General features: G+C 36.7%; 2 protein-coding genes across 2 annotated transcripts; one reads left to right on the top strand and one right to left on the bottom strand.

Annotated features, from left to right (window-relative positions):
- The first annotated feature begins 38,410 nt into the window (after positions 1-38,410).
- On the top strand, positions 38,411-42,444 carry LOC125230409. The gene is made up of 2 exons (XM_048135547.1): positions 38,411-39,923; positions 41,969-42,444. Exons 1-2 carry the CDS (start codon positions 38,411-38,413, stop codon positions 42,010-42,012), a joined length of 1,557 nt encoding a protein of 518 aa, XP_047991504.1. The 3' UTR covers positions 42,013-42,444.
- Positions 42,445-44,055: 1,611 nt separating this feature from the next.
- On the bottom strand, positions 44,056-103,469 carry LOC125230408. Its single transcript, XM_048135546.1, has 24 exons — positions 103,298-103,469; positions 65,198-65,328; positions 63,444-63,623; positions 61,905-62,043; positions 61,156-61,382; positions 60,666-60,815; positions 60,245-60,377; positions 60,005-60,129; positions 59,522-59,641; positions 57,739-57,874; positions 57,168-57,237; positions 53,986-54,163; positions 52,951-53,157; positions 52,788-52,878; positions 49,511-49,641; positions 49,161-49,340; positions 48,686-48,824; positions 48,124-48,350; positions 46,946-47,095; positions 46,696-46,828; positions 46,443-46,567; positions 45,975-46,094; positions 45,363-45,498; positions 44,056-44,956 (listed from the first exon to the last, which is right to left on the bottom strand). Exons 1-24 carry the CDS (start codon positions 103,335-103,337, stop codon positions 44,880-44,882), a joined length of 3,345 nt encoding a protein of 1,114 aa, XP_047991503.1. The 5' UTR covers positions 103,338-103,469; the 3' UTR covers positions 44,056-44,879.
- Positions 103,470-119,423: the final 15,954 nt, after the last annotated feature.

Genomic DNA, 119,423 nt, shown 5'->3' with positions numbered 1-119,423 from the left:
TGAGCTCGCCCAGAAGATGCCTGTTCACTCTTGATTTGAAGGTTGCCGGTTAAATCGATTGTGAAATTGTATTAACGTGACTTTCTGAACATTTGTTCAAGTTTTTGGGCAGAGGGGTAAGTAACTGAAAGGCTACTCCAGTTATATTTCCTCCGAGATCGCTCCACTCCGAGCGTCCACTCAGGGTCACTTATACTGATTCAATATTTTGTCGCTATGTGTGCTAATTTTTCCACGCCTTCACTCAATTCTTAAACGCCTTACGGCCCAGCCACGACATTTTTATTATTTTTTATTATGGACTGATCGGCGACTGACCCTAGTCACACCTGATGGGAAGTGAAGACAGAGTCTAAGATGGAGCTCACCGATTCAGTAATAGCATATTCACTCTTAGTTTAAAGAGACCGAGGTCGTATTGGTCTAAGCGCGACAGCGGTGAGCGGCAGCCATACGTGCGAATGAAAAGTCCCATCGCTGTGTCTCGCTCTAATGTATGGCCGCCGCTCACCGCTGTCGCGCTTAGACCAATGTCGTGGCTGAGCCGTTAGGGTAGCGTATAGCAAAGCAAAGCCTGTAAGAGCTTATGCTAACATGCACTGAAGTCTCAATTAATAGTAGTAGTATTTTGACGTTCATATGCGCATTTTGACGTTCATATGCGCATTGTAATATGCCTCCTTGAAAAATAAATATTTCATTTTAATTTTAATTTCATAGCATACAGATTTCTGCATGATGAAAATAAATTTTATATTTTTAACAGAAACAGTGCAGGAGAAGTGTCGTATCTCCAACTGTGTGTTATCACTTCTTTAGAAGAATGCCATTTTATCGTCCACGGGACTTTGCGTTCTCCTGGTTCTTATTGTTAGTGTTCGTAATCGGATCAAATTCCGCTCAATAATGACTTTGAGAAATAATGTCTTGGGCAATTAGTGGCCACGATGTATGGATTTTCGGAAAAACGATCATGTCTTTATGCTCTTGAATCGTTGATAAAACAAGATAACTGAAATATTACCTAAATTAAATCTTCCTAATATAATTGAGACAAGATAATTGAAATATTACCTAAATTAAAATTACAATTTACCTAAATTAAAAGTTAACTTCCAGATTATGTTTAAAAGCAAGGCACATATTTTTGATAAGATCCTACGATTCCTACGTCAAAACGACTAATGTACAACGGAGCAGTTTCGAATGGGGGGGGGGGGGCAATTGAAATGAAATGAAATGAAAATTATTTATTTGAAACAACAGCATACTTTGTACAATTATTGCAGTTATGACAATTAATAAATTGTTCCAAAAAGGATTCCACTCAGCATGTGTCGAAGCACTTGGTGCCACGACGCTGATTTTCAGTGGACCCTTAAACTTAAATACTAAGAAATTCCTACAACAATATAGGTCTTAAATTATAAGTATTACTAAATACAGTGTTAGTTAAAATAAACATCATAATACTTAAAGTAATGACCGGCGTAACACAGAATTACAATTATTAATCAATAGGTATAATGGGCACATGGGCAGTGGGGAGTTAGGGACGCAAGTAAGACTTTAAATCATGAGTGACACAGACGACTAGGAGTTGGAAATTTGAAGAGTGAGCAGATGAAGTTTCAACTTGTTTTTAAATGAAATAAGTGATTGAGCGTTTCTTATTGGCGGAGGAATATTATTCCAGCATTTTGTGGCAGCATATCGAAAGCTGCCACGAAAGCTGGCCGACCTGTGTCGCGGGTATATAAGGCGGGAGGCATGCCTTTCGTGCATTTGCGAAAAAGTAAGTTTGTCTAGTAGATATGAGGGTTTGTTGCTTCTTATTATTCCAAATAACAAGGATGCGAGGTGTAGCGTTCTGCGTGCCTCCATTTTAAGCAGTTTGCTATTATTTAAGAATGGTGTAACATGGGCGCGCTTTGGTATGGTAACCTGATTCATTTTTTTTCATGTATTACACTGTTACAATAGTTGAGTCACAGTATAATAAAGAGTACTATCGTACAGTATGGCCACTCCTGCTCCCCGCTGAAAGTGCCGCCCACCCCCTCTCAGTTACCTGACAGTTACCGCCTGTCAAAAACGCGAACAGTCGACCTGTCATATCTCACTCATACAAGCATGGTGCGCGTTCACCTACACGAGCTTAGAATGTGTGATAGGAACGCGCCTCTTTCATATATTTGATCGCCAGTGTCCGAGATGTGGTTGAGTTCCACATGTATCCACTGAAACATGCATGCCGTAAATAACCAGTAGACACTCTTACTTAATAATGCAAACAAAGAAAATGGATCAGTTGCATTTGACACCCCCCCCCCTTCCCACCGCCTAATGAAACTGCCCTGCACTTAAATAAATGAAAAAAAAAGATGATCTTGATCTCGGACTGGTTGCTAAGGACTTAGAAATAATTTTTATAGTTTGTAAGTATTTGTTGTTGTAAGGATACGATAAATAAACAACAAGAGGGTTACATTCTGGTGGCCTATAAACTATAGTCATATTTTCACTTGTCAGAGCACTAATTACATAACACTGTATGTCATAAAACTTGGAAGTCAGAATAATTTTTTAACATAGCTGTTTTACGTCATAGCTGTGTTATGTCATATTTTTTATTGCAATATTTTTTATGTTTATTAAATTTTAAGTCATAAGTTTGCTGAGCATAATTGTCTTTATTTCGACGTATTACTATGCATAGTATTAATATTGTATACAAAAAAGAAGTCATATATTTAAAAATCATAATACGTTCCATTTATAACTCTGATTAGGCTCGAATTTAATGTACTAATAAGTAACACAAATCTCATATGACATAGCCCAGTTAGGTGCGACGACGACAATTTCATCGACAAACAAACAGTTTACAGAGTAGGTTTAGGTTAGGTTAGACCTGTGATTTACACAGAAGCAAACGTATTACAGGGTAGGTTTAGGTTAGGTTAGAACTGTGACCACACAGAAACAAACGTCTTACAGAGTAGGTTTGGGTTAGGTTAGAACTGTGACCACACACAAAAACGACCAGCTTACATAGTAGGTTTAGGTTAGGTTAGAACTGTCACACAGAAATAAACGGCTTACTGAGTAGATTTAGATTAGGTTAGAACTGCGACCTACACAACAACGAATGGATTTTATATTAGGTTTAGGTTATGTTAGAACTGTGACCACACACAAAACCAAACAGATTACAGAGTAGGTTTAGGTTAGGTTAGACCTTTGATTTACACATAAGCAAACGTATTACAGGGTAGGTTTAGGTTAGGTTAGAACTGTGACCACACAGAAACAAACGGCTTACAGAGTAGGTTTGGGTTAGGTTAAAACTGTGATCACACAGAAACAAACGGCATACAGAGTAGGTTTAGGTTAGGTTAGAACTGCGACCCTACACAACAACGAACCGCTTTTAAATTAGGTTTAGATTACGTTAGAACTGTGACCAAACAAACAATTTACAAATTGTAAAATTTTAGAAAAATTCATAATTGAAGTAATATTATGCGTAATAAATTGTACTTAATTAAAACAAAAAAATTAAAATGTTTCAAGGGGAAATTATAGTGAACTATTATGGCTGATAATAAATATGCTAAAAATCGTTATGTATAAAACAAATTATCAAACCTGATAAGTGTGCTGATAGTTAGTATGACATTTGATTATTATAATCTAAGTTTGTATGAATAAGGAGTATATGACATCTATTAAGTATGACACTAATTATTAGAGCAAAAGAAGTATGACAAAAAATAATATGATTTCCTATATGTATGCACATTGATGATGATGCCGTAAGTTGTTATGCGCATAGAAGATATTACAAAAAAATATATGCGACCCGATATGGACCCACAACAAGATACTTGTTCGCAAGCAAAGTAAAATATAAACACATAAACGATAAACAAAGGGTTAATACATAATTAATCACTGAGTGAAGCCCGATCTATCATGATCTAGGTGTGATATACAATCATCATTAACCCATCAATCTGTTTGGCCAAGGAATCATCCATCATGATGGCTTCCGAAAAACAAGTCTGGTGCTGAAATTCCTATATTATCTAGGGCATTAGGGCAATAGGGCATTTAAATACGTTATTTTTTTTATTTTTTTACTAGCTTCTCCCGCGTACTAAAAGTACATACAAACATACATACAATCACGCCTGTAAGTATCCCATGAAGGGGTAGGCAGAGCACATGAAACTACTGAAGTTTCAGTACCACTCTTGGCAAATAAGGGGTTGAAATAAAACGAAACTAAAAGTAATATTACTAAAACGTTGACTTTTGACCCCCACTTCACCCCCTTAGGATGTGAATTTAAAAAAAATTGAGTCTCTAGGACCAGCGGCTGTGCGTTGATATGCCAGTCAGTCAGTTTCTTCTTTTATATATTTAGATTTTATTTGAGAAAAGTAAACTTTCGTGAGACATATTGAAATATGTAATCAACGGTGGGTCATGAACATGTTGCTTTTATCGCAAAAGTCGCTATATAATAATGCGAGTACAATTGTACCTAAATAAATCTGGATCCCGATGTTAAATAAATAAATAAATATAAATATTAAATAATTTGTATGTCTTTCCCATCACGGAACAATGGTATTCCGGACCTTTGGGAGGCGTGCGCGGGGCCGAAGCCAACGCGTAGAGGCCCTTTCGACACTTTAATGAAATGTAAGGGGTACACCGAGCGGATGTTGCCCTTGCCCGTATCATGGGACACATGCAGAGGCAACACCCGCCAAAGTAAAGACTATTTGAGAGTTAATGGAATCTAAAATGAACTGGTCTATTTTGATGAAAGTGATGGACTAAATACTGGGCTATGGATAAAAAACCGGACGCCTGCCTAATAAAACGGTATCCAATTTTATTTCCGGCAGACGGTGACTCATCCCCACAAGATGGGCCCCCACAAAAAGCGACATTATAAGACATTCTTACACAAATTGACTGGGGCCCACGGTAAGCTCAAGAAGGCTTGTATTGTGGGTACTCAGACTTCGATATAATTATATAATATATAAATACTTACATATATACATAGAAAACATCCATGACTCAGGAAGAAATATCTGTGTGCATCACACAAATAAATGCCCTTACCGGGTTTCGAACCCGGGACTGCGGCGCAGCAGGCAGGCAGCACAAATGTTTGTACCTGAGTCATGGATGTTTTCTATGTATATATGTAACTATGTATTTATCTATATAAGTAAGTATGTCGTCGCCTAACACCCATAGTACAAGCTTTGCTTAGTTTGGGGTTAGGTTAATCTGTGTAAGGTGTCCCCCAATATTTATTTATTTTAGTTATTTATAAAATAAACATTAAACCTCTATATATGGAAAATTCATAAAATAACAGAATAATATTGACTATCAAAATATTCACGAATTTATGCACAGAAAACAACCAGAGAATAGCCTAGTTTCCTACTAGTCAAATCAGCCTCTTTTTATCAACTATCAAAACGATTTTCTAATATGGAATTACTATGAAATACTGAGGAGTGTCGTCACGGTCAATTCATTTACTTTATATCTTTCTCTGTGACTTATTAAATAGAAATTATGTTTAAAAATAAGTACTGTACATATTGTTCTTCTAATTATGTGGTGCATTATTTCGCGTACTGCATAAAATATTTTACCCTATTGCGATAAAATGGTTTTAATGAAATCTTACATTAGCCCGAATAAAGTGAAGACTCAGCTTTTGGCAATGGGAGCAAAAACTAGGGATAGAACCAGCTTAGTCTAATCTTGAATCTCAGGCGACGTGACTTTTATGTTAAATGACCCACTTACATTTTTACTATCTTAATACCTAGGTAATAATGCGGACTATAATATTTTATAATAATAATGAGTAAGAAGTACCTAAGAATTTTTAACGCTAATGTCGCGGGTTCAACCATCGGATCGTAACAGCCAGTCGGGTTTCAGTGATGGAAAACGGAAAACATGGTGAACCCGAAACGATTTCAACAGCCGCGTTTATTCCCTGGGTTTCACTCTAAAAAATTTTTGGTTGCTCCTATCAATATTTTGATAGTCGTAGTCAAGCATCTTGATTCCATACGAGCCTGATAAGATCTTAGACACATCAAATAAGGTAATTTTGATTGCTCTTACTTTTGCAACGTAACTGAATCGATTAAGATCTTGTTCAATAATTCCATGAAAAATAATTATGTTAACTAAATTACCTTAGTAAGTTCAACTAAGGATTGAATCAACCTATGTTACATAGTTATGCCTAACAAGTTCATAATTGATTCAAGGTGTACAATGGTTAGGAATAACAAAACACCTAAGTTATTACTTCAATCATACATTCCCTTGTTGTTTTTAGTAATCAGCTTTATTTGAATTATATAAGATCGTAATTGTAGTGATCAACTTAACGTCAACTAAGAGAAAACTGCTCTTAGTTGGTCTTCATTTTTTAGAGTGTTGAAATAAATAAATAAATATTGGGGATTCCTTACAGAGATCAACTTAGATCCAAACTAAGCAAAGCTTGTACTATGGGACTATGGGTACTAGGCAACGATATAATACTTAAAAAGATAAATACATACTTATATACATATAAAACATCCATGACTCAGGAACAAATATCTGTGCTCATCACACAAACAAATGCCCTTACCGGGATTCGAACCATGAACCGGGAGTCGTCTGGCAGTCTTGGAAGTCTGATGGCAGTCGCTTACGTAAAATGTAGTGCCAACGCTCCCATGAGCTGTGGCAATGATATACCGGCATAACGAAAATGCAGAAGATAATATATTACTCGTTGTAGAAAGTTTACCTTACTACTTATATATGTATTTCGGATATTTTTGATAGAATACGCTTTATAATTTTCAACATTGAAACTCCGCCCGAAAAAATCTACATAATCCAACATTGCAACCAGGGACCGGCCCGCTATCCCTTATACGGGGTTTTGTATGGGTATTTCGTTAGGCTTAACTTACCCTACCCTTTTGACGCGATACCCTTTCATTTTGCTTTTAAAGCCCTAACGAAAGCGCTTACCTAAAATAGCCCAATACCCTTTCAAAACCCTTATCATCGGCTCAGCCTAACGCCATAAGGGTAAGCCTTATACTGGGTTTTATTTGCTTTCCCTTATAGCATATCGTGCGAGTTTAAATCCTGTACCTCGCTCATAAAGCACACATTACTCCGAACGAAATAACATACGATCGTTACCTACGGTGGCACTGTGTGTGATATTTGCGCGTTTCTGTTTGATGGAAACGGCTGTAGATAAAATAAGGTTCAATTTTCAATACCAAATACTTATAGTTATGATAGGCTCCTTCTTTGCTCAGGTGTAACACAGGCAAACGCTGCTTTTTAGGGTTCCGTAGTCAACTAGGAACCCTTATAGTTTCGCCATGTCTGTCTGTCCGTCCGTCCGTCCGTCCGCGGATAATCTCAGTAACCGTTAGAACTAGAAAGCTGAAATTTGGTCCCAATATGTATATCAATCACGCCAACAGAGTGCAAAAATAAAAAATGGAAAAAAAAAATTTGGGTACCCCCCCCTACATGTAAAGTGGGGGCTGATAATATTTTTCATTCCAACCCCAACGTGTGATATATTGTTGGATAGGTATTTAAGAATGAATAAAGGGTTTACTAAGATTGCTTTTTGATAATATTAATATTTTCGGAAATAATCGCTCCTAAAGGAAAAAAAGTGCGTCCCCCCCCCCCCCCCTCTAACTTTTGAACCACAAGTTTAAAAAATATGAAAAAATCACAAAAGTAGAACTTTGTAAAGACTTTCTAGGAAAATTGTTTTGAACTTGATAGGTTCAGTAGTTTTTGAGAAACATATGGAAAACTTCGGAACCCTACACTGAGCGTGGCCCGACACGCTCTTGGCCGGTTTTTTTTATCGGACTTGTCTTGATGAGTACCCGATGTCTAGCTGATGCGGAACCCTGGCTGCACCTAGGGGAACTCGGGTTTAGTGTAATACAGGCAAACGCTGATTTCGTCATCGGACTTGTCTTGATGAGTACTCGAGTGAGCAGTACCCGAAGTCCAGCTGATGCTGAACCCTGGCTGTACCTAGGGGAACTCGGGTTTAGTGTAACACAGGCAAACGCTGGTTTCGACATCGGACTTGTCTTGATGAGTACTCGAGTGAGCAGTACCCGAAGTCCAGCTGATGCTGAACCCTGGCTGCACCTAGGGGAACTCGGGTTTAGTGTAACACAGGCAAACGCTGTTTTCGTCATCGGACTTGTCTTGATGAGTACTCGAGTGAGCAGTACCCGAAGTCCAGCTGATGCTGAACCTTGGCTGCACCTAGGGGAACTCGGGTTTAGTGAAACACAGGCAAACGCTGTTTTCGTCATCGGACTTGTCTTGATGAGTACTCGAGTGAGCAGTACCCGAAGTCCAGCTGATGCTGAACCCTGGCTGCATCTAGGGGAACTCGGGTTTAGTGTAACACAGGCAAACGCTGTTTTCGTCATCGGACTTGTCTTGATGAGTACTCGAGTGAGCAGTACCCGAAGTCCAGCTGATGCTGAACCCTGGCTGCATCTAGGGGAACTCGGGTTTAGTGTAACACAGGCAAACGCTGTTTTCGTCATCGGACTTGTCTTGATGAGTACTCGAGTGAGCAGTACCCGAAGTCCAGCTGATGCTGAACCTTGGCTGCACCTAGGGGAACTCGGGTTTAGTGAAACACAGGCAAACGCTGTTTTCGTCATCGGACTTGTCTTGATGAGTACTCGAGTGAGCAGTACCCGAAGTCCAGCTGATGCTGAACCCTGGCTGCATCTAGGGGAACTCGGGTTTAGTGTAACACAGGCAAACGCTGTTTTCGTCATCGGACTTGTCTTGATGAGTACTCGAGTGAGCAGTACCCGAAGTCCAGCTGATGCTGAACCCTGGCTGCATCTAGGGGAACTCGGGTTTAGTGTAACACAGGCAAACGCTGTTTTCGTTATCGGACTTGTCTTGATGAGTACTCGAGTGAGCAGTACCCAAAGTCCAGCTGATGCTGAACCCTGGCTGCACCTATGGGAACTCGGGTTTAGTGTAACACAGGCAAACGCTGTTTTCGTCATCGGACTTGTCTTGATGAGTACTCGAGTGAGCAGTACCCGAAGTCCAGCTGATGCTGAACCTTGGCTGCACCTAGGGGAACTCGGGTTTAGTGAAACACAGGCAAACGCTGTTTTCGTCATCGGACTTGTCTTGATGAGTACTCGAGTGAGCAGTACCCGAAGTCCAGCTGATGCTGAACCCTGGCTGCATCTAGGGGAACTCGGGTTTAGTGTAACACAGGCAAACGCTGTTTTCGTCATCGGACTTGTCTTGATGAGTACTCGAGTGAGCAGTACCCGAAGTCCAGCTGATGCTGAACCCTGGCTGCATCTAGGGGAACTCGGGTTTAGTGTAACACAGGCAAACGCTGTTTTCGTCATCGGACTTGTCTTGATGAGTACTCGAGTGAGCAGTACCCAAAGTCCAGCTGATGCTGAACCCTGGCTGCACCTATGGGAACTCGGGTTTAGTGTAACGCAGGCAAACGCTGTTTTCGTCATCGGACTTGTCTTGATGAGTACTCGAGTGAGCAGTACCCGAAGTCCAGTTGATGCTGAACCCTGGCTGCACCTAGGGGAAATCAGGTTTAGTGTAACACAGGCAAACGCTGTTTTCGTCATCGGACTTGTCTTGATCAGTACTCGAGTGAGCAATACCCAAAGTCCAGCTGATGCAGAACCCTGGCTGCACCTAGGGGAACTCGGGTTTAGTGTAACACAGGCAAACGCTGTTTTCGTCATCGGACTTGTCTTGATGACTACTCAAGTGAGCAATACCCAAAGTCCAGCTGATGCTGAACCCTGGCTGCACCTAGGGGAACTCGGGTTTAGTGTAACACAGGCAAACGCTGTTTTCGTCATCGGACTTGTCTTGATGAGTACTTGAGTGAGCAGTACCCGAAGTGTAGCTGATGCTGAACTCTGTTTGCACCTAGGGGAACTCGGGTTTAGTGTAACACAGGCAAACGCTGTTTTCGTTATTGGACTTGTCTTAATGAGTATTTGGGTGAGCTGTACCCGAGATAGAGCTGATGCTGAAACCTGGCTGTACCTAGGGGAACTCGGGTTTGGTGTAACATAGGCAAACTCTGTTTGCGTCATCGGACTTGTCTTGACGAGGACTTGGGTGCGCAATAGCCAAGACAGCGTTGTAGCTGAGCCCTGGCGGTATCTAGGGCAACTCTGGTTTCGGTGCATTATAATATAGAAATATTTCATGCAATGTCAAGTTAGGCATAAAACATAATATTAACTGAACAAAAATCCTACCAGAAGTGAATATTAACATCAAGTAGTTAGAACAAATTTATTAATTTGCCATACATAAAACACTTTATTTATGTCTAAAAAAATACGTATGTATATCCATTTGAATATCAAAATTAAGTACAATCGATTTCACTAATAGTAACACAGGGAATAAAGAGAATACTGGAGTTCCAAGCGTCCATAGACTGCGGTAACTATTTACTATCAGACGGGCTGTATGCTTGATTGCCACCAGAAAAGTATTTCTGTTTCAAACGATCTTCATAGAATTCACAACAATCAACAGAAATAGTTTGACAGATTCTATGGTACTACTCAACTGAACCAAGTACCAGTCATAAAGACGAGTCTAAGATATTTCACACGAAACATACTATGAACAGAAAACAGCGTTTATTTATATTGCACTGGTACCACCAGGTGTCAGCTACAGCACTGGCTTGGGTACTGCGCACCCAAGTCCTCATAAAGGCAGGGCCTATAACGGAAACCGGGTTTGTCTATGTTGCACCAAACCTAAGTTCCCCTAGGTACAGCCAGAGTTCAATATCAGCTTTACCAGTACTCATCAAGACAAGTCCGCTGACAAAAACAGCGTTTACCTATGTTGCACGAAACCCGAGTTCCCCTAGGAATAGCCAGGGTTCAGCATTAGCTCTACCTTGGTTACTGCTGACTCAAGTACTCATCAAGACAAATCCGATGACGAAAACAGCGTTTGCCTATGTTGCACGAAACCCGAGTTCCCCTAGGAATAGCCAGGGTTCAGCATCAGCTCTACCCTGGTTACTGCTCACTCAAGTACTCATCAAAACAAGTCCGATGACGAAAACAGCGCTTGCCTATGTTGCACCAAACCCGCGTTCCCCTGGGAAAAGCCAGGGTTCAGCATCAGCTCTACCTTGGTTACTGCTCACTCAAGTACTCATCAAGACCAGTCCGATGACGAAAACAGCGTTTGCCTATGTTGCACGAAACCCGAGTTCCCTTAGGAATAGCCAGAGTTCAGCATCAGCTCTACCTTGGTTACTGCTCACTCAAGTACTCATCAAGACAAGTTCGATGACGAAAACAGCGCTTGCCTATGTTACTCCAAACCCGCGTTCCCCTAGGAATAGCCAGGGTTCAGCATCAGCTCTACCTTGGTTACTGCTCACTCAAGTACTCATCAAAACAAGTCCGATGACGAAAACAGCGCTTGCCTATGTTAAACCAAACCCGCGTTCCCCTGGGAAAAGCCAGGGTTCAGCATCAGCTCTATCTTAGGAACTGCTCACCCAATTAACTCATTAAGGCGAGTTGGATGACGAAAACGGCTTGTTTTTATGTTGGCAATTAACGTTTTCAATGTGTAATATTAATGGTTAATTGTATTGATTTTCGCCCAACACTGTATATTTACATGCATACTCGCATATTTACATAATTATATTCATACATACATACCTACATACATTCATGCATACCTACATACATACCTACATACATTCATACGTACGAACGTACATACTGATCTATGGGCGACGATGATCATTTACCATCAGGCGATCCATCACTTCCTTGTCTCCCAGTTCATTAAAAATAATTTCTAGCCGTGTTCTACTTTTATCCAACGAAAACATGTTTCGTTGCAAAATTAAAAATGGGGCGCATAGTGCGGAGTGGCAACAGCGCATTTTCCTTCCTGTTCTTACAATAGCTTAGATTCATAATCCTGTCTCTTTTACGCAAGGCTCGACTACGCTTTAACAAAAGGGAAAGCCTTATAAATAGCGCTTAAAATAAGGGTAACCCTTATTAAAGGCTTGCAAGCCGTATCGGATAGCGCTAAGCCAATGCACAGGGCTAGCTTTATTGTTTTGCTTAGTTTTTTGTAAGGGCTAGTCAAATGAATGGGCTTGCAGTTCGAAAGGGAGAGTCTCTCGATTGGGTCGTCCTTACGTTAGGGATTCCCAATGAAAGGCTTGTAGCGCGGAAGGGGTTGTCCGGTCCCTGATTGCAACCCGCATCTTTCACCAGACTCGCCAAATGGAAGTGGGTTTTTTTCTTAAAAATTATTTATCTTGTGATTAGGTAGGTAACTTAAATCTTTTTAAAAAACGATATTTTAGAACGTCAGTTATTTTAAACATAAAATTACTTACAATTTAGCCTAAGTTCGTGTGTCCTCTCAGCTTCCAAATAAAAAAGATACAAGCACGAAGCCAAGTCAATAAAATAGATGAAATGCTCACCCCAAACAACTCAATCCGACACTTGGCTACACTTTTATAAGGTCTACGTTTATTCGGTCTACCCTGAGTATAAAATTAGGGTTTTATTTGTTGGTTTTAGGAAGGATCAAAGGTTTTCCTGGACAGATAATTAATTAGATTATATCTGATGTGTTCATTTATATGTCAGATCGATTAGGGAATAATTAAGTAAAAAATTATATTTAATGATCTTAAAAGTAACCTACATAATTATAAAACCTGACCAGGAATATATGACGACGCGCCATGTGGCGGTATTTCATTAGCACTATTTTCTTCATACTATACTGACCTGTCACCGCATACATCAGAATCAGCGCCCTTCTGACAATCCATACCAATATTATAAATGAGAAAGTGTGTGTGTCTATTTGTTTGTCTTTCACGGCAAGATGGAGCGACGAATTGACGATATTTATTAAGTGGAGATAGTTGAAGGGATGGAGAGTGACATAGGCTACTTTTTGTCTCTTTCTAACGCGACCGAAACCGCGGGCAAAAGATAATCAAACATTCCTGGTCAGGCCTTAACAGCCGTCCATTTTCGACGCGCAAACTCGCGAATGCGATTTTAGCATTGCGAACTTTTGTGGTTGACATACCATTCAGAACACCAATTCTATTTACCGCAATGTAAAAAGTCGCATGCGAAAATACGAGTCCTTATGACAAAATATCACCACGGAATAATTCCACTTTCATAATAAGACAATCTCAGTACAATATTCTTTCCATCTATCTCCAGACTGACAGCACTGACATAAGACCTAGACGGGCCGTCAATTAGTTTCTAAGAGACACATTTAGGCATTCGGCGTTCCATTATTTGACAAATTGACTTGACCTTAGTACTTGACAAACGATCAATGACAGGCGAAAGAAAAATCATTAGATTAGATTATTGAGACATTATGAAGAAAATCACAGAATTAAATAATAGTATAAAAATGACACTTCATACAAAATCGAAGATTGACAGCGGTTTCGGGTAGAATCGTGTTATGCATGCATGGTACTATCCCTCTCGACTATTAGTGTTGGGTTGTTGCTAGGCACAGTGACGGTAGGTGGACGGAATGGTGGCCGCTTATAGATGTAGGAAGCGCTTGACATCCGTTAGCTCGTTGGGTGGACGACATACGCAAAATTGCGGGTCACAACTGAATGAGACTAGCTCAACACCGGGATACATGGCGTACTAGAAGAGAGGCCTATGCTCAGCAGTGGGCGATAAGAGTTGACATGATGGTGCTAATGATGATGATGAGGGTTGTATAAAATCACCTAATTATCTAATCTGTGGTAGCCTGGTAGCGCAAAGATACGTCTATTTCTATCAATCCTAATATTTTTGCTATGTAGCAATTATTGCGAGACGAACTTTGCAGAATCGCCCGATCCGGTCCGACTGCGAAGATGATTTCGTTTTGAATTATGTGTAAATAAAATAATTATTCTCTGCATCATTAGTGCGTTTTCACATTATCCGATCCGATATCGGATGTCGGAAGGATTTCAAAGGCAAAAGTCAAAGAAGGCGGGTTAAATGTATGGAATGTCGATCCTACATCCGATATCGGGTCGGATAATGTAAAACACACTTACACTTTTCAATTCTGAGTTCATTAATCAATATTTATAAAATGACAAATCTATTTATTACAGCTGCACCAAAGATTGTTGACTAATTGTTAAGAAAATGAAAAGGCTTATATACTAATATTTCGTTTGTACTGTACCTATAGCTATACCTCAAGCTATTATTAATTAAAAATCCGTGAGATACAGAGCTTTAATTTGGGAAAATTTTCCATATAACCGGCGCTACGGTGATTAAACTCAAACATGTGATTTATTATGTGCCAACTTTAACAATGATGTTCGTTCTTGTTTTAAGGTCTTGAAATCCATTGTTTCCCAATAATGAAATGAAATTGCGGTTTTATTCATCACGGGTAAATATTTATGTTTATACGAATTGGTCTGATACGTGTGAAAAGTTTACGTGGCAGCGCTCGTACTATTGTATTTAGGTTTTTCAGATTAATCGATGGATTAATGGATGGATGTAAAAAATACGCAAGTAATTATAACAGGTTAGCACTGATTGACTTGCACGTTATCTATTCGCGGATTAGCAAAGGAAAGTTCTAGTTTACGGTTTTTCAGATTGTTTTTTTTTTTAAATACTTTTAAGCTGTTACCGTTACTAGAAAAAAAACCGGCCAAGTGAGAGGCTGAATCGTCCACCAAGGGTTCCGTTTCAATACAAACTTTCAATAGTTAAAATAATCATCTTTCTCATGTAACTTTAAAGACTTGACTAGAAGTATAGATATAGCACCATCTCTCGGTGAATTCGCTAACTAATTTGCGCGACCTAATGTTGGTTTTTCAGGGATTTCTTTATGATGTTAACCGATTTCGACAGTTTTTACTTCACTTGAAAGATATTTTTTTACGTAAACTCTTGTATTAATGTGAAGTACGATATAAATCCGCAAGAGTGATTAAATTTAAAGTTGAATCCTGAAAGTTTTTTTTTAAGTTTCGAAATCCTACAATTTTAGTTTTCCTGTAATATTTTGCATAAAACCCATGTTTCGTAAAATTTTCATAATGTTTTGATCGTAAACTTCGGAGCTAAGGGGGATGGGGGGAGGGGGGGTTACATTTTTCTTCCTAATTCTTTTTTTTTCCACTACAAAAAAAATATAAAAAATATTTTTGATATGTACACTTTGAGCCCTTTCTAACGATATCCCATTTGACCTACTAACTTGACATTTACAGTTTGCCCCCTTTCATTTTGGCCATTTTCTATAATTTATATTAATTAATAAAAAAAATACCTTCAATTTGTAGAGGTTGTAACAATGTTCATAACTATTCCAAATTTCATACCGATAGCACAAGTAGTTCTCGAGATATTTAGTAATGTGACACACGGACAGACCGACATACCGACAGAACGGCGCCATAAGGGTTCCTTTTGTACCTTTTTGGTACGGAACCCTAAACAGGGGCAATGTAAAAATAATGGGCAATAATGTTTATCTTCCTATAGATAATTTGAATTTAGCGCCTTTTTCTAGTGTCTTCCCCAACCGCCTCACAGAAGACCACAGCCAAATAGCACTAGACCCTACTTATAGTGTTGTGTTCCTGCCGGTGAGTAAGGCTGCCAGAGCTCAACGAGGGTGTGGTGTGCTGGTGACCTACGGAACTAATTTGTTCCGTCTATTTTTCTTTGAGTCGTCGGCAACCCAAACCCTCCTTAGAGCTGCTTTGCTGAACATAGCAAAAAGGAGTGTACAAGTTTCTAATGGGTTGGCATTGCGCACTTGACACTCCTTGAGTTGCAGGGCAACTATTAGGGTGATGGTGACCGCTTTCCATCAGGCGGACCGTATGTTTGTTTGCCACCGACGTAGTATGAAAAAAGTGTCAAACTTTTTTGACCGCCTATCAAATTCGCTATCAAACATATCCTTCAGTCGACTTCTATACGACACCCACGAGAGAGAGAAAGGGGTCGCCGATAAATGTGGCACAATAGGGATGTTGACTACATAAAAAAATGGCATTCTGTTTAGTCCGTCAGTTAGATCGTCCAAAAATACTGAACACATATTTTTCGATTTTTCTAATTAATGAAAAAATACAAAGTTAAAGAGCATCAAACTTTCGGAATGGGGGCTTGTGACGTCACTTTTAAGTAAAAATTGTACCTAGGCGTTACGTCACGCAAAACTTCAACGCACTGTACCATCGTCATTTTATGTTTACGAGAAAAAAGAAAAAATACGTGTCTAAAATTCTTTTATAATCGAACTGACGGACTAATTTGTTTTTTTTTAGCCGTCTCGCCTGTTATGGTATGAAAGTAGTACGGAACACCTAATCAATTTTTTATCACTTTTTGAAGCATCCTTTTTTTAATGGTATTTTAGTAATAGGAACTAAACCATTCCTTACTAAAATAAAGAGCTTCAAGGTAACATTTACAATAGGCTGTTTTTACACCTACCTGAAATAAGATATTTCATGCAGTGCTCGAAATAAAACACCACCTAATTAGAAGAAATATATAGATAGCAGTTATGTTTAAACATACATTTATACTTATAAAGTCAAAAAGAAAGATTTAAAGTAAATGAATTGACCGTGACGTCACTTCTCAGTATTTCATAGTAATTCCATAATAGCAAATCGTATTGACAGTTCATAAAAAGAAGCTGATTTGACTACTAGGAAACTAGCCTATTAAACGATGTGGCTTGGTCGTTACTTAGAAAACATACAACTGAGAGCCAACAGATCCTATAAAGGTTTTAGAAAGTTCCAGACTACTTCAAATGCTTTGACGGCACATGCATATACGGAGCTTGGAAAATTATTCTGAAATCAAAGAAGAGATGAAACTGAGTCCGCAATAATTGAGGTAACATAGGTATGGTGGTGAAGAATAAATTCGACATTAGAGACCCTGTCAAAATATCAGTGTGCGTAGCCGGGTGCACAAACGCTCACGAAACGCTCACGATAATATCTTTTTCATCACACCCGCACTTTAAATGTGCTCTTACACGCAGGCGGAGCGTGAGTTATAGAAAAATCGTACTCCCAAGGGAATAATGAAATTTTTTGTACCGTACTTAACTTTTTTACATCATTTACACATTTTTATATTGCGAGTGTGATGAAAAACATTGTGTGTAACTCGGGGAGTATGAATATTACAAACTCGAGTCTTTAAATCGCTCCGGCAAGCCGTCGCGATTTAACTTACTCTCGTTAGTAATATTCAACTTCCTCCCCTTGTTGCACAATGTACTATTTCATCACACCCGCACTTTAAATGTGCTATTGCACGCAGGCGGAGCGGGGGTTATAGAAAAATCGTTCTCCCAAGGGAATAATGAAATTTCTTGTACCGTACTTAACTTTTTTATATCTATTTACATATTTTTTACATTGCGAGTGTGATGAAAAACATTGTGTGTAACTCGGGGAGTAATAATAGTAATATTCTTCTTCCTCCCCTTGTTGCACAATGTACTATTTCGTAGCTAATCTATCTCTATCGATATCGCTCTTGTGTATTAGCGCGACAAAGCCAGACTACATTTCTGTGGCGTTTCATGTGGCAAAAATGCACTTCGGCTACGGGGCTAGCTCTCACTTTGCAGTCTTGCAACAGTTGCACCAGTATCGATCCTCAACCCCGTAGTTAGAGCGGATACATGCATAGCACGAGATTTTTTTTTAATTATACAGGGTGGCTCATTCATATCGGTCAGTATGGTAAAGTCTAAAACTATAAAACATACGAAGATCTGTTCTTAGGAACCATGTCATCGATTTTAATAAAAAGAAAATCTGCACTCATATATTTGAAAAAAAAAACTGTACCCAGCTGGGGAATCGAACCCGGTTGTTTTGAAAAAATAAAAAAAATAAAATGTTAAAATTAAAATAATGCATTTTATTCATTTTAGACATCATGTTTCATAGAGACATTTACTGCTTAAGGTAGGTCTTAACAATCGATATTTGAATAGAATTTTTTTTTTTTTCAAACAACTAACTAGGTTCAACTCCCCAGCTGGGTACTACAGTTTTTTTTTTCAAATGTATTAATGCAGTTTTTATTTTTATTAAAATCGATGACATGATTCCCAAGAACAGATCTTCGTATGTCTTATAGTTTCAGTCTTTCCCATACTGACCGATTTGAATGAGCCACCCTGTATATGGGGTTAATCTTGGCCACAGACTAGCCAAAGACAAAGACGTGGCCTATGATGGAGTGAGCTCGCCCAGAAGATGCCAGTTCACCCTAGATTATCTTGCCGCAAGATAGACTGCTCGTGCTCGTCCTTATGTAGGTACTTACACTAACTCGTCCTGTGGGCTACCATGAAGGCAATTCAGTTTTTGTTGAGAGAAAGGGACAGAAGCATATAACTGGTATATCTCTTTCCTTTTCACTCAACCTAAACTGAATTGCTTTAGTACGTCATGGTAGCCCTGGACGTCCTTATACAGTCATAATTTTATAAAAACGTGTGATTTATGTCCTGGTGAGATACTGTCTCGTCAATAATGTGCTAACCCTGCCGGCATGGGGACAGGCGATAAAAATACGACTCTGTCATGGTCGCAAGTAAACACATTCGTTCAGCTAACGAATACATGCCAACCCATCTCATTTAGGTGTCGTAAAGGCGACTAAAGGAAAACTGATGGTGTCAGATAAGCATTTTCGCGGTGTCCTTGCTTAAGAGACCTGTGCTTGTTGCCACAATAAAATAAAAAAAGTGCGTGGAGTCCCTCCGCGCGGAAGAAGTGAAACTTCCTGACATAACCTCAAAAACATTTTGTCAAGTGATCTACACGTTTTGCGTTTAGTTGCGTCCATCTTTTAACTGCTTTAAAGATTTTACATTGATATTTGATTAAATTATTGAAAAAAAAAACATAAATTCATATTGCACTCGATCTGAAATATAAAACACTCACATTCCAACCAACCATTCCATCATTCAAAACCATTCTGGGAATTCTGTTCTGTCACTGACTGAGTGAATAAGTGAATGAATGGAATGAGTGAGTTGCGTTGAGACAGAATGTTACGCACTGAGTGAGCGGCATTTCACGCAAAGTAACAATGACTGAGTGTTACGCGCTGTCAGTTGGAAGTTGCATTAGAAGTTTCACTTCAAAAATGGAGGTAGGTAACAATTAAATACTTAAATTATACCTACTTATGTCTTTGTTTTCAGCCCAGTGATTTTACGGGTAGTGGCAACGTTATTTGAAACTTTGATTATTCTGTTGGTTGTTAAGGATTACAAACAAATAACAAATTATGTACTTTCCTGAATCAGTCAAACAAAAGGGGTAAGACGATTGTGAATTATAAACAAACTTATTAACTTGAGCTTTGAATCAATAACTTTTTAACAAAAAATAAAACCGCCTTCAAAAAAAAAGCGTGTTACAAACCACGGAGAAACTAAAAAGCCAAAAATAATAAACCTTCGAATTCAGATTTCTTAACGGATTGCAATAATCTAAACATCCAAATTATAAACAAATCAATTATTTTTGTAGTCGGTACCAGACCTGTTCGTCGCCTTGCTATTTCCTGTTTGCCCTACCCAACCATACGCAGGCAGTTCAGTCGAATTGAGAACCTGCTCCTTTTTTGAAGTCGGTTAAAAAATCATAACATTTTTCATTATAAAGCATGGCGTTTCAATTTGAGATATTTATATTTTACTAGCTTCTTTCCGCGGCTTCGCTTGCGTTGGATTCGAAAATTGCAGAATTCTCCATACAAACTTACTCCCCCCATTTTAGGGAAGTGGGGAGTTAAAAAGAGACAAAAAGTAGCCTATGTCACTTTCTATCCCTTCAACTATCTCCACTTAAAAATTACTTCAATTCGTCGCTCCATTTTGCCGCGAAAGACGTACAAACAAACCGACACACACACTTTCCCATTTATAGTATTATAGGTACCTATGGATATAAAAAGGAAAGGAATAAAAAAGGAAAGAGATAACTTTGCCTTTGTGCTAGTGATAAGCTCTTTTTCTTGTGTGTTGTATTATTTTCTGGTACAATAAAGTGTTTTACTACTAACTACTATATTATTTAACTAGCTTTTGCCTGCGGCTTCACTCGCGTTAGAAAGAGACAAAAAGCAGCCTAATAATGTCACTCTCCATCCCTTCAAATATCTCCACTTAAAAAATCACAATCCGTCGCTACGTTTTGCCGTGAAAGACGGACAAACAAACAGACACACACACTTTCCCATTTATAATATTAGTATGGATTCTACGAGAGCAGAATGAAGACCGTTTCTTAAAAATACATGTAATTACTAGGGAACACCATCTCTCTCGCTATATCGTAATCCTGCAAAGGATTCATATAGGAGGTGCAAGCACTAAATTGTTCGCCCTTATGGCCCAGCCACGACATTGGTCTAAACGCGGCAGCGGTGAGCGGCAGCCATACGTGCGACTGAAAAGTCGCATCGCTTTGTCTCGCTCCAATGTATGGCCGCCGCTCACCGCTGTCGCGCTTAGACCAATGTCGTGGCTGAGCCGTTAGAGTTGGTCAAAAGGCGCCTAGCCTTATCAAAGATAACATACACTAGAGAAATTTCGTCGGGTACCACGGCGGGCGTGTGGTCTAGTGGTAAAGACGTTAGCCGCGTAAGCAGAAGACCCGGGTTCGATTCCCGGCTCGGCCACCAGTGGGCCTTGTCGTTTTTTCTTTCGTGTATGATATCTATTTCAATTTTAATATATGTAATTGTATGAGTTTCACCAACATTAATGCTAGCGGTGGGTGTTGGTATAAATAGGCTAGTTTCTAACTAGTCAAATCAGCTTCTTTTTAAGAACTGTCAAAACGATTTGCTAGTATGGAATTACTACGAAATACTGAGGAGTGACGTCACGGTCAATTCATTTACTTTATATCTTTCTGTTTAAGTTATTAAATAGAAATTATGTTTAAACATAACTACTGTCCATACTTTTCTTCTAATTATGTGGTGCTTTATTTCGTGCATAAAATATTTTATTTTAAGTATAGGAAACTAGCCTATTTGTCTCTTTAAGGTATAACATTGAACAGTACAGTCAATACAGCTGTGAATACAAAGTGCTAAAATATGTATATAGAACTTTATTGCCTGTACATAAAAGTGTGTATACATATTGTTGGCACCTTGTTTGTATTCACACGGTGGACGTGTCGCAGTTGTTAGCTCATTGAGCATACAGTTGTCGTTGTGTGCGTGCGTGATGACACGACTCGCTGGTCACTCGCATGCACACAGACATGGTAAAGATGCGCGTGTATTGCGTAATAGAGCGTCCATCTGCGAGTGCGTGAGTTCGAGAACGTTACAGTTGTATCACAGAATAATATTATAGTACAAATACAGAAGGCTCACTCCTTTGATATTCACAAAATGCCGCCATTCTAAATTCTTACCTACATTAACAAACGGACCGCACGCGAGCAGCCGACATTGACTTCTACTGCGCCGTGCGAAGGTCGTCACCACTGAATGGGCCGCGAACTCGCGGCCGCCGGCATGTACAGTCAACCCATTGGAACTCTAGGCCACTGTAGAACTATGTCATAGTGACGTTATAAATCAGATTGTAAGAAATCTCTTACTGCTTGTCATTTTGACATGGTTGTAGTGGCCTAGGGTTCCAATTGGTTGACTGTACTTGTAACGCAGCGATAGAATGGCGGGGTAAGCTGTCCATCATTGCATTACAAATGTTTTTTTTTTTATTAAGGCATTTTTAGAATTTGGGTCCCCCCAATTAGCAAAAGTTGTTAACAAAAATGAACTCGCTGTGTAGGGTTCAGTTTTCCGTGACAACAAATTCAAAACAATTTTCCTAGAAAGTCTTTATAAAGTTCTACTTTTGTGATTTGTCTAAATTTTTCATACCTTTTCAGTACAGATGGTGTTTTTTATCGCACTTTACATGTGCGGGAAATAAAACATTCATTATATTTAGCACTTTGGTCGAAACTATACATATTGGCTCATCTGTAACTGAAATCCGCGTCGGACGACGGACACGTGCGAAAAGGAAATTCGTAACTCGTGTAGATTTAAAACTACGGAACCTTCGGTCGTGTTTTAATTTATCGCCACGTTTCAACTTCCTTTTTTACGCATAAAATTTATCGTAAAAAATGTACTATTTTCACATTCTTGAAATTTAATATAATTGTATATAATTATCAAAAAAAAATATTTTTATTAAAATTTCATGCTTGATTATCGTCACAAAACTGACAGTGAGTTAATTTTTATTAACAACTTAGTCCGTTTCAGATTATCCGATGCGATATCGGATGTCGGAATGATTTCAATGGAAAAAATCCAAGACGGCGCCTGTAATGTATGGGATGTCGGTCCGACATTCGATATCGGATCGGATAATGTGAAAACGCACTTACGCTAATTGGGGGTCCCAAATTTTGAAAATGCCCATTAAATACAAATCACCGCCATGTCCGATCTCCTTCTTCCTGTATCTGTGGCAGCACTAGTCGACCACATAACGAACAAATGTAGAGGTCAGTATGCTCAGATAATCATCAAGCGTGTCCCAGACGGAGATATATCGGCCGGCCGGTCGCTGTATGCTCATTTCTTTGACGGTGTTCCAATTTACGAAATGGTAGCGTAATAAAAGGATAATCTTTAAGAAATAAAATAATATGAAACTTGTGGAAGGAATGCTAGAGGTGAACGTTTCTCACAGATGGACAGCTGTTACAACCTATATTTAAATAAATTGAAATACTTGCTAATATAAAAACTTCTATTTGGAAGCGCTGGTGGCCTAGCGGTAAGAGCGTGCCACTTTCGATCCGGAGGTCGCGGGTTCGAACCCGGCTCGTACCAATGAGTTTTTCTGAACTTATATACGAAATGTCATTTGATATTGCCAGTCGCTTTTCGGTGAAGGAAAACATCGTGAGGAAACCGGACTAATTCCAATAAGGCCTAGTTACCCTTCGGGTTGGAAGGTCAGATGGCAGTCGCTTTCGTAAAAACTAGTGCCTACGCCAAATCTTGGGATTAGTTGTCGAAGCGGACCCCAGTCTCCCATGAGCCGTGGCAAATGCCGGGATAACGCAAGAAGGATGATGATGATGATAAAAACTTCTATTTAAGTTTTCGAAATTTCTCCTTCTTATATCTTATGCAGTGGTAACCGTCGTCAATGAACCACGATGAAACTCTTAACGGTTTTTGAAGAATATCTCTTTCTGGATATTGTAGCATTAAATAACTCATTACACCTAATACACATTCTGAGAAAAAAACTAATGAGATGCCTGTTTATTCTTTTATTTTGTAGTTTATTTGTAGGTGCAAGCTTTTCTTCTTTGGGAGGTGAATGATAAAAACCGCAATAAGTTGGCTCGAATACACAATAGTTATTTGTTTTCTAGGAGTTAAAATTTGTTGTTTAACCCCACGTGCCAATATTGATACCCGTTTGTTCGAAAGATATTGAAGCACAAGCTTAGGTAGGTGAATCGAGAAATAGAATTTTGAAGGCTGCGAGGGTTTCAATTCAAGGCAAGAAGGTTAAACAAAGTCACTATGTGACACAATTTTCTTCATAACATCAACAAGGTAAAAATACTAAATATAAAACGCCAAACTAAATCAAATTCATAGAGAAATTAAACATTTTTATATGATATTAGTTTGCGCTCTGTTAATAAAATGCAACTTTCTCATCCGATTTTTAAGGACTAAGAAAGCTTTTGACACACCAACTGATGATGTGGTGAAATGGTGCATTAGTATACAAATGCGAAAGAAAAGGAAGTTGGAAACTAGTGGCTATAAATTAAAACGCGACCGAAAGGAGTGTTTCAAATCGACACGAGTTACGAGTATTTCCTTTTAAAACGTGTATCGTTCGATGTTTTTCAGTACAGGTGGTCCTCCAAAGTTTCGACTAAACTTGGCATATAATGAACCACTTCTCGCATTAGTGCGTAAAAAAGCACCATCTCTACTGAGAAGTTCTTTCAAGCGTCATTTATTACCTTATACAAACCCTTTCGTATTAATTTGATTGAGCACCACTGACTTCATAAGCTCCTTTCCACTGAATAACACCAACCTACAAGCTGTAACAAAAAATAATAAGGATCGCCAGCCACTGACAGCGCTGAGCGATGGGCGGGACAACAAACGTGTCCAACACGCAAAGCTTGAGCAAACATTTGGTCAAACACTGATTGATTGTGGTATGCAACAGACGCTTCTGTTTTGGGGACGGGGATACATTCTACTAATTCGGGTAGTTGTATGTATTAACCCCTTAATTGCCTGGTCCCGTATATTTCGCAGACAAGTTGGACTATAATTAACAAATTAATGCTTGTTAATTCAAAAACATTAGGCTTATACACCCTGTTTTTATTGAATTCCGTTAACTTGGATGGAAGGTTCTTTAGATCAAATACAATTAATTTATCTAAGAAAAAAGCGTCTTAACTTTTACGGTTATCGAGTTATTAAAAAAAATTAAGATAATTACTGAACATGCCTTTACCAACTCCTAATGTTATTTGTTTTGATATATGCCGTCAATCACATAACAATAACTTGAATGTAATTCTTAAGTCTCTCACACTAATAAATTCATTTATGATTCCTGATAATGAACCTAACGAAGTGTCGAATTTTACGGAAAACAAAAAAACACGGTGTATAGACCGTGATCACCTTTTTGATTTTTATTGAGGTCCTGATATTTTGACGCAGTTGCATGCATCGTGATCACGGGATACATACAGGAAACATACAGGAATAAATAAATATACAAGAATTGCTCGTTTAAAGGTATAATAAGATATCGCCTCTTCTCCAGTACGCCACTTGTTTCAGTTCTAAGTTCGGGTTACTTAAAAAATCATTTATTTCTCAAAAAGAAATTTACATTTCAGTTATATGAGAAACATTTTGCTATTTATAAAATTTTTGATGAATAAGTTCACATCGTAGACTAGTAGTTTGCTCCTAAGTTAGTTCCTTCCAGTCTCAAAATAGCTATACAGAGAAAGAAACCCATTATTTCAGTGTATCACTTTAAAATTCGCCGAGTGCAATGCAATAAATCAAAATGTAGCCTCTTGTGGATTAAGCGTATAGAATTTCAAGCGGATTCGTTGTTCGCTACCAACCGAGTGGCGTAAAATATTAAACGAGCCGTCTAGTGGTGCCGATCGGACGGGAATTTCAACCAGATATACACGTAATTCCTAACAAAAAATGCAGGTTACTAGAATGGACGTCACCGTGGCGAGATCGACATGTAAAGGCGGGGTCGCTACTCTTGAGAAAGGTTCTCGAAATTGAACCGAAACATGTCGAACGCTATATCGACTTAATACGTGAGTAACCCGCTTAAAATATTTTTAAATATGTATGAGTCTCACGGGAGTTTTATAGTTAAAATTACACTTATCTTATCGGGTGAGAACAAAAAACAACTTTTTCTGAACCAGAAAAATTCACTGTTTTCACTTGACAAATCATATCCAATGATACAAGCAAATTGAAATTTTATAACTCCAGTAACGCAACTATCATCGACTGTTGGTGCTGGTATGGTCAATATACCTAACTTTATTTTTGTTTAAGGTTTTTCTAGCTTGTCCAGAAAATGTTGCCTACAGTGATTGCAGTAGCGACATTTCTGTGAACAGTTTAATAATTATATCCATAATTAAATAGCTAGAATCAAAATTATAATCAGAATCTTCTGTTAGAACACGGAATCATATTTATGAATCAAAGCACTAGTCTGCGAGAATTAATAGGTAATTTACATACTTTTTATCTTGGCTGCCTAAAAGTACTAAAACTGCATTCTTCAGTTCAAACTAATGAAAAGATTTCCCTTAAAATTTGAGCTCCAACTAAATTTAAATGTCCAATGCAAATCCTTTCAAATAATTTAAATGTAAATTAGCCATTTAGCATGAAATTTTACCCGTTCAACACAAACCCTGAAGTTTTTAAACTCACTTGCGTTTTCTGACTTTATGGAACATTATTCGTACCAAAAGCAGCGAAAATATAGTCAAAATCTAGAAGATTACTTTGCAAATCCGCGAATAGATAAAGTGCTAGTCATTCAGTAGGTACCTACCCGTGATACTTACTTGCGTATTTTATACATGCATTAAGATTGTCTTCGGTTAGCGCGGATGACCCGTCACCCGTTGACCACGAACGCTGTAAAAGGTTTGAAACCTCAGGATGTATTTGTACATTCATTATACGCGATATTATGATCCGTTTCCATAGTTTAATGTTATTGATTGAGTCAATTTCGTTCAAATAAACCTAAAATATTAATATAAATGGCACATATCTTTCCAATGATGGAATTGTGCATTGTACTGAAATGTGAATGAAAATTGGAAAATATTTCTGTTATTTATGAATAAAATTATCTAGAATATAAAACCACATCAATTGACAATCAATTGAAAAAACCTCAATAATGCAATGGTAATTAAAAGCCAATTTTGAATTTCAATACACAAACACAGGTCTAATAAAGATGATACCTATAATTTTACGGTTCTAATAGAAGGTAAAATAACCACGTTTGACCGTAACGAAAAATTAAAAAAAAAATGGAAACCACCCAGACCGGAAAAAATTAAAGTAGGTACAACCTGATGAAATACAATTATAGCTCAAACACTGATCTCCTAGTAATGTCATCCCCTTGTAAACTTTGATAGACCTCTTCCAATTTCATCTCGGAAATGCCGGAAAAAACAACAAATCATTTTCATCCCAAAAAAATTCGTCACCTTCACTTTCAACTTATTTCCGTGGCATAAAATTCAGAATGCAATGTTGTCGTTGATAGAAAGACGGACGGCCGGCAAATTTGTTTTTGTACGTTTTTGGTGGGTTTCTTTTAACAGATTGGTGTCGTTTGTTTTCGCCCGCAAGTTTAGCCAAGACAGATTCGGTGATTGCTCCGTTATCCAATGTTTATCTTGGATACGAGTAATTAACACGATTACTTTGAATGTTTCATTAATGTACATATAGTAACTACATAGTTTCCTGCTATATTAATTATTAGTGCCTAAGTACAAATACGAGTAAGTAGCTAATACGGTCATATTATTATGTATAGTACACCGTCACCCTACTTCACTAGTAGTTACGCAGTAACATTCCAATCCACTTTTGTTTTTCATACAAGGTCTAAAACTTAATGACAATTTCACGTGAATTAGAACATTTTAAAACGATTTTTCGTAACTACATCCTCATAGGTAATATTACGCGGAAAAATTGTTGTAATAAAAGAACTTATGTTTATGCACTAATGCACTAATTACAACATCATTTTCGCTACAATTAGTAGTCATAGGGGCTTACGGAAAAAAACTGCATTTTATGCAGAAAGCAAGCCACTTTGCACAGTGATACTAGGGACCAATACAAATGATTTCATCCGAGGAAACACGATTTTCATCCACTAGAATTCAAGATGGCGGACATTTTCCAAAATGGCGGCCGCATATTTCAAAAAATTTATAGAATCATAACGGCTGCACCGATTTTGATAGTTGGGGTATCTATCAGTTTGTATTGAAGCGCTTATAATATAAAAAAATAAAATCATAAAAAAATAAGATGGCGGCCGAATAATAACAAAAATATGAAATTTTCAAACTTTTTTTTTTCATTCTTGTGAAATTTACCAATAAATTTTCTATGATATAGCCATATTTGTATGTATTTAAATTAAACCTGATAATATTATCTACACAATAAAATAAAAAATCATGAAAATCCGTTGAGTAGTTTTTGAACTATACCCATTTCAAATAGAGCGCGCGGATTTGAAAGACTTTTTCGCACATGATGTAAAAAACATTGGAATCATAACGGCTGCACCGATTATAATGATTGGGGTGGCTATCGGTTTGTATTAAAACATTTATTCATATAAAAATTAAAATATTTAAAAAAAAATTAAAGATGGCGGCCGAATAATAAGAAAAATATGAAATTTTCATTTTTTTTTATTCTCACGAAATTTACAAATAGTTTTTCTACGATATGGTCACGTTTTTATTTATTGAAATAAAATCTGATAATATCATCTGCAAAATAAAACAAAAAACGTTAAAATCCGTTCAGTAGTTTTTGAACTATACGTATTGCAAATGAACCGCGCGGGTTTGAAAGAAGTCTCGTACCGCTATACACGCAAGACTGATTATTTATTTTGGTCACCACTTAACTATATTACTATTCAGAATCAATGTTTTTAGTATTTATATACATTATTAGTATTTTATTCCGAGTTTAGGTATATTTAGATAACCCCCGTAAACTTTGATGGTCATAATTTTTATTTTAATACGTAAAAGAACTTAAATGCACATAACATAACATTTGTATTAATAGCAATTGTCCTTTCCGAGGACTCCAGAGATAATTTTCGACAACTTCTGTAGGGGGTTACAGAAATATCTATGTATAAAATAACTTATTTTCTGCTTCTCGTCTACTTAGTCTACGTTTCGAGATGGTTTGCTTGTTATACGACAAGGAGCGTATGTTTTGTAGTGCTGACGATGTTGGTGAAATGCTGGTTATTAATTTTGGTTGGAAACAGTTCTTTGCGCACCAAGTTCACCGATAAATGTGGAGTCTGCGGATCATATATAGGCCGCAGGTGAACTTTTCAAGCTTGGCCATTATTCCTCCAGGAAGACACTGTTATGTTAGTATGACAACCAACAAGGCTTGTTTCAGAAACTGTGGCCTGTTGATGTTATTAGTGTGGTGATTTTTTTTTTCTAAACAATTTACTTCCTCAGAGAACATTTGCTCTGCTATTTCAGGGTAAACCATAGAAACGTAACCGGAAGAAGCTGATAGCCTCACTGTACCTCGCGCAAAAGATATGGCGGAACAGGGACTCACGCGTATCATCAGATCTTCCGATACAAATGTCTTGGTATTTAAATAAAAACTACTGGAGTCTGAAGTACGGGTGAAGGATAGACGCAAAGTCAGTGGCCAGATTCGGGTTTGGACCTAGGTTAGAGCCCGAAAGGTCTTTGCCTCATGAAGAGGCCTCGAGTGAGTTCAGGGTGGTAACGGGTACTAGTATCCCATGCCCTTTGTTGTTTGAGTTTATCTCGCAGTTTGTAGCCGTGGAGGCTTTCAAGATGTTACTTGCGTGATCGGACGTGATGTAAATGGAGGCAGGAATGTCGGCAAAACGACACTTTACGAGTGCCTAAGCCGCCAAAACCAAACCTAGACGAGAAGCAAAAAATAAGTTTTGTATTAATATATGTTTCTGTAGCCCCCTACAGAAGTTGTCGGAGATTATCTCTAGCCTTGAAAAGGAGAAGTGATGCAACTGTTATGTGTACCTATTTAAGTTCTTTTACGTATTAAAATAAAAATTATGACCATAAACGTTTACGGGGGCTATCTAAATATACCTAAACTTGGAATAAAATACTAATAATGTATATAAATACTAAAAACATTGATTCTGAATAGTAATATAGTTAAGTGGTGACCAAAATAAATAATCAGTCTTGCGTGTATAGCGGTACGAGTCTTCTTTCAAACCCGCGCGCTTCATTTGAAATGCGTATAGTTCAAAAACTGCTGAACGAATTTTAACGTTTTTTCTTTTATTTTGCAGATGATATTATCAGATTTTATTTCATTAAATTAAAATGTGACCATATCGTAGAAAAAATATTTGTAAATTTCGTGAGCGAATAAAAAAAAATTAAAATTTCAAATTTTTCTTATTATTCGGCCGCCATCTTTAATTTTTTTTAATGATTTTAATTTTTATATGAATAAATGTTTTAATACAAACCGATTTTAGTGGTTGGGGTGGCTCCAACCACTAAAATCGGTGCAGCTGTTATGATTCCAAATTTTTTTACTGCACGTGCAAAAACGTCTTTCAAATCCGCGCGCTCCATTTGAAATGGGTATAGTTCAAAAACTACTCAACGGATTTTCTCTTCTTTTTCATCTTGAATTCTAGTGGATGAAAATCGTGTTTCCTCGGATGAAATCATTTGTATTGGTCCCTAGTATCACTGTGCAAAGTGGCTTGCTTTCTGCATAAAGTGCAGCTTTTGACCATAATTTCGCCGTAAGCCCTATGACTATAGTACAACTGTGAACTAAACTAGCCGACATATATAGTAGCTGCATAGGTTCCTTAATATGGCATATTAGCCACTTTCTATGTTTAGCAGTAACACAATGGTATACTGGGACATAACGCATATTGCTTGGTAAGCGACAACCCAAACATGTATATTATTATTAAATAGGCATACCTTTATACAATAAGGGATTCTTTACATTCACGCTTTACCAACCTACTACTCGTGTCTATTATTTTACTATACAACCAGTTTCCGTGACGCTGCCCATCCTCGTCAATAATAAAACTATCTTGTTATTACAATGTTTTGTTATGTAATGTGCATTATGGACTTCATAATAATTATAGTCCCTTAGTTTCTAAATATGCAGATATTTAGAGGCGAAACAACTGTCGGATTTTTGTAGGGGTGGGTTGTTATAATTATTTATTTAGTTAAGTAATCTTCAAGATTTTGTTAAGGTTTATTTTATACTATATTTTTACGTTTTTCTAGATTATCTGAAGTAAAAGTCTTATCAAAAAAGGACCGTCTTTCAAGACCTTCAGGTGAATGTCAAGCCCTGAAAATATAACTCACGGATTCTTGTTTATTACCAGGCTTATAATGATAAACTCAGGTTTCATTTGCAGTAACCATATTTTTGATTACCTACCTCATCAGGGTTTTACCTGCAATGGTTTCGGCCATCAAAACGCGCTCTTTTTTCATGGTTATCGTAAATGTTAAGCACGGCGTGTTTTTATACTCGTATCTAAAAAGTTGATGTGATTGAATGTAATAAGGGAAAATTAGTAGGTATAACGAATTATATCAAAGCCCATTCCTGATTTATACGTAAATATTTTTGTAGTTCTTTAATTGCAGTGACTTTAAATTATTTTGCAACTCTAACAAAAGACTAAAAAAATAGCGGACCTCAACTCCACTCTGGACGGCCAGCCAGGGCAAACCAGATGTAGAGAGACGAGACAAAAATGGAGGGTTAACCCTGAGTTAAGTGGTTGGTGCAAGTAACCCTAACAAAACCACCATAACGAGAATAAAAAGTTAAAATAAGACTGGTCTGTCAACTGAAGCAACTCTTAGTGTAAGTTTTATAGGTAGGTAGTTTAGGTAGTTAGGTAGGTAGGATAGGTAGTTTTATAGGTTCAGATGTTTTTGCGCGCCCGGCCGCTCAGATTTATATGTCATGCCTAATTAGAGTTAATTTAAAACGAAGGAATTAATATACTCTTATTTTAGAGTATTTGTTTGTTTACACTCTAATCCATATCGAACGCCAAAACATTCCCTTTAATTAATATTGTTTGGCGAAATATAAGTAGCTTACAAAGAGATCATTAACGAAATTTAATCTTTTGTTGCTGTGTGTTAATTACATGATGATGTTGAAATAGAACATTAAAAGGTGTAGTATAAATAAATACCTATTGAATATAAGGATTTATATCGTTTTTACATACATACATACAACATACATACAATCACGCCTGTATCACATGAAGGGGTAGGCAGAGCACACGAAACTACTCAAGTTTCAGTGCCACCCTTGGCAAATAAGGGGTTGAAAGAAAAACAAAATTGTGACATTGCAGTGACAGGTTGCCAGCCTCTCGCCTACCGCCACAATTTACCCCATATCCCACAGTCGCCTTCTACGACACCCATATCGTTTTTAAAGAATTTAATCCGCAAAAACTATGTCGCCGAAACAACATACATACAAACATTTTACGTCTGTCCCCTTAAATCTTGATCAATAGCTAAGCTAAGAGGCTGGCAGACAATATCTTCTGATACATCTATATATTGTACGTAGTGTCATTCAAAATGACGCGCGCCTTAGTTCGTATTTCCATGCCATTAAATGGGCCATTTTTTCAAAGTTGTCCACCCCACTTTTTTTGTAACATGGGTATTTTTTACGCGATTCATACTCAGAATCGAGCTCTTTCGATCCTGATAGGAGAAAAAAAAATGTCCCAAGATTTCCATACATTTTTTCGAACCTTCCATTCCGTTACCGCCATACAAAATTGTATGAAAAAATGGTAACGGAATGGGAAAAAAACCTTGGGACACTTTTTTTCTCCTATTAGGATTGAAAGAGCTCGCGATTCTGAGTGGAAAACTTTGAAAAAAATGGCCCAAATGCTAGATTAGAAATATTTCGCCATCCTGAATGACACGATTATACTAAGAATTGATCTGCCAGTCAGTGGTTGGTCGGAGTGATATACACTATAGCCAACGTCAAGCTTGCGCTACGTAAGCGTTTTGTAGTTAGCCTTCCTTATCACTCTACTAACTGTTATGACGCGACAGAGCTAGACTGTGTATCGATCGCTACGTAGCGTCAACCATTGTCACTTTGGCTAGGCCGGTCGGAGTGACGTGACAGGACAACTTTATTATGCAGACCACGTCTGTGCAAAGGTTTGGTAACGATTGAGTGGTAGACGAAATACATTGGAGTCGGAAACCACTTGGGTGAAGCTGCCAACACTGGCATTTGGACAATACTATTATACTTACCACGTTTTGACACATATATATTTTTCAAAACATTCCACATCCGAACCATTTTGCATCGTATCAGAGAGATATTAGATCTTCAGAAACACTAAACTAAACATAATTATACAAATTGTTCAATAATGATTTAAAGAGGCATGTGAATATAATGAAAACTTTTAACATCCATGTAAACATTATTATTAAGCGGAAAACGTTGAATGAAATGAACAACGGAAAAAAATTAATTAAGTTTTATTTTTATGATTATGATTCAAAACGAAAATAATAATAGAATAGATCAGACACCATAGAATCAGTATATAAACACGCTTATTCTTTATATCTGTGGGTCTAGTGAAAAAGGGGAATAACTCAAATTGACTTGGTGAAAAAGGGCACAAGTCCCACCTCGGATTTACTGATTCGATCTTGATATACTGATTTTGACGACTGGTCTGGCCTAGAGATGGGTAGGGGTGAGTAAATACTGAGTATTTACCCGTAATTTACTCAAAGCACCGAGTAAATACTCGTATTTACTCATTTGGGTGAGTAGAAACTGTTACCTAAAAATAATTTAAAAAATGAGATTTAAGTATTTAGTCGTGTTTATTTTAACTGTGTGGACATGTTTAAATGAGATTTATATTATTAGAAGCTTATGGGAGTCTTAGTTTGTCGAAAAAGAGGTAATCATTGTGAGAAAAAAATAGTGATAATGTTTAGTTAGCAGTTTTGTTTTAAAAAAGCAGGTATTTACAGTAAAAGTATGAGAATTAAATTAAATTGATGTTCTGGATAATGGCATGACGTTCAGAAGTGATTGTTAATGTGGCACTTACGACCTTTTATTAAGGGTTTTCTAAAGAAAACTCAAAAATGGCTCAGCTGATGACGTTTAAAGTACTAGTTTTGTGTTTTGTATTATATGGGCAATGATTTGACGGTTTCTGGATATTTTTCCAACAACGAATTCGAAAGTTATAAAGGTATAAACATTATTTCGGCCTTAATTATCGTTTTATTCCAAAAGTGTTCATATTATTAAAAAACTTTTTTAGAAACATTCAATTAGTTTTTAAAGACCTATCAGATAATGTATAATACACTGGTAATTTCTGAATTTTATTTTTGTGAAAAATAGTTACATGTATGGAAAGCACGTCTTTAAAATAAAATTCATATAAATTTGATTGCTTAACTTAGTAGCCGATAACAAACTACACCAATATTTCTAATTTGTATTTCCATTTCAGCACGCTAAATAGTTTATACCCACCAATTTGAGTAAAAACGAGTAAATACGGGTATTTTGAGTAAATACTGAGTATTTACTCGATATTTACTCTTGAGTATTTACTCACTACCCATCTCTAGTCTGGCCTAGCACGTAGTGACCCTGCCTGCTAAGCCGCGGTCCCGGGTTCGAATCCCGGTAAGGGCATTTATTTGAATGATGAGCACATATATAAGGTCCTAATTTATTAGTTGCAGATATTTTAACACATGACATGATACTTTACATTAAAATAATTAACTTTAAATATAAATTAAGAAATCTTTTCATGTAACTTTTTTGATTTCATTTTCCTAACAAAAAAATTAATTATAATTTCGTCTAAAAAAAATCATCATGTGCATTATCACATGTCACAATAACACTGTCTGTCATGTCAACAATTGTTTGTTGTAAATGTCGTAAAGGTTCGGCGGGAAAACTGCACATGTCATTGAAGTGGCCAGTTACAGTTAAGTGGTACGTAAAAGAGGTACTATTAGAATCTGTTCAATGAGTTTTCATTAATAATCACATAAACAGGGTGTTTTTACGTAGCAAATTTGTTTTTCCGTTTTCTCCAAAAAAACATCGTAAAAGCTATAATGTTTCACGGTTTAATATACTCCAGAGACCGAGTACTATCAGCTGTAAAAATATCTGCATCTAATAAATTAGGACCTTATATTTGTTCCTGAGTCATGGATGTTTTCTAAGTATATAAGTATTTGTATATTATATATGTATATCGTTGTCTGAGTACCTGCAACACAAGCCTTTTTGAGCTTACCGTGGGACTCAGTCAATCTGTGTAAGAATGTCCTGTAATATTTAATTATTATTCAATATGTTTACTTTATAAAGAAAAAGATAAGGGTCTAAAAGGGTGTTATTGATTTCTTTGCACTCTGACTTACATTATTATCCTTTAGATATATGGATAGGGTAGGGTTGAATTAATGAAGGTTGTTTATATTAAGCTGGAGAATAAATGAGGTACTTTATATGAGACTAATATGAGGATTATTATGTTCTGTTTTTAATAATGTGTATTTTAGGACGGGAATGTGTCATTTATTAAAGCATTAGGACATTATGGGTGTGGAACAGAGTTAACACTAGCAAAGTCATTAGGCACCTACACGAGTTAAAAATTATGGCGATGATTTTTCGTCTTCGTCACCGGGCATGACAATTTTTAGCGAGTTAAGTGAGAGTGGCAGCCCATGAACCAGTCATTTGTGTAAGTGTCGCAATCTTATGGACACTGCTTAGTACCTACATTGTACCCGAGCAATTCCCGAAAACTTCGTAGGCTGATAGTCCATGATGCTGAGCAAGATCCAATAGGTTTCCCAAAATGTCCTATGTAGTTTGTATGAAACCTTCCTTTTTTGTTACCAGATTTCTATACATTTTCGGTAACAAAAAAGGAAAGTTTCATAATAATCATATCATAATACTGCAAATACTGCTATATTGCAACCATGGTAATAATTATAGGTGTTATAGTTAATAAATATTTTCACATGGGCCCTGTTAGGGCAAAGCAAGGGTGTATGTACACATTAGTAATGCTTAAAAACATTATAATAATTCAAACATTTACCCCCTTATTCATAAACGTACTCAAAAGTTGTCAAGCCGATAAACTTCGTTTGTCCCTTTCCGACGTATTGGTGTGATAGAAAAGGACAAACGAACTTTATCGGCTTGATTACTTTAGAGTATGTTTATGAATAAGGGGGTTAGTATTTGTAGTCATTTGAAAAGTAATCAACTCAGGACATTTTGGGAAGTGTAGTGGATCTTGCTCAGCATCATGGACTCTATCAGCCTACAAATGTTCATCCAAATCGGAGACGTGATCCAAATGTACAAACTTTTCGGAAATTGCTGACCCTTGACTTCAAAGGCCAATGATGATGATATACACTGTGTATACGTTGTCTTTGGAACTGGTCAAAAACTTCTGCAATGCAAATCTGAAATTGCATTGCAGAAGTTTTTTGCTTGTCGAATAGTTGTAATATGGCAACGACAGCTTTTCCATCACTAGTTATATGGCTTAATGCAATAATGTTTCTATCGTTATACGACGCAGCGCTCTGAAAATTCTGATAAATTATTCTTTTATGTAACTTTGTATAACTTTGTCCTCATATTTCCTTATTTGCAACTTTGATTTAATACCAGCACGAAAACTTCTGGTTGCAAAATAACTCGTTTCTGAAGATAGATTACCCACAGTGTAGTTACGAACAACTATCCGCAAGCGGGTTGAATATAGATTAATGATACGTTTTTGATTTGTTTTTCTTTAGGAAGATTTTTAACGGGTACAAATGATTATAAAATTTGGGAAATCGAGGCATTGCCTGTTCATAGATGTAAATACTTTGCTTAAATATGAATGATTGCCTTTAATATTTTATCAGGCGTTATCCTCAATACTAATTTCATGCCAAATGAAGTCGTAGGCAAAGTTTAGTGTTAAATAATTTCGGAGGATTAATCTTTATTAATCAAAATTGTTATTTTACTTTTTAGGTTTCATTAATTCCTTTCAGGTGCTACCAGTGTCCTGGTCCAAGACATATAATTAGCTACCTAATTTATCCAATTAAACTTTTAGAGGATAATCTCTTTGTTTTACTTTTGTCTTCTAACTTAGTTAAATTTGTAACTTTCATATTTAATTTGACAATCTGGCATAAAAATATATGGTATTTAAAGTAACGATTAAAATGAGATATGCCGTGGCTTGCGTTGCGTTAAATTATAAAAAGCTATTCCTCTAAATTTATGAACAGAATAAATTCTGAATATTGAGATTCTTAATTTCCTCAAACAGTCTGATGTTTGATTTTCTTCACAAACTTAACTTGTTAACTGTTAAATTGGCTCCAAAAATACATTATTTATAACTCAAAGTGTGGTTTGATTTCTAAGCAGTTTTTGTCTACTTGTTTATTTTTAGACATTAGAATGTAAGGAAAGTTTTCAGGTCAAATTGAGGTGCACTTTTTTATTTGTTTTGTCATTGGTTCTGTCAGCTATTTGATCACCTTTTTAATTATTAACGGTTATAATAATTACATCATGTATATCTCTCTACGTTAACTCGATAACTGTATTCTATCGCTAATTGTGAGTTTATGTGTTGTGAACTGTTCGCCGAAGAGCAACGGCTGTTTCCTGAAGATTCAGTGCTTTAGCGGTGTTGCGAACGCAACCTTTTATTTTGTATACTTATCGCTCGGCTAATTCCGTAAGATTTATAAAGAGCCAATAGGAGCGCACCACATACGATGTATCGCGGCCAATGAGGCACCTAAAACTTAACCAACGCTTTTAACAGCTTAAATCTTGCAAATCACTCTTTCATCATCTTCGCTACCTTAAATACCACTTCCATACTTACACCGTTTTTAGTCACCCTTGTAAACCAGCACCTATTTAAAATATATTATAATCTACTTATATTGAAGTTTTTATAAGTCGTCGGCTCCTGATCCTGCACGGCGGCTACATATGGTCCTTCGAAGCCTTTAAGACAAGGGCTGGTTTGACCATCTACGGGTTCATCGTGGAAGTGGCCTTTCATCATACTTCGCAACGCAGCCATCACCGTTGTCTTCAATTTCTTCGGCATAGGAAGAACACGCAGCGGGCGTTGCAGTCAAGGGTCCCAGCGTCTACCGGCATAAGGCAGGCGTTCGTCGGCATCCACCACATCAAGAACATCAGTTCCAGTACATCGCATCACCTGAATACGTAGGACTAGACAGAGTGAGTTCGTTCCAATCTCCTTCATTTCCCTTCTATACCTACTTTTCTTGGAATTTAGAATAGCTCTTTACGTATCAGGCACAAATTATTCATATTTCATACAATCAACATTTAAATCATAATTCGTCAAAATAAAATAGCTTAGCAGCAGCTTTACAACATTGCATTATCTATAATTCTTAATACATATTAAAAAGCCTTATCCATAAATTATTATCATCGCCTCAGTAACGTATTTTTGCTAAATCATCATATTCCGCGCGCAGCTGCTTATCTTAATCCGCTTCCTTTGTTCGCATCAGTTGCATTTAAACTCATTAGTGTTCACACCTCTTGTACGCATATTAGGTAAATTTCATTTTTAAAGTTACGTTTAAATCAAAATGGCTGACACATTAAAAGAGTTAGTTAATAAACGTGGCAGTCTTAAGGCTAAATTAACTCTCTTTAATACTTATATTAACGTAGCTAAATCGTGTGAAAGATTAAGTGAGTTACAAATAACGGAGTTGCAGTGTCGTTTAGATAAAATAGAATCGGTATATCCAGAGTTTGACGCTTTACAGATGGAGATCGAAGCGTTATCTGAGAAGCCCGAGGAGGCGTACGCGGAGCGGGAGCAGTTTGAAAGCCAGTTCTTTGTGTTGGTCTCGACTGCTCGACTTCTTTTGAGTCCGACGGTGCAGGCGCGCGGCGACCGGGCCGGCTCCGGCTGCGGAGCGGCTTCCACGTCATTCTGCAGCGGCGCCGGCCGGCAGGACTTCGTTCGTCTGCCCAAGATCGACCTGCCTCACTTCGATGGGAACTATCAGCATTGGCTCGGATTTAGAGATACGTATATTTCCCTTATTCATAATAATCCCTCAATAAACGACATTAGCAAATTTCACTATCTTCGTGCATCTTTAAAAGGCAGTGCCGCCATTGTTATTCAAAGTCTTGATTTTAGCAGTGATAATTATCATAAAGCATGGCAATTAGTGTCGGAGCGGTTTGATAACCCGCGCCTCTTAATAAATAATCATATTCAGGCCCTGTTTAACCTTGAACCTATGCAACGTGAGTCGAGCTGTTTGTTACGTGGCATGGTGGACGTGACAAACAAAAACTTGCGTGCGCTCAGTACTTTAGGAGAACCTACCGATCATTGGGACACGTTAGTTATTTATATAATGTCTAAGAAGTTAGATGCAGTAACTAAGCGTGAATGGGAAGAGCACAGGAACCTGTTAACAGGTTCGCCGATGTTGCAGCAATACATTACATTTTTAAATAACAGGGCCGACTTATTAGAGTCTCTTGGCAGTGATAACTTTAATAAAGTTAGTGACAATTGTGACAAAACATCGAAACATAAATTGCAGTCTCATAACGAGCCGCAAAAAATACATACTTATCTTACAACTACAACTACTAACAAGTCTTATCGCAAACCTATTGTTTGCCCTTATTGTTCACAGGATCATTTCTTATTCACCTGTGAATCTTTTCGTAAATTAGATGTCGACAGCAGGATAAATAAAGTCAACAGTTACTCAGTATGTAAAAACTGTCTTCGGCCGGGACACTTAGATAAGCAATGTGTGTTATCTCATTGTAAGTACTGCAAACTTAAGCATAATACTCTTTTACATAAAGACATTGAAAAAGAGCCTTCTAGCAGTGACGTTCCGATGCCAGCAGTTCATTTTAGCGGCCACATACAAACTAAACTGTTCAACCCTACTGAGACTTCCGGACTACTGTCCACAGCGTTGGTGCACGTGAGTGATGCGAATGGGGTGCTGCATGAGGCGCGTCTGCTCCTAGACAACGGTGCTTCCCCCAACTTTGTGACGCGTGATCTGTGCGGGCAGCTCGGGCTAGCGACACACTGCGCTGGAGCTACGATCACAGGTATCAATGAGCAGTCTTCACATTGTCCGGAGTCTTGTGATATTACTATTCATTCACTTCATAACAAATATAAGACGACCGTTAGCTGTTACGTTGCGGAGGTAATAAATAAATCACTGCCACCGAGTCGCATAGATCTTAGAAATATACCTATTCCTGCCGGCATCACATTGGCAGACCCTTCATTTTACGAGCCTTCCGTTATCGATATATTGGTCGGGGCGGAAGTGTTTTGGGACGTCTTAGGTACTGCGCGTATTAAAAAAAAACATAAAACTCAACTACGTGAAACATCGTTAGGTTGGATCGTGTGCGGATCCATACCTGCCTATTGTAAAAATACGAACCCATCATATTTTTGTTCGTTCCTCAGGCATGATGAGGAGACAAATCCTACACGTTGCTTGGTGCAAGACTCCGGGCAAAGGTTATTTCATCGATGACCGTGAAGGTTGATCATAGTTACTTTGGTCTGACCCTATGATCCTGCTGGTCTTAGAGGCATATAAAAGCTGAACCCGGCAGATCTGGTGTCACAATTTTAATATACATACATCGTATAATACATATCTTATTCCTAACAAATCATATCTTCATAAATATCATATACCTACTGCCTAATATATTAACATACCTACCTATATTAATACATATTATTATTATACATAACTATAAAATAATAAAATCATAATTCATATCTTACTTTATATATATACGTACATAAATATACAATCTAATAAATGAAACCTTTAGAACTCGTAAAATACCTACAAAATTCCCCTAAAGAATCTTATCTTTTTCTTACCTATCTAATATCCTTTAATCTTATTGTGTGTTGTATTTAAACCTAACAGGGTGGCTAGCCGAATGGCACAATCGCTCACGAAACGAAGCGCTAGTAGATATCTATCTCTATCGCGCTTGCGTATTGGCGCGACAGAGCCAGCGGCGTATCGCTTTCGTTTGGCGTCGGAGAAATGCCATTCGGCTACGGGGCCTGGCCCCGTAGCCGAATATTGACGCGCGAAACGCCGCGCCAGTTAGTCCGGCTTTATCGCGCCAATATGCAAGAGCGATAGAGATAGATATCTACTAGCGTTTCGTTTCGTGAGCGTTTCGTGAACGTTTGTGCCATTCGGCTACGCACCCTGGTCTTTAATAATGCAACATATGTCGTTATTCACCATCCCACCTGTTATTACTTGTAAACATTTAGCAAACATACATTAATGCTTACTATCTATCGTTGGTAGGTTTCTACCTACCTACGAGCTGGGTTTCTACCCAGCTCGTTACTCACTTCACAAATTGGGTTAATTCATTAGGTTCAAGGCTAAACGTCTTTAAATGTCTATGGGAAATATACCTACAAATAAAACACAATTAAAAATTATCGATTTTTACACATGTTATTTTTTGCCGGACCAATGCTTATCGCTCATCGAAGAGTAGGGGTAGCAAAACCATTAAATCATATAATTTAACATTTGTTTGTCTTTCAGTCAAGGCATTTGGAACTTGTCACAAGTCTTCAGGCAGAGTCGTTTCTTACTGCTCTCCACCACTTCATGAGTCGTCGTGGAAAGCCTCAAACTCTGTGTTATGTCAACCATACTTCGTTTGTTAGGACATCAAACGAACTCCGTAACCTTTTAATTTTAATTTAACACGTTAAGCTGCAGTCAGATATGGCAGCTACCTATCTCAAAATTAGCCTCATTTTGTACATATACCTACTCTTTAGCGGATTTTAGAAAACTGTTATCTTAAACACATTTTATACCTACACTCAATCAATGTACCTTTTAGAATTAAATTGTTGCCTGATTCAGATAGTAGCTATTTCGAATTCTAGGCCCCTTACACCCTTACCTTCTGATTCATTTGATCTTACCTAATACATACCTATCACTTTTCATTTCCGTATTGGACGTTCTCTTCTGTCAGTCTTACAAAAAGTCGGACTGAAGAAAACATCTCAAGGCCTAAAAGTTTCCGGGGAGTACTGGAACCGCCTTTCTAATGAGTATGTTACTCTCCTCCAGCAGAAGACGCAGTGGCACACCGCGCACTTCCGCCTCTCCTGTGACTGCTGGGACGCGTCACGAAGCTGCACCTGGGCATGGACATCGTCACCAGAGTCGCCGACATCCGTCCGAAGAAAGAAGACATCCGTATTCTTCTATTACGTCGCTTGTCGTTTTACTTCCTTGCTTGTCAATTTTCAACTTTAATTTCCATTTTTTCCTTGTTTATCTTGAGTCTCTCACTCAAAGCACGGGAGTATGTTGCGAACGCAACTTTTTATTTGTATACTTATCGCTCGGCTAATTCCGTAAGATTTATAAAGAGCCAATAGGAGCGCACCACATACGATGTATCGCGGCCAATGAGGCACCTAAAACTTAACCAACGCTTTTAACAGCTTAAATCTTGCAAATCACTCTTTCATCATCTTCGCTACCTTAAACACCACTTCCATACTTATACCGTTTTAGTCAAGTCACCCTTGTAAACCACCACCTATAAACAATCATCATCCTCCTTGCGTTATCCCGGCATTTGCCACGGCTCATGGGAGCCTGGGGTCCGCTTTGACAACTAATCCCAAGATTTGGCGTAGGCACTAGTTTTTACGAAAGCGACTGCCATCTGACCTTCCAACCCGGAGGGTAACTAGGCCTTATTGGGATTAGTCCGGTTTCCTCACGATGTTTTCCTTCACCGAAAAGCGACTTGCAAATATCAAATGACATTTCGCACATAAGTTCCGAAAAACTCATTGGTACGAGCAGGGGTTCGAACCCGCGACCTCCGGATCGAAAGTCGCACGCTCTTACCGCTAGGCCACCAGCGCTTCCATGTTACATGAAACAATATCAGCAATAAATAGTTAGTAATAGTGGCTAATTGAAGTGAAAATTCTAATGCGACTTCCAACTGACAGCGCGTAACACTCAGTCATTGTTACTTTGCGTGAAATGCCGCTCACTCAGCTCGCGTAATTCTGCGTAACATTCTGTCAGTGTCGTTACGCTCAACGACTCACACATTCCATTCATTCACTTATTCACTCAATCACTGACAGATCTAACAGAAATGAATTGGAATGTGTGTGTTTTATATTTAGATCGAGTGCAAAATGAGTTTGTTGGTTTTTTCAAAATTTGATCAAATAGCAATGTAAATAAAATATTTTAATAATAATAAAAATAAATAAAGGACATTTTACACAAATTGAAAAACGGTAAGCTCAAGAAGGCCCAGACAACGACCAAATACTTATGTACATAGACTAGAACAAATATCGATTTTCATGAACCCGGGACATCACTACCGGCTAAGAACACGGTAAAAATTAAATTTTGAAAAAACCCCCGACCGCGACATAAGTTTTTCTGTGGCTAAGAACACTCCCGACTTACTCAGCTTTCAGACAAGAAAACTAAATCTAAATCGGTTCATCCGTTCGGGAACTACGATGCCACAGGCAGACACATACATAGACAGACAGACAAACAGATAGACAGACAGACACGTGAAACTTATAACACCCCTTCGTTTTTGCGTCGGAGGTTAAAAAGATGGACGTAACTAAACGCAAAAACGTGTCACTTGACAAAATTTTTGAGGTTCTTTTTTTATTCACTTCTTCCGCGCGGAGGGACTCCACGTACTGTTTTTTTTAATAATATAATTATGCCAATATTAAATTTATTTTACAAAATGAATTGGTTAGTTCTTCATTCTACGTTTTATACTTCTTTATTAGTGAGTACCTAATAATTTTGGAGTTATAGCCTGTCAACCAAACTTTGGCAGTAGCAATGTACATCAAACTAAAGTATCCCTATGAAACGAACAAAAACCAGCAATGTACGTCGAACAGCCACAGATATATTTTTTTCAAGGGGCTCTCTCCTTCCTTACGAATTAGATAATGTATTAAAAAGGGACGGATATGTGCTAGTTATTTCTCTTTTTGGTAGGGTGGAGATTTCCACAGATAAGATACAAATGACACGCGAATTTCCACCGATTTTCAAAACTAGTGTTGCTAGCCCGAGATTTTTAAAATTTGCCGCCTTTTTCTAGTGACAAGATTTGGTTGACGGTCTATAGAATAAATATCTCGAGTCTTCAATATCTTTATTCTATTTATGCTTTACAAATAAATATTTCTTTAACTACTTAACTATTTACAATAAGAATCATAAGCTAAATAATTATAAGCACCATTAAAGGAGCGCTCAAAAATAGTAGGCCCTGGAATTTAGACAAAAAGGATTCTTTGGTGTGGTTAGTTTGATAGATACCGCGGTTAGGGGTTCTGTGGCTAGTCCTCGTATACTTTAGGAATTTTAGGATAATCCCGGGAAAACTATTATAATTTGTATATGTATAAATTAATTTTAAAACGTTCACTGTCCGTGACCCATACATGGGTCACGACGAACTATTGTCATAAATTAAATTTTAAATTCGTCTCCGGAATATGGGTCACCATACCAGAGGGTCACCATACCAGAGGGTTACCATACCAGAGTCTGAGGGTCACTATAGCAGAGGGTCACCGTGTAAGCCCTTTGCTTGGTAAGGAAAGGAAACAGAAATATTTGTGAACGTGTTGAAACTAAAGCCTGACCAGAAATACTTGTATATGACTACGCGCTATGTTGCAGATTTTTTTTCTACTATAGTGAACTGTGACCGCATACATCAGAATAACATTGTTCTCTTGAAAATGTAGGGTTTAAAGATCTATGCACGACCCTGTAAATGACGAATAACAGTTCGGGGGTAGAAAAATAACATAATGTGCTTAACGTAAACCATTTTAAAAGCATTTTAATAATTACTAACCATTTCTTTCATAATTAATGAATCTACGGTTGTACTCACGTTATTAAATCGCTAATATTTACATTACTTCACATTGAAACTACTGTACTAAATCTAAAACTTTTTCTCCTCATAGTTTGAACTGCTATTCTTGTTTCCTGATTTTTCTTCATTACTTTTTACTCCCTCTTCTGTAAAAAAAAACATGAATTAAAAAATAATTGTCAGTACGTAATTTTAAGTTTTTTGATATTGTTTTGTTTCTCATTTTTCCTTTAAAATATAAATATTACAATATTTGTAACTTTGCATGGATTTACCTACTAAAGCAAGATTCAATAAACTAAGTAAATATTAAAGACAGAAGTCCAGTAATTTTTTAATTGAGTCTTTGGAAGTTTAGAGAAAAGCTTCAACATTTATCTTGACGCCGGGATATCCCGGGGAGAGAGACATCCCGGGGAGAGGGACATCCCGGGGAGCAGAAGTCCACAAGATATGAAAAACATGTACAAGATTTTAAGGAAATTTTATAAATAAAAAGCTTTATGGAAATTCGTTAAAAGTAATATTGAAAACTCGACATTTTAAACTTACCTAAACTGTTATTTTCGGTAATAATTTCATTCCAAGGTTGAACTTCTCCAGACATGAAGATAATATAAAACAGGTTACTGAGGAAGTAGAAAGCGATGGACATGAAGAAGACCTTTCTCCATTCAGAAGCGCTCGTCTAAAAAAATGTGTTGTAACACAATACAACGTATATAACTAATAGGTATATAACTATAGATAAATGAATTTAGACTTATGTTGACCAGACAGGCAAGTAAGGGCGCGCGATAAATGATAAAACATCAGGCCGTCCCTATCACACTATTTGTAAGTGCGATAGGGACGGCCTGATGTTTTATCGTTTATCGCGCGACCATGATTGCCTGCCAGGTTATAGTCATAGACCGTGATTAATAACTTTTTTTTTTTTTTTTTATAATGCATAATACCATACATAACTGCAACGAATTATAAGGTCAGCGCGATAAAAATCAAAAAGGTAATCAATCATAGTCTATATCCACGGTCATAATTCTAATTAAAATAACCGCGAGTTATTCAAATCTTACATTATTATTAATAAATTCGCTAAATTCAATTGGAATTGTAAGAATAACCCTTTCTTTTTTAATAGCTGTATCAAACAATAAATACCTCATCTCTGACCACAGCTGAGACACTGAGTGGCGCTAAAATGGAGAAAATGTTTGAAATGCCATTGGTTATACCCATCAAGGTACTGGCAAAGTTCGGTGATATATCAATGTGTGTTATCTGAAAACGATAAAAAAATAATATATAAAATAATAAATAGTTTGGAATTATTCAGTTCAGCTCCGCGGTAATATAAAAGGTAAAGAAATCCAAAATAACAACCAAAATACTCGCTATTCTCGACAAGTTGGGGCAGTATTTCATTTAATTGCAGGGGTAAAGAACACCAGAATTTCTCTGGACCGTACTTGGGTACCGCACGAAAAGCAACTTCAGCCGACAGTCAGTTTATTTTACATTAATTTGATTTATTTTGTCTTGAGGTAGACACCAGTCTTGCATCGCGTGTATCATAACGGTCGGTTTTATCTTACTTATTTATAACAAAAATTACAATATTAACCTTACCAAGAAACCGACGTATTGAGCGCCGTTTAATCCAACTGTGACTATTAGAATGACAACCGCTAGTGCCAAGTGTCCCGGTGGAAGATAGGAAAGGACCAGCAATGCGGCTGCAGGACCCCAAAACGCTGCGACAAAACCAAATATATCCGACAAAATCACACTATTTGAAAGTTTTCATGTGAATGTTACTAGAATTTATGAAAAAAAAATTCAAAAATCATAAATTGTCAAAATGCTGCACTATTAAACATACCAATAGTGTTAAAGATTTTTCGTGTAGTGGATATGGAACAAATATTTCTGTTGATAAGGAAGTCCGCTGACCAGCTGAAGATGAAACTGAGGATGTACATCGCAACATAGGGAAGTGCAGATAAGAAGCCGTTCTGAAATGCAAATATATTATTTTGAAGAAATATTTTCCAAGGGAAATTAGTTTACAATTTTAATTATTAAATTTAGTTTAAGATCAAAATTAGGTAGTATGCATTTTTCAAACTTACGCTTTTAATGTCAACCCCAAGAACTTTAGACATGTAGGAGGGCATCTCAGTGAGGAGCGTCCAGAAACCAAGACTTTGTCCGCAATGCGCAAGTAGGATAGCCAAGAAGGGTAGCGAGGTCCAAATGCTCTTCCATGGGGTCACCATTTTCTAAAATATGTGATATGTTAAAAGTTATCTGTAATGCATAAATATGATCCTAACAATAATGCAATAAATAAATAAAGAATATGAAATAACAAGAAACAACCTTGGGATTAAATCAAAGATCATAGACGACAGTAGGTACCAATCTCTCTAAAACTCGTGTGGGAGGTGAAAGCCCACCCTTAGAGTTGGTCAATGACACCTAGTCTCACAGTGACTCTCAGTAAGGGTCAGTTGCCTCACCCACATTTAACAGACACATCAACTTTACGCAGCAGAGGTCTAGGGAACTTCCCGTACAGTTTAGCCACAGAGAACCTCCTATAGAGTGGCAGTCTTGTATATTTGGTTCGCGATACGAGTCACCAGTGTTTGGGGTGCGAGGAGCGGGCGGGGAATGTGTTAAGCGCGCTGTGATTGGCCGTTTCAAGGACGGCGGGCAGTCGCGCCAGATGAAAAGGGACAGAAGTATGACTGTCCCTCTACTGACGCGTAAGTGGCCAATGTAAGTTGACCTATGCCGGCTCTGAATAAATTATAAATATGACTTATTTGTGGAATGTAATGCCGTCTGTTTTTAAATTTGAGCTTCTTGTTACCTTTCCACACCATTTCACACTACAGGTGGACATCTTTAAGGCATCAAAATACCCTTTTCCAATTTTTTTGTGCGAAAAACACGCGCTGCTTTCGGGTCTGTTACTTGGTCGATACTGATCGGGCACGGCGAGCGCCCGCGCTTATATCAGTGCAAATACTAGGAAGGCTGGCCACCGCGAGTCGTCTTGTAATAGATGTCTATAGGGGTTGGTCTGTGAGTTTAGCGAACGCTCATACGGTGACGAACGGTATCATGTAACTACCTAAGACGGCTTTTGATGAATTTGGGACCAGTTCCGGAGTTCCTTCCCAATGGTTCATGGCATTAGCCGCGATAGCTCTGTTTCACTGGACTTTATCACTGGAAGGCTTTGTTACTTTTTCTTTAACATATGATATAATTATGTTAGTTAATAAATATACGTCTTTACCTTCACTTTGCTTATATCAGCCGAAGAAGTATTTGTTTCAATAAACTTCCTCTCCTCCTTCGAAATCCAACGGCTCATACCCGGCGTGGATGCCCCAAAGATGATCCACAGAAGGGACCAGCTCAAGCAGGCGGCTCCCGTGACGTAGTAAATGGAAGGCCAGCCCCACCTGCTTGCTGAGAGCACTCCGGCTGATACCATTTCGATTACGGTGCCTAGTTGAGCTCCTAAAATAGATATTTATGTAGATGACAAAGCCTGTAGCCGATTTGTTTTATGTCCACTTAACGAAGCTTGCGCTGCTGATCACAAACTATTTCTGTTGATAATTATGAGAAGTAAAACTAACTGTTTATTCTTAGGTGTTGTTTTAAAGGTCTGATGCAAAACCATGCCTTTTCTGTTCAACCAATATTTATTTAGCCATAGAAATTAAGTGTCGGAAGTTTCGGCCTGGACCCAGCCCAGTCTAAAGTGAATCATTCTTTAAAATACCCTTGCCTATGCTAAATTTCTAATTCTTTAATAGAAACATGGTCAAAAACCTAGAAAAAAAAATTACCTGCATATACTATGGTCCCCATTCGACTTCTTTCAGAAACTGGTGACCACTGTCCAAGCAAACCGTGAAGGCTGGGAACCTGAAGACCTTGACCAAGGCCCATGAGAATTCGGCAAGCGCAAACAGCTACCCACCCACCCTGACAAGAAAACATATTCAATATGGCAGTTAGTTCCACATGGAACTTTTTGCAGTAACGGTTAAAATTTTCGCTGCACGGAAATATTTCCTTAGAGAAATTACTTAGCTAAAATATTTTCCAAGTAACTTTTTAGTAGAAGTCTTAGCCAGTGAGCATTTATTCAAGGTGTAAACAGAAACGTAATAGATACACAGTGAGTGATACAACATTTACGGAAAACGAAATCAAAGGGATGATTGTTTTAATGATAATGATCATGATTATTAAAATGTAGTTAACTCAGTGAGGATTTCGTCACCAGTCAGGTTTGAGTAATTGATTCTGATTACATGCCTTTTGAGCAGCATATGGCACGAGAAAATTAACGACACCATTGATCAGCATCGCAGTCAAAATAAGGTTTTTGCCCCCAAACCTTCCGGCCATCATACCAGCAGGGATCTGAAGCAGTATGTAGCCCCAGAAGAAGGATGAAAGGATTATGTCTTGGATGCTCCGGTACCACTCGAAAACCTAGAAAAATATAATGTTATTCAACTGTTTTTTTTACGACATAGGCAGGTACCTGACCGAGAAAGCTGGTCCCAAGCTCTCAAGAGCCGTGGCAAATTGTTGGGATAACGCTATAAAATAGTCACATGTCGAACAAAACGACCAAGGACATTACCAATAGGAACACTCACAGGGTATCCATAGTCGTTGGGACTGGTCATGGCTACGATTCCCATGCTCATACTGACGCGTGTGGCGTAAGCAACAGTGGTAGACAGGAACAGTAGAAATACCATGACGTGACGCATTCCGAACTTTATATCTGGAAGAAAAACGAGTCAATTTAAATTGATGAATAAGGTATCAAACGGTTTTATTTAACTTCATTAACACACATATAGGTAATATCTTATGACATTGCAATAGGAAATGGCTTGACGATGATATTAACACTCTGCAAGGATATGCAAGGGCGTTTCTTCAGACTTAAAAATCTGCACAGCCGGTTCGCATGCTTCCTTAAAGTGTGCATATGCTTATTTAGGTGGCAGTGCTCAGCCAAGCACCCTTATTAGGTTGCGAAGTTGGTTCTTCAACAACGCCAAGGCATTCAAGTATTGCCTTATTGTTGAAGGCCTTGGGGGGTTACCATGACGTACTAAAGACGTTCAGTTTAGGTTGAGAGAAAGGGACACAGCTATAGCAGTTACATAGCTCCGTCCCTCTCTCTCAACCTAAACTTAACGGCTTTAGCACGTCATGGTAACCCCCCTGGTGAGAGCTTTGAATGGTTCATGCCTGGCATGGTTCTTCACAGCTGAATGGTTTTGCATTGAGAGTAGGTTTTTAGGGTGAGTTTAGTTAGGCTTCGGGATACCACAGAAGGACTCTGGGTTTCTGGACTCCTTCAGGCCCTGTACGTGCAGATTCGTCGGATTTTTCATTACCTACGATACCTGCGTGCCCCGGCGTAACCCATCTTAATACAACCTTGTTTTTAAATAGATCCAAGGTTGTATAACCATTGGATATCCGAAGGGATGTAGTGTAGTTGACATAGTTGCATTGCAGGTTGATTGTCGTATATTGTAGGACTGTGATCGATACTAACTCTTCATTATACCAAAATTTTATCCTTGAGAAAATTGAGGCCTGGCGGCTATGGGCTCTTAGTCTAATTGAAATCAGATATAACAAGAATGTTGCTATGATATCAGAACTGTCACAAACAATGACAGGGAGTGACTTCGGCTTACTAAATTTTTCACATGACTATCTGTCATTTAATCGTATCTAATCGGGCGACATGATCTTGTCTGTACGAGATTTATTGCCGTATGATCGACCCTACAGATTAGATTAGATTAATTTGTTTCATAATACAGATTACATTATCAAACGATATCAAATAAATGTCAAAGTATTATCTCCTGTTGTAGCGGTGGCAAAAATATAAGTCAAATTACAAGAAATTCAATAAAATATCAATTAATAAATATTGCATATCCTATAACCTAATTAAGAACAATGATATTGAAAATTAATTAATGTCAATTTATGATCTGGGTGGGTGGGGTTTATGATGTGGGTGTCGTAGAAGGCGACTATGGGATATGGGTTAAATTGTGGCGTAGGCGAGAGGCTGGCAACCTGTCACTGCAATGTCACAGTTTCGTTTTCTTTCAACCCTTTATTTGCCAAGAGTGGCACTGAAGCTTTAGTAGTTTCGTGTGTTCTGCCTACCCCTTTATGGGATACAGGCGTGATTGTATGTATGTATGTATGTTATGATCTGCAGTGTATCGTTTAAATAACCAATAATAATATCTGGGCAACCGAGCTTCGCTCGGTTCTGTTTCGTATCCTTGACATGTGTCGCCATCTAGTTCAAAAATGAATAGTACCTACATCGAGCGAAAGAATTCTCAGCCTTAACAACACAACTACTCCACACGAGATGGCGCGCATTTCGCCACAAAAACTCAAATAGTGTATTTTCTATTCGTTCTAGCCTTGACCTGTGTCGCCATCTAGTGTTTGCAATAAATAGTACTTACATCGACCGAAAGAATTCTGTCTTAACAGTACAACTACTGCATACGAGATGGCGCGCGAAGAAAAATGCATGAAAACTCGAAAATTCGCGTTTTCCGGGACCTAAGGATAAGTTAGACCGATTTTTCACCCCCAAAAACCCCCACATAACAAATTTCTGCGAAATCGTTAGAGCGGTTTCCGAGATCGTCAGTGTAAATAAATAAATAAATAAATATACAAGAATTGCTCGTTTAAAAGTATAAGATTCATTATATTCATTAACGAAATGAAACGGTCTGCAACACAAAAACTCTCAATAGGCGTCTGAAAGTTTGGTCACACAGTCCAGTTGGAAGTCGTTCATAATATTGCTCCTATGACGTGAGGGTTTTTTGAGCTAAGGTCATAGTCATAGTTTCAAATAGGTTTTGTGAAAAATGGGTCAAAATGCGTTGTTCTACAAATATTGCATCTGCATGAGTGTCTGGCATTTACTCCGGCCAAAGTACTTTTGTATTATGAAGAGATATTTCGAATCAGTCGAGTTACCCCATATTATTGTTCCGTGTGATAATAATGAATGAAAATGAGCACAGTACACGGATAAGGCATCCGTGTGATATGATGGGAAGTGCAAAAACGGCTCCACTCAATTTAGCACGTACTTTATCGACGTGACTTTTCCAGTTAAAGTAGGAATCTATGATGTCTAGAAACCGGTTTTCGCTGCATATAGGTAAAGGGGTGTTCAAGAAGCAAACAGGGGGGTTACCATGACGTACTAAAGACGTTCAGTTTAGGTTGAGAGAAAGGGACACACCTATAGCAGTTACATAGCTCCGTCCCTCTCTCTCAACCTAAACTGAACGGCTTTAGCACGTCATGGTAACCCCCCAGGTATTTAAACTTGACGTCCCGAGAAAATCATGACATCCAATTTTCGAACTGGAAGAGATCCCTCTAAGGGATGTTTACCTTTGTACTGTTTAACTGTTTAACTTTATACTTTGTAATTATTTACTGTTACCTATTTAGTTACTGCGTTATATGTTTTTGTACAATAAAGAGTGCTACTACTACTAATACTGCTACTAAAATTTAACAACATTTAAAACTAAAATATAAACAGTAACTATAGAAAAACAAGTGCAGTGATATACACGCATCATCTATCAGCTGCTAGTGTATCAAATAATAATAAAAATTGCTACCTGGTTTTGGCGCCCGAACCTGTTGCGTCATAGCCACCATTGTTTTGAACTCAAAATTTACTAATAAAAAAATATATAAGTATTTTACTTTTAGGTGTATTCGTTTTTTTTATTCATTAACTGCAATGTGTCGCGGTTTGTATTTAGCTACTCAAAGCATTGCCGAGTGAGCAGGAAGTTGGCGTTTGCGCCGGTTACTATTGAAACTGTTTTTATATACCTATCAATCGAGTTGTCGATACGGGCCGGGCGAATCTGTACGGCTGCCGGAGCGTAGAGGGTTTTATCGTAGACACTGCGTCGTTGCCACATTCATATATGATACGTTATTAGAGTAAGCCGCGAAGAACTCAAAGTTTATATTTACTGATTGTCAGACTCACAGAGATAAATAACGATGTAGAGATCAGAGCCATCCCTGATTCAGCATTAGATTCAGCCTCAGTAAATACTATGGCTGTGTCATCTGCATAGGAGAAGGTTTCTGCATATGGAATGGCCATTTCACAGAGGTCGATGATGTCAACCAAGAACAGGGTAGGCCCCAATACACTTCCTTGTGGCAAACCATATGACATTCTGTCATCCCACTGATAAGTTTCCCCAGCTTGACTTGTGGTTTCTTGCCAGAAAACTAACTTGTTAACAAAGAAACTTGTGTTTCTCTAACCCCTTTTTTCTCTAGTTTGTGTACAAGCATAACAAGCATAGGAATAGAGACGGTATCAAAAGCCTTTTTTTAGTTCAAGAAATATAGATTTATAACATTTAATCTCATTCAGAATTTTACAATTCACTTATTATGAATCTCTTGTCATTATAATTAGCAGTAATGGGCGTTTATAACACAACAAAAGTGTAGTTACTTATACAAAACACTTGGACAGTAGTAACTGTTATTTGTATATAGTGACAGCGTATGTACAACATTAGGGGGTGAGACATATGATAGAATATTTTAAATTTGATAAAATAAGCAAGACCCCTAAATACTACGCACTTCTTATTACTATCTAAGGTTTCCACAGCTAGACGTGACATAAGGACAGTTATGGCATCTTCACTTGTTTTCCGTGTCTAAAATCAAATTGATTTTGTGATAAAAGATTAAATTTTGTGACATGTCATTTAGGTAGTATCTTATCTAGGATCTTTAACATAACATCAGGTAGCACTGATATCGGCCTGTAGTTATTGATATTGTCTCAATCCCCACTCATGCGCACAGGAGCGATTATAATGTTTAAATATTTTTGAGAATAATATCTAAGCCAAAATTAAGATTTGTTATTATAGAACCAACTCTTAAGCTGCGTAAATACTTTATAAACTTCATAGGTACGTTGTACCAACCCAGCGTACTAGTAGATTTCAGTTTTTTTTTATCTAGTTGAAGATTTCAATACATAATGGCTTACAGGCAATAGAACTAATGATCCAGGCTCTATAGGAAGTCGGCCAAGAAACACATTTCGATCGTTTTCAGAGTTCTGTTCTTCTTCTGATTCTGAAGGAATCTGTTCCACGAGATGTTTACGAATGTTAGCTATATACTTATCGTCACCACTTTGAAAAATCTTGTACAAATATGTTCTTCTGTCAATGAAAAGAAAAAATATATTGAACAGAATGCATTCTTACTGCGTTTTAACTTCATTGTGAGATAAGAGATTTTTTCAATGTAGTGATATTAATTACATAAATGATGTGCTGACTCTTATGCCTTGCCAATTGGAAACATGGCTAATTTCTATGCCAAGATTTAACTTATTTAAATATTTTTAAATTATTCCTTTAATTTAAAATATGGCAAAATTCGCACCTCCTCCGGCAGGACTCGAACCTGCGACCAACTGTTCTAGATTCAACATTATACTGTAAGTGAATTAATTATTTTGTTGTGAAAAAAAAAACGCTTAAACATTTTCAATATCTTTATTCTATTTCAGCTTTACAAATAAATACTTTCGTTACCTAACTATTTACATTAAATCATAAGCTATATTTATTATTAGCACCATTCTTGAAACGCTCAAAAATAATAGACCCTGGAATTTAGACAAAAAGGAGTCTTTGATGTGGTTACTTTGAAAGACCAGTTTCTGGGTTCTGTGGACAATCTTAGAGTTCTTTAGGAATTTTAGGATAATCCCGGGAAAGCTATTTTAAATAGTTTGTAACTTAATTATAACACGTTCATATGTACATACATATATAGTTACATGGGTCACGACGAACGATTGTTATAAGTTCGGGCCCGGAACAAGGGTAACAAAGTAGCCGAATGAGAAAATCTGAATATTTGTGAACGTGTTAAAACTGTGCTAAATGCCTATGTCAATTTATCATAGTTTTAGTTGGGGGATACTATCATTGACGTACTTTCATAGTTTTTTTGTACCTACATCTATTTTCCGGAATTGAAGAATTCCCATTTCGCACCGAACAGTAATTGAAGTTCTTTAAAGTCTCTTTCTTGTAGCTTCGATTAATAACAAATGGAACGTATTTTTATTGTGACACATTTCTAAATGACCTAATACCAAAAGAATATAACAAACAATTCATTAATTACAGTACTAACCATTGCTTTCACAGATTTGTTGCTGCTAACCAATGAACGACTTATCAGTTTAAAGGATGACTCACGCTAAGCCGAGCCGAGCCGAGCCGGCACGGGCCGGGCCGAGGCGTCCGGCACATCATTTTCAGTGACTGATGATCACGTGGAATTTCTTATACAGGGTGTTCCAATGAACGTAATACAAAACATGTTATTCAAACTCGTCTTCCTATTGCTAAAACACTATCTTAGGTCGCGTGTTGTTAAACTAATTAATAATCATTAGTATCATTGTTTTCCTAAATTCTGTTAATTTGGTCACAACATGGTTTAACCCTTCCTAGGTTGTTAAGAGAAAATAGTTCGAACCTAGTTTTGTAGTATAAACTCACCTTTTTGGTTATCTAGACTGACATCTTATGAATAAAATGCATTCTGACATGTTACCTGTCACAATAATCAACACCTTGATAACTGATAAGACACCTACAACTAACATATAGCAAGACATGCCATGACGTCACAATGAGTGTCCACATTTCCAGAATTGGATTTATTTATTTTGTTAGAAAATTTGCAAAATTTAATTACGTCCAATTTTAAGGTCTGAATACCTACATGCAATATAATATCTTCGTCGTTAATAGAGCCGGAATCACTTATTTTGAATTACGTTCATTGAAACAACCTGTATAGATAATGAATCGCCAGAATCCGCGGCCCGGTCTAACTTGAGACTTCGTGTTAATGCGGTAGTTAGGTAAGGTACCCACTTTGTGGTAACAAGTGAGATCACTATAAATAGGTAATATATCGGTCTTGGACGCATATTAATACTTTAAAGATATCAAAATGACCTATATATATTATATATATTATTAGATACTATGCAAAGACATATGTAACTCCGTATAGACGGATAAAGTCTAAGAAAAAACGTACCTCAAAGCCATAGAGAAAAAGGTACGGTGGCCTAGATGGCGTTACACCTTTGGGGAACGCTCGGCTAGATGGCGCTAATATTAATATTTGACATTTTAATACATATCAAACTAAGAATATGGGCCAAATTGTCAAAACTGAGGTTCAAAAGTTCTAAGCTTGTGTCGAGAGATGGCAGTCTATGCACTGTGATTACACATTTTACTTTGACAATAACGCTCTATAATACTCGATCCTCTTTGATACTATGTGATAGGTGGATTTATATCTCGATCACACTAATAAATACTTCAACATGTCTATACCTCAAAAATTGCAAAGACAAGTGCAAATTTGTTTTTTGTAAGTCGTGTTGAAACTGAAATACATCGGACCTTTTTATTCATCTTTGCGCAGCTTAAGATAACGTATTTTATTTAAGGTAAATTTTAACTTTTAGCCATTATCATTCTGAAATGTGACTAGTGACGAACGAAACAGATGAATGTTAAATCATTTAAAAATTAGACAAATAAAAAAACTATTTTGGTGTTATTTAGCTTATTATAAAAATATTAATATGTAACACGCAAATTCTACATAATAATTGTATTATGGTACTTCAGTTCAAAACGCCTTTATCTCGTAAGGAGCAAATTGTACATTAATAAAAATAGTTTAAATTCTTTGTAAGCTCTGAATTAATCACATAACACTTGTAATATTGTAATAGATAATAACTGCTCTCATATTTTTTAAAGTTTATGAAAATTAACTAATAATTTACAACTACTTACGTTATTACATAAAATAATAGTCACACATATTTTAAGCTCAAAATATTTTATAAATTATTATTGTCACTTCTTGCATTTAGATACTTTGAGCTCTTGGTTATCTCTAAAACTAAATTACATGACTAGCTAGCACAGCTAACAAATAAATTAATATTTACATTACACCGCAACCCCTCGTTTCAACCCCTTATTTGCCAAGAGTGGCACTGAAGCTTTAGTAGTTTCATGTGCTCTGCCTACCCCTTTATGGGATGCAGGCGTGATTGTATGTATGTATGTATGTATTACACCGCATTAAAACTTCTACTAAAACTAAAACTTCTCCTCTCCATAGTTTGAACTGCTTTTGTTCTTTCTCGATTTTTCTTCATTACTTTTTACTCCATCTTCTGTGAATAAAGAAAAAAACATTAAAAAAAACGTCGTCACTAATTTCGAATTTGTAGATTTTTATTTGTTTTAACGTGTTATATTTTAAAATAAAAATGTTACATACAGTTTTATGTAATATTACAGCTTTTCATGGCTTCAATGGGGCACGATTCAGTAAACAGTATTAAAGTGACGACCGCTCTGGCCTAGCGGATAATGACTCTGCTTGCTAAGCCGCAGTTCCCGGTTCGAATCCCGGTAAGGGCATTTATTTGTGTGATGAGCACAGATATTTGTTCCTGAGTCATATCCATGACTCAGGAACAATTTTTCTATGAATAATATGTGTATTTGTATATTAAATATACCATTGTCTGAGTACCCACAATACAAGCCTTCTTAAGCTTACCGTGGGGCTCAGTCAATCTGTGTAAAAATTATAAAAAAAAAGTAAAGTCGACGATGTATGAGAAACTTGTAAAAGCCAAAAACCAATTTACTTGATATAAAAAACTTACCTAAACTATTATTTTCTGTGATGGTTTCATTCCAAGGTTGAACATTGCCAGACATAAAGAGGATATAAAACAGGTTACTGAGGAAGTAGAAAGCGATGGACATGAAGAAGACCTTTCGCCATTCGGAAGCGCTCGTCTAAAAAACGGTAAAAAAAGATAAATACTTATATAGAATATAGACATATTGATCAGGATATAGACCGCGGTTATGTACCTATTTGATCTTTGTTGAGCTCCCAATGTTGAATCGCAGTAGCATGCATACTGTAATGTAACTGAAGATCACGGCTAGATTTCAAAGTTGTTGTCAACCAATACAAAACCTTCATTTACCTGTGATCATAATTGCATGTACCGCATCGAAATATCAGGAGCTCGACGAAAATCAAATAGGTCGTATGGTCCATATCCCGGTCAATATAATTCTAATTAAAGTAACCGTGAATCATTTAAAACTCATATTATAATCAAATTCACTCAATTCAATTTGAATCGTCTTAAATATAGTAACCCGTTATTTTCTAACACAGAAAACTATTTTTTAAGGTTACATTATTAAAAATCGATTATTTACTAAAGTAATTCGATCCTGCAAACCTGAGTAACTTCGATAACGACTTCCACCGCCTACTAAAGTGATTTCTTTGATAATTAAAAAGCGCCTGAACATTTTTTCACCTAACACCGATAAATTTTTAAATTGATCGGAAAGAGGTTGTTATATTCTCAACCTTTTTAATGGCGCTCAATTACTATTAAAGACCCTGTATTTTTATTTTAAATTTTAAAAGTAAGTAAGTATCTAATTTTAATGAACTTAAGAGTCAGCACGAAAACCAGAAGCGCTATATTTATAAATGTGTCTTCTTCTTCCTCCTACCCTTATCCCACGTTATGTGGGGTCGGTATAGGGTTTCTGCTCGAGAGTCTCGAACTCGAGACCTCGAGAATTTCAGCTTCATTCGAGACGAGAAAAATATGACAGCTACTCGAGACGTCTCGAGTCCCGAATGTAAAGTACGACCTGAAGTGAAATGCAACTTTTTACCTTCTGTATAAGGAAAGGCATGGAAAGATTTGCGATGTCCGGCGTGGCTTCCGTAGCTCAATTGGTTAAGAGCCTTGCACGGATTGCAAATGATGCGGGTTCAAGTCCCGCCGGAAGCGTAAATTTTTCCATTTTTTCCTTTAATATAAAAATGTTTAGAATCGTTAGCAGACGTTTCTGCTTGTTAAAAATAAATTTAAAACTATCAATTTTACATTATTTTGACGTTTTTTTTTAAAGCAGCCTTATGTTTATTTCAAAGAAGATTTTTATTGCTCTTACGCATTTTTTATAATAGTGTGGTGCAATAAAAACTACTAATCATATTGTCGTTTATTATTTTATCAAAATTTTACCATTTATAAAAAAGACTCGAGACTCGAGAAGACTCGAGACTTTGGGATCGAGATTTCTCGAAACTCGAGACTTCTAATAGGTCGAGAAATCAGAAACCCTAGGTCGGTACAACACATCTTCCTCTTTCATTCTCCTCTATCTTTCGTCAACTCAACACTCACGTCTTTCTTTCTCATATCCCCTTTCATTCCTTTCCATCCCTCAATATTCATCTCTAACATTCATTTGCCTAAGTAAGTATATGAGATTCATCATTCCTCATTACATGCCCGTACCACGCCGACCTGCTTGTCCTCTTTTCCGTTATAGGTGCAACTTTCAAACTTCCCCTAATATACTCATTACTGATTTTTGTTAATGTCTCATAACAAGAAATACCTCATCTCTGACCACAGCTGAGACACTGAGTGGCGCTAAAATGGAGAAAATGTTTCCAAAGCCATTGGTTATACCCATCAAGGTACTGGCGAAGTTCGGAGATATATCAATGTGTGTTATCTGAAAGAATAAAAAAACACAACGTTAAAGTAACTTTAAACTTCAGAATTCACCGGTGAGCATATTATATTAAAGCTTAATTGATTTTGGGATTCTTAAGTCCAGCTCGGCAAAAGGGAAAGTAAAGTGTAGGTAAATCCAAACTAACAACAAAAACACTCGATGTTCTCATCTTTACAAATCGGGACAGTATTTCATTCAATTCTCAGCACCAGATTTCTCTTTGGAAATTACATAACGCAGAAGGACTTTAGTTGACTTCTTTTGTCTTGAGGTATGTTCACTAAAATCTTGATTACCGTATGTATAAGGTTCGTTCGGTTTTACTTTACTTATTACAAAAATTACAATAATCTTACATACCAAGAAACCGGCATAGTGAGCGCCGTTTAATCCAACTGTGACTGTTAAAATGGCAACCGCTAATGTCAAGTGTCCCGGTGGAAGGTAGGAGAGGACCAACAATGCGGCTGCAGGACCCCAGAATGCTGTAAAACAATAAATGTATCTGAAGTTTTTCTGTTAATGTTAGTACAATTAACGAATAAAATTTCTAAAATCATGTTGTCAAAGATCCCGGACTACAAATTGCATTGAACATACCAATAGTGTTGAATATTTTTCGTGTAGTGGACATGGAACAAATATTTCTGTTGATAAGGAAGTCCGCCGACCAGCTGAAGATGAAACTGAGGATGTACATCGCGACATAGGGAAGTGCTGACAGGAGGCCATTCTGAAATGCAAATAAATTTTTCTCGATAAATACTTAATAGCGATAATAATGAACGAAAATCAACTCTAAGATAAAAGGAAATCATAAGAATTTGTAGTAAATATTAATCAGTTTTTAATTATTGACCAAAAAATTGTTAGTGCGTGTTTTCAGCGTAACTAGAATTCGCGATTAGATCATTGGCCCATGCTATTACAATTGAGCTACTAGAAACACGTCTAGATTTTCGCCATATCTCTGATCAAATTTAGTTTGAGATCAAAATTAGTATTAATTTTTCAAACTTACGCTTTTAATGTCGACCCCAAGAACTTTAGACATGTAGGAGGGCATTTCAGTGAGGAGCGTCCAGAAACCAAGACTCTGTCCGCTATGCGCTAGCAGGATAGCCCAGAAGGGAAGCGAGGTCCAAATGCTCTTCCATGGGGTAACCATTTTCTAAAAAATGTGGTATATTAATACTTATTTGTAATACAAGCCTAATAAAAAATGTGTAATTGATTTGATCCTAAATTTGTTTATAGATGGAGCACCAATGTCTCTCGCTATCAAAATCTTGTGAAAAATACGTATGGAATGAATGATCCTTAGAGTTAGCCAATGATGCCTATTCTCACTAAGGCACCAGCACTAGCAGAAAGTTTTTGACCAGTTCCGGGGTTCCAAGTGGTTCATGGCATTAGCCGTGATGAAGACGTCTATTTGAATTTGGCTTTCTCTTGTGGAGAACTTTGTTATTTTTTCTTTAACGTAACTTCAGTTTATGGATCGTACTAACCTTGGCTTCACTTATATCTGCCGAAGAAGTATTTGTCTCAATATACTTCCTCTCCTCTTTCGAGATCCATCGGCTCATACCCGGCGTGGAGGCACCAAAGATGATCCACAGAAGAGACCAGCCCAAGCAGGTGGCTCCTGTGACGTAGTAAACGGAAGGCCAGCCCCACCTGCTTGCTGAGAGCACTCCGGCTGACATCATTTCGATTATGGTGCCTAGCTGAGCTCCTGAAAAATTACACCACATTTGTGATCAATTCAAATCAGTCAGGGAAACCATGGTAAAAGTGAATGGACTGTGTGTGATTATGAACTTATTGTAACTCACACATACTTATGTTTACGTACGCCGACCCCAAATGAACAGGGTAGAGGAGAATTATGATAATTATATCAGTTAAAGGTTGGTGAACTAATAAACCGGAAGCATAAAAGGTCAAACTTAAAACCATGTCCAGATATTTTCAGTGCAACCAATATTTTAGGGATAAGTTTTTTGTCTACGTGTTATTCACCTACAAGGTTTTAAATAGTTGTGCACAGTAGAGAAAAGTTCAGGACAAAGTTTTGATATTTGTACCAAAAGTGACGAGCCACAGTTAAAACGAAACACTGACACTTCTAGTCTGGACCCTGTCTGTATAACGTGAGTCATCTTTTAATAAACGCATTACCTACTCGTATACCAAATTTCTATTTTTTTTTTCAAAAATACGTGTCGTGGTGAAAATCTTTAAAGTCATAATTTACCTGCATATACAATGGTTCCCATTCGACTTCTTTCAGACACTGGTGACCACTGGCCCAGTAAACCGTGAAGACTGGGATACAGAAGACCTTGAGTCAGGCCCATGAGAATTCGGCAAGCGCAAACAGCTACCCACCCACCCTGAAAAAAAAAAAATACATTGAAAAAATGACCCGGAAGGAACAACTAGCCTAGCCGACGTGACAATCCTTTACATTTACAAGGGAGTCAAGTTTTTGTTTAAAAGCTCGAACTAATAGGTTAATAAATCGGTTAATAAATAGGTTAAAACATCAAATTAAATCAAACCCATTAATTACCAATTAAAAAAATACATTAAAAAAATGACCCGGAAGGAACAACTAGCCTAGCTGACGTGACAATCCTTTACATTTACAAGGAGGTCAAGTTTTTGTTTAAAAGCTCGAACCAATAGGTTAATAAGGATAATGCTAACTGTAAAACATCAAATTAAAACAAATCCATTAATTTATGGAACATTTGTGATTCCAAATCATCATTAAATTTAAAGGTCAATTCTACCAGCCAGCTAAGGACTTTAAGTTAATTTTCTTATGAAATATCAGATCTTTGCACTCTTGAAGAGCAATTGCAACTTTCTCATTCGTTTCTAAAAAAATAAGTTTCCAGTTGGTGTGGTAAAATAAATTTTAATCTGCATTTAAAAGCAATTAAACCCAACGACAAGCACTGATCTCCTAGAAATGTCGCCTCTTTACAAACTTTGATAGACCTCTTCCAATTCATCTCCAGAATGTTGGGACAAAGCAACGAATAATTTGTCTCTTGAAAATGTTTACTCATCTTCTGGAACTTATTTCCATGGCGTAAGAGTCGCGTTCTTTTGTTTTAGAACGTTTGCAAATATGGCGGACGGCAACATTGCTTTGGTACATTTCTTTCGGAGGGCGTTTCTTTTAACAAATTGCTGTCATTTGTTTTCGCCCGCAAGTTTAGTCAAGATAGATTCGTTGATTACTCCATTCAATGTTTGTCTTGGATACGGGTAATTAATGAAAACTAGTTGTTAAAATACGTATATTTCATTAATCTTTTTATCATTATTACCTACTGTACGTAATAGAGAGACTACTGTACGTAATAGATTTTTAAATAACTATTATAATTATAGCTAATGGTTATTTTTTGTATACGGGATTTTAAACAAAATTCCTTATTAATTAAATGTATTCCTGCTCTAGAACGATGCTGAAAAAGTTGTCTCAAAAATGGATGGTTTTATTCGAGGAAAATATATTACCTACTATTAGGTGAAGACAGGTTCGTAAATTTCGTTTTAAGACTGAGTTGAGAGCCCGAACCACCAAATATATAATATAACTAGATGTTTCCGTGAGTTATAATCGAGAGTAATGTTTTAATTGTAGATCAAGATGTTAAACAAGCATCTGAACTGCTAATTATAATTGCAGATATCAATCGTGTCATCATTATTTTATTCATGCAATTACAACTTTTACATGTCAAGTATGTAAAATAACAATAGTTTAAATCGATACCTTTTGAGCAGCATAAGGCACGAACAAATTGACGACACCATTGGACAGCATCGCAGCCAGAATGAGGTTCTTGCCCCCAAATCTTCCGGCCATCATGCCAGCAGGGATCTGCAGCACTATGTAGCCCCAGAAGAAGGATGACAGGATCAGGTCTTGGATGCTGCGCTCCCAGTCGAAAACCTAGAAAAGATAAAGTTACTTAAATTATTTTTTTAGTGAGTAGCCTACCATGAAATAATGCCTAATAGAGCAAAACCCTCTTAAGGCCACTTGCACCAACGAAAATGGAGGGTTAACCCGAGGGTTAACCTACCATTTTATATGGAATTTGACAGATGACAGCCCACTAACCCTGAGTTAAGTGGTTGGCGCAAGTGGGCTTTATAGAGACTAATAGATTATCCCAAAGTTTCATCCTTGAAAAAATTATTACTAGGAATGGCACAATCGCTCACGAAACTCTGGATATCTATCTCTATCGCGCTTCTTTCTATATTCGGCTACGGGGCCTATAATACTAAAATGCTACCTTGGAACACGACAGACGCCAAAGACTACATTTAATATAAAATAAACAGCTCTAAACGATCAAAGACGACTAGAGTGACTAAGATGACATAAAGACTAGAAATTTCGATAGCGTCCGCCATGACGGAGTGGCCTAGGGGTTCATGGCATTAGCCCAGATTGCTACTACAGATGCCGGTTCGAATCCGGCCTTCAGCACTGGAGCCTGGAGGTCACCTCTAACGCTTTTTATTTGATATAATATGGCATCATATTTTAGTTTTCAATTCTAAAATGTGTTATTTATTTATTTGCATATAGATAGGTACTTTACTTTCATTATTTTAACCTTTAAGGTCGCGTTGTGTTGATTCATAATGAACCTATAATATTTATATTCAACCCTGAACATAATGAGGTAGTTAATTAATATAAGAGCAGCCTTTGTTATGATTAATAATTTATTCGGCGTAAGATGTAAGTATCTATGTTAAAGGGGACAAAGAAGTGACCCGATTAAAATGTATTAAGTACTCGTAATAAATACATCTAAAATACACAGTACTTTTAGCTACCCAGCTTAAAGGTTATTAAATTCTTAGAAAGGTAATTGTGTGTGAAGTTTTAGAAAATCACTTCATTATAACACTTTAAATTCTCGCGTTTTGTACACATTTTTTAAAGACACACACGGGTCGAACGCGATAAAATAACATTTTTTTCTTTTATCCAACGTTTCGGCCAGGTTGCACTAGCCGTGGATTTATAAAAACGAATATCGGGTAGTTTGGTGTTGTTTACATCTCTAGTGAAATTTCGCTGGGACGTCAGCCTTTCGCGACCACGGCTAGTGCGACCTAGCCGAATTGTTGGATAAAAGGTAAAAATATTATTTTATCGCGTTCGACCCGTGTGTCTTTAAAAAAACACTTAATTATTGACACGGACTGTAGCAGCCATCAAGGTATGGCACACCATTATTTACTGGATTATCATGAATCAAACAGCCATTATCATTGCATGAATTCTTACTCAGGTTTTGGTCGTACAAACCCAGCACGGGTGCCGTGTATCAGCTGTTTCAAAGCGATCGGTAGTGATCATTCTTATCCGCGGCGGTTATACTCGTACTGCTGGTGACATAGACCACACACACATCAGCGTACCTCTGTGTGTGTCAAATTATTATCTGTGCGTCGTCACACAAGTCAATTCAAAACGACACATAGCCAGTAGGTAATACTCACCGGGTACCCATAGTCGTTGGAACTGGTCATGGCTACAATAGCCATACTCATGCTGACTCGAGTGGCGTAGGCGACAGTGGTAGACAGGAACAGCAGAAGAACCATGACGTGACGCATTCCGAACATCGCATCTGGAAGAGAAGTGTGACACTTTTAATTCAGCAATATGGCGAATGTTTCAGAAACATGACATTCGATTTCCAAACTAATAACCTAACCAACAAAATTAAAATTTTGAAAAAAAAAACTGATATAGTGAGCTGATTTTGGTGGTTATGAACACTCCCGGCTGATTCAGTTTAAAAAAAATGAAAACAAAAAGCTACGATACCACAGACAGACACATACACCGACAGACAGATAGGTAGACGCGTCGTATGCGTCGAGGGTTAAAAAGTTTGTCATCAAAAAGATTGTGAAGGTCAAACGACCTCAAAACTAAACTAGGTAGGTAAAAACCAAATAATCTATTAAGTATGAATTTCATTTTTATTTACTCCCCAAATCTGAGAAATATATCGTGTATTACTTGAAATTCCCACGATTGGACTCATTTATCATTTATGTCTTTGCATGGTTCATAAAATAACTGAATTTCTTCGTAATTGGTCATGTAAATTCAGTTATTTTGAAAGACTGATGCTCTACTAAACAGTAGTCCATGCTTTTGAAATGCGAAACTTTTTAATAACTGTAATGTAGGTGGATTAACGGTAATACTTAACCTAAAAGATAATGCTCGCGTCTGTTCCAATTCGGATTACTACTCCATTAGAGATATTACATACATTATACCATCTTGCAAATATATAAGCGGACGAAGCGTCAAAACATGTATATATGTCGCAGTAAGATAGATAAAGCCGTTATATAGTTATAACCTTAGGAATATAATTATACGTCGTAACATAAAATAAAACTATGGAAACGGATTAAATCGCGTATAATGAATTTAAAATACATTCCGACGTTTCGAACTCTTTACAGCGTTCGTGGTCAACGGGTGACTGAGGAAAAATTAAAATGTGCAAAAGCTACCCACTTACAAGAAATATTAACGAACCATGACCACAAATAATATAGATTTCTAAGGCAGGTTCACACACTATTAATAAAGCCAGTTATACAATATTCAAAAAACTTTACCATTACTACTAAAAATAATTAACCAATTAATCTACACAAAATTGACAAAGAAACAAACTGCAAATGTCCAACACCATACAACACAAATGCCTCACAGCATCCCAAGCCGGTGGTAAAGTAAAGCCATCCTCTCTATTAAAGTTTGGATATTTCTAAGTTTGGATCAAGAAATATCCAAACTTTAATAGAGAGGATGGCTTTACTTATCAGATGTACTACTGGATCCCAAGCCGGTGGTAAAGTAAAGCCATCCTCTCTATTAAAGTTTGGATATTTCTAAGTTTGGATCAAGAAATATCCAAACTTTAATAGAGAGGATGGCTTTACTTTACCACCGGCTTGGGATCCAGTAGTACATCTGATAATGGAACAAGCACGACGAAGGCTGTGAGGCATTTGTGTTGTATGGTGTTGGACATTTGCAGTTTGTTTCTTTGTCAATTTTGTGTAGATTAATTGGTTAATTATTTTTAACAGAGTAATGGTAAAATTTTTTGAATATTGTATAACTGGCTTTATTAATAGTGTGTGAACCTGCCTTAGAAATCTATATTATTTGTGGTCATGGTTCGTTAATATTTCTTGTAAGTGGGTAGCTTTTGCACATTTTAATTTTTCCTCAGTCACCCGTTGACCACGAACGCTGTAAAGAGTTCGAAACGTCGGGATGTATTTTAAATTCATTATACGCGATTTAATCCGTTTCCATAGTTTTATTTCATGAGTAACTATCGCGGTAACCGAAGACAATATCGTCGTAACATAGTTAAACGAAAGCGATTAATTGCTATCTTACTAGGAATATAACTATAATACGTTACTAGTTTAGTCATATAGTTATATGACTGGATTCAGTTTAGTGAAATGATTGTAGGCAGGAGTGCGGCGGTGCGGCGGAGGTATAGTTATAACCCTAGGGATATAATTATATGCCGTAACATAGCTAAACAACCGCGTATTACTATATATTAAGTCCCGTTTGCAATTTTAAATATGTGCAAAAATCGTGAAAGTTTAAATCAGTGTTTTATAATACGTATAGCGGGACGATTTGGAATAACAACACCGTCACTGACGTTAGAACAAAGTTTATTTTGTATCGAACATAGTACACATGGTTTGGTTACTAAACAAACGAATCCAAGCTATATTAGTTAAAACGTAATAGTTAGGGTATGCTCCCGGTATTTCCCGGTTCTTGATTTCCCGGGAAATCCCGGTAATTTTATGGTGGCGATAGAACCGGCCCGAACCAGCCCCCGTCTCCACTGCACCCCCGCACTACACTGCTACAATTATACTACTGAACTTAATCCAGTAATATCACTATATTACTTAACTAGAGACGTATTATAAAATTATATCCCTAGACTAAGTTTAATCCAGTGATATAATTATATAACTAAACTAGTAACGTATTATAATTATATTCCTAGTAAGATGGTAAGGAATCGCTTTCGTTTAGCTATGTTACGGCATATAATTATATCCCTAGGGTTATAACTATACCTCCGCCGCATCGCCGCACTCCTGCCTACAATCATTTCACTAAACTGAATCCAGTCATATAACTATATGACTAAACTAGTAACGTATTATAGTTATATTCCTAGTAAGATAGCAGTTAATCGCTTTCGTTTAACTATGTTACGACGTATAATTATATTCCTAGGGTTATAACTATATAACGGCTTTATCTATCTTACTGCGACATATACACTGCTTATTAAACCGATGCATTAAGAACGTGTACAGATATTTTTAGCACCTTGTATGTATCCATATTTAAAGCATTAATTACAGCAGCTTTGCTTGTAGTCGTAAACAGAATAATATTATTATGATAAGGAAATGAAGGCTCTTCTTAATTTGATGAAGGAGATCGTTTGGGGCTACTTTATTTTCAGCTTTGAAATTATTATTATATTTTCCTTATTTTATCATTCTACTTAAGATAAGTGTCCTGCGGGCCGATTTTTAAGTCGCACGTGTTCGAATTCAGAAAATTGACACTTAAAATAATAAGCAAGTCACCGTTTTCAACCGGTATTGCGAGATTCAATAATCGCCCTCCTGAGTCGACACTGCATAGGGTGGACGCACGCTCGCCCGTCCCGCTGCACGCCCCGCCGATGGCTCCGCTCCGAGCGTCCACTCAGACCTTACACTAAGGCGATCACTGTTTATGGTCCCTATATTTATTTCTTTATTTATTTATTTGAAAACATATTTCAATGACATTACAGACAAATCCAATGCGCCATGAAACTTAAATTTTACCAATAGTAAATAAGAACATAACAAAATAATACAAACAATAAAATTAAACGATTGATTTGGGCGATGACGTCTCAGCGTGGCTCCGTTGCGTCGTTTGCCCCGGTGTAGAATTTGGCAGGTTGCCCCGAAACCGCCGAAAAACCACACCTTTCGGCCAGAAGTCTGCGCTCGCGATGGTGTCCTGCAGCGGCCGCGACACGCGCACTACAAAGGAACTGAAGTGCACGTAGTGGCGCGACTGTAGGCTGGTGCACCCTCAGCGTGTAGCCAGTCTATATATAGTCTACCAGCATTTGCTCGCGGCTACGCTCGCGTTAGAAAGAGACAAAAATTAGCCTACGTCACTCCATCCCTTCAACTCATCATCTCCTCCTTGCATTATCTCGGTATTTCCCACGGCTCATGGGAGCCTGGGGTCCGCTTTGACAACTAATCCCAAGATTTGGCGTAGACACTAGTTTTACGAAAGCGACTGCCATCTGACCTTCCAACCGGAAGGGTAACTAAACCTTATTGGAATTAGTCCGGTTTCCTCACGATGTTTTCCTTCACCGAAAAATTCTTCCTTCTCCATCCCTTCAACTATCTCCACCTAAAAAATCACGTCGATTCGTCGCTCCGTTTTGCCGTGAAAGACGGACAAACAAACAGACACACATACTTTCCCATTTATAATATTAGTATGGATAATGCCACAGCTACTATATTATTTCTCAGAACTGGCATTTGCTTTTAAATCATAATGTAATCTTTCAGCAAATTTTTAATCAAGCTTGCTCACTCAATTTAGTTAATATATTATTCATCTTAATTAATGAGAAAAAAAATCTTGTTTTAATAAAAGATACTTATTATCTCCAGCTGAGAATCATAATAATTTGGTATTTAACTTCAATTAACTTCGCTGCCTAATATTGCTGTTTGAATTTTATCTTTTATTTAAGTAGTTAATTGAAAACTTTAACTACGTCAAAGTCAAGTCTGAAACATATTACAGCTATCATGATTATATGTAAGAATGAGCATCGGATGAAATAACGAACCAAAATTTGAATAATTTTTCTAAATACCTATCGAAAAATCTGTAGGTACAGATTGCAATAAAAATGGCCATATTTTATTTATTTTTAACCGACTTCAAAAAATGGAGGAGGTTCTCAATTCGACTGAATGTTATTTTTTTTTTGTATGTATGTTACTCGATATCTCCGAGAATCTTGAACCGATTTTAATTTTTTTTTCAATCGATCAGGTATAACCCCGAGATGGTCCCATTGGCACCAAGTCGGAGTCTGATGATGGGATCTTGGAGGAATCGAGGGAACTCAACAAATGTTATAGGCACATGTAATGTTTTTAGTGTATTTTTCAAAGGTACACCAGTATTTACGCCTTATGGTAATAATTTTATGTGGCTGAGCTGATGATGGAAGGTCAACTCCTCAATGGTTAAGAGTTCAAGGATAATTATTTCACTACTGTACATAATATATTCGGACTGATACATATAATATCAATAGGAACCACTAAAAATCAACAAATAAATAAACTTTTTAACAAAAAATAAAACCGCCTTCAAAAATAAAGCGCGTTACAAAAACACGGAGAAAGTAAATAGCAAAAAATAATAAACCTTTGAATTCAGATTTCTTATCGGATTGCAGTAATCTAAACATCCATATTATAAACAAATCAATTAATTTTGGAGTCGGGGCCAGCCTGCGTATGGTTGGGTGGGGCAAACAGGAAATAGCAAGGCGACGAACAGGTCTGGTTTTTTTTTTTTCATTCTGTAACTTCTGATTCCAGTCCCCTATGCGAATGCGAATCTCAATTAATCTTTTTTTTTTTCCTGATACGGGTAATAATGAAATATGTGAAATAATTTCGGCTGAATTCAATTAATCTTTTTTTGAATGATAAAACAACGTGGGATTAATTTTTATTCGAAATGGTTTCTTATTTTTACCATTAGATTTTTCCTATGCATGTATTTTTATATATACATATAAAATCTGTGTGTAATAATGAAATAATTTACAACAATAAATTGTCTGAAATAATGTAATGATGAATAAATGAATGATAATGAGTTATGTACCATTAAATTTTTTGAGTTTGTCTGGTACCGACTACAAAAATAATTGATTTGTTTATAATTTGAATGTTTAGCTTACTGCAATCCGATAAGAAATCTGAATTCAAAGGTTTATTATTTTTTTCTTTTTAGTTTCTCCGTGTTTTTGTAACGCGCTTATTTTTGAAGGCGGTTTTATTTTTTGTTAAAAAGTTTTTCTCATATTGTATAGACAGACACACGCCTCTCTTTAACCCCCGACGCAAAAACGACGGGGTGTTAAGTGTTTGTCTGTCTGTCCGTTTGTGTGTGTGTGTCTGTCTGTGGCATCGCAGCTCCCAAAGAGGTGAACCGATTTAGATTTAGATTTTTTTGCATGAAAGCTGAATTAGTCCGGAGTGTACTTAGCCATGTTTCAGGAAAATCAGTAGACTATGTCGGGGTTTTTTCAAAATGTTTAGTTTTGTGGTTATTATTGTTTGCGGATACAGAAGTAGCTACTTCTTAAGCGTTAGATTCAACTTTGGACACTTCCCTAGTTCAATAGATTGCAGCTCAATCTCAATCCCGTTTCATTTTACGTTTGTGTAAAAATATTTGTTTTGTAGTCCAACGTTTTAGTTAAACGTTTGTGTAGTCCATTTACTGAGTGCCACCTAGTCCAACTCCTGGTCCTTACTGAAAATCAGCGTCGCGGAGCGGGCCATGTGGCTCACGCCGAGACACCCACCCAAACCTTTTAGCACTTTCCACTATTATGTACAATTAGATTAAGCTAGATATAAGTATGTTGTGCTAATAAACGTCTTTTCTTTCTTTCGTTCTTTCTTTATTTGAAAAATGTAGGTACGAGTATGTATGCTAGGAGAAAAACGTAACTATGCTTTTATCTTACTTTTTAACCCCCGACGCAAAAACAACGGGGTGTTATAAGTTTGACGTGTCTGTCTGTCTGTGCGTGTGTCTGTCTGTGGCATCGTAGCTCCCGAATGGATGAGCCGATTTAGATTTTTTTTTTTTGTTTGAAAGCTGATTTATCCCTTATAGTACATAAGGCCACCCTTTCCCTTATGTACCATCAATTTATGGGCCCACTGCCACCTGCGAAGTATATTACTAACACATTAAGTTACATGGAAACGCTTACACATTCAAGTTGTGTTTAATAAATGTGATAGCTAGCCTTGTCACGTACTCAATGACCCATTACTTGTAGGTACCATCAAAATTGGTTAAATGGGCCCATTCTTATGAAGAATGAGAGTCTCTGTATTGTTTTTTTTTAAGCGTGTCACCTGCGTTATGCTAACATAATTAAATAGGTAAGGTAAATTGTAACTCAAGTGCTATCTGAAATAACTTTTGATATGTTTAGAAAATAATAACATTAGTTTATGTGTTTTATTGTTCTATCAGCCCCTTAATTGCGGAGGCACTTGAAACTTGATTACTTTCATATTTGTAATATGTAGAGACAAAATTTTCTTTGATATTTAAATAATTTCTTGATTAACCTACATTATTAACAACAGGTATAATCATAGAAGTAGGACGACAAAGAACAACTGTCGAATATCAAAAGTGAGACCAAAACTGGACCAATGTCAAGTGTCATTGGGAGTATTAAATTCAGAAATTATGTATGATATCGTGAATAAATAGCAATTCTAACTGTTTTATCGAAACGGAAATTACCCACTGTATCCTCTAAATACAACTTTTTGTACTGAAAAGTCCGATTAATCCGTTAACTTAAATTGAGTAGGATTATAAATTAATCCAGACTAATAGGGCATTCTTACACACATTGATACTTTTGTTTTTAAACAGCTTTAATATGAGCTTCCACAAAAATATCACAATACGGTCTCTGACCTTGTTATAAACAAAATACTTCAATAGATATGATTTATCAAACTCTCCAACGAGGTATTGATTTTCTGTACTTGTCAGAATCGAAGTATCAAAACCTCCTATGAAACTCTTAGTAAATCAGCGAATCTCGCTTTTAATCCTTGGTCTTATAGATACATTTCGCTCGATCAGATAAATAGGATAATACGTCTTATCTATTGCCAGAATGACTACATCGTCGAGATATAATTATGTAGGCCGTTTGCATTTGACATGCAAATATTGATTATTGATTAGATAAATAATTTACGTAACTTTTTTATCGGGTCAAGTGTTTTGACAACCGGTCTGGCCTTGTGAGTGGTGATACGGGTTGCTAAACCATAGTTCGCAGTTCAATACTGGTAATGGTTTTCGTAATGTATGTGCGTGATGCACATTGCACATGTAATTAGTTTCGGTCATGTTTGTTTTTCTATATGTGCATAAAGAGTCAGAAGTCCCAACAGAACTGAAGGTTTGCCAGCGAGAAATGGAGCGCAGCATCTTGGGTGTCACAAGGATGTACCGCAACAGAAACACTACGCTGCGCTCAAAAACTCGCGTAGGTGACGTGGGGGAAAATACTGCCAGGCTGAAGTGGGCAAGCCACGTCTGCCGCATGCATCAGGATAGGGCGGGCTAATATAACCACCAAGTGGATGCCGATAAAGAAGCGGAGACGTGGCAGGCCTAGGCGGAGATGGCGGGACGACTTGGACACCTTTATGAGTGACTGGCCAGAAAAAGCACACGGGTTGTGGAGATCAAGGGGAGAGGCCTTTGCGCAGCAGTGTGAGACTATAACGGGCTAGTTAAAAAAAATACGTAGCACATAATATCGTTGTTTGAGTAGGTACGCACAACACAAGGCCTCTTGACTTGGGTACTGTGTCAACCAGACTGCATTACAATCGTCACGTAGCGTCAACTATTGCCACTTTGGCAGCTTCTTCCAGGCAGGCTGATGACCGAAGAACTGGCGACTTCCTAGCACAGCGTATATTGCGATACGTAAAAATGTCGCCAGTATCCTTGGTCCAAGCTTGATTAATCTAGCTATTAGTTATGTTGTATGCTTAGTTGTTTTGTGGGTAGGTCCCCCACAAGTTGGACGGATGACCTGGTGAAGGTCGTAGGAGTCCGCTGGAAGCGGGTGGCGCAGGACAGGTCACTGCGGCAATCTTTGGGGGAAGCCTACACTGAGAGAAAATACAACCAGTTTTCATGTTCGTTCAACAAGTTTTTTGGTTAAAATAGCGCCTACGTGCTCTTTGGTTCAAACAACAAGCTACTTGTCATTTGAATCGGCAATATATTTAAATCAATAAGTCGATTTTATAAAAACAACCTGACACATATTGTTTTAGACATACGTTTGGCTGATTCAAACGGATAAACCGCAACAAGTCGAACTTGTTAAATTCACAATGCATATTTCTCTCAGTGTACTATGTCCAGCAGTGTGTGTCGGCTGATATGATGATGATTAGTCATAATTTCGATATGAAAATTTGTTAATTTCTCTATGTAAATGTTTTAATAAAAATCAAGAAATAATTTGATTTATTCCTCAGTTAGTAGTCATTCCTGCGCCAAACAGATTATTAATAGGGTTCCTTTGTCATCCTTTGAGTACGCATTTCTAAAAACTAATTAAAATACCTACATTACGATATTTACAACACTTGAACTATTCAGAGCATTGTTAGGTATTGATATTACAGTCAATACTGAAATCCCAGCACTCAAGATATGACACCCACGAGCGTCTTATTTTATCGCAAGGATTAATACAATTATTTACTTCAGTAGCAATCAGGGTACGTAGCCGAATGGCACAAACGCTCACGAAACGAAACGCTCGTAGATATCTATCTCTATCGCTCATGCGTATTGGCGACAGAGCCAGACTACCTTTCGCGGCGTTTCGTTTTCGTTTCGCGTCGCAGAAATGCCATTCGGCTACAGCACCTGGTTTTATATTAAATGAAGGTATGTGATGTTATCATGCCATCGCTATTCCATTACGGCAATACCTATTTATGATTTATGACTAGCTGGCCACCAATAATTCACAATTTTCATAAAGTTGGAGAGAAAACGCGGTATTACGGCACTGATTGAAGGTCGAGTAGAGTAGCTAATATATGTGCCTTTCAGTAAGGTTACTTAGATCCTGCTTAAACCATCCGTCTACATGATTTTTTTTATGTCTAATTGGCTGTGCAGTGGTTAGGGATATGTTCCTCTGCAGTCCAGCCTCAGGCATCCTCATATATGGAAGCTGGGATTCTGGCTTCATGCATCCGGATATTGAAATACCTCAGCCGACCTAGCTGAAATGACAATCGTTGACGCTTGAAGCGATTGAAAAGCAGTCTGTCTCTGCGACACTACAGCAGAGCAATAGGGAGAGCTAGCTAGACGATTGTGAAGTGAGATAGTACCCAGTGCAAGCGGTTAAATCGCTTTTAGAAAGCGATCCACAGAATAAACTTCGTTTTATTCATGAATTCTCGTATCTGGTATCGTGTTGTCTGGTTATTATAAGTTAGACTTAATAAACCTTCGCGTCATTACATGACGCTAACTATATTTATCTTCTATACTTTTGTATATAATGTTTAGATTAATATATCACTTAGGGCCGGTTGCATCAAACCGTCCGTCATCGTTAAAGCGTTCGTTATATTTTATTGTATGGGAAGTTCCATAGACATGTGCTGCGTGACGATGATGTGTCTGTCAAATGTGGTTGATGCAACTGGCCCTTAGTCCTAAAGAGTTATTCCAGTTTATTGGCAATCATTTAACATACGTTACATTACATAATACATTACGTCTTTCGTTTATCTCGGGACCATGGGGTCCCGGACATTTGGAAGGCGTCCGTGTTGCCGAAGCCAACAGCTTTAAGACAATTTAATCTAAAAGGTGATGTGACACCAACCGACGCTTATCCTTGTATGCACTTATAGTAATGCACCCAAGGAGAAGCCCCGGTTAGTGTAAAACTATTGCAATGAAATGAAACAAAATATACTGGGCTATTGGGTTGAGATGTTAGTGTGCTAGTGACCGGTCTATGGTACCTGCCTTGATCATAATACATTACGTTATTATTACTTATATCAAATTAAATTAAAACAAACTAAAAACTAAACCCTAACTAAAATATTCCTAATTGTGCAAGTCATATAGATTTAGTAGGTAGGTACCTAGCTTTTAAGAATATTTTGTATGCCTCTTCTACATTATAAATCCGGTCCACCAGATTGTTAACACTACATTTTCGCAAATGGAGTGTCATATTATGAACCCCTGGTAGCTCCACTAGTAATCTATGGACCGCTTAAGGGATAGATTTCAGCCTGTGACCTTGCAGTAATGAAATGCGGACCATTCTATTCCTTATTTTCGAGTTAATAAGCAATCAATGTCACTGACCTTCTCTAGTACAGTCCAGTGAACTACCAGTACCTAACTTTTTAAATGCAAGTTTGAAAAATAATGATAGTAACATATGTGACTGTGCTTTTTGCTAATAAGCTTTTTCTTAACAAAGCATAAGTTATAGCGTAAAGGCTTTAACGTAAGTCACTCTTTTTATGTTTTTAGGCGATTTATATTTAAAGAGAGATGTCGCTATCATATCATACTGTTTCATTGAAAAAATCGTTGTGATTAATTACCTATGTAACCTTATCCTACGCACTATTACTTTTCTCAGAGGTAGTGCGCTCTTATTTAGGAGGATCTAGATATTCTACGTAGTGCGTAAAGGGTTTCCTTCGTATTTTTCCGGAAACGTTCGTATTTGTCATGATAGTCCAGTCAATGTCAGTACATCTTGTACTGAGACTGACTGAAATAGCATGACACGTTCGTACGTTTCCATAACAATACGAAGGTATATCTTTTCGCACTAAATATGTACGAGAGCAGTTCCCGAAAACTTTGTACCTACATAGCCACGTCAGCAAAATTTTAATTGATCCTATTTTGTTACCAACATTTAGTACCTATAAGTCGACTTTCGTAAGATATATACAGGATAATTGTTATGAAAATATAGATACTAGAAAACCTTAATGACGAAATAAAACTAAAATCTCAATTCATCAAAAAAAATCTTGGTAACAAAATAGGAATAATAAAAACAAATTTAACCTTTTCCTTAATTTTTGTACAAATCGAGAACTGCTGACGACATACAATTCTACAGTTCCCGTGCTGCTGCGCGATTTCAAAATAATAAAAGTTTGGAGTTACAGATTTTAGAAAAAAAAACACTAATTACCGGATGCGAGAAAAAGGGCATTGTGGACAAAATGTGTTTTTAATGCCAACCGACCCCATTCCTATCCTGTCCATATCCTATCCAGGAGGAAAAAAAATCGGCTAGAAAAGGAAAACATCCAAAAAAAAAATTTTCCAATACAATTTGTGGAAAAACTTTGTACAACAGTGAGAAAACTATGTAGACTTAATTAAGAAAAAAATAACTCTCGTAATAACTGAAATAGGTACTAAGCAAGTTCATTTAAATCCGATGTGAGTGTATATACGAAGCGTTCGAATGTAACTAGTTAGTACAAGGTCAAGTACGCAAATTCGCAATCCAATTTTAAATTAATTATCAAGCGGTGACTATGTCGACTCATGTAGAATGAGATCGAAAGGAATTTAATTTCGTTTGATACCTAATTATATAATTCTATGATAATTAAATACATTTTAAATTAAGTTACGGATTTACGAGTTCTTTATATGATTTTCTCTTTGAATGTTTTAGAATTTGCTAATGAAATAGAATTATGCTTAATTTATGAGCAACTATTTAATTTTGGCTGACGGCGATCAGTTGGAAAGTTGCTCGTAACTTAATACTTATACAGAATGATTCATGAGACGTGTGCGAAACTTTAAATCCATCAATCAACACTTAGTGAGTGTTTTAGTTTAATAATCACTCTTTTATTCACTTTCTAAGTTTGTATTTTTTTATAATTATGTTTATTTAATATAAACATACATACAATCACGCCTGTATCTAATGAAGGGGTAGGCAGAGCACATCAAACTACTCAAGTTTCAGTGCCACTCTTGGCAAATAAGGGATTGACAGAAAACGAAATTGTGACATTGCAGTGACAGGTTGCCAGCCTCTCGCCTACGCCATTTAATATAAAATCTCTTTAACCGTTATTAGGTATAAAGAACTTGGTCTGCAAAGAAACTAATATGGTCACACTTGCATGAGATAGGATTTTTCAAAAGTAACCAAATTCTGATGACATTCCGGTTGACACTTTGTCTGTATTTTAATAGTAAAGTAACAACAAGTTGCAAATAGATAGATTAAAACTTTTTTAATCAATAAAATTAAACTAACGGTAGTCTTACAAGTTCGGTACGAAACAGTTGATTAATGAGCGCGCAGGATTAATCCTGCTCACGTCTCCAGAACCACCCTGTATCCGCATCCGTGTGCCTTAGTTATTAAAACTAGGTATTAATAAAAATATTTAATGCTAAAAATAAATTAATCCATATAAATCAGTCTACAGAATACAAGTTCAAGGCCTGCCGGTTGAGTGTCATCCCAGTCGGTCACGCTACAACGTCCATTTCCCCCCGGAAGTGTTTTTATACATTTGAAATCATTGTTGTTACAGCTATTAGATACGCTATATTTACAATCTGTTTATAAAGAACGTAACACAGAATTGTGAGAACTTACAGTCATATTATTATGTATTTTATGCTACTTATAATTAAGTACTTCTGCAACAAAAAACTCCTTATTTCGCCACTTGTTCATGGTTACAACTAAAAAGAAACTCCGTCTCTTGTCTCTTCTACTTAAAAAATAATAAGATATATAAAAATACGAGTATATACATTTCTTTTGGTATGAATAGGTAGACGTTTGACCACGATCAGACGATCACGCCATTCACACCTGATGGTAAGTGATGACGCGGTCTACGGTGGAGCACGTTTACCTATGAGATACCTATTTACTATTGCTTTAAAGAGACCTGAATTCTACTCATGCGGAAACACGGACTCAGGCAGGGCATATAAAATTATAAGAAGTTATGTGAAAAAAAATAATTTAAATATAATGATAGTAACTACCTACCTACCTGCTTATACATAATTCATGAAAGTTATTCTAGAAAACCATAAAAAAGTAAGTGCATGGTCGTAGAAAATAGTATTTCATGCAACTGGCGTTTAAGTGAGGTCAAAAAAGACGAGTGGCGTGAGTAACAATTTAAGGCGAAACCGAAAATTGTTAATAAAGACGCCACGAGTATTTTTTGACTCGGTTAAACACCGTTGCATACAATACTTTTTCTACGACCACTTACTTTTTAATAGTTTTCTAGAATAACTTTCGTGAAATTCGCACTATTTCATGTATTTTGACGCGTAGGACTCCCCTCTGTTCCTGCCTCACCCTGGCGCTCGCACTCCCCCGCGCCGCTGCCAGCCCCCGGCGCCCCGCGCACCCTTGCTTTATCCCTTAAAGGCTTCCTAACAATGCTTTAAGAGCTATATCGTATGCGTGGGTGCGCGGGGCGCCGGGTGGGGGCGGGCATCTTTTATATAGGGTTTTAATGATCTATGCACGACACTGTAAATTACGAGTAACAACACGGGAGTAGATAAAGTATTATATGCAACGCGAGTGTTTAACCGAGTCAGAAAATACTCGTGGCGTCTTTATTAACACGCCACGCTCACGCCACTCGCCTTTTTTGACCTCACTTAAACGCCAGTTGCATAAAATACTATAAATTACTTGTCCGTCTACCGGTATTATTCTTTGCTGTAAAAACAGGTTTTATGTTTCTTTTTGTTCACGTCGTCTCAGTAATGGGTAAGTAATATGATAATAATGCATTTTGTATGATAACCTGATAACAAAATATATGAGATGACAAGTGCGAAAATAATGGGGAAGGCACTGTGAGGAAATCCTTTTGGATTTGACCCGAATCGGACGTAGGGTAAATTCGCCTCTTTCGGTGACATGTCTAATTCGGTGAAACAACCAAAAATCGTCTTTGGGAATAGTGCTTCAAAGCTTGAATTACCGAATTAGGCGTGTCACCGAATGAAGTGAGTTTACCTACCCTAATTGTTCCCGTATTATCGCTCAAACCCGAAAGTCATTTTTAAAGCTCATGGACAGTACATAATTTAATCTTAATTAATATTTGGTGAGTAATGAAATTTAAATTAAACCTTTTTACATTAAAAAGCGTAATCAATAAATTATTAGTGCATTTAGTTAAAAATAAAAAATAAAAACTATTTGTAGTCTCTACGTTTTCATCCTGTATAAATCACAAGCTCAAAGTCGCCGCCCCATAGGTAGTCTAAATATAACGCTACGTCGTCGTTTCTTTTTTTATTTATATTCGGTTTTTATGATTCACTGACTAAGGATAATAAAAGTGGGAAAATTATGTGCTAAAATACAAGAGACGATTCTATTTGACGAATATTTTTAGCCTCACGGCTCTTGAAATTAAAGACTGAAGGGACAGACAACACAATGGCCTCATTGTTTTGTATATGATATTGATTTCGTTTACATTCTTACATAATACCTGTTTTCCAGAGGTGTAGGCAAAAATCACGGATGTCCATTTGCTATCCTAACAAATCCCGACGCAAAAACGACGCATAAGTTTGACGTGTCTGTCTGTTTGTCTGTCTGTCTGTCTGCCTGTCTCGCTGTCTGTCTGTCTGTTTGTCTGTCTATCTGTCTGTCTGTGTATGTGTGTCTGTCTGTGGCATCGTAGCTCCCGACCGGATCAACCGATTTAGATTGTTTTTTTTGTCTGAAAGCTGAGTTAGTCGGGAGTGTTCTTAGCCATGTTTCATGAAAATCGGTCTACTATGTCGCGGTCGGTGGTTTTTTCAAAATTTTAATTTTGTAGTTAGGTTATTTTCATAACGTTCCTTGTATTTAATACATGCTCGTAGTTTTTTACTGCTCCTGTTGTGTACTGTTGTTCGTATATTCTCTAAGCGAAGATGTTTGGTGTTTAGATGATAAATATTGGTTGCTAACTGTTATTATCATATCGAATATAATATTTACGTAAGCTTATTCACGTGTACGGTGTTAAATGAGTGTAAATGTGCGTACAAGAGATAACGCCCAGCCGGCGTATATTAAGCTTTCAATTTTATCACTTTTTTATTTTATTTTAATGGCTTTTGCTCCTCGGTCTTTTTTCCGAGGTGGATTAAGCCAATGACGATGTTTGGTAAATACGACAGTGTACGACAGAGGCGATTCCTCACCGCTAGGTTTGGGAAAACCCTTACGCCGTATCTTGCGTGGGCGACGGTCGCGCGACCGTCGCCGTCGCGTCTCATGTAATCGCATCGTCTACTTCCATATCACTACATTACACTACGAAAATTATTGTTCACAACACGAATAACACGCACACAGACATAATTCAAAATTAACTGTCGAATTTTGGGAAAAAAGCAAAATTAATAAGGTAACTCATTAAAACACCGGCACATTGTCACAACAATACTTGACGTTTGGCGTATGACGTATGAGCCGCATGAGTGACGGGCGGCATCTGTCAGTGTCAAACCACGGCGTTCCGTTTCACGCTTTATTGATTCCGTTCCAAGTTACACAAAAGCTATAGACATGTCAAGCCCACAGAAAATAAACATTTGCTCAAAATGTTCGCAGCAAATAAAAACCAGAAGTTTTCTCAAATGCTACGATTGTAATGACGTATTCCATCTAAACTGTACAACGAATGTAACATTTAATAGATTCAGGCTTATGACAAAAGACGACAAAAACAATTGGAAATGTAGTAAATGCCGTATTCTCGCACCAAGTCCAATGAATACTCCGAACAATAAAAACAATTTAAAGGAAACTTCTTTTCCACGAAAACAACTATCGTTTCCGAAATGTTCATCATCGGACAAAGGATCCGACGTGGTACAAGACCAAAATAAAAATCAAGTAGATGATACAAGGAATAATCAGTTAGAAAGACGAAGTCCATCAGTTCCATCACCTTTAAAAACTCCGTGTAGCTCGATAAACAACTCTACAAGAACACAACAGAGCAGTGACAGTAGTGTCCGAAGCTTACCGAACCCTACCGAAAATGCGCAGATCTCTGATCTGAAAGAGAAAATAGAGACTTTGGGCACCCAACTGGAAAGTGCGCATGAAGAGATCGCAAATTTAAATATAGAAGTTATTAGATTAGGAAAAAACAACTCAGAGTTAGAAAGGCAAATTGCTACATTAAAAGCTTTACTTGGCGAGGAAAATATTGTTGGCGGCAGAAAGTTGACCCCAAGACTCCAGAAGAAAAAAGGGAAAGATATACTTTCACAGACGCCACTAAACAGAGGTAGCAAACATAATTATGTCACTAAATAGTACAAATGCTGTAGGTTTTGATGAAATCAGTACCAAGGTTATTAAAAACTGCAAAAACGTCCTAGTGAACATCCTTGTATATTTGATAAATTTTTCTTTTGAAGCCGGTTGTTTCCCAGACCTACTCAAAACTTCGGTTGTAAAGCCACTATTTAAAAATAAAAATAAAATGGACATGGGAAATTACCGACCCATTACCTTGATACCAATATTGTCAAAAATATTTGAAAAGTGCATGCACAAACGAATTATGGACTTCTTTGAAAAGTACGATATCATAAAACCAGAACAAAATGGATTTCAAAAAAACAAATCCACCACACTGGCTGGTTTTAATTTAATCAATTATGTTACAAAAAGCGTAGATGAAAAGAAACACACAACCGCACTTTTCCTGGATATGTCTAAAGCATTCGATTTTGTAGACCACTCCATGCTTTTGCAGAAGTTAAATAAGTATGGCATAAGAGGACCTGCCTTAAACTGGATTCAGACGTACCTGTCTGGAAGAAAGCAGTACGTTGATATATCGTCATTAAATGACCAGGGTGAGGAGATCCACTACCATTCACAAACTCTGTATAATAATGTCGGTGTACCTCAAGGTAGTGTTTTAGGTCCTTTAATGTTTATTATCTATGTAAACGACATATGTGATGCAATTAAATATAAATCTATTTTATTTGCTGATGATATTTCAGTTGTTGTTACATCAAATAAATATGAGAGTTTCAAAAAGCACGAGGAAAAAATAAATGAAATGTTGAATGTAGTAATTGAATGGCTAGGTAAACATAATTTACAAATAAATATTGACAAAACTAACTATGTACAATTTAACACAAAACTTGGCAAAAGTCAAGAACTAAATATACACTATAAAAATAAAACCGTAGCTGAAATGGATAGTGTATCGTTCTTAGGTTTAAAACTAGATAAATATTTGGACTGGAGTGAACAAATTGAACATGTGTGCTCAAAAGCAAACAGATTTGTCTATGTTTTGAGGAGACTGAGACGCACATCTGGCTTACAAGCCTCATTAGCTGCTTATCACGGGTATGTCTCTTCCAATTTAAGGTACGGCCTTATACTTTGGGGGGCCTGTTCAAGTTTGGATCGAGCATTTATTGCACAAAAAAAATGTATTCGAGCAATCTGTAATTCACGCCCATTTAAATCGTGTAGAGAAAATATGTTCAAATCTCTAAAGATCCTTACACTTCCGTCTTTATATATTTTAGAGTCATGCATGTTCGTCAAAAATCATATGGACCTTTTCACGACGGCTCAATCCGTGTTTCCGAGGGGTACGAGAAATGAAGGCCGCCTCGTGCATGACAGTATTCCAAGAACTTCATTATATCACAGACAGTGTTTTGCAATGTGCATTAAATTGTATAACAAGTTACCGAAAAGCATGAAAGAGTTACATGTAAATAAGTTTAAAAAAGTTCTTGTTGGTTATTTATTAGATAAAAATTATTATTGCCACGATGATTTTCTCAAAGAAAACATGCAGGAGCAAAATTGTTAATTAATTAAAAATAGTTATTAAGTATTTTGTAAAATTTTGCATGCTAGTATTTTTAAATACATATAGCAGAATAAGCAACAAATTGTCAAAATAACATCTGTAGACATAAATCATGTAATACTTATTCTATGCAAATAAAGCTATTCTATTCTATTCTATCGATAAGGTTTGATTTCGTATGCGTCGCATCGCCGTCGCGCGACCGTCGCCCATGAAAGCCACGGCCTTATAAGACTTATAAGATTGCAAATCTAAATACTTTTTTCGGCGATGCATATCCTTATTCAACGTGGCTCCCACACAAGTTTTGATGGGATTTCATTTGGAACATGGAAATACATCCTCTGATTGATCGTTTTAAATCTAATTTGCTGACATCACACTTAAAGTGCTACGGATTTGCTGAGTCAGTGCTGAGCCAGATTGATAGGGCTCTAAATATAATGGTCTTTCACCCGAGTATCTGTCTAACCAGTATACGAGGACCCGCATTTCTTTGAGCTACCTTTAAGGTAATGACTTGCTTTAAACTGAACCATTAATTATTCTAATGTTGATGAATATTAATAGGCACTGTTACACTTTAGGCTACTTTACGTGTGAGGTTTGGTCAATGAAAATTGATTGAAAACTTGAATAAAATTTTGAGGGCGAGTCATTGAAAATCGATTTATGTCAATAGTAGCGACCTTCACCTTATAGAACAGTTAGAACACACAAGTTTTACTTCGATATGACTATAGGTTTGTAACAAGTTTACAAGATTTTGACATTTGGTTAATTTGCTCTTTAGCTCTTATTATTTTGAAATACACAGGATCATTGAATCATAGTATATTTATTCAATTTTCATTTGATATATTTCACTATTATTAATATTATTAGGACATTGTTACAAAGATTGAGTAAGTACCTACCATCCACATAGCAGGGTAGAGTCACCACTTGGTAGTTCAGACCGTTTGACAAAATAATAATTATAATAATTACCGCGACCGCGAAGTACCGTATTACAAGTACTTACCTGCGCCAGTTCTCGAAAATGGTCGTGCCACGCTCTATTGGGATCGATCTATTATCACTGACAGGACTATTGTAGCCAATAAGCCTGACATTGTGATAATAGATCGACTGCAACGCCGGGCCGTGCTCGTTGACATCACCATCCCCCATGATGAGAATCTCGTGAAAGCCGAGAAGGACAAGTCCAGTAAGTACCTAGACTTGGCTCACGAGATAACCGCCATGTGGGATGTTGATTCAACGATCATTGTTCCGATAGTCGTTTCAGCGAACGGTCTCATAGCGAAGAGTCTCGACCACCATCTTAAGAGACTCTCGCTAGGTGGATGGATCAAGGGCCAGATGCAGAGGGCGGTGATCTTGGACACGGCGCGGATAGTCCGACGGTTCCTCTCTCTGCAGCCCTAACCACCGGCAGCTTGGGCCCTGCCCCGCTGCTGGCGGCACCCTAGGTTAGGTTTTTTATAATGTGTTTATATGTTTTATATTGTTTTGTAAGTGTTATTTTTATTTTACTTTTATACTCATATTGTACAAAACCTAACTTAAGAAGGAAGATAAATAAAGGATATAATAATAATTAAACTACTCGGCACCCATAAAATACATCCTCTGATTGATCGTACAGTACTATAATATAAATATTATACTTATACACTTTACTTAAGTAGCTAGTCTTCTTCCATTCTACTCTTTAAGAAATTGTTTGCCGGAATAAAAAATACGGAATACAGAATTAATGATAAAGGTACTTAATATCTAACCATACCTATTTTGTCTACCGTAACAAAATAACAGCCTTCAAACTATTACCTACCTCTTACACAAATCCCATCGAGTAGGAAAAGGACCTTTGTTAACTTAACTGTCAGTTAGAAAGCCCTCAGGATTCAATTGAAGATCGGCTCGACCCTTTTGATGGTCTTTAGGCTTCGCACCAGAATTCATCGACCGAACCTTGATTGTACCGACGAGTGCTCCAGAGACCAATTACTAGAAATAGGATGGGAAACGAAATTGAAACATTTGGGAGGAATACGATCACTCAAAAAATGATGTGAAATGAAATCATATTAAGGGATCTGAGTTCGTCTTCTTGTGTGTCTCTTTTATTTATATGTACAATAAAGTTATAATTTTGATTTGAAAAAATACATTCTCATACTTATTTATTATTTATCACTAATTGTATTCAAAGAACCCATTCAACTCGAATAAGGAGATAATAACGCTCTAATAAACGCCAATATTATATCGCAGTATGACAGTTAAGTAAATTGTTCATTTTATTTAATTAGCCGACATGAAAAATATTTACGATGTAGTAAGTACGATAAATGGAAACATGACCGAATACAGGCTTTTAAATAGACATGAATTATGAATACGCTCTCCGTACGTGTATCGTACGACGTTTTACAGTAAGTACATAAGCTTTTTTTTACATAAGCTCATAACTACTTTGCGCAATAGTGCGAGAAAATAAATAGCACCATAATAAATTATTATGTTCTGTCACAGTTGTTGTGAGAGTTTTTCTCATTTAATACATTTCCTTATTTACCAATAAGTTTCATAATTCAATAAACATTTTACCTTGTTTTTAACAATTTTCTATAATCTCATATAAAATTATAACAAGCATTAATTTACAACTAGGGAACAAATCTAATTATTTTATTTTATTTTTTTTAGACTTGTTCTTTTTCAAGTACACTCAAGTCACACTACTATATGTACCTATATACATTTTCTTGGATCCGACCTCCCTTAGACTGGCGATTGGCCTGCGACTTGGGGTTTCGGTGTGTACGCCACACATATGCTCTTGTGGCACGGACGTGGACCGACTGGGACACCATGGATTATCTTGTCAAAAAAGTGCAGGCCGTTTTTCGAGACATGCGTCGCTTAATGACATTATCCGTCGGTCCCTTGCAACCATCAATGTGCCTGCTCTCCTTGAGCCGACTGGCATAATCAGAGATGATGGCAAGAGGCCTGATGGAGTGTCCTTGGTCCCTTGGAGTATGGGACGAATGTTAGTGTGGGATGCTACCTGCGTAGACACATTGGCACCGTCTCACCTCCAACGGACCAAGATAAAAGCGGGCGCAGCGGCAGAAAGTGCCGAAATTTTGAAACGTAATAAATACAAAAGTCTTGGCAAAGAATACCTTTTTGTACCCTTTGGTGTAGAAACTCTAGGTCCATGGGGCCCCAGCGCGAACAAGTTGTTCACAGAAATCGCGAAGCGTCTGGTTGAGGTAACTGGTGACCGATGGTCACAATTTAACGGATTATTTTTCGTTAAATTGTGAACGTTACGGTTCACCATAACTCGTCAGTTCATAATCTCACTAGTAAGATTATAAACTAACGGTTTCTTTTTTCGAAAACGGTATATTAAATCACAAGAAATATACCAATTAAGCCGCCACATAACAAGCAAAGTAACTGACATTTTTCTTTATTTGGCGAGTTCGACCATTTCCTTAAACAATATGTCGAATTTTGATGATAAAAGTTAAATGAGGTTTTTGATTGACACCTGTGATTGCAGTGTCTATTTGTGTCAGTCACTCTATGGCCACAGAACGATCTACTATAAAACCGACCAATCAGAGCGCTAGCTTCGTTCCGACGCCATGACAGTTTACAATTTGACGGTTTCGCTTCGTTAGATTATAATCTAACGTAAAAATAATCCGTCAAATTGTGAACTGTACGTTACGGTTCACAATATTTCGTTAGTTCATAATCTTGCTAGTGAAATTATAAACTAACGGTTTTTACAATTTTACGGTGACATATACAATATAATACTTTATTTTCACATTAATAGTCACATTCATTATTAATACTTAGGTACTTTATAGTCACATTCATTATATTTGTATATATAAAAGTATACACAAATACACATCGCTATAGGTTACTCTCTGCTAGACTGATGGAAAAAACGTTAAAAATGCACGCAATTGTCGACGCACGGGAAAAAAGCGAGCCGTGGTTAACAATAGTAACCTTGACGGCGGACAATGCGATGAGACGCACCTGTGAAAAAGATGAAGAATGCCTTTGTGCAGCCACAGATCATGTACTGCTTTATATCAAAACCTTTGATGAATAAACCCAACAGTGATGTCACACTGGCTGTGAAATGTTATATAACATGGCGTGACAGCGACATCGCACCATCGTGCCGTCACGCTGCCCCTGTCACGCTAACATACTCGAATACAGCGCGTGTATTCCATACGGGCGAACATCTTAATAACGATTAGTATAGGACCTAAGGAGCCTAAGAACTACATGGTTTATTTTTTTGAATAGATGAGATATTTTTTCATACATTATAATTCAGCACGCAGTGTATTATGTCCGCATCAATTAGCGTACCTACCTAAACGTCATTACGACATGACGTTTATGTCATGTCAAATTGAGTTGGACGGCGTAGGTACATTGCTGCTTGGTCAGATTAAAAAAATCTTAATTAACAACTTTTTTTAACGAAATGATTATCATATACGATTTGTATGATGATACTATAACTGGGTAGATTATTCGCCCGTATGGAATCCACACGCTATATAACATTTATAACAATCCAGTATGGGAGCACCATAATGTTATACGTACACCAGCGACCGGCACTCAATCCCACAATCTTCGGTAACTTAGTGAAATAAAATAAAATAATCACTTGTAAACATTTATCCTCTGAGGTGATTAAAAATGGGATGACATTTTTTTCCTTAAAGAACATTTTTCAATAAAAATATTATTTTTATGTTAATTACATAAACATTAAACGATAATCTACATTCAAAACGCTAAAAAAGTTAATTTTTATACAGATTTTATGCTTAATTATCGTCACAAACCTGACAGCGAGTTAATTAGTTAATTTTTGTTAACGATTTACGCAAATGAAAATGCCCGTATATGACTATATCTGTACATAATTATAAGTATGTAGTGCTTTATTGTTAACCTAATTACCTATAGACCAAAGTACTCTACAGCAATATAGTACAAGTTTAATCTACCGTATCGTGTACTCTTGTCATCAGATATACTAGTACCGACCTTGATATGAGTGTTGATCAAGTTGAAACGCAATGTTTACATGTACTTGATTGTAAACAAGTACTTGATGAACATCACGTTATTTTTTATTGTGAAATGTTTAATATTATTTTATTTATTTATTAGCGACCCGCCCCGGCTTCGCACGGGTACTATACGTACATGAAAACCTTCCTCTAGAATCACTATATCTATTAAAAAAAACCGCATCAAAATCCGTTGCGTAGTTTTAAAGATTTAAGCATACATAGGGACATAGGGACAGAGAAAGCGACTTTGTTTTATACTATGTAGTGATAGTGATTTATTTATTTATTTACTAAGTACAAGATGTTGTACAATATAATGACAATTCTGTGGTCCACAAAACTTAGTTAGTTTGACTGTAAATATATAAGTCTTTTTGACATGTCCTTTGGGTCATTAGTCCAAACTTGAAATAATCTGTCATGTTCAGTAATCATTTTCTTTAAGTTTGAGTTTATCCAAGATTTATTGTTTCTATTTGTTGATCTATTAACCTGCGTTTTATAACATTCATTATAAATATTTTGGAATAGTTCTTTAATGCCGTTGTAAAGTTTGATTGGACAGTCTATGGACATAAGTGTTTTAAAATCAGTTGATAGCAATTTTTCTCTTACTAGTCTAGTCTATACCTACTTAATCCGTCCGTCCGTCTGTCTGTCTATCCGCTTGTCACCAGACTGTATAATCAACCAATTGGAACCCTAGGCCACTTTACAAACATGTCAAAATGACAAGCAGTAAGAGATTTCTTACAATCAGGTTTATAACGTCACTATGACATAGTTCTACAGTGGCCTAGGGTTCCAATTGGTTGACTGTACCTATCTTATGAACCGTGATAGAAATTAGTATTTTTTGACAGATGAGTTGTCACTGTAACAACAAATGTTAATAAAAACAGAGTATACTTAATAAATAATATGTTAGTGGGCTCCCGTCATTTTTTGCCGTTTTTATCGATAGTAGTACGAAGCCCTTTTTTGCGCGAGTCCGAATCGCATTCAGTCGGTTTATTCCCACAATGTTGCGGTTTATTAAAACTGTAATGTCATTATTGACGTCTTAAAAACACATCGTCAGAACGTGTCATACTTATTCGTCTCAATTATTCCTGTCTTCACCACAACTTTGAATCTATCGTACCGTATTCGAAAAATGCTTTGATGTCACGCGGTGAGTTGGCAGCGACTTTGATAGTCCTTCCACTGCAAGAGTGAAGTAAAAGTTGATACAATATAATAATAATATATTATGCACGGGCAAGACAGTCAAAATCGTTGGTAACCTATATTGGACTGTTTCTACCCTACCCGATCGGTTTTCCAAAATAAAACGTATATCTGAAATTGAAGAACTATAATAATATATAGGTCAGTCACATTTTAATGTTGAAAACTACCGGCCAAGAGCATGTCGGGCCACGCTCAGTGTAGGGTTCCGTAGTTTCCCATATTTTTTTCAAAAACTAATATACCTATCAAGTTCAAAATAATTTTCCAAGGAAGTAGTTATAAAGTTCTACTTTTGTGATTTTTTTCGTATTTTTTAAAATTATGGTTCAAAAGTTAGAGGGGGGACACATTTTTTTTACTTTTGGAGCGATTATTTCCGAAAATATTAACAATATCAAAAAATGATTCTTATAACCCCTATTTATTTTTAAATACTTATCTATCCAACAATATATCACACATCAGGGTTTAAATGGAAAAAAAAATCACTCCCCATTTTACGTGTATAGGGTGTACCCTAATAAAACATTTTTTCCACTTTTTATTTTACCACTGAGAGCGTTAAGAAGCGTTAAGAAGCATGGCGATGAATGAATGAAGCATGATGATGAAGCGTTATGAGAGCGTTAAGAAGCATGGCTGGTGTAAAGTTGAGTGATAGGATCAGAAATAGCGTGATAAGAGAGAAGTGTGGAGTGGATGTAGATGTGGTGACAAAGATTGAGATGGGTATGTTAAGGTGGTTTGGGCATGTAGAGAGGATGGATGAGAGGAGATTAACGAAGAAAGTATATGAAAAAGGAGTGAAAGGGTCAGTTGGTAGTGGAAGACCTAGGCGAACTTTTCTTGATCAAATCGGGGAAATATTGCAAAAAGGCCAGGTCAGAAGTACTCGAAACCGACGAGCGTGTATGAGAAACGTTATGAAAGTGTGTGAAGCGAAAGTGGTTTGTCAGGATCGTAGTAAATGGAAATCCGTGATCTCTGCCTACCCCTCTGGGAAACAGGCGTGATTGTATGTATGTATGTATGTATGTATTTTACCACTTTGTCGGTGTGATTGATATACATATTGGTACCTAGTGCTAACGGTCATTGAGATTATCCGCTGACGGACGGACGGACAGACATGGCGAAACTATATATAAGGGTTAGTTGACTACGGAACCTAAAAAAAGTTATAACTAATTTTGAGGTTATAAATTCTGAAGAAGAATAACAGCGTCCGTAGCCGAATGCACAAACGCTCACGAAACGAAACACTCATAAATATCTATCTCTATCGCTCTTGCGTATTGGCGCGACAGAGCCAGACTACCTTTCGCGGCGTTTCGTTTTCGTTTCCCATCGTAGAAATGCCATTCGGCTACGGGGCCTGGATAAATAAATAAATAAATAAATATTATAGGACATTCTTATACAGGTTTACTGAGTCCCACGGTAAGCTCAAGAAGGCTTGTGTTGTGGGTACTCAGACAACGATATATAATACTAATTTTTGCCCGCGGCCTCGCTCGCGTTACATTCGAAACTTGTGGAATGTTCCATACAAACTTCCACCACTCATTTTAGGGAAGTGGGGAGTTAGAAAGAGACAAAAAGTAGCCTATGTCATTCTCCATCCCTTCAACTATCTCCACTAAAAAATCACGTCAATCCGTCGCTTCGTTTTGTCGTGAAAGACGGACAAACAAACAGACACACACACTTTCCCATTTATAATATTAGTATGGATTAGTATGGATACAAATACTTATATACGTAGAAAAGATATGACTCAGGAACAAATATCTGTGCTCAGCACACAAATAAACTTACCGGGATTCGAACCCGGGACCTCGGTTTAGCAGGCAGGGTCACTACCCGCTAGGCCAGACCGGTCGTCAAAAAGTGATAAAATTGCGTTAGTGGTTATCGCTTAGACCTTGATTACAAAGTAGCTTAAAAAAAGTAATGAGTTAATTTTCTTTTAATAACGAGATTCTTACTTACCTAGCATCCCAGGTAGCATCTTTTAATAACGCGATTCTTACCTTTAGCAAGTTGGCATCATTCCAGGTAAAACATGAATCATTTTCCTTGTTTTGCAATAATTTACTTTGTATTTAAACATCTCGCTTTAATATTTATATCAGAAATTCTCTTCAATCATACATTTCGTCACTACTTTTAAAAAACCTCGTATCTCACGCTGTTCCTCAAAGTTAAAACGCAGTAAGTCTATATGCATTCCATACATAATACTTAAAATCGCTGTCAATAGAAATTGTCAACAATGTAAACAAACCGTTATATAAAATATCAATATTTGAGCCCGATTTTATTATTTTAAAGGTTGAGGATCATAATGTGATATGAATTGATTAAATAACACATGGATTTAGCCAGAATCTGGTGAGTTAGAATGGAAGTCAGACATTTTGACTTCAAGGTTTGTTTACATTGTTCACAAGTTCTATTGACGGCGACTTTACTACAATTTTCTTTTCATTGACAGACGAAGATACAAGTTTTTTTTTAAAGTAGTGACGATTTGATTTTGAATCGGATGTTAATTTCAGTGATAGGTATCACTACCACTATCAGTACTCTCACTAATAGCATTATCACTAATTAGTAAAGAATCTCTCAAATCACATGTACGGCTGAGGCGGAGCCGAGGTCAACAAACATTTTATCTAAGGCTTACTTATTTACTGGCAAAGATGTGTACATACTAGTTTTCTGTTCGACGGAGCCAAAAAGCGGTAACTTCGTTTAGGACAGCGGTCTGGATTTTGACGCTTTTCGGTCAGAGTACAAACAAAATGTTAAGCATTTGCTGCATTTGCTTTATCCGTTATTTAGTGTCAAATCCGATTTTTTAACTTAAGTATTACCATTGACATATTATTATCAATCAAAGTCATTAATTTAGGCACTAAGCACCTATTGACCTAAAAATTTAATTATTTACCTCATTTGTAATCAATTAATTGAAACACTTTCAGAATTGAGATTGAACTTGAGTTTTTTAACACACGAGAAGTAAAATACATTTGCACCCGAGTCTAGATTATCACTGCTTCCAGTAGTCATCTCACATAGTGTGTTGCATAATATTATCCTCCTTGCGTTATCCGAGCTAGTGAGGGGAAAATCATCTCACATAAAGGTGTTATTCATTTGCCAAGGCTCATGGGAGCCTGGGGTCCGCTGTGACAACTAATCCCAAGATTTGGCATAGGCACTAGTTTTACGAAAGCGACTGCCATCTGACCTTCCAGCCCAAAGAGTAACTAGGCCTTATTGGAATTGGTCCGGTTTCCTCACGATGTTTTCCTCCACCGAAAAGCGACTGGCAAATATCAAATGACAGTGTGTTGCATAATATATTGCGTTAAAATATTGGCTGTGGGATAATAGTTATTTGTTATACAAGGGGGCAAAGTTGTATTTTAACGCCGAGTGTGGAATTAAAAAACGAGCAAGTGAAAGGATTCTATAGTTGAAGAATAGTTTCGAGAATTATTTGAAATCGTGATATCAACAAAAAAGGAATATTGACAAAAAGTTGCCGATGTTATATTTTTATACTTTGTCACCATTTTTATGATTCTCCGTCCGTCAGACACGAGTCAACTAGCGTACATTATCAGTACTACTACTTGTTCATAGATGTCGCGACGAACAAAAAGATTAATGCTCAACAATTTTTAGCTAATATTACAATAGTGTTAATCAGTACTCGATTTTCAGTACCTTCTGTTTGTAATACATATAAGTTGTAAACTGTTTTAATATTACATTTTTGGCAAACGCGACACGGTTGACACCTAGTGTCGAGTAGTGGTGATAATTTACGCTATTTGATGCGTGATTGACATACATCGGGGTTTTGGCAGCGGGAATGAATTTGTGTATTTATAACTCTGTTTATAGTAACTTGAATTACTGAAATATAGATTAAACTATGTATCTGGCTCCAAATGTACCTAGAAATGTTATAGTAATGTCTGTTGTTCATCGTTTTCACCCTTTTTGGGCTAGTGTAAATCATTCCAGCTCCCAAAACCCCGATGTATGGTGATTGACGCTAGATGTCACTACAAATAACTTGCATTTACTGATGTATGGAGTTACAACTCTTTCTTTAACTTATTCCTCTATGGTTGCTATGATATCAGAACTGTCACAAACAATGACAGGGAGTGACGTGGGCTCACTAAATCTGTCACCGATTTGGATATCGTATCTAATCGGGTGACATAATCTCGTCCTTACCAGTTTTATTGCCGTGTGATCAACTCCATAGACATAGAATACAATATAGAGGATATTAGGCAGGATCTAAATAACAATAAAGTGAACCTGACAACACAAATAAAGATATTCAGGGGGCCGATTTTTGAATCTCAGCCATTCGATTTCGTGAAATTCGTTCAATAATATTTCCACTACTAGCGATTTCAATTCTACTAACAGAATCGAAAACGAGTGGTTACCAGTAGTTTTAAAATTATTAGCCGTCCTTTTTCAAAAATAGCATTACGTCGTTTTCCACAGACTTTCGAATGGTGAATTCGTGCGTTCGAAATTCAAAAATTGATCCCCTGATTCTGATTATGTGGGTACACTATATACTAAAGCCTGACCAGCAGGGTTAGCATAAATACTTGCTGCGAGAGTTATGTCGCCGCCAGATAGACTACCCGTCCTTATGTCATTAATACAGTTAGAAGATGTGTGATATATCTCGCGGCGACATATTCCCGCAGCAATCATGTGCTAGGCCTACAGATATATATGACGCCATGTTCCGGAATTTCATTAGAGCGCATAAATCAGAAAAACAGTAGGTCTAGCACATCATTGCCGCGAGATAGATAACACGTCTTAGGACGGGTAGTCTATCTCGCGGCGGTATACCCTCGCGGCAATCCTGTGCTAACCCTGCTGCGTTCTCTTGACAATTTAGTCATATATTTCTGGTCCAGCTTTAAAAGGCAGTAGGCCTAGCGCATGATTGCCGCGGGAGTATGTCGCCGCGAGATAGATGACACGTCTTCTTCTAACTGTATTAATGACAGATGGATGGGTAGTCTATCTCGCGGTCACATGAATGCCAAGTGTGACCAGTAATAAATAAAAAATACGTTCAGAAATCAAACAGAATCGATTTACAATCGACTTATTATATTCGATTACGAACATTCAACTAAAAACATACGAAATGTCTGGAAAATGTGCCAAATGTAAAAAAATTATAATAAACAAGAACGTACTGACCTGTGAACAATGTCGTAATATATATCACATCAAATGCATAGAGGTGTCACAAAAATGTTTTGATTTAATGTCTAAGAAAAACAAAACAGACTGGAAATGTCACACCTGCCTATCAAAATCTTCGAATTTGGAAAGTAGCGCATCAGTACCGTCGCCAATCCCAAGCACGTCAGGGCAAGGTCAGCGCCAGACGTCAGGGCAATGCAAGGGAAATAATAAAATAGACCATGAACCGGTGATTGATTCGAAACAAATGATCTCCCCAGTACCACAGCCAATCCAGAATACATCGGGAACTCAACATAATACAAAACCACAAACGGAAATGAGATATTTAACCCGACGAAAAAAAGGTAACATTCTTGCACCAGTCACTCCTGAACAAAATTCTTCCGATTCACTATCAGACTGCAACAACTCAGAGTCGGACGATGAAAGCAACCCTGAAACAATAACAAGCGAATTAAATAGGAGCTGCCCACAAATATCCTGTATAAATACTTACGAGCTAGAAGAACTCAAGCAGAAATTATCGGCTTTAGAACTTAAATTGGGGTCGGCTGAAAATGAAATAGATCGCTTATCATCTGAAAACTACAAACTTAAAAATTTAGTAGAGGATTACGAAAAGAAAATTAATCAACTTACTATAATCTGCAAGTCAACTAGCAAGAAAACTACACCGGCAAAGAAACAATACAGCAAGCTAAATAAAACTACACTTAATTTTACCCAGACATCAGTTGAAAAGGAATTAGAAAACAACCAGGAACACGTGAATGTCGACGTACCTACATCGCCAAATACGCACGCTAATGAAAGGGTCCTGACGCTTACTAATGAAGCGCAGAGGGTTAGTGAACTATTACAAGAGACTACAAACCGAAACTGTAGTCTGAACTCAATGGGTAAGGATAATGACAAGATCGTCACAACTTCCGAATCATCTGTGCATTCCTTTGCTACACAAGAAAATACAAATGAACTTGAACTAACACGTATAAGTCAAGGGACTAAAATCGCTGACATATTGAAGGAAAACGTGGGCAACCGAATATTTATCTTAGGGGTCAACAATGTGCCGGTCTAGCTTCTAAGCTTTCTTCATCGAGACAGTTCAGACAGGACTCAGAGAAGTACACAGAATACAGAGTATCAGCCATAATAAAACCTAATGCTAACACGGCTGAGGTTCTCAGCCCTTGTGCGGATTTGAATGTGGATTCGAATGACTATGTTGTTCTGTCTGTGGGGAAAAGTGATTCGAATCCTGCATTGATATCATATGAGCTATGTGCAGCACTCAAGCAATTAAAAAACACTAATGTAATAGTGTTAAGTGTGAACAGCCACACGTCTTTAAACAGGACAAAATTAAATTCTATGCTGAAAGTAATCTGCAAAAACATTACAAATTGTTCTTTTATAGATGCCACTTTGATTAATAAGACCAAAATGTCAATGGGAAAATACTTAACAAAAATATCCGTTTTGATAAACCGGCATATAGATATTATGGACTATGAAAAACGATACCTACCAATGTTCAATAAACAAAGTGTACGAATTAATACTAACAGCAAAAACATAAATAATATGAATACCGTGGATACATCTAACAGCAGATTTGATGAAGCTCAGATCAAAAAGGGAACTATACCCTACTATTTTCCAATCATCCAAAAATCAACAGAATTTAAAACTCCATACTTGACACCTGATAAGTTTTTTCGATCCTAAGAATAAACCCACCTAAGCAACAAAACAATGTCTTCAGTAAAAATAATCCACCAAAATGTGAGGTGCATAAGAAACAAAGTGTTGTTACTACACACTATTGCAAACAAAGAAAAACCACAAATCATGGTATTTACTGAGACCTGGCTCACGCCACATGAAGTTAAAAATGTTAGAATTCAGGGCTATATTCACGGCTCTCATTATACGAGGCCTAAAAGAATTCACGGTGGTGTGTCGATTTTCGTTCAAGACTCATTGAAATTTAAAGCCTGCAGCAGATTACAAAGTATGTCTAAGGAATTTCATTGTGAATTAGCTGCAATAGAGACATCTATTGATAATATAATAACTGTAATTGTAGCCGTATATCGCAGTAATAACGGTGATTTCAATATATTTCTGGAAACACTAAAAGAAATGTTCGACATATTCTCCAGCAAAGATTATCAAAATGCAAATATTATACTCACTGGTGATTGGAACGTAGATTTCTTAGAAAAAACAAATCGAAAAATTGCATTAATAGATATAATGACACCGGTTAATCTTAGAAATGTGGTAACCTTTCCTACTAGGATTGAAGGACAAAGCAAGACATCGCTAGATTTTGTAGTCACAAATGTAGCGGAGGAGATAATAACTGTTGAGTCATTGGTCGCTGGAGTATCTGATCATGATGCTCAGATAATAAACATATTAATGAACCATGTAGAAGAACAGAGATCCAAATATATTGAAAGAAGACACTATACTGAGACGAATATGGATAATCTTAACAAAGCAATGTTGTCTTATGACTGGAACACTTTAATAGCTGCTAGTAATGAAACACCATTCCAACTGTTTCTTAATAGATATATTAATAACATGAATCTTCACATGCCCATTAAGATTAAGAAAATGAAGCATAATCTCAATGAACTAGTGTGGATAGACAACCATGTAATAAAACTTCAGGAGGATCTCAATGATCTCCACCAATTCAAACTCCAATTTCCTGAATTACAAATCAGCGACTTAATTAAAGAAAAAGCTCAGAGCATTAATGCATATCTTGTAACGTCGAAACAGAAACACATAGAAAATAGACTTCAAAATTCAACCAATCCAAAGAAAGAAATTTGGCAAGTAATCAAAGAAGAAACAAATAAATCTTTAAGCTCGCTTCAATGGGATCTGATAAATCATAATACTTTAAAGTCACTTCAACCGAACGAAGTACCAGATTATATAAACTCATATTTCACACAAATAGGTTACGATTTATTAAACACTCGATCCACAAATTTAAGTAAGACTCTGAAGAATTTAAACGAATATCGAACAAATGTGATTGCCAAAATATGCAGTTTTCGACCGACAAGCCCAAAGCTACTGAAAGAAATTATGAAAGAAAAAATATCAAGATCTAAAACGAAGGACATATATGATATAACTGGCCATCTTCTATACTATCTTACTCAGTCAGACGAATTAGTCAATTTATTGTCCTACGTGATTAATACAATTTATGTGTCAGGAAATTATCCTAAAGAGCTTAAAAAAACACGTGTGTGTCCACTGTTTAAAGGGAAAGGAGACAAAACATTAGTAACAAACTACAGACCGATCACAATAGTCCCTACAATATCAAAAGTGGTTGAGTCATTAATATCCCGCACTATAATGAACTACATGGAAACAAATAATATTTTAAGTGACTCGCAGTATGCATACAGAAAAGGAAGATCAACTACCTCAGCAGCATTGCAGCTTACAAATGACGTCATACATACACTAGACAAGAAACAAAAAGTAGCCGCAATATTTTTAGATCTGTCTAAAGCCTTCGACAGTATTGATCATGAATTATTATTGCTAAAATTAAAATTGTATGGTATACATGGAACTGAGTTGCAACTTTTAGAATCATTTTTAACAAACAGGGAACAAACAGTGGAAATTGAAATACATGGAAAGAAAATGAAATCAAAACCAAGAACAGTTCCAAATGTTGGGGTACCTCAAGGGTCGGCGTTAGGCAACACCCTATTTTTGTTGTTTATGAATGATCTTGCAGGATTAGACATAGATGGTAAATTTATAATATACGCAGATGACACCACTATAGTCGTAAAAGGCGACTCAACTGAAATAATTTCAGAAAAAATTAAATGTACAATGGAAAAGGTCATTGAGTGGTTTGATGATAACGGTCTGATTTTAAACTCTGACAAAACCCATATTATGCTTTTTAACGGTAAGACTGCTATCAGTGACGAAGTAAAAATTGAACTCTCTAATGGTACCTGCTTGAAAAGTTCAAATATGGTTAGAATGTTAGGATTTACCATTGATCCTGCTATGACATGGAAAACACACATAGACAATGTATGTGCTAAAATGGCAAGTGGTGTCTACGCCCTTAAACAACTTCGTACAATTATATCCCATGAATGTCTAATCCAATCCTATTATGCGTATGTACATTCCATTATGTCTTACGGTATAATTCTGTGGGGAAACTCGTCAGACCATCAGAGAGTATTGAAAATGCAAAAGCAAGCGATAAGAGTGATCATGAACGCGGGATACAGAGATACGTGCAGAGAATACTTCCAAACCCTTAAAATAATGACGTCTGTGGCTCAATATATATTTGAATGCATTATGTTTGTTCGGGAGAATATACACATGTTTAAAAAGAAAGGTGACTCCGAGCGCCCGAATCGTCGCGGCAATCATGTGCTAACCCTGCTGGTTGCCAGACGCGCACCAAAAATATCATTTTTTTCATAAAGTTGAATAGAAAAAGCGGTACTGATTGAGCTTCGAGTTAGAGTATATCTGCAGGGTTAGCACATGATTGCCGCGAGAGTATGTCGCCGCGAGATAGACTACCCGTCCTTCTGTCATTAATACAGTTAGAAGAAGACGTGTGATCTATCTCGCGGCGACATACTCCCGCGGCAATCATGCGCTAGGCCTACAGTCATATATTGTCCTTACCACTCACGTGCTTGCTTCCAGTACCTAGAGCTATTTTTTATGGAGTCTTGAAATATTTGATTATTTTATGTCGAAGCGATTTAGAGTGCCTTTTATGAAAATCAAAATCACGAGAGTAGATAATGGAAAGTGGTATTATATGACGTCACATACCGGTCTTCTAGGGGTGTCTTCTACAGTCACTGGCATAAATAAGTGATGGTTTCTGTACCTTGTCATATTAACGTCTTGTTTGCAATGTCTTACGAAATTGTTAAACGATTAAAAGCGACAAGTCAGAAATCATCACTTCTTTATGCCGGTAACTGTAACTACAGGGTGACATAGGGTATGAAGCAATATCTAAATAACTAACACGTGAGTTTATACACTCTCATGAAGCGTATCAAAATAGACAGATATAATATGTTTTTGGTTTGTTACTAGTCATATTTTAAAAAATGTTTCACGCTGTTCCTCAAAGTTTAAGTTACATATACATACTTACTACAATTTTCTTTTCAGTGACAGACGAAGATACAAGTTTTTAAAAAAGTAGTGACAATATTAGGCTTGATGTATACAATATCTTGCTTGGCTATTTAAGTATGTTTATGTAAGTCTATTTATATTTTCTTATATGTATGTTTATTCAATTTGTGTGTTGGAAGACCTACTCTTTTTGATTATGTTTTTTTTATTTCTGCTACCCAAAGGTTGTCTGGTAGAGATCCTCTTTTTCTGCCTCTATTTATAATCATTTGTTTTGTCTCTATTGTATCTTCTGCTGAGGTGTGCCAATAAAGAGTACTCAATCTATCTATCTGTCTATATCTAGCCACTCTACTTGGTATTCTTTTTTCTATCGGTCATATTTTGTCACATAAGAACCGGCCATCTAGGGGTTCTACTATTCTATGGGCGACATAATCTTATCCTTATGCGTTTTATTGCCGTGATTCGTACCATTGTTTTGTCAGCTGTTTGAAAATGTACCAATGCGGTTGATTTGGTTGTTCAGTCCTTTGTGGAGTTGCTTGCAGAACGTATTACGCATAGGAATAAACATTACCATATGACATGGAAAAATAAAATTTTACTTATGATTTACATAGGCACCTTTGTAGTTATTTTCGAAAGTCGTCTAATTTCGAAAGTCACTTAAAATCACCATTACTTCCATCATATCAAGATTCCCCTTTCGAAATTACCCCAATGCATTACTAGTGCAATATTGCAATCGATGTGTATTCATATTCATATTTATTTATTGCATCCATGGTGTGACTGCACTGCAATGCTAAAGTATAAAATCAGTGCGTCTAAATCCATACTAATATTATAAATGGGAAAGTGTGTGTATCTGTTTGTTTATCCGTCTTTCACGGCAAAACGGAGCTACGAATTGACGTTTTTTTTGTAGGTGGAGATAGTTGAAGGGATGGAAAGTGACATAGGCTACTTTTTGTCTCTTTCTAACTGGATAAAATTACAAAACGGTAAATTCGGGTCAATATAAGTTGGCAACGATTTTGATAGTCCCGCTTCTGCAAGGGTTAAGTAAACGTCATATATTCATTGAATTTTGTTAACTGTTATTTGTTATGTCATTATTCAAGGAGGCAAAATTGTTGTTTAACCGCATATTGATACCCGAGATTCCGATATTGTACCGCTGGAGCAAGCGTGTTCCGGAGTGAAGACCGCGTCTTGGTAAACGTAGTGTGGGACGCCCTCTGGCTAGATGGCGGGATGATTTGCATAGGGGGGCTGGCGGAAACTGGATTCATAAAGCAGCAGATCGGACACTGTGGCGTACCTTGGGGGAGGCCTGTCCAGCAGTGGACTGCAACGGGCTGATGATGATTGATTGATTGATGATTGATTGTAATGGTGCTTATTATTAATAAGTTTGTTATGTTACATCACATTTTTTATGTAATTTACACTTGAGGTTCAGTAGGTACCTACCATATACTGGAGGTCAGAGTTAAACAAGTTCGCCTACAATAGTAGGTACAGCATTAATTTTGTGAACTGCGACCGGTCTGGCCTAGTCGGTATTGACCCTACCTGCTAAGCCGGTCCTGGGTTCGAATCCCGGTAAGGATGTTTATTTTTTGTGATGAGCACAGATATTTGTTCCCGAGTCATGTGTTTTTATATATACATATCATGTAAGTATTTGTATATTGTATGTAATTATGTTCTTTTTGGTAAATAGAAGATTCACCTTATCCACGTTTAAAAAAACTTTTTAACCCCCGACGCAAAAACGACGGGGTGTTATAAGTTTGACGTGTCTGTCTGTCTGTCTGTCTGTCTGTCTGTCTGTCTGTCTGTTTGTCTGTCTGTGTGTGTGTCTGTCTGTGGCATCGTAGCTCCCGAACGGATGAACCGATTTTGATTTAGTTTTTTTTATTTGAAAGCTCTGTTAGTCGGGAGTGTTCTTAGCCATGTTTCATGAAAATCGGTCCACTATGTTGCGGTCGGGGGTTTTTTCAAAATTTTAATTATTGTAGACTGATCAGCGATAGACCCAGTCACACCTGATGGAAAGTGAAGACAGAGTCTAAGATGGAGCTCGCCGATTTAGTAATAGCCTGTTCACTCTTGCTTTAAAGAGACCGAGGTCGTATTTTTCTGGGAACACAGAATAGATGGTGGGAGCACATTCCATTCCTTTGCAGTCCGCATCACAAGAGATGAGGCAACTCTAAATAAGTCTGCGAGTTAGATTAGATGAAAAACTATAAGCCTTTTTACTTGTCTATGTAACATATGAATTCAGACGTTCCAAATAAATGTATGTGTATTTCGATAAAAAAAATATTCGAAGTAAGCACCTACGTATTATGGTATTATCGACTAATTTTATGATAAGATTTTAATGGTGTAAAAACAACAAACTCAAATACATATCACCAGTATCCATAAAATATTAAATTGGTTACTAACATGATTATATTCATTAACATTTTTTTTTTAACTATTTGTATTTGCTTTAATATTAAATAACATACTTGACAAAATAACGAAGACTGCATTTATTTTGTATTAAGTACCTATTAAATATGGTAATAAATTGATTTAACTTTTTAAATCTAGGTAATAATAACATGCTAGTACGTTGTGCGTAAATACACTTAAAAACTAGTTTTTTTAAGTAATTCATATTTTTTTATAATTACTTACTTATCATTATGAGACAAAGTCTTGGATCAAATTAAATCTTCATAGAAAATATAATTTATATTATTTGTTGAATAATAATCTGACATTTATTTCAGTAGTTAAACTTAGTAGACATTTTTCCTATTTTTCTAGTTCCATAATAAAATTCAACACTTACCTGGTTTTGGCGCCCGTTCCTGTTCCGTCACAGCCACCATTTTGAAAACTCAAAAACACACTAACACAATTTCAATTCGAAATTTTAGTCACTATATTTTTATTTATTTATTAACTGCACTGTATCGCGGTCAGTTCGATTTTGCATTCGCTCAAGGCATTGCCGGGTGAGCAGGAAGTTTGCGTTTGCGCCGGTTACTATTGAAACTGTTTTTATATAGCGAACGAGTTGTCGATACGGGACGGGCGAATCTGCGCTGCTGGAGCGTAGACCGTTTTATTGTAGACACCGCATCGGCTTGAATGGCTTATTTTTCTATAAACGCAATCGGCCGTATGCACGTCACATAGTAAATACCTACGCCGCGTCACCGAAAGATTTGAATGCGTTTCTGAGGCTAAAAAATAAATGTTCTATGAGCTCAAAATAGTTATTTGTTTTACAAGGGGGCAAAGTAGTTGTTTAACCGCACGTGCCAATATTGATACCCGAGCAAGCGAAAGATTCTAATATTGCGAAAGATTCAAAAAGTTGAATTTTGAGCGTTGCGAGGGCTTCTAGGCACGAAGGTTAAACAAATTTTGCCGCCGAGTGAAACACAATATTTTTCACCACACCAACACGAACAAAATACTGACTATAAAACATCAAAATAAATGAAATCCATCAATTTATTCAATATTTATGATTCTAAATCATCATTTGTAATTAAGACATCGAGTTAAAATTTGTGTGAAATGACTTTGCCCCCTTGTGGATAAAATGCAATTTTGCTATCAGTTTTCGAATAGCAAAGAAAAGCCATTACCAGTTGGTGTGGTGAAAAATATTTTTTTTTTCGCAATAAAAATAATATTTTATTTTCATTTAAAATATAAAACTGTCTCTTAACATGAATAAAGACTTTTTCATAATAAATCTGAAACCAGGTGAAATAAAAATAAACTTACTTGACATTTAAATCTTGAAATGTGATATAATGTGGAGAAGCATTTATATACTTACTTTTAATCCGCGGTTCCGTGGTCCTGAGTCACGGATATATCGTTGTCTGAGTACTCACAACACAAGCCTTCTTGAGCTTAACGTGGGACTCAGTCAATCTGTGTAAGAATGTCCTTATAATATTTATTTATTTATTGTATTATCTAATATTAAAATAGAACAGGTGAGATATAAGTTATACTTTAAATAATTAATATATAATCTAAACAATTTTTTTAATAATTATAAAAAAAAGTTTTATAAATTTATAGACAACAAATTATGTACCTATCTACAATCTCGAGGTCAGCGTACCCATCACATTTTGTAGATGTTTCATCTAGTAGCTAAACAATCTGTGCTCGGATACTCTGTAGCATCAGAATAAGGACTGCTTTTCTGTATAAAAATATATTATTCTTTTGAGTTATCATTTTGTTAAAAACTATTGAATGTTAACGTTATTTATTTAAAAACTTGTAGATAAAGGCTAATGAACGAAATAATTTATATAACGTAAAATAAAGTAAGTAATATAAATATTTTTTTTCTGTCCCATACATACCTAGTAACTAATATTTGGTAATTTGACCCGAGAATTTAAAAAAAAAATGCTTGGTTCCTTCCAACATTATCAATGCGTTTTTTAAATATATATATAGTATTCGGTGGCAAATACGCAAACGACCCGTATAATGTAAACAGTCCCCGTAGCCTATGGACGCCTGCAACTCCCGAGGAACATGGAACAAAGGAAAAATACACCAAAACATTTTGGAACCCGCTATTCCCGGCAGCTCTAGTAGTGACACCCCTCTATGATTAATGCAACGACGTTAGATACGGCAGAGCTATCCACTAGCACATGATTGGCGCGACAGTATCTTTCAGCGACATAGATATTGTATCTTTTTGTAATTGTACTATGTTGGATGGGTAGTTTATGTAATGGCGGTATAATCAGTCGGGCGCATAGATTTATATATATTAAGCTAGATTGAGTTGTTAGGCCAAAAAGTGTGTCCACATGAGAGGATAAAGTTGGGGCTGGTGTCCCTCTCGCACTTATTGCCACTTTCAAAATCATGACGTCATCACTGTCATTATTTGGGGATACCAGTCAATATTCAAAGTTACTACCAAATCTACTAATACCCAATTAAAGGTTTTTTTTAATTGCGCAAATCTTTGGTTTTATGGATTCATAATAATGACTTACCAATTCATTACAAGGTATTAATATCCTTGTCTCGATGTAATACAAAATTAATTTGAGAATATAAACTTAGTTATCATACAGGTAAAAATACTACTACTATAGTAATCTCTTTAACACTGGTCACACGTGCGAGAAGGACTCCAGCCCCAACTTTGACCCTCTCATGTGGATACAATTTTGCTAGTCTGACAAGAACGCCTTTCTGTACCAGTGATAAAATTCAATTTAATATGGCAAAAAAAGTGTGAGCTCAGTCTCTATTGAAGGTCCATGGTCGGGCGACATTTGCTAGTCTGCAGTCTATATTATTCTCATATCTCGTTCAACTTTTTATTTTATCATACTTATTTGTATTCAATATTTCTTTTTATTGTTTTGTTTTATTGACACTTGTCGTAAGCACGTGTTGAATATGATAAATGAGTGCCTAATACGCTTGCGTATGTGTGTGCGATATTTATTTTATCTATAAGATTCATCTATAAAATGATGATTTTAAATCTAAAATATTTAAAAGATGGTGGATTTGATTTAGTTTTATGTTTTATAGTACCTAAGTAATATTCATGTTGGTATAGAGGAATAAGTAAGGGAAGAGTTGTAACTTCATACATCAGTAAATGCAAGTTATTTGTAGTGACATCTAGCGTCAATCACGCATGAAATAGCGTAAATTATCAGTACCACTACTCGACACTAGGTGGTAACAGTAACGCGTTTGCCAAAAATGTAATATTAAAACAGTTTACAACTTATATTACAAGCATAAGGAATTGAAAACAGAGTACTGATTAATACTAAGTAATATTAGCTAAAAATTGTCGAGCGTTAATCCTTTTGTTTGTCGCGACATCTATTGACAAGTAGCACTACTGATAATTTACGCTAGATGACGCGTGTCCGACGCGCGTATGACGCTAGATGTCCATACAAATAACTTGCATTTACTGATGTATAGAGTTACTTACTGTTTCCTTACTTATTCCTCTATGATGTTGGTCATGTTCAGTTGATGTCGTCAACAATTTTGTTTCACTCCGTGGCAAAGTTTGCTTTCTTGTTAAAACAAAGTAACTACCTATGTATAATTCTGTGGTAGCACTGTTTGAATATGGCTATACAGTGTGCGTAGCTGCAGGGTTAGCACATGATTGCCACGAGAGTATGTCGCCGCGAGATGGACTACCCGTCCTTATGTCATTAATACAGTTAGAAGAAGACGTGTGATCTATCTCGCGGCGACATACTCTCGCGGAAATCATGTGCTAGGCCTAGTGATTGCACAGACGCTCACAAAACACTCACGATAACTCTTTCGTAGCTATCTATCTCTATCGCTTTTGTATATTGGCGCGACAGAGCCAGACTACATTTTTGCGGCGTTTCGGTTGCGTTTCGCGTCGCAGAAATGACATTCGGCTACAACCGGGCTTAGCTAGACCGTCATATACCTACCTTGACCAATATTACAGTCACTTGAATTTTTGTGTGCGTAATCAAGTTATTTGCACTATCGTCATTGGGATTTCAATTATACTTGTAATTATGCAATATTTAAGAGTATGTTTATGTTTAACCAAGCATCATGAAAAAATGTCAAGAACTGTTTGCAAAAAAAAAAGTACTGTATTTACATGCCCTGCCAAGTTTTATTTTTATTAATTTGTATTAATTTTAAAATAAATTATGTTATTCCAACTTCGTCTGTAACGTCGTCTAACTTTCTTATACAAATTGGCCGAGTCCCGCGGTAAGCTCAAGAAGGCTTGTGTTGTGGGTACTCAGACAACGATATATTATACAAATACTTATATACATAGAAAACATCCATGACTCAGGAACAATCATCTGTGCTCATCACACAAATAAATGCCGTTTCCGGGATTCGAACCCGGGACCGCGGCTGCAGCAGGCAGGGTCACACGCTGGGCCAGACCGGTCGACATTTTTTTTTACATAGAGAATAAACACTTTTTGGCAAGATTTAACGCTCCTAATCTCTAAAGCGAATATTATTTTATGAGCTCATTACTTTGCAAAACTTCGCTAAGTAAATGCTAAGAGGGCTATTAATTTCTCTCACTTAAAACTAAGACGAAATTCTAAAAAGTTTATAAAAGTTTCTCCGGCCAATTAAGCTAAGGGCTGTCACAAACCTTAACTTACTTGTATAATATCATAAAAAACTTAATAACGGGAATAAAATAATGCTACAGTTTCACTCCAAAATTACATAGGTTTTTCTAATAGGTATTTTTGTGGCTGGCGCATAATGAAAAGCATTAAAATACGCGTTTCAATGTCTAATTATGTATAGTTGTATACTTGACTTTATCTATATCCATACACAGTATTTTTTTGTTTTCCGTTAAATTCGACATGTCGTTAGGTTCGTTATCAGGAACCACCCTGTATATAACTTTAAGTTAAATTGGCAAAACATTTTTTTTCATCGTATTCATACATAATAAGTTAATTAATTAGTGTGAGAGACCCTTAAGAACAATATTTAAGTTAGTGTCAAGTGATTGACGGCACATGTCAAAACAAATAACATTGGGAAGTGGTAAAGGCTGTCGCACACGTGTTCAGTAATTATTTTCATTTTTTTTAATAACTCGATAACCGGCGCTAGTTTCTTAGAGAAATTAATTGTATTTGATCTAACGAACCATCCCTTAAAGTTAACGGAATTCAATTAAATAAGGGTGTATAATAAGTTTTCAACAATATGTACAGATACTCTGAATACAGGCAGGCAAGTATGGTCGCGCGATAAATGATAAAACATCAGGCCGTCCCTATCGCATTATTAGTAAGTAAAGTTCGATAGGGACGGCTTCATGTTTTATCATTTATCGCGCGACTATGCTTGCCTGCCAGGAAAGAGGTAATAATATCAACAATTAGTGCTTGGCTGTTAGTTCATTTTTAAAACGTTCGATATTTGAAACAAAACAAATAACTGTTCCTGATTGAACTCCTATAGTAAATAAATCATTCTTCTGAACAGAACGTTCAATCAGATTACCTAAAGCAAAGATTATAATTAATAGGACTTAGAATCTTCATACTAAGGATCGTACCTTTTTTAGCGCCACCTATTAAATACAATCATAACTACACTGATGATGCCTACAAATTTATTTTTACCAAATTCTGTATGATATCATGATATTAAAATAAAGAAATATAAATAATATATTTAGTTCATTTGTTCTTACAAAAAATAAAAACACGCAAAATATTTTTTGGAAAATAATTATCATTTAGGCCACTTCCAGGCTGTGAACAGCGCGATATAGTTTTAAGCCTAAAAAGCCCATAAATTTCAGGGGTACGCATTTTTGTATGGGCTTTGTCAGTATTATATCGTATACTTGAAATATCTTATAGTAAAAATTACCATGCACTAGCAGATTCAGATTTCTTAAATGCCGGTTGCTTATCTTCTAAGCGAATTGTAGACAACTTATCATATGGATGTAGATGAATAGTTAAAAGGTTCAAATCATCACCTATTTCCTTATCACAGTTGCTTAGGAGACCGCGGAAGTAAAACAATGCCATTCCTAATTTTCCTCTCGGTTATCCTGTGACCTGCCAGTTGTAAGGCCGATGAAGGATAGCTAGAGGAAACTGTCGATACTTGTCAAGATTATTAATTAGGAGGAAAATATGATAGATTTTACCTTAGAGCGTTATTGTCTCGAAGCGCTGGGCGACCAAGCGTGTACGTGGAAATTGAGTGAGTTTCATTCTGATTTTACAACAAAATATTGTACCTAATGTACTTATTCGGAAAATTGCTGATTTTCACTAGACTTTTTTTTTGTCTCTCCTAATAATGACTAAGAAAAAGTGATGTCAAAGACGGTTTAAAATCAAATATACCTATTTTTAACTGACTCAAAAAAGGGAGGTCCTCGATTCATCGGGATCTTTTTCTATGTACTCGTATTCCACACATAAAAAAGACCACGACGAACATACAGAAAAAAAGATGCCGACGAACAGAAAAGGTCCCGATTACCCTGAAGACGCCTGGACCGATTTGGAATTTTCTTTTTAAACATTCGACATACACACTACAATTTAGTATTTAGATGTTTACTTTAATCCACCTTTTACTATTCCACGTGTTTGAGTCTGACTTTTATTTTTTAAATATACATCGTGGCACTACACAATCATATTAAATTAATATTAGAGACATACTTAGTGGACCGATTTGCATGAAACATGGTTAAGAAGAATCCTGACTAACTCAGCTTTCAAGCAAAAAAAAAACTAAATCTAAATCGGTTCATCCGTTCGGGAGCTATTTACGATACCACAGGCAGACACACACACAGACAGACAGACAAATAGACATACAGACAGACAGATAGACAGACACGTCAAACTTGTAATACCCCGCCGTTTTTGCGTCGGGGCTTAAAAAAAATGTAGATCATGAGATGTGCTCATCTGAAGGAAAACAGTGGATAAAAGGAAATAACAGTTAAAAACTAGAGTTACCTTATTGATAACATCTTTTTACACATTGTTATTATACTATTATACTGTCATATTGTCTAGTTTAGTATACTTTATTTTATAAAAGTAGTGCAATCAAATATATAAATCTACTGGGTGTGCTCAGCATAATAGGTATGAGTATATACTCGTATTGTTATGACTCCCTAAAGAGGCAGACAGTTTCAAATGACCTTGCGTTGAGATTACTCTAACAGTTTTGAAAAAAAAATGGAAAAAGATTTATTTAAGTGACTGGTGTATAATAAGAGGCATTTAAACAAGTTTAATAGTAAATAAAGTTAATACTTATTTTTTTAAGAATTATTTAAACATGGTCTAAAAAAATTAAATTTTGAAAAAACCCCCGACCGCGACATAGTAGACCGATTTTCATGAAACATGGCTAAGAACACAAGAAGTTCAGGAGCTACGATGCCACAGAAAGACACACACACAGACAGACAGACAAACAGACACACACACAGACAGACACGTCAAACTTATAACACCCCATCGTTTTTGCGTCGGGGGTTAATTAGGTAAAACTACCTTATTATCTCGTGATAGGAGCTTATTGTCTCGAGGAGGACTAAACCCCGTAAGGCATACTTTCCCCGTTGAGTGAGAAGATCAGACGCTTGGCTCTTTCTTAAAAATCCAATTAATTGGATTATGTTATCACGCTACCCTCAGGCCGGCAGCCTGGCTCTGTCGCGCCACTACAAAACTGTTACGAAAGGTAACGTTGGCTACCTACCTGATTCCGATTTTCTCAGAGCGGGAAATAAAATATACAAGTAAGAAAATACAATACGACCTTCGATTTGTGTCTTCTCACTAGCAAGATCAGGCTGGTGATCAACGCCAAATAACTATAATTTAGATATTTAGAAAAAAATAAGTTAATCTATTTGTATAGGGACTGAGGGTTTTACATTTAGTACTGGCACAGTTACTTACCTGCGATAGGTAATAAGTATGTATTTGACCCAACTGTTCATAATTTTTGTGTTGTTGGATTTATTTAAATATTACGTAACGAGGCATTTAATGTTTCGTTTTACTTCTAAATCTGTGTAAGATTATAATTATATGAAATAAATAAATATTATAGGACATTCTTACAGATTGACTGAGTCCCACGGTAACCTCAAGAAGGCTAGTGTTGTGGGTACTCAGACAACAATATACAGCGTGTGTATTCCATGCGGGCGAATATCTTAATAACGATTAGTATCGGACAATTAAGGAGCCTAATTTCATGTTTTTTTAATAATAGATGTGATATTTTTTCATACATAATAATTCAGCACGCAATGTATTATGTCCACATCAATTAGCGTATCTACCTAAACTTCATCATGACATGACGTTTATGTCATTTAAAATTAAGTTGGATGGCGTACATTGCTGTCACAAATGTCTTTATTTATCAAAGAGCATTCAGGTACATAGGTACACAATCTCAAAAAAAAGGACCAGAGAGGTCGGATACATCATAACAGTAATTTTGAATCTCCTCAGTCCTCATGGACACCTAATTTGTTATTTATGTTCCAATCCTGGAGTCATTTGAAGCCAGCCGCACGCGGCTGAATAAATGATTTCATATGTCATGTCGTTATCGGTTAACGTCCGTGGCCATGACAGGAACGAACCGTGATCATTCACAGAGTTGCGTATACAAATACGATTAGTGGTAGGTTCCTTTAAACTTTTTAAGACGATACAGGAGGGGTCAATTCTCCATAAAAACGCTCTCGACTATTTCCTCCCTCGTTTTTGAAGATAAAGCATATATTTTTTTCAACACTGATTATTATTTTTATCTGTGTCGAACCGTTTTGATTTTTTTGATATTTTTGAAAACGCTAGAGCCCATTATTAGAATTTACCAAAAATGGCTTTATTGATTATGGCACAAAAAAGGTGTGGTAAAAATAGGTAACAATCACCCAAAAAAACTAAACGGTCCGAAACAGATTATTTCATTGTTACGCCGCGCGCCGTGGCTTGCTTGGGCGACGGTCGCGCGATGATCGCGCGACGGCGATGCGACGCATACGAAATCAAACCTTATTGATATGGAAGTATGAGACGCGACGGCGACAGCGACACCCACCCAAGACACGGCGTTACTCAGATTCTCAAATTTCGTTACGATTGATTAAGTTTAAGATTTTTTCGCTATATCTTTGAACTAAATTGTTCTGAATGGTCAATTTTTTTTCGATATATCTAGTTAATAACACTAGTATATTTAACTAATCCTTAGCCTACAGAACAGGTAAATATTTTGAAAATTCCGCATTAGCGGCTAAATATTTTAGTGTCCCGTCTTTGTCTAATCGCAGGAATTATTTAGATGTAATGTTTCTGTTTAAAATTCTTAAAGGTGCCATTAAGATCTCCTAAAGCTAGTGACCTTCGGTTGTCCGCGTCTCCCCTTACGGCCAAGGCCTTTATTCCATGTGAGTTTTTCTCGTAAGAAATATTCTAAGCATACTTTTTCAGAAGAGTTCCCAGTTTCTATAATAAACACTTATTCGATATTGATCCCTTTAATAATTCGTTATCTAGTCTAAAATTGCAATTGAGACGTAAACTTTTTTAAATAACTGTATTATAGTAAAAAATATTTTTCGAAGCCTGTATTTGTCAATGCTTTTGGAATCGTAATACATATTTATGTGTTGCGCTTATTTCTGTACTACGTATTTATACTACTACGTTGTTTTTAACTACTGTTTAGGTTAACCTCATATGTATGTTATAAACCTCCAGGTCTATTTGTATTACTTTAGTTTCTGGTACCATTATGTACTACATATATGTATGATGTTTATTATGACTATTTGTGTTCTAAATAAACTACAAAAAAAAAACACTAAAATTCCCAAATTGAAAGGGGGTTCGTTTCTATTTTAGTATTTTCGCTCCTGTTGCGTCTTAAGTAACTACATTCCTTTAGCCTATTTGACCACCCGTATCTCCAGCGTCCGAATGTTTGGCTCAAATTAGTAACTGAAAATAATAAAAGAGGTGATGAAACATAATAAGAGAGAGGTGTGAATTTTGCCATTTTTCCTTTAATTTAAAAATAATTAGTGTCGCTCGCAGACGTTTCTGCATGATAAAAAAACACATTTATTTTAAGTCAGTTGCACAAGCGACGGCAAGGGAACCCTGAGAGAGGTTGGGATCAAAACGGGGTGTTATAAAATCCAACGAGGGGTCGTTTCGGTTCAATAGGTTCTTAAGGAAAGCGTTATGATGTGCACAGTATTCTTTGCGTCTGTAAATATTGGTTTGATTTTGAAATATCAAACAGTAAAAAAAATGTAACACTGAAAGGACGCCTGCGCAATGACTGTTTACGTGACAAATTCCTCACACTATTTGAAATAATTATTTTTGGAAACTTTTGGATTTATCATCCTCCTTGCGTTATCCTGGCATTTGCCGTCCCAAAGCGACTGCCAACCAGTGGCGGAGCGTCGATACAACTCGATTCCCAACGGGTTCCCTAAAATTCTCTAGTATCTGTAGAAGTTCAACCAGATCCCGAAAGGCCCCGCCACTGCTGCCAACTGACCTTCCAACCTATAGGGTAACTAAGCCTTATTGGAATTAGTCCGGTTTCCTCACGATGTTTTCCTTCACCGAAAAGCGACTTGCAAATATCAAATGACATTTTGCATATAAGTTCTGAAAAACTCATTGGTACGAGCCGGGTTCGAACCCACGACCTACGGATTGAAAGTCGCACGCTCTTACCGCTACCCACCAGCCACCAGCGGTTACGCGTTTTTTTGGAAACTTTTGGATTATTTTAAACTAACTAACAAGCACTGAAACTTGAGTAGTTTCATGAGCTCTGCCTTATCTCTAGCGAGAACCGATTGACTCCTAACAATGACCTACACAGGCGTGATTGTATGTATGTACCCGGCATAAATATGTGATGATTTCTATACCTTGTCACATTAACGTCTTGTTTGAAATGTCATGCGAAATTGTCAAACAATTTAATGCGACAAGGTACAGAAATCATCACTTATTTATGCCGGTGACTGTATCAACTAACATAGTCTAGAAGATGTAATAAATAAATAAATATTGGGGACTCCATACACAGATCAACTGAGCCCCAAACTAAGCAAAGCTTGTACTATGGGTGCTAAGCGACGATATAATACTTAAATAGATAAATACATACCTATATACATAGAAAAAACATCCATGACTGTGTTCATCTGTGTTCATCATTTATCTGTGTTCATCACACAAATAAATGCCCTTACCAAATATTCGAACCCAGGACCGCGGCTTAGCAGGCAGGGTCCCTACTCACTACCGACTGACCGTCTTGTTAATAATTTGGTTTTAGTTCTGAAACTACAAAACCATTAAATTGTATAATAATTATGTGGTTTAAGAATTGGTTGTTTGTATTAGGTTAACTTTAGGAAAATTATATACTAATCACTATTTACTTTAAGGTATAACTTAAATACATACTCCAAAATAATAATATTTATATTTTTACCATTGGCTATTTATTCCAATAGTACTTCATAATATAAATAATTTTGCTATCGAGTTAAAAATGTCCCACTAACACACTAAGGTACAGCGGGGAAAATTTCGAGTGGGGGGCAATTGTAACTAATCCATTTTTCCCATCCTAACATATATAATCGGTGGACACTATTTAATAGACCACTTACATCCCCCCCCCAGTCGAGATTTGCCCCGCTGTACCTTATGCATTTCACATTGTAATAACAATTATTACGTATGTCGAACCTTTAACTTCAAAACCAATTTCGTATGCAAGAAATAATTCTACAACCCTCAGTACTAATAAGGTGGCACCCGAGTGTTCCGTATGCCTCTTACACCCGTGATGAAATGTGGTCCAACATGAAGATGATATACGACTAATTTAAAAAGTAATCCGCGATATAACTCTGGCAGAGCTGCATAAGCTGCACGTTTATCAGATTTACCGCATATTTTTGCTGCGGAGCACTGATTTATCACTTTCACCGGTAGCCATAAATGCAGCTTGGAACCTGGTACTGACATATTTTCAGCGGTGCTCTGTTCGCATATACATTAGTTAGAACGCGACAAAAACATGGTCAGGTGCCGTAGCCGAATGCCATTTCTGCGACGCGAAACGAAAACGAAACGCCGCTAAAGGTAGGCTCTTCGCGCCAATACGCAAGAGCGATAGAGATATTCATATTATATCTACGAGCGTTTCGTTTTGTGAGCGTTTCGTGCCATTCGGCTACGTACCCAGCCTTAGAAATATGGTCAAATGTAAAAAAAAAATATATTTATTTACCAAAATGAATAAATTAACAGTAACAGTTGGCAGTAACTCCCACACTAGGCTGAGCCTGTATCGTGAAGTATACCTAACCAACGTGATAATCGCTTACTTACTGCTTCTAAAGCGTTTCGTTCTTCTTGCCCTGTCGCCCTCTGAAGTGGCATCTCGATCGCCACGAAGCGTCAACAATTTTCACTTCGGGTACTGATGGTGACTAAAACCATTGAAATTAAAATTATTAAAGAATAGGAACATTTAAGTACAGTCAAGTGCAAAAATACGTATCGATTTTATCCGCTCAAAAATATGTACCGAGACCTTATTCCGCCGACATAAAGTGCTATGGGACATATTTTTGATAAGTTGTACGCACCCATATTTTTTACACTTGACTGTACTTGTTTGTAGCATGCATGTATCACGACCAGAATTATTTCAGTAGGTGATATTATAATGCTAATAAAATCAATATATTTTACGCTTGTTTGTCGGTCGTTGCCCCTGTAGTGACGGGTGAAGAATTTCATCATCTTTCGTTCCATGGGTGTCGTAGAAGTCGAATGATGTTGAGTTTGATTTTTTGTGGTTTGGGCGATGCGATGGGCTAGCATGTCACTGCAATATGACGATTTCGTTTCTTTCAACCCCGAAGAGTGGCACAGTTTGGGGAATACGGGTGTAAGTTTTGTGTGTGTGTGTCATTTCCTATAAACGACTAAAATAGACCCCCAAGCATTTCCTATAATAAAAGCACTCTTTTAAATCTAGTGTGTGTAGCCGAATGCACAAACGGTGTTTCGTGGCTATCGATCTCTCTATCGCTCTTGCGTATTGGCGCGACAGAGATAACTGCATTTTTGTCGGCGTCTGGCGTCGACGATTGCCATTCAGCTACCCTGGTGACAGTTTTAGAACCTTTTAAGGGGTTCATAAAATGAGGAAATAACAATAAAACACATCGCGGTCCGCATTGGAAACTTATATAAATATATTTTATCGCCTTTTTGATCTTTTTGCCATATTTTATAAATAAAGAAATTTTTATTATCGTCGTTTTGATCTTTTTGCCATACTTTATGAATCAGAAGTTTACTGATAATAGATTCCTAAGGGCACCACAACAGCTTTGTGGCGAGAAAGGGTGGGGTCTCAAGCAAATGGAACACGATTTAGAACGGGTGACCTCTGCAACCGGAGGGTACGGATGAATCACTTTTAATTATTTAATTTGAAATGAAAACATGAGGTTATTGTGATATTTTTTTAACTATAAATATTACTCACAGGCTAGCCCAAGACGTGGCCTATGATATGGAGCAAGCTCACCCACAAAGTGCCTGGGTGTACCTTTGATCTGAAAGTTGCTGGGTTATTTGAGCTATAAAATAAATATTGTTTCTATAAAGCGGATGCCACTCAGCATGTGTCGGAGTATTTAGTGTTAAGACGCTGATTTTCAGTAAGCGCGCTCAGCTTATAATTATATTATTATAATATTAGTGTAGTAGAATATATATATATATATATACGAGAGGTATATAAAATATTTTTTCTACTCGTCGACTTTAATCTGTCAATTAGGACACCACAGACTAAACTATACGTCATGACTTTTCAGTGTTGGATAGTCTTTGACACTTAATAATATAATAATAATAAAGCCTCTTTATTCCTTAAAAAACTAGCATAGTTTAAATAATCATTCCATAATTAAATAATTAAATATAAATTTTTAAATTAACATTCCTTGTCATGCTTTTAAATATAACATTACAATTAAAATTTAGATATTATTTCATTAATAATAATTAATTTAATTGAGAATAATATTTAATTTAATTTAATTTGTACATAATTATTAATTTATATCTGTATTATTATTTTGTAAAATATTTATTTAAGGACCTCTCTACGAGTGAAGGCCTCCTCCATATCGTTCCAATTGTCTCTATCCATTGCCCTTGTCTTCTTTGACACTTATTCAACTATAATATTTCATTACACTTCACTATAGTTAACTGAAAAAATTTCAAAAATAGAACTTCATACAAGTTCTATACTAATTTACGATACCTGGAAAATTGTTCTGCATCTGAAACACACTTTTTTATCTATCGCGTTATTACAAACAATTGGTTGCCAGGTAATTCGATGTTGTTACAACGGTGAACGACGCTATTAACATTAATTTTAACTTGAATGATGATATTTTTCGTCCATTGATGATGAAGATGATGACTCGTAGAAAAAGTATTGTATACAATAGTGATATAATTAAGCTTTTCACTCTCGTACCGTACTATTAGGCCACTCAGCAAGCTTCGTGGCCTAAACATGGTACTCGGCTAAAAAGCTTTGTATTATATCACGATTGTATAAAATACTATTAGTAATTTGGTAATGACTACAGTGCATTATATAAATATTATCAAAAAGGTAATCACGGTTTATATCCCAGTCAATATGTCTTATAAATATTTTTTGTTAAATGAATTTGGGTTCTAGGGAAGAAGGGTTGGTTCATTGAGATTATTCAAATAAAAATCAAAACGTAACTTCAAATCAATTTGTTTATGTTAATATGTTGCTTCTCAAGTGTTATTTTATTCGTTCCTTTTTTTTTGTAATGGCTATTGTGTGTTTTTTTTATAATTGATTTTGTATGTTTATTTTATTTCTTCTTTTGTTTTTTTCTTAATTGTTTTATGTGTCGTTGGCGTACGTGCCGCCACTAAACCTAGATGTAGTCAGGTCCTCACAGAAAACCAGCGCTGCGGGTTGCCGTGGCATCATGCTGAGTGAAGGTCCTATTTAGCGTCCATTGTATGTTTTGTTTGCATGCCTTCTTCTTTTTGTGTGTACTATGTTGTGACGTTAAATAAATGAATTCTATTCTATTCTATTTAATACAAAAATTAGGACATTTTGATCAAAAACTAACGTTAGTTATTATATTTTACTAGTACACGTAGGTAAGATAGTAAAACAAGATCATAGTGCCAAAGCAAAGGTTTGGTTTGTACCTAATCAATTGAGCCTATTCCGAAAAACATTTCAGAAAATTTGTAGTACCTGCAAATTAGTTTACATTTCTTCTTCTTCTTCTTTGCTCATTCCCACATTAGGTGGGGTCGGCTCTCCTAATTACTTTTCTCCAAGATAACCTATCGTCGTTGGTGGCCGGCCTCTACCCCTCTTCTTCTCCTAAAATTAGCTTACATTTGTTTCCTGAAATAATTATGTTTCATTTATTTCTTTTCGATTATGTATATATTACGTTCTGAATGTTCTGACATGAAAAACCTGTTATTTTCAAATAGTAAACTGAGTTAGCTGCTTCACACAAATCTGTGCTTGTCCGTTCGGGAACAAATAGGGTTATCCTTTTTATATTTGTGTATAAATAATATAATAATGTTCATGAAATAAGGGAGGATGTGGGGTTAAAATATCTTGATATTCGCCCAGCAGAGGAGAGTTTTCAACGGCTTAAAAAATTAAATAAGATTAACAGAAAATATTTGGAACATTAGGCACGAGCGGCGAATCAAATTAATAATTAAAATAGTTTGCCCCGATTAGCGAAACAGATGTTATTATCATAGGTATATGAAAGCATAATAATATTGTAATAACAGTTTAAAATAATTATATATTATATTTTTCGTGAAACTATTTAGGTATGTTTAGGGCGGCTACGTGATAGTGCGAGAGGAAATCACTATTTTGTAACGTTCTGCATCTTCTCATGTTAGTTTATTCGTTAAATTCAAGTCTTCAGTCTGCCTTAAGGACTTTTTAGGTACAAGTATAGTAAATATTATAATATATTTTTTTAACTTTCATAACTTGTAATTATAATCAACCTAAAGTAAAACTTTTATACTTTTGTCTTAGTTTTAAATTTTTTCTTTTAAAGTTGAACATCCTTTTCTTATTGTAACGAAGAAAGGTTACGCCTACGTTGACCTAAGTGTGGGCTGACTTGGGTTAGACTTCAGACGAGTTCATAAACATTAATGTATGCTTGTTTTGCTTGCGGCTAAGTTTATTAATTA

The sequence above is a fragment of the Leguminivora glycinivorella genome, chromosome 10 (assembly GCF_023078275.1).
Source record: "Leguminivora glycinivorella isolate SPB_JAAS2020 chromosome 10, LegGlyc_1.1, whole genome shotgun sequence".
NCBI classification, from domain to species: Eukaryota; Metazoa; Arthropoda; class Insecta; order Lepidoptera; family Tortricidae; genus Leguminivora; species Leguminivora glycinivorella.
Note: the sequence above shows the minus strand (reverse complement) of the source record. Positions and strands in the feature narration are given on the sequence as shown.

Excerpts from the sequence above, each read along its gene's own strand:
- LOC125230409 (XM_048135547.1), top strand. The coding sequence starts at position 38,411 with ATGGCTGACACATTAAAAGAGTTAGTTAATAAACGTGGCAGTCTTAAG. Across the intron at positions 39,924-41,968 it reads CGCTGGAGCTACGATCACAG|CAGAAGACGCAGTGGCACAC; the intron begins GTATCAATGAGC and ends ACTCTCCTCCAG.
- LOC125230408 (XM_048135546.1), bottom strand. The coding sequence starts at position 103,337 with ATGGTGGCTGTGACGGAACAGGAACGGGCGCCAAAACCAG. Across the intron at positions 59,642-60,004 it reads CTCACTATGCCGGTTTCTTG|ATAACACACATTGATATATC; the intron begins GTATGTAAGATT and ends TTATTCTTTCAG. Across the intron at positions 57,238-57,738 it reads CACAGAAAATAATAGTTTAG|AAGATGGAGTAAAAAGTAAT; the intron begins GTAAGTTTTTTA and ends CTTTATTCACAG.